The sequence below is a fragment of the Lissotriton helveticus genome (assembly GCF_964261635.1).
Source record: "Lissotriton helveticus chromosome 1_1 unlocalized genomic scaffold, aLisHel1.1 SUPER_1_unloc_12, whole genome shotgun sequence".
Lineage (NCBI taxonomy): Eukaryota > Metazoa > Chordata > Amphibia > Caudata > Salamandridae > Lissotriton > Lissotriton helveticus.
Genome location: NW_027611651.1, coordinates 4,838,094 through 4,982,272, shown reverse-complemented (window position 1 = coordinate 4,982,272; position 144,179 = coordinate 4,838,094). Strand labels below are relative to the sequence as shown.

General features: G+C 45.2%; 1 protein-coding gene and 1 pseudogene across 1 annotated transcript; both read right to left on the bottom strand.

Annotated features, from left to right (window-relative positions):
- Positions 1 to 40,917: 40,917 nt before the first annotated feature.
- LOC144805512 (uncharacterized) lies at positions 40,918 to 97,003 on the bottom strand. Its single transcript, XM_078672052.1, has 3 exons — positions 96,802 to 97,003; positions 47,549 to 47,620; positions 40,918 to 44,721 (listed from the first exon to the last, which is right to left on the bottom strand). Exon 3 carries the CDS (start codon positions 43,608 to 43,610, stop codon positions 42,213 to 42,215), a length of 1,398 nt encoding a protein of 465 aa, XP_078528178.1. The 5' UTR covers positions 43,611 to 44,721; positions 47,549 to 47,620; positions 96,802 to 97,003; the 3' UTR covers positions 40,918 to 42,212.
- A 40,618-nt stretch (positions 97,004 to 137,621) lies between these two features.
- Positions 137,622 to 140,328, bottom strand: LOC144805500 (uncharacterized; annotated as a pseudogene).
- Positions 140,329 to 144,179: the final 3,851 nt, after the last annotated feature.

Here is a 144,179-nt window from a genome sequence, read left to right as displayed (position 1 = left end):
GAGTTACTTAAAACATCCAATGAAACTAAATCAATTGAGTCACTACTAGGGATTGGGTCTACTATGGCCTTCAGGCCTTTAATCCATGTATTCAATTTGTGCATTTTGAGTTCAAGCGTGGAGGTTGTTTCCGTTTGGAGCAAACTGGTTTCGCCGCCTTCCTCTTCCTTTTAGGGGATATGTCCGAATTAACCAAAACTGTAATGTCAATTGGGCAGCTCCTAGATAAAGAGTCCACTATTGCACCTATATGGTCAGAGCCTTCCACGTTCAGTAAGTTATCTCCAATTAATGGGTGTGGACAGTGGTCAGCCTCATTGTATACCATTATTTGAGGGTCACTTATATCAGTGTTCTCAACTTGTACTGCAGGTTGGGGTTTTGTGAGACCCAGGGATAAACGTCTCTCTGTCAGTTCGATCTCGGTACTGACTATGTCCATTGCCCTTTCCAACATAGTATCTATAGATGTAGCATTACGAGCTGTGGCGGTTGGATTTTTTTGCCCATGGTGTGTTTTACCCCAGACATTCAATAGGTACTTTAAAAAAATACACCCCACTCACTGCTGCAGGGTCCAGCTGTCCTTGGAATGGCAATATCAGGGGGGGTGGCCCTGCCCGGGCTCGAACGATCCCGGACGGGCACAGACAGGCCCGCCCTTGGCCTGGGCGAGCCCACTCACGTCCCGCACCGCGGGGTCTCCCTGGCAGATTTATGTGGTGGTGACGCGGGTCCTCTCGTGCCTCTTCCCGCGAGACCGCACTGCCTTCTGGGGGATGTAGTTCCCCGGCAGTCAGCGGTCCGCGAGGAAAGCGCGTGGATGGCTTGATGTAAGGATTGAGCCCGCAAATCTCAAGAGGCTCTAGGCGGCAGCAATAACGGGCAAAGGAAGTACTTCAGAAGACCAGGTAATCTGCAAACAGCGTCCCGCGCCACGGGGTCTCCCTGGCAGATTTATGTGGTGGTGACGCGGGTCCTCTCGCGCCTCTTCCCGCGAGACCGCACTGCCTTCTGGGTGATGTAGTTCCCCGGCAGTCCGTGGTACACGAGGAAAGCGCGTGGATGGCTTGATGTAAGGATTGAGCCTGCAAATCTTAAGAGGCTCTAGGCGGCAGCAATAACGGACAAAGGAAGTACTTCAGAAGACCAGGTAATCGGCAAACAGCGTCCCGCGGGGTCTCCCTGGCAGATTTATGTGGTGGTGACGCGGGTCCTCTCGGGCTCTTCCCGCGAGACCGCACTGCCTTATGGGGTATGTAGTTCCCCGGCAGTCCGCAGTCTGCGAGGAAAGCGCGTGGATGGCTTGATGTAAGGATTGAGCCCGCAAATCTCAGGAGGCTCTAGGCGGCAGCAACAACGGGCAAAGGAAGTACTTGAGAAGACCAGGTAATCGGCAAACAGCGTCCCGCGCCGCGGGGTCTCCCTGGCAGATTTATGTGGTGGTGACACGGGTCCTCTTGCGCCTCTTCCCGCGAGACCGCACTGCCTTCTGGGGGATGTAGTTCCCCGGCAGTCCGCGGTCTGCGAGGAAAGCTCGTGGATGGTTTGATGTAAGGATTGAGCCCGCAAATCTCAGGAGGCTCTAGGCGGCAGCTACAACGGGCAAAGGAAGTACTTCAGAAGACCAGGTAATCGGCAAACAGCGATATCAAACTGGACTACGGTGGGCTGCAGACAAAACATGGGGACTGTATCAACCTAGAAAAACAATTGTATCAGTAATGACGTCCAGTACCAGCTCTTTGATGCAGTCATCTTTAGTAACAAATCTGTAGTGACTATAAAATATGTGGTCCTGACCATGCATGGGGTCTGGTGGAGGAACTCTTCTCAGTCGTTATTTCGCTTGTCGTTGATGTGTATTTCACGACGAGTCTAGATTCCTTTCTCTTTCAGGTGCTTTAGATTGTGCTGAAAGGTTTAACCTGCAGACCTTTCATAAGTGATCTCTCTTGTCACATGCATTTCTTTGCCCCTGAAGCACTGGGCATTGGTAAGACATTATCTGCAGCAGGAGCAATTGCTATTCCCATTGACGTAGTCTGATGTGCTAGAATCTTGTTTCTTACGGAACCGGACGGCTGCAGATGGGCTTGCCTTAGGCTCGCCTTCAGTACACCAGTGGCACATCTGCACTTTGAACATCTTAAGAAGCGTTAGAAGAGAAAAAAGTAAGCTGCCCCGCCCACTGCCAAACACTGGAGTGGGGAAGCGTAGGCTTCGCAGTGGAGTTACACCGCCGCCATTTGAATGCAGGTAAAAGTGATTCAAGCAGATTCAAATTCAAGCAAATCCAAATCGTATTCAAGCAAATTTGAATTGTATACCCCCCAGTAAAGTTAAAAACTAAAAGCTACCCCAAACTTGTATGACAACATCGCCCCGTGACATGTAAGTACAAATAAGCAATGTACAAATGAGTAAGGTATCTTTAAAATGAGAAAGGGAAAATGTAAAGTGTTTTAAAGAGCTTAAAAACGCGGTGCGGAAGGCAAGCGGTGTCTCTTACTTTCGCTCTCTCTTAGGAATTCTTGTTTCAACAATATCTTTTTAGGTCGAGTCTAGCTCTATGGGAGGCTTCTTGTGAGCACTCTTAACTTCTCCGTATGGGTCTGACTCCTCCCACACATTGGATTGGTCTTTGTGTGTGTCTTTCAATAATGGAAGCGCGCAAACGGCCAAAGGCGGGTGCATGGCCCACCACTTCTCAAAGGTTCCCTCCCACCTCATTTTGCTCTCGGGAGCGAGCAGCAGCGCACAGGGTGGCAGCTGCATTCCTCATTTTGGATCAGGTTACTAATTAAACCCAGTGCAGTCACTTTCACTTTACCGGCGCACTTGTTTAATTTCCTGTTACTTTGCTCCCACCCCCCACTCTTTGTCCGTGTTCACCAGGCTATCGCCCCCTGCTGTCCGCATACCCTTTGCTCCCGCCCCCCTCCTTTGTCCGTGTTGAACATGCTCCCGCCCTCCTCCCGATGTCTGCATTTCTTTTTTGTTTCCGCCTCTTCACTTGCGGCTGCCCGTGAGGTGCTCCCCCGCCCATGCCGGCCCGCGGCACACCACTGATTATTAAAAGGCTGAACAGAGTCAGCAAAAACCATTGGCAAAGCCAAAAGGCGTGGCCTATTGGCTTTGCCAATGCTTGTCTGCCAAGCCGGTACACGAGGGGCATCAGTGTTGGGGTAACGGATCCAGTGAGGAGAAGCAGGGGGAGGGGAAGGACTGGGAAAAGGGATGTCCGAAATCGCTGCCCCTTCTCCAGGACCCATCTCTCTCTTTCTTCCCTTAAGGGAGATTTGTCACCTTTGCTGTAAAAGCCTTCCCATGGTGTGCCTGGCATGGTGACCTCTCCCCGGCATGGGCACTGGCTGCCAGTTTAACAATGGCGACATTCATTTAAAAAAAAAAAGGCGAGCTGCCAATTAACAATTAACAGTGCCACAGTGCTTGCTGTCTCATTATCCATGATATCATCGATTTAGTCACTCCGGGTAATAAAGGAGACGTGCCTAAGGCATCTAGCGCAGTGTGCGGGTGGCTCTGCTTGGGCAGCACGAGGAGCTGGGCACAGACTCTGGCTGGCAGATCAGGTGCCCGCATGCTCCCTCTTCATTGCCTGCTTGCACGAGTGTGTATGCTTGTACGTGTGCCTGGATCTGCTTGGTTCTGTTGGTGGTTGATTTGTGTTGCAGCAGCATGACCCCACAAACAGTAGCTTCAAAGATTAGTGCTAGTCTAAGCAAACCCACCCCTGCGCCCAAACCCTATTCTCCTGCATGGCTATACACTTATTAGGTCCCGTCGGCGAGACCTATTGGCTACGCCATTGCTTGTTTATTTTTTTTTAAGTGAATCATACTTGAGAGAGGGAGTTTTTTTTTTTTGGTCGACTATTATTGGTGTTGATGAGTGTCCAGTGATAGATGAAGTGGTTATGGTGAAAATAGGGGATTATTGACCATCTGGAGAGAAACACAATAGATTATTCAGTTTACTTTTGACGCATTGCCTTTTATGAATTTTTTTAAGTCAATTTGTTGTGGGATAACTAACTGATCTAAAACAAGCTTGCTAGTGTTGTAAGATATTTTTATCCCTATACTGGCACTATTTCATATTTAATGTCTTTTTATTAAATTATTGTAAATGTTTTATGCACTTTTATGCAAAATAAAGTATTGAATTGATAGAGAGCGGGAGGTGGTCAACAAAGAAACAAAGAGACAGTCCCAAGTATCAATGCCTGACAGAGGCTGCTAACTTAGGGGCCGATTAGGATGGCGGAAGGATCGCCACCGCCATGCAGGCGGTGGCGATCCGTCCGCCATCCTTGCCCGTCCGCCACCTATTTCCTCCCGCCATATTACAATGGCGTGGGGGACCGTGGCGGATGGGAAGACCGTCCGCTGCTTTACCGCCGCGGTCGTGTCTATCAGACACCGCCAGCTATATTAGGATGGGCTGAGGGGTATGCCTTTCTGTGGCGGCAATGCCAACATGAAAAGGCATACGGTTCTTGCTTTGCGGGACCGTTGCGGGCCCCCTGGGTGAAGGGGGGGAGGTGGTGGGGGTGCACATGTGGGGTACCTATGGTAATTGGGGGGGCCGCAATGTTAAAAATGCGGGATGCACCCACCGCTGTGGCGGGTGCATCCTAATTGGGGGCACGGTCCCTCCGCCCTTGTGGCGGACAGTACCTGCCCCAGACAGGATGGCGGACGGACTTTGTCCATCCGCCATCCTAATCGACCCCTTAATATTTCAAGAGGCCATTGTGCTCTTGTGATCGTGGGTGGTCGGCTGGCTGGAAAATCAGGCAAGGAGGCCTGATATAGCGTGCAATAGTGTGGTTTTATTTCATACACTGAGAGTCCTTGTAACGTAGTCCAAGTGGGGTGAGGGAGGATAGGTACCAAAGAAACGATAACTCCGCTGTGGGGGTAGTTTGGTAAGGCAAGGAAAGACTCTGTGGAATCCGGGTCTTGGGATGAAGTTCCGGGTCTTGGGTGAAGGTCCTGGTCTTGGAATGAAGACCTGGGTCTTGGGTGAAGGTCCGGGTCTTGGGATGGAGGACCGCTCTGTGCCGGGGAGTTCTCCGGAGGGCAGTAAGAGGAGACAGAAAAGGAGCCGTTAGTAACACCGTACTGGGCACAGTAGAACCTCTACCAACACCGGGTCGTGAGGGACTTGAAACAGTATCGTGAGGGGGAAGAAGGGAGGGGGTTTTCAGGACGGTTGTGATAGGAACGGAGATGAAGATGCTAGGGCAGCAGCGTGAGACGTGTGGTGGAGGGGTGGTTAGTATTCCTGGGATATATACATAATAGGTGCTCTACAAGTATTTACAGTGATCTGGCAGGGTTAGCGTGCCTAAACTGTGTTAAGTAGGTAAGACAAACGTTCTATGCTATATACAGGCACTCAAGGTGCAACAGAGAGGCTAGGTGTTACTCACGCGCTCCGCCGCAACTCTCCGGGTGAGTTGCGGCCGCTCTTCAGCTTCCTCCTGGGGACTCCACCACTCCTCGCACCAATCGTCTACTTCTCCGTTTTATCCGCTCTCTTCCTCCTCTCCAGTCGCAATCTCCTGCCACGATCTTCCGATGCCTTCTGGTCTTCCGCCTTCGTCTTTTCTGTCTGTTGCCGGTGGCGGGGAGGCGGGACTTCTTGGGTCAGGCGGTTGTGCTTCCGGTTCTCGGCTTCCCTGGGTTGGTTCCTGCAAAACAGAGAGGGGAGGGGTTTTCGTAGTCATGGACGCTGTTGCTGACTGATCCGCCAGGAAAGGTGAGTGTCTGAGGGGCGGTAGCCCTGGCGGGTTACGTGACGGTGTCCCCGGGGTCGCCTCCCGAGGGGCCGTTTCACATCCCCTTTCCCTAGCTGTCTTTCTTGTACCGGTAGGGGATCTGGTGTATCGGGAGAGATAGTCTGCATTGCCCTGATGGGTTCCTTTTTGATGGAGAGTTTTAAAATGATACGGTTGCAACTATAGGAACCAACGGAGGACGCGGTCATTCCGCCCTTTGTTTCGAGCCATCCACTCCAAGGGTGCATGATCCGTATATATGATGAAATCGCGGCCCTCCAAGTAATAGCGCAGACTTTCGACGGCCCACTTGATGGCAAGGGCCTCCTTCTCCACTACGGCGTAGTTCTTTTCTCTTGGGAACAGTTTCCTGCTGAGGTAGAGAATTGGTTTTTCGTTTCCCTGGTGGTCTTATTGGGATAGGACAGCTCCCAAGCCCTGGTCCGAAGCGTCTGTTTGGAGTAGGAATGGCTGGGTATAATCCGGACTTACCAATACGGGGCTGGTAGTCAGGGCGCTCTTTAGGTCAGTGAAGGCTTGCCACAGTAGGGGAGTGGGGTCTCTGAGGGGGGCTTCTGTTTTGGAAATTTTCTTGAGGAGATCGGTAAGGGGGGCTGCTCTTTGGGAAAAATTCGGAACAAACCGTCGGTAATAGCCCAAGAATCCTAGGAAGGCCCGTAGGCCTTTTCGGGTCTGTGGAAAGGGGAGAGTGTGTATGGCCTCGATCTTGTTCTTTTGGGGTCTTATCAGGCCTTCGCCTAGGAGATAACCGAGATATTTCACACCGTTTGTGCTGCAAGGGTGGTCTTGGCGGGGTTGATGGTGAATCCGAGAGAACCCAGGGACTTGATGACGTTCTGTAGGTGTTCCAGGTGCTGGGACCAACTGTTACTATAGATGATGATATCGTCTAAATAGGCTCCTGCATATAGGGAATGAGGACTTAAGACGAGATTCATGGCTCGTTGAAACGTGGCGGGTGCGCCATGTAATCCAAAAGGCAAGACGACGAACTGAAACAACCCATCAGGGGTGGAGAAGGCTGTCTTCTTTCGGTCTTCGGTCCTGAGGGGTATCTGCCAGTACCCTTTACAGAGGTCCAAAGTGGAGATAAACTTCGCCTTCCCTATTCGTTCCACCATTTCATCGACGCGTGGTAAGGGGTACGTATCGAAGGTGGAGATTTTGTTGATTTCGCGGACATCTATACAAAACCTGACCGACCCTTCAGGTTTCGGGACAAGGACGATGGGGAGTTCCAATCACTAACCGAGGGTTCTATGATCCCCATCTTCAGTATCTGTTCCGTTTCCCTCCGTATCACCTCTCTACGGGCTTCGGGCACTCGATATGGTCGTTGTCGGACAGTTTTCCCTTGTTCAGTGTGGATGACGTGTTCTGTAACAGTGGTCCTTCCGGGTGAGGAGGAGAACACTTCTCGCAGGGGGTATAGGACGCTCTGAATCTCCTGTATTTGTGTGGCTGTCAGATCTATGTCCAGGCAGGGGTCGAAGGAGAGAGGGAGAGACGAGGTAGAGCCGGATAGGACAGGACGTGGTCCTTCCCATTTCTTGAGTAGATTCACGTGATAGATCTGAGTCGTGCCACGGTTGGAATCCAGCTCTAGTTCATACGTGACAGGGGTCACCCGTCGTAGGACAGAATATGGCCCCTGCCATTGGCCCAACAGTTTCTGGTCTGAGGACGGCATCATCAGGAGAACCAGGTCACCTACGACAAACTCCCGGGGTTTCGTACCCTTGTCGTATTGCCCTTTCTGGGCAAGCTGGGCTGTCTCCAGGTTTTGTCGGACTATATCACGGATTACCGATAGGTGGGTCTTTAAGTTGTCGACATATTCAGGAAGGGGACGGGTGCGGTCTGGCTCTGCTTCCCACATCTCTTGAGCCATGTCCAACAAAGAGCGAGGTGGGCGTCCGTACAGGAGCTCAAAAGGGGAATACCCGGTACTGCTTTGTGGTTTGCATCGGATAGCGAACAAGGCAAGCGGTAATATCTCTTCCCACCTTCTGGCTTCCAGTCCTAACAGTTTCTTTAACGTTTGCTTTAGGGTGGCGTTGTACCTCTCGACTAAGCCGTCTGTTTGTGGGTGGTAGGCTGATGTTCGGATTTGTTTTATGCCCAGCTGGGAGCAGACCTGCTTCATAAGAGCCGAGACGAACGGGGTGCCTTGGTCGGTCAGGATTTCCCAGGGAAACCCCACCCTGGAAAACACAGAAATGAGAGCTTTAGCGATGTTCTGTGTAGTGGGTTGACGCAGGGGCAGGGCTTCGGGGAATCGCGTGGCGTAGTCCACAATTACCAGTGCATAGCGACATCCACTTCTGGAGGGCAGAAGGGGTCCGATGATGTCCATCCCTACGCGGCTGAATGGGACATCGATCACAGGAAGAGGACGTAGTGGTGCTCTAGGGGGTCGGTATCTACTGTGCTTCTGGCATACGGGACATTCTTGACAGTAGGTTTTGATACGCTGATAAACGCCTGGCCAATAGAACTTCTCCAATACCGACTGGCTGGTCTTTTCGTCACCGAAATGGCCCCCCAGGAGGTGACTGTGGGCCAGGTAGAGTACCTTGTCCTGGAAGGGTCCAGGGATCAGGAGTTGGGGATTTTGTTGGGCCCCTCCCTTACGGTACAACAACCCTTTGTTTTAAAAAAAATATGGACCTACTTTAAGGGGGTCCTCGTTTTCCAGGGCTCTGCCCCAGGCCTCTTGCAGGTGGGGGTCCTCCAGCTGTGCCGGCCTGAATTCTCTGTCGGTCTGCCAGGGGTGGTCTTCTGACGTTGTGAGGTACGCCTCTGTGTATTCCCTCCTTTCCTTCCTTTTCTGGGTTTGGGTCTTGTGAACCTTGGAATCTTTAGCTGGCGGAGACAATCCTTGTGGATATGGTGCTTCTTCCCACCACCTGGTTAGGGAATCGGTGGGGTCCCGGAGAAGGTGGGGTAGGCCTGAGTAGTCTCTTCCTAGTATGGCTTGTTCGGGGAGAGCGGGTATGAGGCCCACGGTGAGTGTGGTACCGGGGTCCTTAGGGTGTTGGACACGTACCCGGGTGGTGGGGTATTTTTTTGTGTCCCCGTGTACACACTGTATGGCAACCATGCCAGAAGGAGGGTCAATCGGAGAGGACAGGTCTTGTGGCCTAAGTACGCTCTGGCGACACCCGGTGTCCGCTAGGGCCAGGACCTCATGTCCGTTAATGTTCACTGGACACCGAAACGGGGGAGGGGCCAGATCCGGTGGAGCGCATACGTAGTTGTGCACCAAGCCTACTTCTATGGGCTCGTCTTTCTGAGGGCAAACCCGTGCAATATGGCCAAACCCACCACAACTGTAGCACTGGGGCCCTGGATGGGTCGGTCTATACAAGAGCGGGGCTGGTATAATGGGTGGCAGTTCTGGTCTTCGTGGCAACGACGGACGGTGGGGGCGGACGCTTGCAGGCAGGTGTGGCTTGAATGGGTGTTCTTCTTTGTGTCGCTGTTGTTCCTGTGCCCGGCAATAGGCGCTCGCTATTTCTACTGCTGTCTACAAGGTGAGGCGGGCGTGTTGTCTCACCCACCTTTGGGTGCCTGGGTGTAGGGATGCCAGGAATTGTTCGAGGTAGAGCTTCTCGAGGATTTCCTCCTTGGAGGAGATTTCGGGTCTCAGCCATTGGTTGGTTAGGTCCTTAACCCTAAAGGACAGGGCTCTGGGGGTTTCCTGGGGTCCTTCCCTGATCTGCCTCAACTTTACTCTATATCGTTCATCGTCTATACCGAGGCGTTCCAGGATACACTTCTTGATATCTGCATACGGCGTGTTGCCCTGTATATTGGCCTGCTGATATGCCGCCTGCAGATCTCCCGTCAACAAAGGGCCTAGATACTGACCCCAGCGTTCATTCCGCCATGCAGCGGCCTGGGCCAGCCTCTCGAAGTTCGTGAAAAAGTAGTCTGGGTCTTCCCCCGGTACATACTTTTGAAGAACGACTGATGGGATGGAGGTCATCGGTCTCTGTTGACCCAGGACGTCTGTGAGCTTCCCCATTGCTTGATCATGGGAGTCCCCTTGTCCTTTAAGGACATCGTGCAATTGGCCACGGTCATCCTCGGCGGTCTTTAGGAACCGCTCCATGAGTTTCCCCAGCTGTTCTTGGGACTCGGCCATTCTTTTCACCGCGGCCTCCATGCTTCCAGGCGATCCCACTTCTGACACCAGATGTGATCGTGGGTGGTCGGCTGGCTGGAAAATCAGGCAAGGAGGCCGGATATAGCGTGCAATAGTGTGGTTTTATTTCATACACTGAGAGTCCTTGTAACGTAGTCCAAGTGGGGTGAGGGAGGATAGGTACCAAATAAACGATAACTCCGCTGTGGGGGTAGTTTGGTAAGGCAGGGAAAGACTCTGTGGAATCCGGGTCTTGGGATGAAATTCCGGGTCTTGGGTGAAGGTCCTGGTCTTGGAATGAAGATCCGGGTCTTGGGTGAAGGTCCGGGTCTTGGGATGGAGGACCGCTCTGTGCCGGGGAGTTCTCTGGAGGGCAGTAAGAGGAGACAGAAAAGGAGCCGTTAGTCCCACCGTACTGGGCACAGTAGAACCTCTACCAACACCGGGTCGTGAGGGACTTGAAACAGTATCGTGAGGGGGAAGAAGGGAGGGGGTTTTCAGGACGGTTGTGATAGGAACGGAGATGAAGATGCTAGGGCAGCAGCGTGAGACGTGTCGGGGAGGGGTGGTTAGTATTCCAGGGATATATACATAATAGGTGCTCTACAAGTATTTACAGTGATCTAGCAGGGTTAGCGTGCCTAAACTGTGTTAAGTAGGTAAGACAAACGTTCTATACTATATCCAGGCACTTAAGGTGTAACAGAGAGGCTAGGTGTTACTCACGCGCTCCGCCGCAACTCTCCGGGTGAGTTGCGGCCGCTCTTCAGCTTCCTCCTGGGGACTCCACCAGTCCTCGCACCAATCATCTACTTCTCCGTTTTCTTCGCTCTCTTCCTCCTCTCCAGTCGCAATCTCCTGCCACGATCTTCCGACGCCTTCTGGTTTCCGCCTTCGTCTTTTCTGTCTGTTGCCGGCGGCGGGGAGGCGGGACTTCCGGGGTCAGGTGGTTGTGCTTCCGGTTCTCGGCTTCCCTGGGTTGGTTCCTGCAAAACAGAGAGGGGAGGGGTTTTCGTAGTCATAGACGCTGTTGCTGATTGATCCGCCAGGAAAGGTGAGTGTCTGAGGGGCGGTAGCCCTGGCGGGTTACGTGACGGTGTCCCCGGGGTCGCCTCCCAAGGGGCCGTTTCACATCTCTCAAACCAGAAACTCTACACCTAATTTGGGCCACAATTTCAATCTTGCTTGGAGATGTAAAACCATATTAAATATAAGAAATTTCCCACAGACTTAGGAAAACGCGCAAGCTTTCCTTAAAATGTTTGCTTTGACACATGAGCTATGCCACACACTTTATTTGATCTAGTGCATAAAACTGTGTGGTATTTCTCTCTGTTTGCTTTGCTATGTACCACACTGAGCATTTGAAAAACCTGATAAAGTTCTTAAAAATTGCACCACTGACCAATATTCTCTTTTATTCCATGAAATACAATCTGTCACTTACAGTTGTCAACTTTCTGTATATACTTTTAGTTCTCGATATCAGGTTTTGGAAGAGGATTACGTGAAGTGAAGCTATAAATACTTTTCTACAGCAGCAACCAAGTGTGAGGCCTACACTTGAATGAGTGTAGCTTGAAAACACCCACAGAGCTGCCAAGGTTTCAGATTGCTATGTGCTACATTTTCATAATTTCAGTGTAATTATGGGTGACATTTCAATGATTATGAGTGACACTTTTTCGCAAGGAAAATCAAGTAATGAAACATATAGGGAACAGAAATATCAGAAATTACACCCATTCGAGCAATGAGGAAGTGACTGAAGACACAACATTCATCTCATATTTTTTCATGCATGTTTCATTCACTTTTTGTGGGTGGAACAAGTTAACCTCCATGCATAACATTTGTGTCTGTTTCAAATGAGTGAGATATAAATTAGGAAAACTATGCCTACGTCTCATTTGGTGTAAGCTAATTGGAATTACGGCCTACTACTGTTAAAACATATGCCTGCAGGGGTCAGAGAGAACTTCAGTACAGACTCAGGGCCCGATTCACAAAGGTAAACTGAGACGAAAGTCTAAATTTGCGACTTTCGGTATTCACAAAGGGCATTTACGAGTAGTAAAGTTACACTTTTTCTCAGTTTAACTTAAGTTTGCACTCATTTATACTTAAGACCAAAACTTAAATTAAACTGAGACAAAAGTCGAACTTTACTACACGTAAATTGCCTTTGTGAATTCCAAAAGTTGCAAAGTTAGACTTTCGTCTCAGTTTACCTTTGTGAATCGGGCCCTAAGTGCGGGCCTCCCCCAGGCTGCCAGTTCACAAGTGTGTGGGGGAGTGTGTCTGCCCATTGGAGCGCTTCACTGGTGACGTGGCAGTGTTGCGTGTGCTGAGGCCCCAGCTCAGGGCTGTTGTAAGTCCACCCGCATGAGAGCCTGCTGGCTGCAGACATGAAGTCGTCCGAGTTGTCACTCTGATATCTGGCGCTAGGATGCCGCAGACCGAATGCTCTCTTGACCTGACTATGGTAGGCTCGAGCACACCAGGAAAGAGTACATTCACTGCTGCTGCCTGCTGCAAAGCTTGTGGCCCTTTGGGGATGTGCTGGAATGTCTACCTCGCTGCAATTATGAGTACGCGTGGCAAGCTGGAACATATCAGCAGGCAAGGCGCAGCCTCATGGATCCACGTGTGCCTGGCGCTGTCTGTAAGTGATGGCAGTTATGCTATCAACATTTGAGGAGCAGCTATGCACGCTAAAAGACACGGTCTGACTCGGCTTCCAATAATAATGTAGGATTTTTTTTGCCTGCGCCAGAACCCAGACCAGAGTAAAATCAACAACATAATGCAAGCGCCCCCTCCCCAGGATTGGGGCTGTAGGACATAAATACCGGCTGTGGCAGGCACTATTGTGACAGAGCAAGCCACGGCCCGACTGGAAACAGAAACCGGCCCTGGCAAACAGCTCAGCATTGGGCAAATCATTGCAGTCTCATGTGACGGATTGGAGTGCCATGACTGAATGTAACTGAACCAGAACCCCTAAACGTGCGCTGCAAGCTTTGCTCAGTTTTACTTCTAATTATTATAGCATCGCTCCAGTACTTGACAGCTCAGAAAGCTATAAAAATGTGTATCTTTGCATTTCAGTACGGTGATGCGGACCACCACATTGAAATGCGTTAGTCTAACCTGTGATGCGTGGTACTTTGCAGGCCTGTTCCCCTCAACGCAGGCAACCTTGCACTATGGTGCAAGGCTGCCTGCATTGGTGCTCAGCAGCTAAATTTAGCACCAGCACAGGACGAAACACAGGGCTGCACTATATTCTTGTAAATACGGTGCACCCCTGCATTTCAGATGTGGAGAGCGCGGCGTTAAGCCAAGGAGGCCAACGCCGTATTCCTTCAATTGCTTGTAAATATGCCCCTCAATGACAACAGCCTGACCTTTTTTATCAAGAGGCAGAAAATCCTCTTATTTCGGGGGATGCACCACCTTTATGTAGCATTGCTCCAGGAAACACACCTGTCACCATTGAACATGATAAACTCAGAAGGGTTTGGATGAGTACATGCTAGCAGGATCCAGACTACCCTTATACACCCATCTACTTTTTTGGAACAGGGACACAGTGGGTTGGACATCTTATTTCACAAATTGCTGGGGGTTTGCACACAGCGGACATGGCGGTACACCCCTTAGCAGATATATACATTTGTCAATGTTCATATACCCATTGAATCTTTGTGTGTGGGCTCTATCTATGCCCTGGCATCTGACCAAACTCCTGCTCTCCTTTGGACAGCCAGGGTATTCATGAGGGGGGTGCTGGAATATGGCACCTTGACAAGTCCAGAAACCATACGACCAGGCAACCTAGAGACTGGTTCATCCTCTCTGACATTATTGATGATCATGCCTTGATGGATCCATGGTGGTTGACTCACCTGAGGGATGTGGACTTTACTTTCACCTCCTGCGTCCATTGCAAACGTTTACGCCTTGATCCTCCCAAACAGTACCTCTGATCATGATCTTCTTCTACTCGACCACAAACTTCGATTGTTGCAAACCCCTCAGGCCCGTTGTCATATGTATACAGCATGGTATAAAGCCCCTAAAGACAAGCACAGATGGTGCCAATATCTGAGCCAGTACTTGGAGGAAAACATTGGGTCCACGTCCTCTGCACAGGTGCAGTGGGAGGGCAGGAAGGCCTCTGAGAGGCAATTTGAGGAATGATTTGGCTGCCTATAAGTGCCACTGTGAGGCATAACAGCGTTGGTTGACTGACCTCACGTTTCACCTGGCTCAGACGTATAACGCACTGCTGACACCTGCTCTTCTCAAGGAGCTGCTTGGGGCCAAGTATGATCTGAAGTCCCATTACACAGTGGAGGGCCAGAGGGATATGCTCTGTGGACGATATAGTAGGGGACGGTGAGTTGGCCCCCTTTGCTACACTCGTGTGTGATTATGGGCTGCGACAGTCGCATCACTGACAGTACCGACAGCTCCTGCAGAGCCTGCGACACATGCTGGGTGCTCCCCCTTATGATCTAGAGACTGACCCAATGTTGAGTTATTCTCTGATGTGGAAAGGATTCAAGGACACTATGGTGGGATTGTATGTTACAGCTGCGGACAACCTTTTTTCGAGCACCACTGCCCACACTTTATGCTGTTTGTGGGAGCAGAGGCTGTGCCTCTCACTGTCTGAACAGGACGGACACGACTTTTGGAAAGACCACAGCAGTTTCCTCCAGGAGGTCAGGTTGAAATTCAGTTATTTCAAGTTCCTACACCACTGACACTGGACGCCGGAGTGGATCTATAAAGCACATACGGCAGACATATTCTAAGTGCTGGAGGAGCTGAAGGTGTGGCGCACTTGCCTGTGACATTTTACATTTCCTGCGTACTGTACAGTGCTTTGTGCTACTGGGGCTCCGTTTGGGATACCTTGATGACCAACCTAGGGGTGGCACCGCAATTGATGGCCCGTCTGACCTTGCTACACAAAATGTCAGTGTTATAATCTATCTATCCTAGTTCTTTGGAATGTTTCTCTTGTTGCCATGACTCTGTAGAATGTTCCTCCAGTCCTTGGGCATTACTTATTCAGCCCTTGGATCTGGTGGCTGTTTTATGTTGATGCTGTATTCTTTTCTACTAGAATAAACTCCTCAAACCATTCTTCGGTTTGTTCTTTGTTTCCCTGGCGACGAGGGTCTAACCTGATTGGGGACAGGTTTGACAGCATCAATTCCCCTAAGATTGGACTTTTGGGATTTTACCCACAAAAGACTTTAGAATTCTACAGGACTCAGGAATTCAAAGGAAATCCTGAAGCGAAGAAGAATAGTGAGTACCTGCGAGTTTGGAAAACCTTTGTGGATATTTTTGCTAATCTGGAAGTTTTTGCGGCATTTGGACACTTGTGTAACGGACTTTCTGCCTGTTTTTGATGGAATTTGTCTCTTTGTTTTTTTAACTTTTAAATCGACACTTTGGGCAAGTTTGAAAAACGATTTTAAATTGACTTGAGATATGCTTTTAACTTGGATTGGTCTGAACTAACTTTGTGGAAGAGTTCAGTTATTTCGTTTTTTCGCTGACGGCATTTTTCAAACATACCGTGTTTCGTGCTGAGGAGCGTGCACCTCGACGAGCTGCCACTGGCTTCCACGTTCTTTGTTCTTCCTTGGAACGGAGCGGAGACGTCCTGGAATCCATGGTCGAGGGAATCTTCACTTCAGCTGCAACCACCAGAAGGATTCCTACTACCGCGGTGTGTTCTGGGTAGGTATGACGTCATCACGCGTCATACGCTACGTGGCAGCCATTTTGTTTACCGTTACTTAGCAACAGTAACGAAGAAGCGCTTGAGGTGGGAGAAGCTACAAAACTTGCCGCATTTTCAGTAAGACTTGCCGTTTTCCCGTATTTACAGCTTTTTATAGTTACAGGTGCCTGAAAACGTTAAACAGTTCATATTCTGGATCAAATTAAAACATTTGGAAGGATTTTGGGGGAAATTTGAAGAAAACATTGGAAAACAGTACTTCCTGACATCCTGACATCTTCGAGGTGTTAACAGTTTTTTTTTGGGGGGGGGGAGATTGACATTTATTTTAAATTAGCACATTTGCATTGGTCATCTCTCCTTTTCTTAACTCATTCAAAATGTCTTCTGCTTCTAGTATGTCCCAGCCACCAGCCTTTTTGTCAGAAAAAGGGGAACCAATTTTACCGTGGAAACGGTGGAAGAATCTATTTGACTCTTATATTGTTGCTATTGGTGGCGAAAAGTTTTCTGCGTTCAGAAAACAAGCGGTGCTTCTGCATAACTTAGGTGTGGAGGGAAGAAATGTGTATGACAGCATTGATTCTATTCCTCTAGGAAATGGAGAGGGGGAGCCTAGTGATGTCTATGCCATGTCTTTATTAATATTAGAACGCTATTTTGGCCCTAGGATAAATGTCGTTTTAGAAAGACATACATTTTTTCACTAGAGTCCAAGGAGCAAATGAACCAGTTAAAAGTTATGTGGGGTCACTTAAAACTCTTGCTAGAACGTGTGAATTTGAAGGTTTATCTGACTCTTTAGTCAGGGACCAGTTAGTGCGCTGCACTAACAGCACTAGAGTGCAAGAGAAATTATTGTCCAAAAATCCTACACTTTCTGAAGCTGTTGCGATTGTTGAGGGCATGGAGAACACTACTTCTTGGGTTAAAGAGATGAAAAAAGGGAATGACTCTGCTGATAAGAAGGAGAAAGAACCTTTAAGTAGTATACATGCTCTTACCTTGGATGAGAACCAAGAGGAGGTTGTGTCGAAAGTTACATCTTTTCAAAAACATAAGCAAGTAGAAAAAGAGTCACGCACTTCTAGTCAGAAACTGTTTCCGGTTAAGACTGAGAGGGAAACATTAGAAGCAGCAGGTACCAGTGGAAATTATTACAAAGGGAAGGGTTCTAGGGAATCTCCAAAATTGAAATGTTTAAGGTGCGGGAATTTTTCACATTTATCTAATTTTCCTCAATGTTATGCAAGAGGTTCTATTTGTATGAAATGTGGGATAAAAGGTCATTATGCACGTGTATGCAGGTCATCTCAACATGGGTCTAGTCCAAACATGAGTAGGAATTCTGACATTGTGCGTACTGTTATTAATTGTGTCAGCATTGGTGACAATTCAGGTGATGAAGAGGATACTCTTCTTGAGAGTGGCGAGAGTTTTGACTGTGGTGGTTGCACGGATGGTACTTCGGAAGAGCTGGATGTAGTAAATAGCATCTCTCAAACTAATGATTTGGTTGATGCTGATGAAATTTCATTGCCTGAGTGTGATATTAAGGTTGATAGTTATGAGTTTAAGGTTTTGGCTGATTCAGGGTCTCCTTTTACCTTGATTGGCAATAAGCAATGGGATGAGGTTGTTGGGATGGAGAACATGACCTTACTCAAACCGGATATAAATCCTGTAGGTTATGGAAAGAAAAATATTAATGTTTTTGGGTACATTGAAGGGACCATCGAATTCAAGGATAGGAGAACTATTGGGAAAATTTATGTTGCTGACAGGGGAGACAATTTATTAGGGTGGAGACACCAAAGAGATTTAGGTATTATGTTGAACCCGAGAGCGAGGAATCCAAAGGATCAAGTCATTTTAATCAATGACAGTGACAATACTGTTCAGCTTGTTTCAAGTGATGAAGGGAGTGTATACTTTGATAAATTCACAGATGTGTTCTCTGATGATTTGGGGTGTCTTAAGTCTTTTGAACACAGGATCATATTAAAGAAAAATGCGATACCATCTGTGCATAAGGTGAGGAAGGTGCCCAATATGATGGTCGGTCCATTGAAGTCAGAATTAGAGAGGTTATTGAAATTGGATATCATCAAGGAAATAGAAGCATCAGAATGGTTGGCCCCGATTGTTTTGGCCCCAAAGGATGGTGGGGTCAACGTTAGGATATGTGTGGACTTGAGAGGTCTAAATGAGTGGATTTGGGTAGACAGACAACCCTTACAAAACATTTCGGAGTCTTTAAGTATTCTCAAGGGGGCACGGATCTTTAGTGTTTTGGACTTATCATCTGCTTATCATCAGGTGCCTTTACACACAGATTCTTGGCATCTTACTTCTTTTGTTACTCCTCTGGGGGCATACTGTTTCAAAAGGATGCCTTTTGGGTTAGCATCTGCAGCAGCATGCTTCCAGAGAGTAATGAAGAAGGTGTTAGATGGTATAGATGGGATAATGTTTTTTCAGGATGACATCCTAGTATATGCTAAGGATAGTGAGGAACATGGCAACATTTTGGTTAAGGTCCTTGAGAAGCTAAGAGATAATGGGCTAACTGTTAAGCGAGAGAAATGTCGCATTGGTTTGGAGAGCGTAACCTACCTTGGTCATGTGATTTCAGGCAAAGGGATACAGCCTAAGTTGGAGTTGGCACAGAGCATTTTGAATAAAGATCAGGTAAAATCATTTTTGGGACTTATGGAATTCTATTCTAAATTTGTCCATGGCTTCGCTAGTGTGACAGAGCCCATCAGACTATTATTGAAGAAGGGCTCACATTTTGTTTGGTCTGAGGGTTGTCAAGAAGCTTTTGACAAGATTAAGAGTGAAATCGGGAAAATGCCTACTTTGGGGCATTTTGATACTTAACTTAAAACTGTTTTGACCACTGACGCTAGCTTAAAGGGTTTAGGTGCTGTACTCTCTCAGTTGGTGAATGGTGAGGAGAAAACTGTTGCTTTTGCCTCGCGTGCTCTTAAAGTGGCTGAGAAAAATTACTCTTGCATTGAAAGGGAAGCCTTAGCAGTTTTTTGGGCGGTTCAGCACTTCAAGTTTTATCTTTGGGGTATTCCTTTTCTGGTACGCTCAGATCATCGTCCTTTGGTACAAATTTTTTCTTGTAGGAATAGTAACAACGTTGCTCCCAGAATAAAACGGTGGAGCGGGGGACTACAAGAATATAATTTCAAGGTACAATATTTGTCAGGAAATAATAACAAATCCGCAAGATTGTCCTTCACGTTTGCCTTTAAGTGTGGATGAGGATTTGAGAGAAGAGGAGTCTGTTGGTTGTGTGGGAGAAGTGAGTGTTCTATGGACAGCTGAATCTTCTGTGACCAGGGAAGAGTGGGAGTGTGGTATAAGAGAGGATGATGTTGGTTTAAAATTGAAGATGTGGATCAATCAAGGCTGGCCTGAGTATAAGGTTCTGGACCAGGATTTGAGACCTTACTGGTTTGTGAGGGATGAGTTATCTTTTGTTAATGGAAATATGATGAGGGGGGATAGAGTTGTTCCTCCTAGCAAATTTTGGAAGAAAATCATCAATTCTGCTCATGAGGGTCACCTTGGAAGGAGTCTTACGAAAAATCGTGTGAGAGAAAGATATTGGTGGCCTGAAATGGACCGTATGGTTGAAGAGGTTGTTAAAGAGTGTGTTACTTGTGCTGCGAGCGATAAGTCTCATGTGATTAGGCATGCACCTTTGTCTCCTGTGGATGTACCTGACACAGTCTGGTCTAAGTTAGGTCTTGACATCATGGGACCATTTGAATTACTACCATCTTATGAACGCTTTGTTCTTCTTTTAGTGGATTACACTTCAAAATGGGTTATCACAAAGTGTCTTTCTTCTGTTAATACTAGAACTGTGGTAGAGTTTCTTAAGGATGTTTTTGTCACTGAAGGGTTGCCAAAATTCTTGGTGACTGACAACGTTCTTCAATTTGTTTCACAAGAGATGAGTGATTTCCTCAGTGAAAACAGCATTGTGCATCAGAAGACTGCTTTATATTCTCCGCAAGCCAATGGTTTAACAGAGCGGATGAATAGGGTAGTTAAGGACTGTGCCCAACGTGCTCTGTGTACGAGATCGTCTTTTTCTAATATTTTGAGAGAGACATGGTGGGCGCATCGTACCACTCCAAATGCAGTTACGCTCAGGTCTCCTTTTGAGGCGTTAAGGGGAAGGAAGGCAGTTTCCAAGTTGAACCCAAATTGGTTACCTGAATGTTCTGATTTGGGGTTGACTGTGGATGAGCGTCGCACTAGGATTGCAGACTACCAACGGAAGTATAAGGAAGGGTATGATACCAAGATGTGTGTTAAGTATAAGAAATGGAATGTAGGTGATGCAGTTCTGGTCAAGAATCCCAGACACACACTTAAGGGGTTATGTACCTTTCCGGGTCCTTTCAAGATTGTTTCCATCAAGAAAAATGTTGTGGTAGTAGATAATGGAAATACATGGAACATATCAAGGTTGGTGAAATGTAAGGATCACCTTAGAAATTTGGGTGATGATGTTAGTGCAGATCCACAATCTGTATGTGAAGATTCTCAGCGGAATTCTTTGGAGCCATGTGCGAATTCTGGTGAGAAACTTCCTTTGAGATCCTCTTCGAGGTCACGGTGTCTACCGTCGAAATTCAAGGATTTTGACCTCAGTTAATTTATGTTTTTCTGTTTCTTTTTGTTTCTTTTGTTTGTTTTATTCCTTTTTCTTTTGGGGAGATGGATGTGTGTTATAATCTATCTATCCTAGTACTTTGGAATGTTTCTCTTGTTGCCATGACTCTGTAGAATGTTCCTCCAGTCCTTGGGCATTACTTATTCAGCCCTTGGATCTGGTGGCTGCTTTATGTTGATGCTGTATTCTTTTCTACTAGAATAAACTCCTCAAACCATTCTTCGGTTTGTTCTTTGTTTCAGTCAGCATTCCAGGATTTAACCCACCACTGTAAGAGTTAGCTGGCTATGACCGACCTCTCCAACTTGCGCCCCATCTCGCTCCTGCCATACATCAGCAAAATAGCTGAGAAGCATGTGAACGCCTATCTGTCACAACATCTCGAAGCGACGGAGGGCCTGGACTATTCCCAATCTGGTTTCAGGCCGAACCACAGCACCGAATCAGCCCTCCAAACAGTGACCAATAACATCAGAATGGCACTGGATGGAGGTAGCTCTATGATTCTGGTGCTGTTGGATCTCTCCGCCGCTTTCGATACGGTGTCTCACAAAGTGCTTCTTGAGCGACTAAAGGGCGTAGGATTGGAGGGAGTGGCACTGACATGGATGGAAAGCTTCCTGTCAGGCCGTTCTCAAGAGGTCAGGCTGGGCTCCCACAAATCCATCTACAGGGAGCTCAACAAGGGAGTGCCACAGGGTTCTTGCTTAAGTCCTACACTCTTCAACGTGTATGTGGCCCCCTTGGCCACTCTAGCAAGATCATTTGGGTTTACACCGGTGTCGTATGCTGACGACACCCAACTCCTCTTTCCCTTTAAAGATCTAACACCTGCAATACAAAGATCTTTTGCAGAGGGAATGAAAGCAATATCTACATGGATGTCATTAAATTGCCTCCAATGTAATATCGGAAAAACTGAGGTAATGTTGTTTGGGCAAGCAGCAACACACTGGACACCGGATTGGTGGCCCCTGGAATTGGGCCCTGTTCCCAGCCCTAAAAGCATGGTGAGAAACCTTGGAGTGTTATTAGACCAGACACTCACTTACAAGGACCATGTGAACCAGGTGGCTAGCACCTGCTTCCAAGCTATTGGAATGTTAAGAAGAGTGTTCCCCTATCTGCCAGACTGCCATAGGAAAACACTCGTGCAGGCATTAGTCATCAGCAGAGTGGATTACTGCAACGGCCTCCTTTTAGGAGCAAACGAAGGGCAGCTCAAAAAGTTGCAAGTGATTCAAAACACGGCAGCAAGGGTAGTCCTCAATGCCCCCCCTAGGACTCCCTCCCTCCCTCTGCTGATTAGGCTCCACTGGCTGCCAGTGAGGGCACGAGTACATTTTAAGACCCTATGCACCATCCACAAAAGCATGATAGGCAAAGGCCCAAAATATCTGGCCAACATCTTCCTGCCCTATGCCCCTGGACGTACCCTTCGTTCCGGTAACCAGCAGCTTCTGCAGGTGCCCAGAATAAAAAGGTCCAGACAAGGAGGGAGAGCTCTGGCCCATCTTGGACCAAAGCTCTGGAACTCCCTACCTTCTGAAATGAGAATACTTACCAACCATCTGACCTTCCGTAAGGTCTTAAAAACGTACCTATTCCTCAGCAATTGATCCCTCTCTGTTTATATGTACTACCCATATTCATCTGAGGATATTCTTACTGGCAAAGCGCGGAGATACCCCTTCGGGGGTCTATTCAGGCGCTATAGAAGAATATAAAATAAATAAATAAATAAATGGCCTTCATAGTGGGAGTTGGCTTTTTGGGGGCGACCATGGGGCTTGGCACCCTGGCATTTTTTTTTCCTGTTCCCATGTCCCTTCCCCTCGTGTTCTCCCTCACCCTCCTTCCCTGATCATCTGGGGGATTTTCTGAGCCACATCACCTCTATCTAGAGGGGTTCTTTCATTTATTGTGTTTCATATTTTCAATGTCTTCTCACAAGTTCTAGTTTATACAGCATCTTGGACTCTGCTGGATCGATACACTTCCATCCCTGTAATATGCTCATTGTATATGAAAAATCAACAGAGAATTGAGGTATTTAAAAAAGACACAGGAGTGGTGTCACTTAACATTTGACTTTGACAATTCCAAAGGAAGACACTTTACTGAATTTATAGACATGATCAGAACACATGTAAAGTGATAATATTGACAACCAAGTCTCACTAAAATAGACATTCAATTTAACATTCTACTGTCATGGTGAAATATGAGAAAAGTTTTGCACCAAAATGTGGGACAGAGGGTTTGCTCTGTGCAGAATAGTCACGTGTGAAGTTCTAGTTAATCACCATAGTTTGGAAGAATGGGCCAGGTTTGTGTGACACCTCAGCACGACCTCCAAGAGTGTCACTCGTGATGAGTGAGGCTTGAGGGCTCTGATGTATGCACGTCCAAATTAATGTCGCTGTCGAGGCACTCAAGGTTGCTTGCATGACAATGCTACAAAGAGTTGACGCACTCACTAATCAATGGTGTACTGATGACGAGTGTACTGTGATATAGGGGCCTATGTGAAGGAGTAGAATATTTTAGAGTAGTGAAATGCCCCTCCCCTGTTCCTCAGACCAGTAACACCCACTCATTTTTATGATACAATGCAAAGTGTGTGAGAAATTTCTGGTTCATACTTGGTTGCCCTATCTTAGGAATTAATTGTTTCAAAGATAAATTGCTTTATTAAAGCCTGGAAGTGGCCGCTATCTTAATATTTTAGGAGACAGTTGTGCTCTTAAAGCAGAAACTCAAAACCTAATTAGAACCTACAATTCAGTCTTGTTCGAGGATATAAAACCGAATTAAATATAAGGAATAAGCCACAGACACAGGAAAATTAGAAATGCCACCTCTGCCAGACACCTGCTGATAGCAGTCACACTGTCGAGACAGGACCCCCTTCTAGTGCTACTTGTGCCGGACTCCCTGCTGACAGCAGTCACACTGTAGAGACAGGACCCCCTTCTAATGCCGCCTCTCCCAGACTCCCTGCTGACAGCAGTCACACTGTAGTGACAGGACCCCCTTCTAATGCCACCTCTGCCAGACTCCCTGCTGACAGCAGTCACACTGTCGAGATAGGACCCCCTTCTAATGCCAACTCTGCCAGACTCCCTGCTGACAGCAGTCACACTGTCGAGACAGGACCCCCTTCTAATGCTACTTGTGCCAGACTCCCTGCTGACAGCAGTCACTCTGTAGAGACAGGACCCCCTTCTAATGCCACCTCTGCCAGACTCCCTGCTGACAGCAGTCACACTGTAGAGACAGGACCCCCTTCTAATGCCAACTCTGCCAGACTCCCTGCTGACAGCAGTCACACTGTCGAGACAGGACCTCCTTCAAATGCCACCTGTGCCAGACTCCATGCTGACAGCAGTCACACTGTAGAGACAGGACCCCCTTCTAATGCCACCTCTGCCAGACTCCCTGCTGACAGCAGTCACACTGTCGAGACAGGACCCACTTCTAATGCCACCTCTGCCAGACTACCAGCTGACAGCACAAATTATCTTGACCTTTTAGGCGAACAATCTACTTTCTTCACAATCAGCAGTCAAATAACATAAATCCAAATAAATATTTTTTGTTTTATTACATATCCAAAAACATACATTTCTTTTTATCATGTAAAATTGAGTCATTATTGTGTACGTTATATAGCGTCATAATTAGTTCTAGGAATATAACAGCATGGTGAAATCAATCTCTTTTTTCATTCCTTTTGTGGATCAATCATTTCATAATTCGGCTTCATCTGCCATCTACAATTGTTGTCCAAAAATAATGTAAAATGGTGATTTTGTTCACATGGTGCTCGGCCTGGCTATCACACGGTGTGAGGCTCTGTGACCTTTGTTAATGATCCCTCACTCTTTTAAAGAGAAGCCTTGTGGTCCGCCTGGCTATCACGCAGCTGCAGCTCTGTGACCTTCATTATTGGTGGAGTAGTGTGGCTCACTGGTTAGAGGCGGCAGGCCTGAGAGCAGAAGTCAGCCTGGGACCAGGGTTCAATTCCCGACGCGGCAGGGTCGTGGACCTTGGTCAGCGGACTCGATAATTCTCGCTTCGGTGCTTCCTCTAATCAAGGGTTCCACTCGGCAACTCTGGGCATTAGCTTGCCTAATCTCCACAACGGCCCCACCAATTCCGGGGATGCCTGGCTCCACCTTGGGGACTCCCAGCAAGGGACCATCCCACAGGGAAAGCCAGGACGGGTTCCCCAGAGTTATACAGCGCCGGGACGCCCCGTTGCTGGGGCAGCTGTGCGCTTTACAAGTATACTACACATCCTGCACTCTTCTGAAGTGTGTTCAGCCTGGCTACCATACAGTTGCAGCTCTGTGACCTTCATTATTGATCCTGCACTCTTCTGAAGTGTGCTCGGCCTGGCTATCACACAGCTGCAGCTCTGTGACCTTCATTATTGATGCTGCACTCTTCTGAAGTGTGCTCGGCCTGGCTATCACACAGCTGCAGCTCTGCGACCTTCATTATTAATCTGGCACTCGTCTGAAGCTGCGTGCTGGTTATCACACAGCTGCAGCTCTGCGGCCTTCATTATTGATCCTGGGCTCTTCTGAAGTGTTTTCAGCCTGGCTATCACACAGCTGCAGCTCTGTGACCTTCATTATTGATCCTGCACTCTTTTGAAGTGTGCTCGGCCTGGCTATCACACAGCTGCAGCTCTGTGACCTTCATTATTGATCCTGCACTCTTCTGAAGTGTGCTCGGCCTGGCTATCACACAGTTGCAGCTCTGTGACCTTCATTATTGATCCTGCACTCTTCTGAAGTGTGCTCGGCCTGGCTATCACACAGCTGCAGCTCTGCGACCTTCATTATTAATCTGGCACTCGTCTGAAGCTGCGTGCTGGTTATCACACAGCTGCAGCTCTGCGACCTTCATTATTGATCCTGGGCTCTTCTGAAGTGTTTTCAGCCTGGCTATCACACAGCTGCAGCTCTCTGACCTTCATTATTGATCCTGCACTCTTTTGAAGTGTGCTCGGCCTGACTATCACACAGCTGCAGCTCAGTGGCATTCATTATTGATCCTGGGCTCTTCTGAATTGTTTTCAGCCTGGTTATCACACAGCTGCAGCTCTGCGACCTTCGGTATTGATCCTGGGCTCTTCTGAAGTGTTTTCAGCCTGGCTATCACACGGCTGCAGCTCTGAGACCTTCATTATTGATCCTGCACTCTTTTGAAGTGTGCTCGGCCTGGCTATCACACAGCTGCAGATCTGCGACCTTCATTATTGACCCTGCACTCTTCTGAAGTGAAGTGCTCAGCCTGGCTATCACACAGCTGCAGATCTGCGACCTTCATTATTGATCCTGCACTCTTCTGAAGTGTGCTCAGCCTGGCTATCACACAGCTGCAGATCTGCGACCTTTATTATTGATCCTGCACTCTTCTGAAGTGTGCTCGGCCTGACTATCACACAGCTGCAGCTCAGTGGCATTCATTATTGATCCTGGGCTCTTCTGAAGTGTTTTCAGCCTGGCTATCACACAGCTGCAGCTCTGTGGCCTTCATTATTGATCCTGTACTCTTTTGAAGTGTACTCGGCCTGGCTATCACACAGCTGCAGCTCTGTGATCTTCATTATTGATCCTGCACTCTTCTAAAGTGTTCTCGGCCTGGCTGTCTCACAGCTGGAGTTCTGCGACCTTCATTATTGATCCTGCACTCTTCTGAAGTGTGCTCGGCCTGGCTATCACACAGCTGCAGGTCTGTGACCTTCATTATTGATCTTGCACTCTTCTGAAGTGTGCTCGGCCTGGCTGTCACACAGCTGCAGCTCTGTGACCTTCATTATTGATCCTGCACTCTTCTGAAGTGTGCTCGGCCTGGCTGTCACACAGCTGCAGCTCTAAGACCTTCATTATTGATCCTGCACTCTTCTGAAGTGAAGTATTTGGCCTGGCTATCTCACACCTGCAGCTCTGTGACCTTCATTATTGATCTGGCACTCGTCTGAAGCTGCGTGCTGGTTATCACACAGCTGCAACTCTGTGACCTTCATTATTGATCCTGCACTCTTCTGAAGTGTGCTCGGCCTGGCTATCACACAGCTGCAGCTCTGAGACCTTCATTATTGATCCTGCACTCTTCTGAAGTGAAGTACTCTGCCTGGCTATCACACAGCTGCATCTCTGTGACCTTCATTATTGATCCTGCACTCTTCTGAAGTGTGCTCGGCCTGGCTATCACACAGCTGCAGCTCTGTGACCTTCATTATTGATCTGGCACTCGTCTGAAGCTGCGTGCTGGTTATCACACAGCTGCAGCTCTGTGACCTTCATTATCGATCCTGCATTGTTCTGGAGGGAAGTACTCTGCCTGGCTATCAAACAACTGCAGCTCTGCGACCTTCATTATTGATCCTGGGCTCTTCTGAAGTGTTCTCAGCCTAGCAATCACACAGCTGCAGTTCTGTGGCCTTCATTATTGATCCTGCACTCTTCTGAAGTGTTCTCAGCCTAGCTATCACACAGCTGCCGCTTTGTGACCTTCTTTATTGATTCTTCACTCTTCTGAAGTGTACTCGGCCTGGCTATCACACAGCTGCAGCTCTGTGACCTTCATTATTGATCCTGTACTCTTTTGAAGTGTACTCGGCCTGGCTATCACACAGCTGCAGCTCTGTGATCTTCATTATTGATCCTGCACTCTTCTAAAGTGTTCTCGGCCTGGCTGTCTCACAGCTGGAGTTCTGCGACCTTCATTATTGATCCTGCACTCTTCTGAAGTGTGCTCGGCCTGGCTATCACACAGCTGCAGCTCTGTGACCTTCATTATTGATCCTGCACTCTTCTGAAGTATGCTCTGCCTGGCTATCACACAGCTGCAGCTCTGTGACCTTCATTATTGATCCTGCACTCTTCTCAAGTGTTCTCAGCCTGGCTATCACACAGCTGCAGCTCTGTGACCTTCATTATTGATCCTGCACTCTTCTGAAGTGTGCTCGGCCGGGCTATCTCACAGCTGCAGCTCTGTGACCTTCATTATTGATCCTGCACTCTTCTAGTTCAAGTTCAAGAATTTATATAGCGCACTACTCACCCAGAGGGTCTCAAGGCGCTTGGGGAGGGGGTTAATTATTTATCGAATAGCCAGGTTTTAAGTTCTTTTCTGAAGGAGATGTGGTTCTGTGTAAGGCGGAGGTGAGTGGGGAGTGAGTTCCAAGTCTTGGCCACCAAGTAGGAGAAGGATCTACCTCCCATGGTGGATCTTTGGATACGCGGAACTGCGGCGAGGCCTTGATTGGAGGATCTTAGTTGGCGGGTGGGTGTGTAGAAGGATAGTCGAGTGTTGAGGCATTCGGGCCCTAGTTTGTAGAGGGCCTTGTGTGCGTGGGTGAGGAGACGGAATGTTATTCTCTTGTTGACGCGAAGCCAGTGGAGGTCTTTCAGGTGGCCGGTAATGTGAACTTGGCGAGGGATGTCCAAAATGAGTCTCGCTGATGCGTTTTGGATGCGTTGAGTTTTTTCTGTAATTTGGCTGTAATTCCGGCGTAGAGGGTGTTTCCGTAGTCTAGTCGACTCGTAACCAGTGCGTGGGTGACAGTCTTTCTTGTTTCGGTGGGGATCCAGTGGAAGATTTTTTTGAGCATACGAAGTACGTTGAAGCAGGAGGATGAAACGGCGTTGACTTGTTTGGTCATCGAGAGTGAGGAGTCTAGGATGAAGCCAAGGTTACGTGCGTAGTCTGTGGGTATGGGTGCTGAGCCCAGATCCGAAGGCCACCATGAGTCGTCCCAAGCAGAGGGTGATGATCCTAGGATGAGCACTTCCGTTTTGTCTGAGTTAAGTTTTAGGCGGCTGTTTTTCATCCATACGGCTACTTCTTTCATGCCTTCGTGAAGATTGGTTTTGGCGGTGTTGGGGTCTTTGGTGAGGGAAAGGATCAGCTGGGTGTCGTCAGCGTAGAAGATGATGTTAAGGTTGTGTTGACGTGCGATGGAAGCGAGTGGACTCATGTAAACGTTGAAGAGGGTGGGACTGAGTGATGATCCTTGTGGTACACCGCAGATGACTTCGGTGGCCTCTGATTTGAATGGGGAAGTCGGACTCTCTGAGTTCTCCCAGCTAGGAACGAGATGATCCAGTCCAAGGCTTTTCCTTTTATGCCGATGTTGCTGAGGCGTTGTATGAGGGTGTTGTGACAGACAGTGTCGAAGGCGGCGGAGAGGTCGAGTAAAATGAGGGCCACTGTTTCTCCGTTGTCTAGTAGTGTTCGGATGTCGTCTGTTGCTGCGATGAGGGCGGTTTCGGTGCTGTGTTTGGCTCGAAAGCCGGACTGCGAGGGATCGAGGGAGTTGTTGGATTCGAGGAAGGCGGCGAGCTGGCTATTGACGGCTTTTTTGATGACATTGGCCGGGAATGGGAGGAGGGATATGGGGCGGTAGTATTTAAGTTCAGAGGGGTCTGCTGTGGGTTTCTTCAGGAGGGCGCTGACTTCGGCATTTTTCCAGCTTTCTGGGAAGGTAGCAGAGTTGAAGGAGCAGTTGATGACATCACGGAGATGGGGTGCGATGATGGAGTCTGCTTTGTTGAAGATGTGGTGGGGACAGGGGTCGGTTGGCGAGCTGGAGTGGATGGAATTCATAAGGCGGATAATGTCTTCCGTGGTGATTGTGTTCCAGGCGCTGAGGTTGTTAGAGGGCGGTTTAGGTTCTGATGGGGGTGGAGAGGATTATTCGTTGGAACTGTTTTCGAAGCTGTTATGTATGTCGGCAATTTTGTTGTAGAAGAAGGAGGATAACGAATCGCAGAGGTCTTGGGAGGGAGTGATGTCGTTTGAGGCTGCGGTGGGGTTGGTGAATTCTTTGACGATGTTGAATAGTTCCATGCTGTTATGGGCGTTGTTGTCGAGTCGATTCTTGAATGCTGATTTCTTGGTGGATCGAATCAGCTGGTGGTGTTTGCGGGTGGCTGCCTTGAAGGTGGTCATGTTGTTGGTGGTTGGGTTTTTTCTCCATGTTTTCTTGAGAGTACGGCATAGTTTATTGGATTTCTTGAGGTCACCGTTGAACCAGGGGGCCTTTTTGCTGTCTTGTTTGGTGTGATGGTTTTTCAAGGGTGCTAATTCGTCAGCACTGTGAGTGATCCATTGTTTGAATTTGATGGCTGCTTGGTTTGGGTCTGATGAGAGGGCGGGTGGGTTTTGGTTGAGCGATGTGAGGAGTTGGTCGGTGGTGATTTTGTTCCATTTTCTTCGGGGAATAGGTTGTGGGGGGTTGTGGGTCGAGGTGGTTTTGTAGCTGAAGTGAACACAACTGTGGTCCGTCCAATGGATAGCTGTGGTGCGATCGAAGGAGATGTGTTTGCTTGAGGTGAAGATTGGGTCGAGCGTATGTCCGGCTACATGGGTGGGGGTGTCAACAAGTTGTTTGAGGCCGAGATTGGCCAGGTTGTCAAGAAGTGTGGTGGTGTTGCTGTCGTTTTTCTTTTCCAGGTGGAAGTTGAGGTCTCCTAGTAGAATGTAGTTCTCGGAGGCGAGGGCATGTGGACTGATGAAGTCAGTGATGTCTTCGCTGAATTGTTTACGGGTGCCTGGAGGCCTGTAGATGAGGGTGCCTCTGAGTGTGGTTCTAGGGTCGGTGTGGATCTGGAAGTGGAGGTGTTCGGCGGTTGTAAAGTTATCGTCGGAGCTGGTCGTGATTTTGATGGTGTTCTTATGGACGATGGCGATTCCTCCTCCTATTTGAACGGAGCGGTCTTTTCGGATGATCTTGTAATTGTCCGGGATGGCTATGGCGATGTTGGGTGTTGATGATGCGTTCATCCATGTTTCAGTAAGGAAGGCAACGTCCGGTGATGTAGTGTCGAGTAGATCCCAGAGTTCGGTGGCGTGTCTGTGGACCGAGCGGGTGTTCAGCAGGATGCACTTCAGGTGGTTAGAGTCGGAGCTGTGTTTGGGGTTAGTGGATGTGGTATGGGTCTTGATGCTGGTAAAATTGCAGGAGTGGCAAGCAAAGGGACCGTGGGTACGTCCCGGGGCAGCTTCGTAGCATTGAGGTGTGCGTCCGGGGTTAAGGGCTAGGAGGGTGGCGGCGTCATACGTTATGCTGGAGGAGTGCAGAATGTGGGGGCCAGGGGGTCTGGCGCTGGGCGCGGTCCAGGCGCGGCCGGGCGTAGACGGGCTTACCTTTGGCGCACCTTCGGCGCGCATGGGGCGCTTCCGCTGCGTGTGACCACTGCGCGCGGGAGCATCTGTCATATGCGGATAGTGGAAGGGGAGGGGCGAGGGAGGGTCAGCTGGGAGGCGGGGCGGGCTGTGGAGGACGGGCTTTGAGGCACAACAACAAGTAAGATGGCAGCGAAAAATGAAACTAGAGATAGGCAGGGGGACTGAGATGAAATAATGGCTGAGACAATGTGTCTGACAAGCGCAACAATTATCGATTTAAAATACAGGCAATGCACAATCAAATAACGCAGCACAAATAGCGCTACAGCTGGAAGAGCGCGATTCAGAGCATGGTGCTATGAAATCCTAAAAGCGCTACAAATACTTCTAATGTTCAACAATGGAAATCGCGCTATAGCGTTATACAATAAAGGATCCAGCAGATTAGAGCAGCAGATCAATAAGTAGCGTAGCTAACGATACCAGGTGATGGCTGGGAGTGAAGGGAGCGACCGCTTCTGACAGCGCTTACGGGTGTTGGAGCGGGCTATGCAGTCCGTGGGAGGGAGGGTCAGCTGGGAGGCGGGGCGGGCTGTGGAGGACGGGCTTTGAGGCACAACAACAAGTAAGATGGCAGCGAAAAACGAAACTAGAGATAGGCAGGGGGACTGAGAAGTGTGAACTCTGAAGTGTGCTCGGCCTGGCTATCTCACAGCTGCAGCTCTGTGACCTTCATTATTGATCCTGCACTCTTCTGAAGTGTGCTCGGCCTGGCTATCTCACAGCTGCAGCTCTGTGACCTTCATTATTGATCCTGCACTCTTCTGAAGTGTGCTCGATCTGGCTATCACACAGCTGCAGCTCTGTGACCTTCATTATTGATCCTGCACTCTTCTGAAGTGTGCTCGGCCTGGCTATCACACAGCTGCAGCTCTGCGACCTTCATTATTGATCCTGCATTCTTCTGAAGTGTGCTCGGCCTGGCTATCACACGGCTGCAGCTCTGTGGCCTTCATTATTGATCCTGCACTCTTCTGAAGTGTGCTCGGCCTGGCTATCACACAGCTGCAGCTCTGCGACCTTCATTATTGATCCTGCATTCTTCTGAAGTGTGCTCGGCCTGGCTATCACACGGCTGCAGCTCTGTGGCCTTCATTATTGATCCTGCACTCTTCTGAAGTGAAGCCTTGTTCTCGGCCTGGCTATCACACAGCTGCAGCTCTGCGACCTTCATTATTGATCCTGCACTCTTCTGAAGTGAAGACATGTTCTCGGCCTGGCTATCACACAGCTGCAGCTCTGCGACCTTCATTATTGATCCTGCATTCTTCTGAAGTGTGCTCGGCCTGGCTATCACACAGCTGCAGCTCTGTGACCTTCATTATTGATCCTGCTCTCTTCTGAAGTGAAGTACTCGGCCTGGCTATCACACAGCTGCAGCTCTGTGACCTTCATTATTGATCCTGCACTCTTCTGAAGTGTGCTCGGCCTGGCTATCACACAGCTGCAGCTCTGTGACCTTCCTTATTCTCCTGCTCTTTTCTGAATCAGCCTTGAGCTCAGCCTGGCTATCACAGAGCTCCAGCTTTGTTTGCTCAGAGTCCAGCGTACACCAGCAAGGTTTATGTAAAATGAGAGTTCCGTTTTGCTCATAAACTCAGAATATTATTTGTGTCAGGATTAAATATCGTTCATGCTCCTTCTCTTCTGAATCCAGATTTCTGTTCTAGGCCAAAGCAACCAGAACTGTAAAGCAGGGAGTCAGTAGTTCTGTATTCTAGCTTCTAAGCTCTGGAATTCTTTGCTATTCAAGATTCAATTATTACCTAGCCGTCAAGCTTTCAGAAACCTGTTAATAACTAAAATGTTTCAACTTCTCTGTCTCCTCGGATTTGATTGAATGATGATGGAAATGAGCATCATTTCTTCCACATCAGTGCTTCAGAGGTAAATTGTTAGACCTGGCATCATTGGCGGGAGTCTCCCTTCCATTTTTGACCGATTTCCTCCTCTGTTTTGATATGTTTTTGCTGGATTTATGCTTTGGGCACTGTGCCACTGCTAATCAGTGCCACCTTGCAAGTGCTCCCTATGTTAAATTGATGTACTAATTGGTTATTCCATGATTGAGGAATTTGATTTACTGTCAGTCCCTAGTACAGTGCGCCATGTGTGCCCAGGGCTTGTAAATCAAATGCGACTGTTGGGCTTGCAGCACTGGTTGTGCCACCCACCGAAGCAGCTTGTAAAGTGTGTCTCAGGCCTGCCATTGCAAGGCCTGTGTGCAGTCTAGCACTGCCTTGTTGACTTGGCCAAGTGCACCCACGTATCTGTCTCTAAACCTTCCCTTTGCTTCATATTAGACACCCCTATGGTAGGCCCAAGGGTAGGGTGCATTGTAAGTATAAAGTAGGACATGCTCTGATGGGTGTAGTATGTTCTAATAGTGAATTACAGCCATTTTTGTTTTTCACTATTGAGTGCTACCTGTTCTCATAGGCTAGAATGGGCAGTTAAGATTAATACATTCTTATAATCCTAACTGACTCAGGGAAAATGGTAGAAATTCGAATTTAGTATGCCTTGACTCAAAATAATAAAATACATATTTTAGTAAAGTATATTTTAATATTCTGTGTTTGCAAATACCACTTTTAGAAAGTAGGTATTTGCTTGCCTAACCATTTGAGCCTGCCTCTGCTGGGTTGTGTATTCCTTGTCTGGGTTTGTGAGTGATAGGGCTGGGGAATTCCAGGAGACTGGCTGGGGTAGCCCAGTGGTGATTTGAGAGATCTGCATCTAGATGGGCGGGAGGAGGTGCACCCGGGACCTGAATAGGGCTGGGCCTTCCCTCTACAATGCTGGCTCCACCTCCTGTGGCCTGTTTGATGTCTCTACCCAGCACTGTGAAAGGAGAGGAGGAATCAGGTCAACAGAGTGCTCTAGAGCTGTATCTTCCCTCCCCTGTGCTGGCTCCACCTCCTGTGGGGCATCTAATGTCTCTGCCCTGCACAGCGAAAAGAAGAAGAGAGTCATGTAAACAAAGTGCTCAGGAACTGTTTTGAACTAGGCAGAGGCCTCTCTGCCTTCAGAGAACAAAGGATTTTGGGGTATAAATATTGGGACCCTGATCTCACGAAATTAGATCACTTCTGGAACAAGAAATCTTTCTGCCTAGGAGAAGAACCAAGGAAGCTGTAGGAGTTGGACTGCCCCTCTGCCAGTGTGCTGTTTCCTGGGTTGGCCTGCAGTGGTTGCTTTATTGCCGAGGGAAAGGAGAAGTAACTTTGTAAGGACTTTCATCTACAGAATATTCTCCAAGGGCTTGAACTGTGCTTGCCTCCTGCTGAAGTCTCAGGAACAAAAGACTTCACCTCCAGCTCCCTCCTGAATTTCCTTGCTGGGAATTCTGACTCCAGTCACTGGAAGCGCGATGCATCGAAAAGAATCATGTCGCCGCCGCAGCTGAAATTATCGCAACGCGGGAGAAGCTAAACTTTGTTGCATCTCCCTGGAAGCGTGTGTTCATCAAAGCTGCTGCTGTCGCATCACCAGAGAAACGTGACACCATCGAGAGAGTCGCCATCGCATCACCGGAGAAGAGGGTCACAGGGCCTGTCGCGGCTCCAAAGTACAGAGTCTCGCAAGGCTGCCAGGGCGTCATCGCATCGTCAGCCCATCGCCGCATCAAGGGCGCCATCTTCTCGCATCGCAACCGGATCATTGCATCAAGGCGCCATCATGCGTAACACAACGGGCCCGCAAGCCGAGAATCTACGCATCTCCTTCGCTCCGGTAAGGCTCACGACGAGTCCCCTACTCTGCGCAAGAATTGAGGCAGGACACAACCGTTCCCCCGGATCACGGAACCGACGCAACTCCCCTTTTGCGAGCCTTTTGTTTACTTTGTGTATCGCATCCAGGTACTTTGTTGAGAACTTTGTTGCATTTGCCAACAACTTGAACTAAGCAACTTGCATCATATTTTAAGTCATCTTAAGTGTAGTATTGTAGATTTTTGTCATTTGTGGTCTTGTGTGTAAAACCTGTGTTGTGTCCATCGGTAGTGTTTTCACTGTATTACTGTGTATATTCACTAATACTTAACACACTGCCTCTGAGATAAGCCTGTCTGCTCGTGCCAAGCTACCAAGGGGATGAGCAGGGGTTATTAAGGAGTGTAATCCCCTTATCCTGACTTAGAAGTAAGGGTCCCTATTTGGACAAAGGTGAATACCATTGCCAACTAGAGACCCCCAGATCTAACACATCCTCATACACAAGAGTACTTGTAGTTCTCACAGTACACTAGCTGCACATCAGAATCGGCTTGCTCCTATGCAATTCCTCTGTGGCTTCCTTGGTCTTGCGACCTGAATGTCTAGGCCACACACTTTCGGACCAAAACCACCTCAAACCGGTGATTCAGTGGAGCAGAAGACATGCACCAGTACCTACTAGGAGGCTGTATGCCCCGGCCCTACAGGACAGAGTCTTCTGTGATACTGTAAGTACACATATCGCCATCTTTGAGGCGAACAAAGGGACGGCCTCTACAACAGTGATAGAGTGGGATACCTTTAAGGGTGTCACATAAGGCCTGTGCATCAAGATGTAGCACGGTGTAAAACATGCCTTGTGAGCCAAGAACCTCTCCTATGAACAAACAATATGAACAGCGAAATATATGTGGGATAGCTGCATGAAACGAGAACATAATCACCCCTCTCCGAAAGGAGTAAAGAGAGGCAATGGTCAGACTAGGAACACTACACTATCAAATAGTAGCAAGGCTCCTATGGTTGTTGACCCCAAAGACCCCAAGAAACGACAGTAGATCCCCGGTGGGAGAGATATTGAATGTGCAAGCAGATATAAACCAGGCTTTTCTGTAGTACCACACATCTGTCTACCAGGCCGAGGAGGGAGTGCAAGCTCCTCAATTAGATGAGTATTTGAATAGACTGTCGATTCCCATACTTAAACCCCTTTGGGGACATACACCAGACAAAACCCTGACCACTGAGGAAATTGGCTTCATGATTGACTAGATCGCGTGCAACAAAACTCCTGGGATGGTTGGGTTCCCGGTAGACTTTTACTTCACCTACAGAGCAACCCTCTCTCCAAAGCTACTCCAAATGTACCAACAGGCCTGGCAGGAGGGCACATTGCTGGGATCCCTATGGGAGGCTATGATATTGGTCCTGCCTAAGCACAACAGGGACCCCCTGGAGCTACGGTCCTACTGGCCACGGTACACCGACCACCATATTTGCAGGAAGGTCCTTGAAAACAGGTTGCTCCCCTGCCTCTTTCCATTGACACCAAGATCAGAATAATTTGGTACCTGGGAGGAAAATATGTCTAAACCTATGACGCCTCTTGTGGCTGATGGAAGAGAATCTTCATAAATTGCCTCCATACACAGCACTCTCACTAGTACAGAGAAGGCCTTGAACACCCTGGGCTAGTTTTACTTAGCGTAAGTGCTGATGTCCATGGAACTAGGCCCAGAATTACTGCACTGGATAAATCTCCTCTACACCAACCCGCTGGCCCACATCCGGACAGGCAGAGATCTCAGTTTCTTTTGAAGCATGCAGCAAAGATGCCCGCTGTCAATTACTTTTGCCCTAGCCTTGGGCCTGTTTGCTGGCCTGTTTTGTTCGCAGGACCCAGCAATCAGTATACCGAGTGAGCCAAATTGAGAGGCCATATCACTGTATGCTGATGATGCATTTGTGTACCTCAGGAATGTGTATGCGTATTCATCGCAGGTGCTGAAGGTTCTAGATGACTTTGGTAGGGCTTCTGGACTGAGGCTAAATTGGACCAAATCCAGCTTATATCCCATGCTCAAACTCACAACTGAGAACAGGAAGTGCCGCCCCAATTAGCACTGGGCTGGCACCATGACCTCTTCAGGTATTTAGCGGTGAACTTACTACACCGAAGAAGATGTTATAGAGGGCAACTTAGGTGATGTCCAATGTTTGCAGCTCCCTGTCGTTTTGAGGCTCGCTGCCACTATCGACCCATGGGTAGAGTGGAAGTTGCAAAAATGCTATTAACACATTTATACTGCTTCTCGACCCCTCTAGTTTACCTGCCCCGGCGCTTGTTCAGGAAATTGGACTCTGTTTCTGTTCTTATGGACTTAATCTGGGGAGCGGACAACAAGAGAGTCGCGCTTCGCAAACTATACTCTACCTTGGAACGGGATAGAGGAATGGACATTTAAAAGACTAAAAAAGAACTACAAACTACTGTGTGACTTGGAAGCCTATTATTTCTCAATACAGCCCTTGTTTGTGATATCGTTACAGTTCTCACATTATCACCCGCACTAGAAGAAATGGGAGCCTGGGGTGTCTGATCACAGAAACTCATTTACATACAAAGGGGGTGAAAGCCTGTTCACAAAGCACAACACAACTTGTTTATGTTAAAGTTTGTACATTGCACAGGGATTGTGATTCAGGTAACAGTGTGATTGTTGTATGACAGGAGCGAGCAGTCTTACTTTCTGATACATGAATATCTGAAAGGTGCATCTTCAACTCTTTCAACTGTTTGAGAGAGGGCGGCAGTCTCAAATTCCCGGGGCACAGATACCAACAGCTTCACTCATAATCTTTGCTTTTTGCATCTACAGGTGGTGCAGATGCCACCTAAGAGAGTAACCTTTCCAGCTAGGTAGTGTGCTTCCTGGAGTCAGCCTGCTTTGCTTTTCCCAAACTTTGTTCAGCAAAGGTAAATGTGTCTTCTACTCAAGTGTTCTTAGCTCGCTTTTGCTAACGTGGCTTGATCAGTATGGCCTAAGGCACACTCAAAGGTAAAGCAAAACATTGAAAGTCACAAATTTCAATACAGTTTATTAAAAATAGACAAGGAACTTTAAGATTCAAACCAACTTTAGATAAAAAAACAATATTTAATAATAATTCAGAAGCAAAATCTAAAGAAGGGCTGGGATTTAAGGATTATTAATTAGCAACTGTCAAAACCAAACAAAAAAGTAAATTAATTTTTTTAAAAAGCCGATCCACTGAGTCAATTAGGAAGTCACATACAAAATTCTAGCTGACTTCACCAGCTATGCTTGAGGGGTCAAAGGTAAGTTTAGTCCCTGGTGATGATCAACACTTGAATTTGATGCGAGGTTTTTGGCTGAATCTGTCTCAGAAGGTGATGAGCTGCACAGAAGTGGCTTTAAGGGCAACATTCCCAGTTGAACCTGAATTCACAGCAATCAAAATCTATGAAAACTCCAGGCAGTTACAAGAGCTGTGAAGTCTTTGGAGCTTCCAAGTTATGGAGATGGTTCAAGGTTGATGATACAAAGCTTGGAGCATGGTGTGAGACAAGCAGCGTACTGGAGTTCACGCTGGTGGTTCAAACATGAAACTTGTAACCGCCAAGGTGTATCACAGCAGGTTCAAAGGTTGTTCAGCGATTCAAACCCATATCTCACGTATCCAAGTTGAAAGGTAGAATAGCAATAAAGGCAGATCAAGGTGCAGGAATCTCAGGGTTTGGGCTCTCGGTGCTTACATTGTAGCCGTACAGCGAAGGTGTTCATCGAATAAAAATGTACACAAAGGATAAGACCTCAGAACCAATTAACAGCAAAGTACATTTCTGAGCTAATGTTGTAGTAAAACCAACAAAATCAGGTAAAAGGAAGAGAAGGGAAAAACAAAAGCAAATCATGATAACATTGCTAACAACACAGAGAAATTACCTGACCCTACTACGGTAATGATAAATCACTGCTACACGAGGCCCTCAGGAGGCAGAATGATGTAGCAAATTCAGGACAATTACTTCAAGATATTTGTTGCCGCTCTCCAACTAAACAGACACATCGGACGAGTGCTCTGATGTTCGCGCAAGATCATCCAATTCACTCTAATAACAGACCAATTGCCCGTGTCCACTTTAGAGTTACCACAAAAATGGCACACCCAGGCGGAGTTGGACACCTCAAAGGCTATTCACAAAGGTACCTTACACCTGTGAGTAATCTGTACATGCAAGGATGCTCGTAGAGTAACTTTGCTTCTTGTATCTATTCCCTATTACGATAACGTTACTCAAAAGTGTGGACTTGCACATCTGCACACCCTTAAATAGATGTGGAGCAAAATGTACAAATGTAACTTACTGAAGCATAAATGGAGCATTAGAAAGTGCAGCATAACCGACCACTGGTAATGCCTTCTAAAACTGCATATACATTCAAAAGAATGTTACAAAATGACCTATATTTTAAAAATAATTATTGCATGAAAAAATATGTTGACCTTTTAATTAATAGTTATTTTAAACTATTAATATAAATAATTTCAATTAATTCTATACATAACTTTTTGTAAGGCAGTTCCACCTCTGAACAGAGTTGCAAAAGGAAATTTAGTAACTATGAGTACATAAAAAAAAGAATGATTTTACTTTAGGGGGGATTTTTCATACAAACCTTTGAAAAAAGATGTTTAAAATGAATTAACTTTCAAGTTAATAGTGTTGCATCATTTGTATTTGTTATAAAGTAAATTTACATTCATATTTAACATACAAATATTTTATTTTTTTCAAGTTTGATAAACTTGTATAATGTTCCCTACATTTTTTACACAGGGAGCGCTTCACCCAAGTTGAATATATATAAAGTTATATTTTTTCTAAAGCCTAAATTAAAAGTAAGCAACATTTTTATTATGTATTTATAATTATTCATTGTGAGGTAGAGAATTAATTGTAACAAGTGTAATTAGGTTAATAAATTGAGAGAAGACCCCACGCGTTCCAGGGAACAGGGTACTAAGTGACAATGTAAAGTCAGAGAAAAATCCCTGGAGAGATTAATGTATAGGGATACCTTAATCCAAATAAACAGTATAGATACCTAAATTTGATATTAAACAATCTGGTCACGGACTAGTTTGTGATGTTCACAATTTTTTATTAAAATATGCATCATGGTTAAAATTTCAGTAGAAATACAATTGTACTGAAAACATACAATAAAATAACATACACTCAAAATGACAGAATTTCAGAAATTAAAAAACAATTAAAAAACAATTGAATCTGTTCAAATTCAACTGAACAACGCAATACATATAAAAGTACACAATTTCTAAATCATCGACATACTTTCATTATAGAGAAAAGGATAGACAAAAGACAGAAGAAAACCCCTCTATAGAAAAAATATGGAATATAGTCACAGATAAGGAATGATTCAGCAGCCTATCCAATAATCTACTAGGAACCCCCGAGAGAACGAGATAGGATGTACCCGTGGAAAGCGCCGCATCGAGATTGACAAGATACATGCGAATGCCCACTGATCGTTATCAAGCGACATGTGACGAGGCTGAAACATAAGGCGAACCACGGGGAAAGTGACCCCTCCTTAAATAAAAGGGGGTACCGCACGAAATAAAGGGAGGATACAACCCATAACGAAGGAATCCAGATCTAAAGGAAATATAGACAGGAAAAAAAGAACATAAACCTGTACCACTTAACAAAACGATTGGAATTATCCGAAAATAAAACCTTCTACATCGTATCCTTGGAGTTGTGTGAAAACTGACCAACACCAAGACTGCTGTCTAGTGTTCAAAATAAAGCTTTGATTTCTACCAATTGAATCAGATGACCCCCATCGATACCGTCCTGATGAAGGTGTAGCTATATTCATGTGCTGATACACCGAAACGCGTCGACGCCTTTTTGTACTTCTTTATGAATTCAAGCCTCTAGAACTCTGGATATTCTGCACATTGCAATACCGGGGTTCCTAGTAGATTATTGGATAGGCTGCTGAATCATTCCTTATCTGTGACTATATTCCATATTTTTTCTATAGAGAGGTTTTCTTCTGTCTTTTGTCTATCCTTTTCTCTATAATGAAAGTATGTCGATGATTTAGAAATTGTGTACTTTTATATGTATTGCGTTGTTCAGTTGAATTTGAACAGATTCAATTGTTTTTTAATTGTTTTTCAATTTCTGAAATTCTGTCATTTTGAGTGTATGTTATTTTATTGTATGTTTTCAGTACAATTGTATTTCTACTGAAATTTTAACCATGATGCATATTTTAATAAAAAATTGTGAACATCACAAACTAGTCCGTGACCAGATTGTTTAATATCAAATTTAGGTATCTATACTGTTTATTTGGATTAAGGTATCCCTATACATTAATCTCTCCAGGGATTTTTCTCTGACTTTACAAGTGTAATTAAACCTTACTAAAAATGAATGTTATATCTGAGATATTTTTTGCCATTGAATTTTTTATTTTTTATTTTTAACTAGTTGCAGTTCCAGTGGATGGCCATGTGTGACATTGGACTTACTCCGGCTCTGAGCAGGAGTACATTTATGACTCTTTAGGTACATTACTCCCTAGTGAGTGCCTGTCCTTCCCTAAACACCTCCCTATACTCCTGCCTTACCCCTCCCCTTTATTCATAATTATTTCACATTTCAAAGCCACTTCCCTCTGTCACTCCCACATTTACTACTAAAACTATACTAACTTGTGCGGAAACTCTGCAGTCAAGGCAGACAACTCCACAAAGAAAAAGATAGGAGAGGCAGAACGACTGCACGTAGTTTGTGAATCGCATTTTCTTGTATTGTAGTCGTCCTATAGTAGTTTCTGAATAGGCCTGATTATCCGGGTGTATCTGATGTGATTGTAAAGCTTGTGAAACTGTCCTCAGCAGATGGGAAGCAGGTTCCATTAGTAGCAAAAAGAACATGGAAAGAGGCAGCCAAAGTGGATCTTTTTAATATGAGGCTGTGTCCCATTGGATCAGAAGTCATTAGAACTATTTAGGGTGGTGCCAAGAATGGTTTGCATATGGTTGGCCTTGTCTTTAGTGGCACAGAGACTGGAGAATGATGTGGCGGGATGTTGCAGAGATTAACTACAAGTCCATCCATTACCTTTAGCTTTTCTCAATGATCAGCCCCATGTGGCACAGAACAGATGTTGGTCCCATAGAGACCTATGACACAGGGACTCCTGCTGCAGCCCCCTGGTGAGGCTCATTAATGCTGGAAACAGTTTGAGGTTACATTCATTCCTGAATCTAGCAGCGTGGCCTCAAAGTTCAGGATCGAATGGCCTTTGTGGGTCAGAGCTCTGCTTATAAACACTCAGGGACCAAAACACACTGAATGTTTACAAAGGAATGAGTTTAATTCAAGCATTTCCATCCCTCGCTGTGTGTTTTTCCCAGTAGACGGTTTGTTGGACAATCAATGGAGCGGTGTCTTTGTGGCTGCTTCATGTAAATGTTTTGTGATGCTGAAAGCTCCTCCTCAGGGTTCACAGTGAGCACCTTTTATTCTCCCACATTGTCTCTCTTATGTAGAAAGATTACAGTTACAACTGAAGTTTTTGTCACATTGAGAGCACGGGTCATTTCTTTTCTCATTGTGTGTTCTCTCTTGTTCAATGAAATTGAATCTCCAGCTGACGCTTCCCAGGCATTCAGAACAATGACAAGATTTCTTCCAGGTAAGTTCTCGCAGGTTGAGTGAGACAAGATTTCCGACTTTTTCAGCATTCAGAGAGCTAATCAGGTTTTTTCCCAGTGTGAGTTCCCTCGTGGTGAGTGAAAGTTATTTTATGACTGAAGCTTTTCTGGGATTCAGAACACTGATACGGTTTGAGCCCAGTGTGGGTTCTCTCATGTACAGTAAGGTTGGATTTCTGCCTGAAGCTTTTACAGCATTCCGAGCACTGATACAGTTTATACCGAGTGTGGGTTCTTCCATGTGAAGTGAGATTGGATTTGGTTCTGAAGCTTTTACAGCATTCAGAGCACTGATACGGTTTGAGCCCAGTATGGATTCTCTGATGTTGAGTTAAACTGGATTTGTAATAGAAACTGTTTTGGCATTCAGAGCACTGATACGGTTTATACCCAGTGTGGGCTCTTTCATATACAGTAAGGCTGGATTTATGACTGAAGCTTTTCCAGCATTCAGAGCACTGATAAGGTTTTTGTTCAGTGTGAGTTTGCTGATGTTGAATCAGACCGCCACGAAAACGGAAGCTTTTTTGGCACGTGGAGCACTGATATGGTTTTTGTCCAGTGTGAGTTCTTTCATGTAAAGTGAGATTGGATTTGGTACTGAAGCTTTTACAGCATTCAGAGCACTGATATGGTTTTTGTCCAGTGTGAGTTCTTTCATGCAAAGTGAGATTGGATTTGGTACTGAAGCTTTTACAGCATTCAGAGCACTGATAAGGTTTTTGTTCAGTGTGAGTTCGCTGATGTCGAATCAGACTGCCACGAAAACTGAAGCTTTTTTGGCACGTCGAGCACTGATATGGTTTTTGTCCAGTGTGAGTTTTTTCATGTAAAGTGAGATTGGAGTTGGTACTGAAGCTTTTACAGCATTCAGAGCACTGATACTGTTTTTGTCCAGTGTGGGTTCCTTCATGTAAAGTGAGACTGGATTTGCGAGTGAAACTTTTGCAGCATTCAGAGCACTGATAAGGTTTTTGTCCAGTGTGAGTTCTTTCATGTAAAGTGAGATTGGATTTGGTACTGAAGCTTTTATAGCATTCAGAGCACTGATACGGTTTTTGTCCAGTGTGAGTTCTTTCATGTAAAGTGAGATTGGATTTGGTACTGAAGCTTTTACAGCATTCAGAGCACTGATACGGTTTTTGTCCAGTGTGAGTTCTTTCATGTAAAGTGAGATTGGATTTGGTACTGAAGCTTTTACAGCATTCAGAGCACTGATACGGTTTATGCCCAGTGTGGGTTCTTTCATGTACAGTAAGGTTGTATTTGCGAGTGAAGCCATCCTGGCATTCTGCACACTGATAGGGTTTTCGTCCAGAGCTAGTTTTCTCATGTTTAGTGAGGTGGGATTGATGACTAAAGCTGTTCTCACAGTCATTTCTCTTATTCGAGTAGTTTGTTTCTCCAAGTTGGGTTTGTTCCTGGATACATGCCATCTTAAGACTGACTCTGATTTCTGATCATGTACTTGTTTGTTACAACTCAGCATTAACTTCTAAAATACATTTCAGATGCTCTTCTTAACATATGTATTTAACTAATTATAGTTTTTTCCTGGAGATCATTTTCCTACCTTTAAAGGCACCGATCTAACTTGTCTTATAAACTTTCACTGAGGAGCCCCTTGTATTAATTAAGAGGCCCCTCATGGATTCATTTTCTCCAAGTTATGCCCGGGTGAATTCTATCTAGTTTAATTAGTCTCATTTAGTTATTCTAGTTTATCACATTTGATTTAGGAGTTTTAAAGGCACTGATAAGGTCTTTGGGCTTTAGTGTTTGCCTGTTAAGTATGTTTGTTCATACAAGTAATGGCAGGTAATTAGGGCATGCCAGGGTGGTTTATGAATTATCAATAGTGTAACACTGGCCTCTTTTATACTTTCTGTGCCAGTATATGCTTTTTTTGTTCAGTGGTTAAGACAGGTACATTATCCACTTTGGAAGTTACAGGACAATTTGAAACTACTCGGATCAACCCAAGAGACAGAGTTGGTGGGGGAAAATCTTCCTATATTGGAAATGATAATCCGGCATCTTTGCAGAAATATCTAAGAAAGAGCATTTACAATTTGTTTCTTTTAAACAATCTTTAATCTCCTCTGAATCACAGGAGACGGAGTCAAAAGCTTGCACTTGTAAATCGGGGATATTAGTCTTTTTGACAGTTCTGTCACATCACAACACGTCTACGGATGCTAATCTGTTGGGGAGGGTTTAAGTCTCCAATGCATTTCTCATAAACCATCAAACAGAATTTACAACACTGAGTTTTCTCAAGTGCTCTGTGTGGGTATCAGTTGTGGCCAATGTTCTCCTTACTCTCAGTTACTGACATTTGGTAAACATTTATGATCATTTTCCTTTAGGGATTTGACAACTTTCACATTCACCAGTTTCTTCCGCTCCAACATCCTCACCATTCCTGGCACATACAATGTGCTTCTTCTCTAGAGCTCGAGAATGTTTTAACTTTCCTTGAAATAATCCTTTTCGTTGTGTTTCACTAAATTTAAACCTTCTTTTTTCTGTTCATGTTTCTGTCACCTGTAGAAATGGAGTCAAAAATTGTAAATGAACACAAAGACAAAATATTTGTGACTTTATACTTTGCACAAAGAAAGCATTAACAAAAACAAGATAGGAAATCAGTTTGAGTTGCATTTCTGATAGTGGTGAAACAGTGGTGAAACAGTGTTCAATCACTGTCCAATGTATCTCGTTCACACAGTGTTGTGCCTCAAGGAAATGTGACGCCATTTTTGTGGTCTGTTTTTTGCACCTTACATTGCTTTTATGTTAGTTAATCCTGGTTTTGACAGCACGTGTAGTCATCCCCACATACTCCTTCCAACAAGGACATGTGATCAGATACACGACATTCCTGCTGTTACAGTTTGTAAAAGCCCGTTGGTCCCATTTTGTGCCATTTTGGAACTCGAGAGTGAGACTTTTCAGTATTCTGACAAGCGGCAATCTAAAATTGGAAAAACCCCTGTTTGCCCATAGGAGAGGTAGAAACCTAAAGGATATCTTGGTACATACCAGACCCAGTACCCAGGTGACCCAACAAACGAGACTGCAAGGTCTACCTGGGCACCACCCATGCGGTAACTGCAATAACTGTCACCTAACAGAAAAAAGTCTCACACTCGAGTTCCAAAATGGCACAAAATGGGACCAACGGGCTTTTACAAACTGTAACAGCAGGAATGTCGTGTATCTGATCACATGTCCTTGTGGGAAGGAGTATGTGGGGATGACTACACGTGCTGTCAAAACCAGGATTAACGAACATAAAAGCAATGTAAGGTGCAAAAAACAGACCACAAAAATGGCGTCACATTTCCTTGAGGCACAACACTGTGTGAACGAGATACATTGGACAGTGATTGAACAACTACCCTCTGAAAGGGGTCTTTTTGAGAAAGAACAGAGATGGGTTTTTCGCTTGGGCTCAGATATAACTGGGCTGAATGACTCCATTCCATGGAGCCAATTACGCTAACTAAAGGAACATGAGCATATCCTTAGCCTAAGTGAATAATGCCCCCCCCTCTCAGGTTTAATGACTCCAGCCCATTGAACAATGTCCCTCTTTACTGTCAACTTCAGTCCTCATACACTCCCGTGAATAGATTGTAATTTGTTGACATCATTGACCCTGATTGTACTTGAACATATGGAAATCATCCTTTCCATTTGTATTTAAGATGCACTGATACAACTATAGACATGCTGGGCCCACACTGCACCAAAACGGAGAATAGCGTTAACAGCGTTATCTTACTCGCGCGTGCGCAAACCATCCCGTTTTACTAAACCAGGCATCATTGTAAACACTACCGCCGTGCGCATGCGCCGACGGAGGGTGTTCTTGCTCTGCGCTCCGCAGAGACTACCGCCGTGCGCATGCGCCGACGGATAGTGGTCTTTCTCTGCGTTCGCTCGGCTACTTCAGGACATGCCGCGCAGTACCGGGATATATTAAGGGCCACATCCATCTTTGGGCATTTTCCGGTTTCAATTAAGGGTCAATCAACTACTTGTGGCGATACTATAAAACGGGACAACCTCTAAGCGGATCGACACTTCGTCGGAGCCGCGTTGAGGGGAGGAAGCCAAACAGGCACTGCTGTTACCGTGAGTGTGTGTGTACGTCAGAGGTATTTTTCTGCGGCTACTAGACCTGTTATCATAAGTAAGCTACATACTTCCTTACAGCATGCCTTCAATTCCTTTTTCCATAGTATGGAACCAGATGATGATCTTCAGACAACGTTTAATGTGTGTCCCTGTCTATGTGTTTGTTCTTATTTTTACTTTTCTAGGGTTCCTGGACCGCATTTTGGTTCCTTGTTTCCCTGCTGTGTAATTACACTTTTTTTGAACATATTCTACATCTTGGTTTATTGTGACCTTTTGTTCATTTACAGGTTCAAAACACGCCAATTGGGCGCAACAAACTTTAATAAAACAGATAGGTACATTTTCACCAAAGTTTATTTTTGTAGAGCACACTTTTACATCTACATCCATGTGAGTAAGGTGAGGATACCTAGTGCACATCCTTGTCCTGAAGAAGGAGTTTTTACTCCGAAACATGTCGACGACGCACTTGTGAGGTTATCTTACCCTAATTAACAAAGACAAACCTCCCTTGCACTTTTTAACGATACCAGCCGGGGACTGAATACAATTTTTTAGAAACCCATGAGCCAGGTATTTTTTAATATTTCACTTTTCACCCCACCACTCACGTTATATCACCCTCACACACACCAACACATAGTTCACTCATAAGTGCTCCTACGTAGTCGTGAGTCGCAGCACGCCGCATTCCGTAGAGGTTTGCGAAGACCCCAATGATGAAGCATGACACCAAGGGGCCTTTTGGTGTGTGAGGGGTATTTAAACAACACTGGTTGCTCCCCACCACTGTAGGGGTCACCAAACCCATCTTAGTGGATTCCTTTTGTTTATGCATTTTGCTTGTAGTAGACAGGACAAAAAAGGGAAGGATGGGAGGACGCCAAGAGATGGAAGTTAGATCCAGAGAGAAAATACGCAGAAAGAACAGACAGAGGGAGGATGGTATCATGTGGTCTGGAAGAGGAGACAGATGTGCCAATTGTTAAGGAACTGCTGTGGTAAAACTGACCTAAAATGAACTGGACCTGCACTACACTCCCAACATGTACCAGGAGCAATGTGGATCCATCAGGTGATTATCAGAAGTTTGATAACAGCAAGAATAGTGCACAGAGGGAGTCAAATGTGGAAGCTGAAGAGACAAAAAAAACAGAGATCAAGAAAGGGAATAGAGAAAGAAGAAGCAGGGGAAAAGGAAACGTAGAGTTATAGGAATCCTTACCTGACAGTTATATTATATTTTGTTCTTCCGAGGGTGGCACCCACGCTGCACTGCCTGCTCATCCCAGAATACCTTGAAAGGAAGGAAAGAAATGTTTTTGCATCAGACGACAATCACACTTCATCCCATTTTACAAATAACCGTCCTGAACTTACAAAACAAAAGAATCTCTTGTTCTCTGGATGCCATTGTCAAGCAACTCTGGTTATGAATACATATTTTTTTTTTGGTTCAAGAGCCATGATCCTTTGCTGGAAAAGGTCTCTGTGAATATAGAGTGAACCCACAGTCTCAGAGAACAAACCCTAACAACCCAGTCCACGTCTTCATAACCCCCATCTTTCCATTTACAGACCATGAAACTTGCAAATTAAAACAATCTGGTTTGCAAAGGTATGTTAGAGTCCTTGTACATAATTCTGCCCACCGTTCAAAAATCAGTGAACCAGACTCTTAGATTTAAACAAACCGTGCTCTCTGGGCAACAGTAATTCAAGCTCAAGCTGGTGCAGAGTTTGAATGCTGAGCAATGGAAGCAACAAAGCATCAACATGTTGGTGCTTTTTATCGATAACTTATCTGAAGGGATGATGCGGGGGTCAGCATAAATAAATCCTTCATGAGACAAAACTTGGAACATTGAAATGTTGAGACCTCCATTGAAGACAATGGAGCAGCAGCAGCCTATTCAACCTGATATAGGCCCGCTGCTCTCAAAATTACAATGTCCTAATACACAGCCTCTGCCTCTCTGAAATATATGGTTTGGGCAGGAGAAGGCAGAAGATAGAGCCTGCAGCGGGGCACACAGGAGCCTCCCCCCTTCCTCCTCTCATAGCTCGTAGTGTCACTGGTATCTAAGAAGGAAGAGGGGGGGTTCTGCTCATCTCCTGCATCTCCCCGGCTCAACTGAATGATGAAAACAGTTTAGCCGAGCCCAGGCAGAACCAGGGTCTAACTTCAGCCTCCTTTCACAGCTATTGCTGTGACTGTTCAACATTTCACCCCTGTGGTCCTGCATGCGGCTGTTAACTGTTTCACATTCACAGCAACAACTGTGAAACAAAGGTTTCGGAGTACCGGAGGTGTTTCGACCCCCTCGGTCTCTGGGACACCTTTATTTTATTAATTAACACATTCTGCCCTCATGGGGCAAACAGTGTAATGACCTTATAGTCAGCCGTAGCAGCCATTAAAGGACCGTTCCCTTGGTAAAGGCACTTGCATTTAGCTTTGGAGTTACAGCAAGCAGTAAGGTCATATTAAAGATTTAAAGTAATGGTTACTTAGTCAGAGAAATAATCATCATAATATTTGCAGAAGGATCACATACAGTTGTCCTCTAAATTATATTAAAAGCCAGACTTAGATATAACTCTAGATGTGAAGTCAACAGACAGACCACCACAACAAAAGTGTGCTAAGAAATAAGAAAACCTTTTTCTATAATATCAAATAGCAAACTGACATAGAATCTGCTTAGTTCAAAATCAAGGAAAAGTTCTTACGTACAAAATCAGTAAGAGGAGTGACATGTAGTCTGCATTTTGGAAAAGGGTAAAATAAAACAATTGCAACAAATATCCCAAAACAGTACATTTTATAAGTTTTAGACAGAGAGAACACATTTTTGACATGGTTCATGATGAGGTAAAAATGACAACAATTAATGAATGTTCATGAAAACATAGCACAACAAAATGTAATTCAATAAAACACACCTACAAAATGAATAAATAATTATGACTCTTCAGCTTAAAGCAGGAGATTGGCATTGGATCTTGCATGTTCTACCATACAATACAGCAACATGGGACAACAATAGTATTAATTCTTCTCAGGTCCTTTACTATCCTCCTTTTTCTACCTGTTTATTTAATTCCCGTGATAGTAGAGTTACATGGGCTCCATATCTCTTCTTTTAGAATGCCTTGCTTAAAAATGTTATCAATGACAGGTATATGCCCTCCTCTGCTTCACGTGTATGGTTGTACTGAGGAGTGTGTGGACACACTGCATTCGGTTTCACCGTGATTTAAGCTGGCTCTGCACTTTCAATCAATTCACATTTCTTTCCTGTAAAATTCCAAGCCTCTTGATTTACTGTGCAATTTAAATCTGGAGTTAAATACACTTATGTAAAGCCTGGAAACAAATTAACTCTCGAGCTGCCGAATGTAATTTAGAGTCTTCACGTTGTGTTTGAATACCAACACCATCCTGTGTACAGTAATTTGCTCAAGTCAATTTACAAGGTTATTCCCTAACAAGTTTCTGGCCATTCATCATTGACCCAATTTGTACAGGAACATTTGCTGACAGCTCATCAGTTGTTTATTAGAAATGCCTACAACTTGGACTCCTTTCCCAAGAAGGGTGGGTTGGGAGCTCCTGTCAGTCTGACTGTGGAACGGGTAGCACATTTAATGATTAAAAGTGATGCTGGATTCCGATTTACTTCTTCTACAAAAGGGCCACTCTGGGTGACCTCTAGGACTGCACCAAGCATGCAATCCTTCTCCTGTCTCAGGCGCTGTCACTGTGTCTGATTCAGTCCAGTAGAAACTCCTAATGTAGATGCCAGTTATGGAAAATCCTTATTAATCACTAAAGGATTTTGTTGAAATCCTGAATTCTATGTCAGGAAGCGGAGGCGAGGATTCTGCATGTCCTTTCTTCATCTTATTAACAGCAAGTTAGAAGAAACAGAAAAAACACAGGCTGCCAACTACATATCCCATGAGGCACAACAGTAACCATGGGAGCCAGTCCACCAATCATAGTCCAGCCGAATACATAAAGCAGCTCCCTCGACGAAGTCCGTCCTCTTTCTTCATTGCTGCCTTCAGTTAAGTCCCTTTGTATATTCTTAACTGCGTATTTGGGACTTGCGGGGGCAGTTTCCTTGTGTGACAGCTTTTATTTATATTGTATTGCTTGCGGGTTTCTCCCGCTGTATAGCTGATGCGGTAGGCTTGGCTTGAGCGTCTCTGTTTAGCCAGTGCGCCGTGCGGTGCTGTCTTTCCATAGATGCGCGGCCGGTGCTTCAGCTTCACCACAGCGTTCTTCGCGCGTGTGTGGTGAAACACTCTGAGGCTTCTGGTGCTTCGTCTGTTGTGTTGCTCTGCCTCCCCCCCAGCACTGACACCGCATGGCGGTCTGTTTTACGGGCTTTGCCCTTTAATAATAAGCGTGGCCTGGTTGTATTAAAAAAAAAAAAAGTTTGAATATATGTGAAAGTCTTCACAGCCACTTCTGTAGTACATTGAAGTCTAACATTTTGGTTACTCACCTGTTTCCAGAGGCACTCGTGTTGGGGGGAGCCTTTTATAATTTAGTAGGGTGTATCTGTTTATGGGGGCCCGGCCCTCATTAAATATGCAGTCACCTTCTGACCATGACTATGTATCAGCTCACTCTGCTGAGGTGCAGCCCCCCAGCCACGCACTCCTGCAGAGGTTGACAAGCTCCTTTCTTCGGCCATTGCCCAGGTGCTTGCCCCTCTGCAGGACAGCGTTAACAAATTGTCTGCGCATGTGTTCAAGACTGGTTCTGGTGTTGTGAATCGATCTAGGACTCTAATGAAATATTCCCGATTCATGCCCTTATGTGGTTATAACAAAACATATCCTTATAAAGGCATAAGAATCATGTCCATATTTAGTCATAGCCAATGCAGTACTAATACGGCAAGGCTACTCCCATGGATTCCTAGAAAGTACAACGTGTTCTTTAAACAAATCCAAGCCTCCAGCAGCCCGGGAATTCCCCCTGCTTTTGTCTTGATTTGGCAAGAACTCCTGGAGTCCAGAACATACTGTTAGTTCTTAGTGACGTCTTATGTCAAACCTTACATCAAACACGGCACCTTCCAGGTATAAATATACCAACGTTGCCTTAAGCAAATACACGGTGGTGGTTTGGAGCAGAGCGGCTATCTACTTGCCCGAAGCCCAGCTGATGCGAGAGCCGAAGGAAGCCGACCCTCCCATTGACGCACTGAGAGAGACGCTGTCTTTTCTCCTGCCGAGAAATCCAGCTCCGGTGTATCCAGTAACCCTTGCAGGTTACTGGGAGATCGAGTCCTGAGAGAGGGATACAAGACCTCCTTCATTCTAAAAACCAAGGTACGGAGCTGACTAAAACCTTAAGAGAATTCTTGATTCAGATTCTTGGCAAAATAACCAACTTATCTTAAACTGCTACTCACTTACTCCTTCCCACGTATTAGGCTTAGGTCAGGTACACCGGGGTAGGCGTATATTAGAAGCACCAGTTGAGTACGTTAGTCAATGTTTTTATGTATGTATATATTAAAGTATCATATGGCTAAGAAACCATATCAATGCTTTTACAGTAATATTTCATAACACTCCTTTTACTGTACGCAATTTACTTCATGATAAGTATTGCAACTGTGGTAATTCATTTCTCTTGCATGAGAAAGAAGACTGCTCAATAAATAACAACTTTTATTGAAAACGCCTATCTCTCTATTTCTCTGCACTCTGGTGAAACTAAAGCATGCACGATTGACTGAGTGAAATAGTTGTCTATTGTTTTCACACGGCTCTGGAGATACACTCTTATTCTGAGGGAGCAAAGTTGTCATGTTTATACGGTTGTCAGAAACGAATCCCTTCTTGTCTATTCAGGGAAGTTAACACCTCCTTGTTTACTCACGAAAGTTTCTAGTGACCTCTGAGCTAGCTGGCAAAATTTATTACGTATAATATAGTCAGTAGAGACCTAGATAACCTCAGTCCTACGTCTAAACTGCTGTCTATATTATTCCAATGCGCAGAACCTATTGGGAAAATAGGAACTACACTACATGGTGCCCAACGTGGGGCGCCATGTAGTGTAGTTTCTAGTGACCTCTGAGCTAGCTGGCAAAATTAATTAAGTTTAATATAGTGACGAGAGACCTAGATAACCTCAGTCCTACGTCTAAACTGCTGTCTATAATATTCCAATGCGCAGAGCCTATTGGGAAAATAGGAACTACACTACATGGCGCCCAACGTTTGGTAAGGTGATAATCTAACGCAAGACGCAAGACGCTAGAGTAACTCAGTCGTGCTTTTCACACAGACCCCTTTTTCCCGTAAAAAACTCCAATAGACGTCTGGAGTGGGTAAAAGGTTAATATCCGCCGAAACATAGTAGGATGAGAATCCTATGTATTAGTTTTTGGTTTAGTCAACTTTGAAGGATACAGTGTTCCAAAATATTGTGCACCTAATCTCGGTTTCCCTTGAAACTTGTTCTGCATAAAAGAAAAAAAAAACTTTATGTCACAAAAAATGCCAGAAAGTGATGAAGAAAGAGAAGATTCCCTTGTCTATTGCTGTTGTCCATTCCCTTGTCTATTGCTGTTGTCTCCACGCTGGGTTCGCTGTGCCTTTGAAGCTTGCCTATCCCCTGGATACTGCTCGCGGAACCCGCTGCGTGGGTCCCGCTTCGTCTGAGGCCATCTCCTATCAGCGCTACAGACGGATCTCTGACTGTGTGTGTGGGGACCTGCAGGGCTGCGAGCGTGTTGTGGGCACAGGACTACAAGTCCCAGGAGCGCCCACAACTCCCAATCGTTACCAGCTAGGACGCTCTCCCTGCTGGCTCCTCCCTGGTTCGACAACACGGTGATAAGCCGCCTCCTCACTTGCACCGGCGGATTCCCTTGTCTATTGCTGTTGTCTCCACGCTGGGTTCGCTGTGCCTTTGAAGCTTGCCTATCCCCTGGATACTGCTCGCGGAACCCGCTGCGCGGGTCCCGCTTCATCTGAGGCCATCTCCTATCAGCGCTACAGACGGATCTCTGACTGTGTGTGTGGGGACCTGCAGGGCTGCGAGCGTGTTGTGGGCGCAGGACTACAAGTCCCAGGAGCGCCCACAACTCCCAATCGTTACCAGCTGGGACGCTCTCCCTGCTGGCTCCTCCCTGGTTCGACAACACGGTGATAAGCCGCCTCCTCACTTGCACCGGCGGATTCCCTTGTCTATTGCTGTTGTCTCCATGCTGGGTTCGCTGTGCCTTTGAAGCTTGCCTATCCCCTGGATACTGCTCGCGGAACCCGCTGCGCGGGTCCCGCTTCATCTGAGGCCATCTCCTATCAGCGCTACCGACGGATCTCTGACTGTGTGTGTGGGGACCTGCAGGGCTGCGAGCGTGTTGTGGGCGCAGGACTACAAATCCCAGGAGCGCCCACAACTCCCAATCGTTACCAGCTGGGACGCTCTCCCTGCTGGCTCCTCCTCTTCCTCTGTAGTCAGTATTTCTTCAACTGGAGAGTCCCGCGGCGCGGGAGCGCGCGGGAGGGCGCCGGCAGAAGCCCGGGACAAGGGCGGGACCGTCTTAGGCCGTCCTAGGCTGACCTAGGTTGGGTTGGGCTAGGACCCCCGCCCGAAACTCCGGCGATCTCTTCCTGAACTCAGTTTGGCTGATCTGCACTGGGCAATTGAAACATCCACTGAGTCTTGCGAGTAAACATATTGCTTTGACTGTACTGCCCATTCTAACTATGCCCGGTAAACAACTAACTCCAGTCAACAACACCATGGATAACTACCTCTTCCAAGTAGTGGCAAAAATAAATAGCGACAGGAGATCCTCGTTGGGATTGGATTCATCTAACCAATCTCCTCTAACTGATAACAACACAGAAGATCCTTTCGTATTAAATATCAGTAGTACTTCTGGTGTGGTACATGATTCTCTTACTGATACAAACATCATCCAGTCTAGTGGCTTTGTGGCTCTTATTGAAGATAGTACTGATAGTGAAGAGGAGTCAGACACATCTACAAACATCGAGTCTCCTCTCCTTGACCCAGTCCCTGTCCCAGCCCCGAGGGTTATAGGGGGCAAAGGAAAGGTTATGCCTAAACGGGAGGGTTTGAGGTCTGGCAGAAATAAAGCTGTGTGGTTCTGAAAAAAATCTGGATTCATATAATAGTACCGGACTCGAGAATAAAAAACTTCGTCGAAATAGGACGAATTTGGTATCAAAAGACCGAGAATGACGAGTACATCAAGTACATGTATTTTTCGGCATATTCGAGTGACGATTTCACCTCGAAATCGTCATTTACCTTCTAAACCCTTAGCTGCATGTTGCCCTCTACATAGGCCTTAATCCAGTTGAATTTGATTCCACGAGGACACATACTCCTTAATCGACTTCTCTCTGACCCCAGTACAAGTTAGAACCATTGCCCCAGGCCGAGCTCGTTAGGTCAGTTCCCTCCCAGTGGCCGAGCAAGATAGCATCTAAGCCCAACCAGCCATAAAACCATTTCAGCACGCACACCTGCCATATCTCGCTCACATCTTTCTCCACTCCTTCCTTCACTTGCTTTATGATGGGGAGGTGACCGTTTTTATTAGGGGTCCAGCGATATCTGATGAAATGTTGGGCCTTGCCGGATGATTTGTTATGAGCAGCACGACGTGAAATATGTACATGTCATCATGACTCTGCTTTTCTTTTGTAAACAGTAACCATAAATGAAATACCACGAATCCAAGGAATGTATTGCTCAAGGCTGAATATTAGGTATAAGAAGAGAAGCCTGACTTTGTGAAAGTGTGCAGTCTCCTGAATATACTTGTATCGTACTTCTAGGACCCTGTCACCTTGGTTGCAGCCAATAAACGAATCTTTGACTTCACCTGGAAGACTCTGAAGTTTCTGTAGGTCTGACTCAGGAGAACCCGAGGTCTCTGGTGTGTTGATCCCCTGGCACCGCTGGGTTACCGGTTCTGTACCGGTTCTTAAAAACCCAGTACCTCATTTGGCGCCCAGCGTTTGGGGCGATTCCAGTGGTACCAATCAGCCTGAAGATCGTGAGGAGCTTCGTGTGAAAATTCCGGAGGAGGGCCCACCACCTCATCGACCCCTGCATGTCGACGTGGTCCGAAGGTCTTTACTGCGAGGTTCCCCGCTTCTCGACGGCTACAAGGACTGCTGCCCTGGCTATCGCCCTGATGTTGGACCCTTGAAATTTTCGGTAGAGCGAAACGCTGAGACGAGTCTTCTGGTGAAGCCATCGATATTTTTCAGTTAAGTATAAGTGGAGCGTCTCCAAGTCCTTAGTTGGACTTACTTTGTGGTATCTTGGAGATACATAAAGGTTTTTATTGGTTCTTGCAAGCACCATAACCGAAGGACTCGTGTTTTCACGAGCAATATCGTAATCGATAACTCCTTTGAAGTTTTGGAACTAGACTAGAGAGAAAGGATGCCTAGTCTTAGACTCGGGAATTGGTTTTGTCTTGGTAGTAATAATAGGGACTCCCGATTGGAGGACTCATGTCCGGTTCCTCCAGTTGGAACTCCGACTTACGAGCTGTACGTTAAACATGGGGTAGGCCCCATCGTTTACAACGAGGTATGGATTAAATACACTAGGAAAGATGGTGTTTTAAAATGGCCGCAATATGGTAGCTTTGATTCTGAAATCTTAGACAACCTTGAAGTTAAACTCTTCAAAAAGAAAGCCCGGCCGGCGATGTTTGACTCTTTCCGCATATGGCGCAAAGAAGCCAAACAAAAAGAAATTAAATTAGCTAAGAAAAATAAGAAAGAAGGGGGACTTTCAGTAATGCAAGCTGCCGTGCAGTTTAAAGATAATGAGGAAGAGCAGATAAATGAGCAATTGCACAGGCAACGTAAAATGGCAATAGATAAGTGTTATCCAGTTTTGCCGTCTCTTCAGCAAGGGACAGCAAAAGAGCGTGAAAAAGACCAATTAATGTCGCAATTATTAACTTCGCCACCCCCCTATGCGCAGAATGCTACAGCGCCCCCGCAACCTTTAGTTTGAGGTTCCGTGACGATTTTAACCCGTGTTTTTAACATTGTCGCAAATACATAATTTTGGTATCAGTGAACCGCAAATGATCCATTTAGTATATCCTGGTGTTTTCGCTATGATACGAGCAAGAGCACTCCTGTTACAAACACATTTCTGATCTACCCGTGGCATCCATTTTAGAACACGGAAGCCATTTTGTTTTCTTTGCCCTCACATAGTCAATGAACACGCAATAACCTCTTTCAATTAAGGACACGTAGGCTTTAGCCGGCAATTCACCTTGCTAGTGACACGTGCACCTTAGGCAAGCAACGCTGTGACAGCATGACTCAGCAAGAGCTGCCTCCTCAGCCTGAGGCCAGCCCTGCTATACTGGTTCTCGTGTCCGTTGGCTTGATCATGATTAGGCGGCCGAAGCTGGTAGCCTTGCCCATTTACGACCCACAAACATCTCTTATCCTGCTTTTCTATCTTCTGCACCTGGCTCTGCTCCTTTCCTTCTGGGCCTTTATTAGGGGGAGGAAACAAAATTTACGATGAGGCGGTCCGGGTCTTGAATGAGAGGTTGACATGGGATTATGATGGAATAGTGGGAACCTCTCGTTCGTAATGTTTTGACATCAGATATTATTGACGATTCCTGTACAACGCCAAATATTTATTGTTCAAGATACAAAGGTTTTGGAAATGTGCTAACATGTAAAGAATTTGCCTGAAGCCCAATATTTAGTATATAAGGAGCAACCCTCTTTGTACAAATGGAACAGGCTCCTAGATACTGCCCATGTGTAGTTTCTGTGACTTCTGTGTCCCTGCAGTAATAAACCTTTGGTCTTTGACGCCACCATCGAGAAGCCCGTGTTTCTGTTTGTTTGTGCACCGAGGCAGGTAGAACTCCGGGGTCTTCGGGTGTTATCCCTGACACCTCTGGACGGAACCAAAAAGTCCAGAACTCCAATTGGCGCCCAACGTGGGGCGACGTCATTCGGTACCGGTCCAAAAGCCTGAAGAGTTCGAGAAGCTTCGTGTGAAGATTTCAGAGGGAGGCGCCCCACTTCATCGATCCCGGCATATCGCAAAAGTGGCCCGACGTTCTCTTCCACGAGGGTTCCCGTTCAGACGGCTGCAGTGGTTCGTTGCCTTGACCGTCACCCTGTCTTGGACCCGAGGTGCAGTCCTTAGTACGGCGAGACGTGACGGGTTTCTCCTTGGTGACGTCTTCAGTGCCTCAGTTAAGTATTAAGTGGTTGCTAGTTGGTTACTTCGTAAGGGTTGCTCCTGTTTTGGATAATCCTTTTAGTTTTAGGTTTGGTTTGGTTTCGTAAGATTATCACTGGTTGTTCTGGTTAAGATAATCATTTGGTTTAGTTCGGGTATCGATACATTTGTTCGCTTTGGTAGGCCTAAGTTCTTGGTTCAAGTGCGCACCCTTTTGTTTGTGTTTTGTCTGTTCTGTGTTCCGGATTATAAAATGGTAAGTCGGAAAAATTGTATGTTGTCTTGTTTTAGTTGCAACAGTGATTCCCAGTTGGAGGACTCGTGTTCGGTTCCTCCGATTGGAACTCCCCTTTATGATCTATATTGCAAATTTGGTGTGGGCCCTATCTCTTATAACGAGGTATGGATCCACTATACAGAGAAAGATGGTGTCCTTAGTTGGCCACTGCATGGTAGTTTCGAACCTCAAGTTCTTGATAACTTAGAAACGAAATTGTTCAAGAAGAAAGCCCGGCCGGCAATGTTTGATTCTTTCCGTTATTGGCGAAAAGAATCTAAACAGAGAGAAATTAAAAAGTTGAAGAAAGAACAGAAAGAGCAAGAGTTGACTTTAGAACAGTCTGCTAGGCAGCTGCAACTCAACGAGTCTGAGAAGGCAATGGAGGTGGCCAATAGAGAGCGTAATTTAGCGATAGATAAGTGCTATCCTGCTTTGCCATCGAGTACAGCTAAGATAGTAGAGGACCCTGAAAAGGATCCCCTGTTGTCTTACTTGTTACGATCACCCCCACCGTATGCACAGGGTGCTACGGCTCCACCTATACCGAATGTTCAATTACCGGTTGCTGGACAACCTGGTGTTCCTGCTCCTTTGAATCAAGTTCCTGTACCTCCTGTGGTCAATATTAATGTTCCTTCGACACCCCCTCTTCCAGGGTTGCCGGCTTCTTTACCTATACCTGTATCGCTCACACCTGCTAGTTTACAGGTTATTTTGTCCGCTACTCCTACTGCTCCTGATCTATCTGTTCCAACTGCTACTCTATTTACTGCTTCTGCTAATATTATGACTCCGCTTTCTGTTCGTCGGAGAATCACTGATTCTGTCCCTAATATTCTATCTCCCTTCTATAAAACTCTGATTAAGACTCCTACCTCTGACTCTGTGCAGAGACGTAGTCAGCTTCCTAACACTGAAGAACGGGGAATATTAGATTCCACTGCTCTTAGATGGGTTTCGAAAGTTGGAAGATATAATGTACAAGATGTATTAGATACATTTATGCAATGGAACGAACCGACACAACGATATGTGTTCGATGAAATGTGCTTCCTTCTACGTGAGGAATTGGAAGAGGATGACCCTGAATCAAATCTAGAAGAATTAATTAATGTTCAGAAAGAGTTTGCTGCAGGTATGATAGTTGGTCAAAATATAAAAGAAGCGATGGAACTGATTTTAAGTTATAGGAATGATTCATCCCTTCGTTCACCGAGGGAGTTAGAGAAACGTAGTACGAAACAAAATCGTCAATACCCAATGAGGGAGGTTCCACCAATTTGGCGTGAAGCTGTGCAAGCTAATGTAAACCTTGGTATTGCAGCCGCTCCAGCCCAATTCCAGAGAGTATGGATACATATTCCATGGAAGCGAGCTGAAGAATTAGCAGTGAAACAGGCCTTGCCAGATCCGCGTAAAAATCCTGCAGGATACTACAAAGAGTTGGCTCAGACAGTTGACGCTTGTGTATTGAATCTAGCTGACATAGATCTGCTGTTTGGTAATGTAGTACCGCAACCAATTTGGGCTAAGATTCGTAAAGAGAATCATCCAGTTGCCCTAGGTGGTGATTGGGCAGCTATAATTGCAGCGGATGGTCAACAAATAGGTGGTTCTAAACCTGAACCCTTAATTGCTAATTTGCCTGGTAGAATAATCGATTTAATGAAAACCCTAATGCCAGCATTACGCGTTAACTGGGACAAATTGTCCGCGTGCAAACAGAAGAAAGACGAAAGCGTCTCCGACTTTTTCACAAGATTCGAGGAGACTTTCGTGGATCATAGTGGTCAGGATATGAGCACAGAAGGAGGCCAGAGATTATTTGTTGATAAATTTGTGCACAATTTGTTGCCAGAACTTAGTGGTAAATTAAAGAATTCTGAAAGTGCGTGGGCTGTCTCTACGACTGCGCAAATACTTGCGACTGCCCAGTACTATGAAAATAGGGATAAAGAGGAGAAAGAAAAATCAGATAAAAAGACGAAAGATTTAAAAACTAAAGTTCTTTTACAGCAAGCATATCCGCCTCGCACGAATAATTCTCATACACAGCAAGGGTCATATCAAAGGACGGAGTATAATTCTCAGAGGCCACAGTACCAATGGAATCAGTGTGCTTATTGCAAAATGGAAGGCCATTATAGGGCTGAGTGTCCAGTCTTAGCGCAAAATAATGCTGCGACAGCTCAGAGAGGTCGTGGTAGTTCTATACAAAACTCTAGAGGTCGAGGACGAGGTGCTATGCCTCCACAGACAAATGATCGCCCTTCTAATCATTTCGATCAGCGAAATGGACAATCTGCCCAACAGAATAGGTCTCAACAGTATCATGTTGAAGATTACTATGAAGCTAGTGAGGAAGTTCAGCCAAGGGAGTACTAGGACAGCCATGGACAAAGAGAGGGAGTAGTATCAGTTCCAGTAGATCAGAGTGGGCCTTATGTCGCAGTAGCAACATCAGGTATAGTCGAACCGTTTCTGTTGGATACTGGTGCAGCAAAAAGTTATATCATACATGCGAAACTCCCTGGCGCACCTTTGTCTGGCTCAACAAACGTTTCAGTAGGTTTTTCAGGCGCCCCTGTTCACAACCCTGTTTCTGGTCCTTTGTCTATTTCTGTTGGACCCCGCCACTTGAAAGCTCCCCTGATTTTGACGACAGGTTGTAATGAAAATCTACTTGGTTTAGACTTATTAAAATGCCTGTACGCGACATTGTACTGTTCTCCGGCAGGAGTACAGCTTACGTTGGGTAAAAGAATAATTTCTCCGATGTACTTGTCGATGGATGCGCTCCCACCAGAGCTACGTTCTCTCCCTGATACTCTTTGGGCGACTGGTCCTAATGATGTAGGTCTTTTACAAATTCCACCCTATGTAGTAACTTTGAAAGCAAATGCCAAACTTCCACGAATACCACAATACAAGATCTCGAGTGAAGGTGAGCGTGCGCTCCTACTGATAGTACAAGATCTGATCAAGAAAGACGTTGTAGAAGAAACTAGAGGTAATGTCTGTAATAGTCCTGTACTGCCCATTCTGAAACGAACTGACCCAACAAAACCTCCAGTATATAGGTTTGTAATTGATCTTAGAGAGGTTAATAAAATTGTGATTCCACAGTTTCCTGTGGTTCCAGACATTACTACATTGTTAACGTTGATTCCTGCCACCGCAACATGGTTTTCGGTTATCGACTTGAAAAATGCCTTTTTCAGCATTCCGATAGCCGAGGAAAGCAGAGATATCTTCGGTTTCTCTCTAGGAGGACGAAGCTTCAGGTTTAAACGTGCTGCACAAGGTTATTGTGAAAGCCCATCCATTTACAGTCAAGCATTAAAAAGCCAGTTAGACTCCTTTGTACTTCCTCCTGGTTCTGCTTTAATACAATATGTCGATGATCTTCTAGTGGCTGCCGATGACAAGGAAACTTGCAAAACAGCTACAATTTCTTTATTGCATCATTTGTCAAATTTGAATCACAAGGTGTCACCTTCAAAAATGCAATACTGTTGCCAAGAAGTGACCTACCTAGGTCATCTCTTGTCAAAGGAGGGAAGGAAGTTGACCCCAGAGAGAATAAAAGCAATTACACAGATGGATGTTCCTAGCACGCAGAGAGAAGTACGTGCCTTTTTAGGTATTACCTCATATTGTAGGCAATGGATCCCAAATTGTTCTCTTTTGGCAAAACCGTTGGTAGCTTTGACTGGGAAAAATGTTCCGAGTCCAGTGCCATGGTCTGCCGAATGTCAGGAGAGTTTTTCTGAGTTACGAAATGCACTGTGTTCAGCTCCTGTATTGGGTACACCCGATTACAGTAAGCCATTTACGCTCTATGTCCATGAGAGAGAAGGTTGTGCGTTGAGTGTTTTGACACAGAAATTTGGTGATAAACAACGCCCTTGTGCGTATTTTTCATCAACGTTAGATCCGGTAGCTAGAGCGTTGCCTAGTTGCTTGAGAGCTACAGCCGCAGCTGCAGCCTCCATTCGACAATCTGCTGGTTTAGTAATGAACAACATGCTAGTGGTTATGGTTCCTCATGCTGTGGATACACTCATGAACCGAACCAAGACGCAGCACCTTACCAGTGCTAGATTATCAGGTTACGAACTGACATTGCTAGCGAGTCATATTCAGATCAAAAGATGCAATGTATTGAATCCAGCAACATTGTTGCCGACTAGCCAAGAGTCGAGTGATCCCGAACCACATGACTGTTGTTTCAGAACTGAGGAAGAAACAAAAGGACGAATTGATTTAAAAGACACTCCGTTATCAGATCCAGATGGCACATTGTATGTTGATGGGTCTTGCTTCAAATTGGAGAATGGTGATGTGACTGCTGCCTATGCAGTAACGACTTTGCGTACGATTGTGGAGACTGCAAGAGTGAGTCAGAATTCTGCCCAGGCTGCAGAATTGATCGCGCTAACAAGAGCGTGCGTTTTAGCTAAGGGAAAGAGAGTGAATGTGTTCACAGATAGCCAGTACGCGTTCGGCGTAGCCCATAGTTTTGGCCGTTTGTGGAAAGAGAGAGGTTTCATTACGTCCCATGGGACTAAGATTCAACATGGCCAGCTAGTTAATGACTTGTTGGAATCTCTAACCTTGCCGACTGAAGTTGCGATTGTGAAATGCAGTGCTCATAAAGCAATCACGGATGATGTTGGTCGTGGGAATGCTTTTGCCGATGAGACTGCAAAACAGACAGCTAGAAATATGATGAGCAGAATGTATGTTGCAACGTCTGCAAGATGGATTTCTGAGTCTGGAATGTGTGAGGACACAGTGGAAAGCGTGAAAGAAATTCAGAAAGAGGCGACTGAGGAGGAAAAGCTTGCATGGAAAGAGAGCACGGGTAAATTGGACTCGAGTGGGTGTTGGATTGACTTGTCGGAACAACAGCGTTGGATGTTGCCTGATGCGTATGTGCTTGCAGTAGTAACAATGGCACATGGAGCAGCGCACATCAGTTCTAAAGGGATTTGTAAGATGTTGGCTCCAGTTTGGAAGAATGATGGGATTAGTAAGTGTGCAGAGAGAGTGGTGAGAAATTGTATGGTATGCTTGATGCATAATCCTGGCAAGGGAATCCCCACACCTGCAGGTCACTTCGCTCCTCCTTCCTGCCCCTTTGAAGTGATTCAGTTAGACTTCATTCATATGAATCGTTGTAACAATCTAAAGTACGTCCTAGTGGTAGTTTGTGCGTTCTCTAGATGGATCGAAGCATACCCACTGAAGGACAATACTGCCTTGTCCACTGCCAAAATCCTTCTTAAAGAATACTTCCCCAGATTCGGAATGCCACGGATTGTATGGTCAGATAACGGAAGTGAGTTCGTAGGGAAAGTTATGCAGAGTGTGTGTGCCGGCCTAGGGATTAGACAAAAGTTTCACAGTGCGAATCATCCCCAGTCCGCGGGTTTAGTTGAGGGTTACAATGGCACCCTTAAACTGAAACTTGCTAAGATACAAGCATCCACGGGTTTGCCCTGGCCAGATGCACTGCCTTTGGCTTTGTTATCAACAAGAGCAACTGTACATTCTAGAGTAGGGCTTAGTCCATATGAAATAATTTTTGGTCGTCCTGCAAATGTTTGGGGGGTACCTAGACCAAAAGAGTTTAAGCAGCTGGAATACCCAATGTTAATTGATTATCTTTTCGACTTGACTGCTAAATTGAGCCTTATTCACCAACAGGTTTTCGATGCATTGCCAAAGCCACCGGAGAGTCCAGGTCATCAGCTGAAACCTGGGGATCAAGTAGTCATTAGAAATTTTGCAAGAACGAAAAATCTTCAGCCCAGATTCGTTGGACCTTTCCAAGTCTTATTGGCAACGAGAACTGCTATTCGTGTGGCCGGACGGAAGAATTGGATCCACACGACACATGTCAAACGTGTGCCTCTGCCACTTCCTTACGACAACTGGGTAAAGAAAGGAATCAGTGCCTCTGAAACAGAACAAATACCCAGGTTCATCCCTTTCAGTGATGCAGAACTGATCACTGATACATCAAACTCTGACTCTCCTCCTGAAACTGCTCTTTTGAACCCTGAACATTTGCCATCTGCACCAAAAGAACATTTGCCATCTGCAAACGTGAACATTGCAACGTCGGCTGAAAATACATTGTTTCCAGATCAGACAGCTCCTGCAAAACTGAGATACAACTTGCGATCTCGCAATATGGACAAATAAAGCAGGAAACTGCCTACTTTCACATTTGAATTTTTGAAACTTTGCCTCCAGCCAGGAAGTTTGCTACTATTTTGTTGTTTTAATTGCCTTGCCGTCTGGGTAGCCGTAGGGTCGTGGCTGTGTGCCTAGTTGAATCTGTGGGGGTCAGACATAAGGTCGATCTTTCTGTTAGTTCTGGGAACTCCCAGGGCTGATAGAGGCATTTTCATCTACGTACACATCATCAGTGGTCACAAGCGGATTGTAGAAGATGGAGCTTCCTGAGCTGCAACGAAAGAATGTAATTTATGTTCGCAGAAATAGACTGTACCGAATACTTCACAGCAAATGCTTTCTAATGCAATTTGCAGTCACATTTTTAATTGTTTTGATAACGTTGGTGGGTGGAATCATCTTTGGTGTGCATTTGATTTTTATGCCGGTAACTACAGTACCTCCCCTTGATCCTACTACTTCTACGGTTTCTTCTATGCATTCTTTTCACTCATTTCCTGAACACGAACAAGCTCGACGCTCAGAATTTATCAACAATACATTTGTACAGCTCTTGCATCAACACCAACTGGTAGTTAATACTACAGACTGCTGGGTGTGTGGCTTGATACCTCACACTATGGATAAAGGCATTCCCTATCTAGTCTTGCCTTTTAGCTATAATGGATCATTTCAGGCCTTTCAGACCATTTTTTCCTATGCCCTTGAGACCTATTCTCCGCGTCCACCACGGTCCACTAAATACAACTCAGCCAACAAAGCTTTAGTCCAGGGAATTATTGACATGATTAAAGACGTCAATAATACTCCATCTTACCCTAAAGATGAATTACGGGTGTATTTGAGTTGGAACTCTACAGAGTATCGCCTTAGTTTGGGAGAAAGCAAGCGTAAAAGCTCCACTTCAGTCTGGGTCGTGCCTCACCGAGGTCAGGTCTGTTTGCAAGGAAATGGGAGAAATCTGAGAGCTCAGCTAGGGAGGAGTGAGTGCGTTGAGACTTACGTATTTCCGTCTAACTTCTCCCCTGCCTTCCTTACTGCTAGGGGTACTTACTTCATCTGTCAAGACAGGGCGTATACATGGCTGCCTGCTGATTTCTCAGGTTCATGTTATATTGCTCGATTGTTACCTCCGACATACACTGCTTCTTCAGATTATTACAAGACCAGAGTAGCAAGAGGTGTCTTCAGCAAGGAAGATACCGCTGGTCAGGAAGCTGGAGACTTCTTCAAAGGTTTCCTTCCGTTTTGGGGGCCTATGGCCAATAGTAGAAATCTACGTCAACTAACACGGGTAGTTGAATCTACTATTACAGAAACTGCTGGTGCCCTTAGTAACTTAACAGCTGAGCTTCAGGCGGATCGTCTCATGACGTTACAGAACCGTATGGTTCTGGACGTAATACTTGCAGATCGAGGTGGGGTATGCAGAATGATCCAATCGAGCTGCTGTGTTTTTATTCCCAATAATGCTCCAACCGTCTATGAAGCGATCTCTAAGCTACACAAGATTTCCGACTCTATACACGTAGACAAGGGAAACTGGTCCTTCATGGAGTGGTTTTGGACTCTGGTATCAGCGTGGGGATGGAAGGTTCTGATGGTCATTGGTGTCATCCTAGTATTTCTGTTCTCGTGCTGCCTTATTATCCAATGTGGTCCCGCTTTGTGTAGTCTCTGTGCTACAACCTGTTTCAGAAAACCACATACATTTGGAGAGAAGGTACGAGACAAGATGATGATGCAACAACATGTCACTGACCTAATGAGCATAGAGTTAGACTCTGACATAGACTGAGTAATTGCCTATGTAAGGGCAAAAGGAGGGTCTGAGGTTCCGTGACGATTTTAACCCGTGTTTTTAACATTGTCGCAAATACATAATTTTGGTATCAGTGAACCGCAAATGATCCATTTAGTATATCCTGGTGTTTTCGCTATGATACGAGCAAGAGCACTCCTGTTACAAACACATTTCTGATCTACCCGTGGCATCCATTTTAGAACACGGAAGCCATTTTGTTTTCTTTGCCCTCACATAGTCAATGAACACGCAATAACCTCTTTCAATTAAGGACACGTAGGCTTTAGCCGGCAATTCACCTTGCTAGTGACACGTGCACCTTAGGCAAGCAACGCTGTGACAGCATGACTCAGCAAGAGCTGCCTCCTCAGCCTGAGGCCAGCCCTGCTATACTGGTTCTCGTGTCCGTTGGCTTGATCATGATTAGGCGGCCGAAGCTGGTAGCCTTGCCCATTTACGACCCACAAACATCTCTTATCCTGCTTTTCTATCTTCTGCACCTGGCTCTGCTCCTTTCCTTCTGGGCCTTTATTAGGGGGAGGTAACGAAATTTACGATGAGGCGGTCCGGGTCTTGAATGAGAGGTTGACATGGGATTATGATGGAATAGTGGGAACCTCTCGTTCGTAATGTTTTGACATCAGATATTATTGACGATTCCTGTACAACGCCAAATATTTATTGTTCAAGATACAAAGGTTTTGGAAATGTGCTAACATGTAAAGAATTTGCCTGAAGCCCAATATTTAGTATATAAGGAGCAACCCTCTTTGTACAAATGGAACAGGCTCCTAGATACTGCCCATGTGTAGTTTCTGTGACTTCTGTGTCCCTGCAGTAATAAACCTTTGGTCTTTGACGCCACCATCGAGAAGCCCGTGTTTCTGTTTGTTTGTGCACCGAGGCAGGTAGAACTCCAGGGTCTTCGGGTGTTATCCCTGACACCTCTGGACGGAACCAAAAAGTCCAGAACTCCAAGTTGCACAGACTGCGCCTCTGGCTCTTCCACAGCACTCACCAGCTGTTCTTCAGCTGGCTCCTACTTCTTCGGTGCAGCCTCCTCCAGGCCCACCGACCACTTCTGCTTCATCTATGTCTTCTACGATTTTGCCTACTGTACTTTCTACATCTCCTAATGCCCCTTCTATGATTTTGCCTAGTACCACATCTATTATTCCTCATACCTCTTCTGCCATCTCTGCACCCGCCTTATCTCACCCCGTTTTTTCATCTGTTTGTTCTTCCGTTTCACCTTCCCTTCGGCAGAAGATGGCCAGCACTGTTACTAACCTTCTTTTACCCCTTTTCGGGTCGCCTGCTACGACCCCTAACATAGGAAGAAGACAGTTGCGAAGTCAACTGCCCGATTATCAAGAGAGAGATTCCCTGAATAGTTTAGCTCGGAAATGGGTCATGGACACTGCAAAATATGATTTACAGTCTGTCATGGAAGTTTTCCATCAATGGGAAACAGCGACACAGAGATATGTGTTCGAACAGATGTGTGTTTTTCTTTGCGAGGATTTAGAAGACAATGATCAGGATTGCCTCCCACAAGAGATGTGTCGTATAAGGTTTAAGTTTAGTCTGGGTATGATTGTAGGTCCCGATGTAGAAAAAGCAGTTGAAATGCTATTATCATATCGAAGTAAGGGAAGTAGTTCTGGGTCACCATCAGAATCTAGTGCATCTAGTAGGAAAAAGGCACGACAATACCCTATGAGAGAAGTTCCCCCACAATGGAGAGAGGGTGACGCGACAGCTGTCCCACCTGTCCTGCCCCACTTTCACCGCGTATGGGTACATGTTCCATGGAAGCGAGCTGAAGTTTTAGCACTCAAACAAACACTACCAGATCCACGTAAAAATCCTGCAGGGTACTATAAAGAATTGTCGCAAACTGCTGGATCATGTATAATGAATTTGGCCGATATCGATATGTTATTCGGGAACGTTGTTCCACAGCCTTTATGGGGAAAAATTTGTCATATAGATCATGACCAGGAATTAGGTGACACGTGGGCTAATATTACTGCTGCAGATGCACGACAAGTTGGTGGTGCCAAGCCTGAGCCCCTGATAGTGGAACTACCTGGTAGAATAGTAGATTACATGAAAACGATAATGCCTGCAATACGCGTAAATTGGGATAAGTTATCTGCATGCAAGCAAAAGAAAGAAGAAACTGTTTCAGATTTCTTCACCAGATTTGAAGAAACATTCATTGACCACAGCGGTCAAGATATGACCACAGAAGGTGGCCAGAGATTGTTTGTCGATAAATTTGTCCACAATCTGCTTCCAGACTTGTGTAAGAAATTAAAAGATTCAGAAAGTTCTTGGGCAGTCTCATCTTCAGCCCAGATATTAGCTACCGCACAGTACTACGAGAATAGAGACAAGGATGAGAAAGATAAAGTAGAGAAGAAAGCTAGAGAACTCAAAACAAAGGTTTTGCTACAGCAAGCCTATCCTCCACGTGGTGGTGGTAATAAAAATAATAATGGTCCGAATCACTACCAGAACACTTTTCAGCAGCCTCAGAGGAACTTGCAGAGATTCGATTACAATCAAAACCGCGTAGGTCCCAACCAGTGTTTATACTGCAAACAAGAGGGTCATTACAAATATGACTGTCCTGCCCTGCCGCAACGTACAAATGAATTTTCTGGCGTAAGAGGTCGTGGTAGTCAGCAAGCGCCTAGAGGTAGAGGGCGTGGAAACACCCCTCAGGACGCACGTCCCCTTCCACCACAAAACTCTATGAACAGGTTTGACCAGCAAAATAACGTATCTGACAGGACAGCTCAATACTACGTTGATGAGTATTACACAGAAAATGAGCAGTGGGAGACTAATGATTGCTAGGACAGCCTTAGACAAGGAGAGGGAGTTGTTTCAGTTCCAGTAGATCAGAGTGGACCTTACGTTGAGGTGATTACATCGGGTGTGTCAGAACCTTTTCTGTTGGATACTGGTGCTACAAAGAGTTCTATTATGCACTCCAAACTCCCTGGTGCACCTTTGTCTGGCGAAATGAACGTTTCCGTAGGTTTTTCTGGCGCCCCGGTTAGAAATCCGATTTCTGACCCTTTATCTCTTTCTGTTGGTCCTTGTGAATTCGAAGCACCCCTTATTTTGACAACAGGTTGTGGTGAAAATTTGCTAGGATTAGATTTGCTAAAAAGATTGTATGCGACTTTGTACTGTTCTCCCTCAGGAGTACAACTGACTTTAGGTAAGAAAGTGGTTTCTCCCATGTATTTGTCGAGAAATACGCTTCCAGCAGAATTGGTACTCCTTCCGGATATTCTTTGGGCAACTGGTCCGAATGATGTAGGTCTTTTAGAAATTCCACCATATGTTGTAACATTGAAGTCGAATGTCAAAATGCCACGAATTCCCCAATACAGAATATCCAATGAGGGCGAAAAAGCTTTGCTAGCGATTGTTTACGAGTTGATTGAGAAAGACGTGATTGAAGAAACACGAGGAAATGTTTGCAATAGTCCTGTTCTGCCTGTTTTAAAACGAACTGACCCTTCTCAGCCACCTGTGTATAGATTCGTGATTGATCTTAGGGAAGTAAATAAGATAGTGGTGCCACAATTCCCAGTTGTCCCCGACATTACAACATTATTGACTATGATTCCAGCATCCGCATCCTGGTTTTCGGTGATTGACCTGAAGAATGCTTTCTTCAGTATCCCGATTGCTGAGGAAAGCAGGGATATTTTTTCCTTTAGTTTAGGTGGTCGCAGTTTCCGCTTTAAACGCGCTCCTCAAGGCTACTGTGAAAGCCCCTCAATATACAGTCAAGCTCTGAAAAGTCAGCTCGACGCAATGGTTTTGCCCAAAGGTTCCACTCTCGTACAGTACGTGGACGATTTGCTCATAGCTGCGGATACTGAGAAAATATGTAAAATGGCCACGTTGGCACTACTGCGTCATCTATGTGATCTACATCACAAGGTGTCACTTTCCAAGCTCCAATATTGCCGACAAGAAGTGACCTACTTAGGTCATCTCTTATCGAAGGAGGGAAGGAAACTGACCCCAGAAAGAATTCAGGCAATAGCAAAATTAAATGTGCCAAGAACGCAGAGAGAAGTACGCGCTTTCTTGGGCATTACATCGTACTGTAGACAGTGGATTCCAAATTTTTCGTTATTAGCCAAACCCTTATTGGCACTAACGTGTACAAATACACCCAATCCCATTCCTTGGTCTGATGAGTGTCAGAAAAGTTTTCTCGAATTACGCACAGCATTATGTTCGGCCCCTGTGTTAGGTAACCCCAACTACAGTAAACCTTTCACATTATATGTCCACGAGAAGGAGGGTTGTGCATTGTCCGTGCTGACTCAGTTATACGGAGATAGACAGCGGCCATGCGCCTATTTTTCGTCAACTTTGGATCCGGTAGCACGAGCATTGCCAAGTTGTTTAAGGGCCACAGCAGCAGCAGCTGTTTCTATTCGACAGTCTGCAGGTCTAGTAATGAATAATACACTAATCGTGATGGTCCCGCATGCAGTAGACACATTGTTAAATAGGACCAAGACACAGCACTTAACTAGTGCTCGACTGTCCAGTTATGAATTGACGCTACTAGCGAGCCATGTGCACATCAAAAGGTGCAGTACCCTGAACATAGCCACATTGTTACCAATTGCTGAGGAATCGGATGCTTCAGAACAGCACGATTGTTTCCTCAGAACGGAGGAAGAGACAAAAGGAAGAGTTGATTTATTCGACACTCCTCTTGCTGAATGTGATGGTACATTATGGGTGGATGGTTCATGCTTTAAACTCCCAAATGGTAACGTGACTACAGCATATGCTGTCACAACTTTGCACACCATCGTTGAAACCGCGCGAATACCACATGGTTCAGCTCAAGCCGCTGAACTCGTGGCATTAACGAGAGCATGTGTGTTATCCAAAGGAATGAGAGTGACTGTCTATACCGACAGTCAGTATGCTTTTGGAGTGGCTCACAGTTTTGGACGACTGTGGAGAGAACGTGGGTTCTTGACTTCGCATGGAGCTAAGATTCAGCATGGTCAGTTGGTGAATGAGCTTCTTGAATCACTGACGTTGCCCCTGAAAGTAGCGATCGTAAAATGTAGTGCACACAAGAAAGTGATTGATGATGTTGGTCGTGGAAATGCATTTGCTGATGAAACTGCTAAGGATACGGCAAAGAATATGATGAGCCGAATGTATGTTGCGAGCCCAGAAAGATGGACTGGTGATGTTGGAATATGTGAAGACACGATAGAAAGTGTGAAGTCCATCCAAGCTGAGGCCACGGAGAAAGAGTTAAGCATGTGGAGAGAAAGTACAGGGAGAATGGATGCAAATGGTTGTTGGATTGAATCGACAGAGCAACAGAGATGGTTGTTACCCGATGCATATGTGCCTGCAGTGGTTACAATGGCTCATGGGATGGCCCATATCAGCGCGAAAGGGATTTGCGAGTTGTTGGCCCCAGTGTGGAAGAATTCAGGGATTCCCAAGTGTGCAGAGAATGTTGTCAAGAATTGCATGGTATGTCTGAAGCACAATCCTGGTAGGGGAACCCCAACTCCAGCTGGTCATTTTGCACCTCCTACGTATCCGTTCGAGGTTTTGCAGCTAGATTTCATACACATGGAGAGGTGCAACAACTTAAAATATGTGCTCGTGGTTGTTTGTGCCTTCTCAAGGTGGGTAGAAGCCTATCCCCTAAGGGACAATACTGCCTTGTCCACAGCGAAAGCCCTTGTGAAAGAGTTCTTCCCCAGGTTCGGAATGCCTAGAATGGTCTGGTCGGACAACGGAAGTGAATTTGTGGGTTGTGTGATGAAAAGAGTGTGTGAAGGGCTAGGCATTAGGCAGAAGTTCCACGCTGCAAATCACCCCCAATCAGCTGGATTAGTGGAATGTTACAATGGCACGCTCAAACTTAAATTGGCCAAAATCCAAGCGAGCACAGGTCTTAAATGGCCTGACGCTCTACCCTTAGCACTCCTATCCACCAGAATGACTGTGCATTCGCGAATGAAACGCAGCCCCTATGAAATAATCTTTGGTCGGCCAGCCAACATATGGGGAGTGCCTAGGCCCACGAAGTTTAGCGAGCTGCAACACCCCATTTTGCTTGACTATTTGTATGAATTGACGGCTAAATTGCGTGTTTTATATCAACAGGTCCACAACACCTTGCCTCCGGTCTCTGAGACACCGGGTCACTCCATTGACCCCGGTTCCTGGGTGCTGGTCAGGAATTTCCAGAGGACAAGAAACGACCAGCCCAGATGGACCGGGCCACACCTCGTCCTCCGGTCTACAAGGTCGACTGTTAGAGTGGAGGGGAAGGCCAATTGGGTCCACGGGATCCATTGTAAGAAAATACCTTTCCCTCTGCCACATGACCAATGGGTCCGAACAGGAGGCACTGACTCAAAGCGCACAACTGATGAACGCGTAAAAGAAGCTAAACGTGATTATGAAAGTGGGAACATTTTTCAAGAAACTACGCCGCCATCAGAACAATTGAACTCTGTGGAACCTGAGCTACTATTTCCGGACCAGACAGTACCCGGGAAAAGACGCTACAATTTACGACCGAGAAAAACAGACTAAAGTAAAAGTGATTTATTTTATGATCCGAGAGAAAAACCTGTGGACTAATAAAAAATAAGTTTTTTTCCCAAAATCCTATTTTTGAAAGTGCAGATTCTCCCATCTAGGTAACTTGCTTATTTTTGTTTTTTTTTTCGAACCGCCATCCGGGTTCCGCTGCTAGGGTCGCGGTTGATTAAAGACTTTTGGGTGCAGCTGACGACGATAGGTCGCTGGTTCCAGTTGGTCCAAGGGAGCCACCCTAGACTGACGGAAGCATCCTTTAGCAGAAACAACCTACCGCCGCGGGCAGCACCTTAGAGAGGATGGAGTTTCCTGATGTGGAGAGAACTGCCAAACAAATGAACTTTAAGCAGAGACTTTTGGAAACAATGAGGAAGAGAATTTTTATAATGATGTGTATTTTTATGCTATTTAGCGTAATGGTCTTTTTTATAAGCTATGTTTTATTCTCTTTTCATGTGACATTCACGCCCACTACATCACCCATACCTCCCCCTACTGTTTCCTCTCATTCTTTCCACTCTTTGCCTGACCACGAATCAAATAGGAGATTAGAGTTCATTAATAACTCCTTCGTTCAGCTATTACACCAACACCAACTTGTGATGAACACAACCAACTGTTGGGTGTGTGGTCTTATGCCCCACACCACGGATAGAGGTATCCCCTATTTGGTCCTACCATTTAGTCGCAATGGGTCAGTATGGGCATATAGGACAACGTTCATATATGCACGAGAAATCCAACCCCTACGTTCGGTAAAAGACAACCTCAAGACTAGTGCCCTAGTCAAGGGTATAGTTGACATGATCAAGGAGGTAACTTCTTACGAAGATACCCCGGATGATGAGATACTTGCATATGTAGGTTGGAATGTGACCGGATATGGCACTACATTAAGTGAAAAACAGCAAGCCAAGAGATCGTCCCCTATCTGGATCGTGCCCCATCAAGGTCACCTGTGTCTGCAAGGTATTGGTAAGAATCCCAGAGCTCAGCTAGGGAAGAGTGTCTGTACAGAAACTTATGTTTTTGGATCTCAGACTTCCCCTGCCTTTTTAGCCGCAAAGGGTACTTATTTCATCTGTCATGATAGAGCCTATACATGGTTGCCCCCTGACTTCTCGGGCTCATGTTTTGTTTCATTCCTGTTACCTCCCACCTACACAGCAGCGGCGGATTACCATCGGACAAGGGTAGTTCGAGGTGTTTTGAGTAAAGAAGACACTGCGGGTCAAGAATTTGGTGACTTTGCAATGGGTGTTCTGCCGTTCTGGGGAGCCATGGTTAACAGCAGAAACATAAGGCAATTGACAAGGGTAGTTGAATCCACCGTGATTGAAACTGCTGGTGCCCTTAGTAACCTGACTGCTGAGCTCCAGTCGGATCGACTGATGACCCTTCCGAACCGGGTCGCTTTGGATGTAATACTTGCGGACCGGGGTGGAGTATGCAAATTGATCCAGTCCAGTTGTTGCATTTTTATTCCAGATAATGCTCCAACAGTGTACGGGGCCATCTCCAAACTACATAAGATTTCCGAATATATTCATGTGGATAAAGGAGATTGGTCATTAATGGGATGGTTCTGGGGACTGATATCTGCCTGGGGATGGAAAATTCTGATGGTCATTGGGATGGTCTTAGCCATTCTTTTCCTGTTCTGTCTATGCATACAGTGTGCTCCTGCAATATGTGGCCTCTGTGCTGCATCATGTGTAAGGAAGCCTGTGTCAAGACATGAGCTCACCACTAGAATGATGTTGCAGCAACATCTCAATGACTTTAGGAATATAGATCTGGACTCAGATTAACATAAGGATAGATTAATTGCCTATGTAAGGGCAAAAGGAGGGTCTGTGGTTCTGAAAAAATCTGGATTCATATAATAGTACCGGACTCGAGAATAAAAAACTTCGTCGAAATAGGACGAATTTGGTATCAAAAGACCGAGAATGACGAGTACATCAAGTACATGTATTTTTCGGCATATTCGAGTGACGATTTCACCTCGAAATCGTCATTTACCTTCTAAACCCTTAGCTGCATGTTGCCCTCTACATAGGCCTTAATCCAGTTGAATTTGATTCCACGAGGACACATACTCCTTAATCGACTTCTCTCTGACCCCAGTACAAGTTAGAACCATTGCCCCAGGCCGAGCTCGTTAGGTCAGTTCCCTCCCAGTGGCCGAGCAAGATAGCATCTAAGCCCAACCAGCCATAAAACCATTTCAGCACGCACACCTGCCATATCTCGCTCACATCTTTCTCCACTCCTTCCTTCACTTGCTTTATGATGGGGAGGTGACCGTTTTTATTAGGGGTCCAGCGATATCTGATGAAATGTTGGGCCTTGCCGGATGATTTGTTATGAGCAGCACGACGTGAAATATGTACATGTCATCATGACTCTGCTTTTCTTTTGTAAACAGTAACCATAAATGAAATACCACGAATCCAAGGAATGTATTGCTCAAGGCTGAATATTAGGTATAAGAAGAGAAGCCTGACTTTGTGAAAGTGTGCAGTCTCCTGAATATACTTGTATCGTACTTCTAGGACCCTGTCACCTTGGTTGCAGCCAATAAACGAATCTTTGACTTCACCTGGAAGACTCTGAAGTTTCTGTAGGTCTGACTCAGGAGAACCCGAGGTCTCTGGTGTGTTGATCCCCTGGCACCGCTGGGTTACCGGTTCTGTACCGGTTCTTAAAAACCCAGTACCTCAGCTGCAACCCCACCAAGGAAAATACTCGAGGAGGAGGAGGTTGATTTGACTAAAGAAGCTTATGTGACTCTTTCGAATGCTCAATTTAAAAAACTATGGAGCATGATGGACATAAAAATCAAAGGCATAGTTAAACCCTTGGTTAGTAAAATTGATAAACAAACCGCTGAGGTTAACAGATTGGGTGGCTTATTACAGAAAACGCTGACGGAGGTTGAAAAGCTCCCTGATGAAGTTGTGACTAGGGTTGAGTCATTAACGAGTAAAATACCCTCTGACGAAAATTCTGGACCTATTTCCATTCCTACGTTAAATAAGCTAACGGTACCACCTACGAACTCAGCTGATAGTGCTCCAGGTGTGGTTCCCTTCTACTACTGACCTTAATACTGGGAAAGGGTCTTTTGAGCTTGTGGTAGAAGCCTCTCCACTAGTACTCGTTCTTGCAAATGTCCCCCCATTGGCACCAGGGGAGGTTGAAATTCCATCATCTTTAGTTCATAAATCTCTCTCGTGGCTTACTAATAACATGGTAATATCGCCTTGGGGGAGGCAACAACTAGCTGAAGAACTTGTAAATGCTAGAAGGGTAGAGTGGATTGGTAACAGGGTCAAGAGGTATAAAGGGGATTGTGTTGTCCTTGGCTTCTCTCACCCTGAGGTATTGTTAAATATCTTGCCTAACATCTTACCTCCACAGCGTAGATCAACTACGATTGTTCCACTGACATTGGACTTTTTCTACCCTCGGAGAGGAAAGGGCCCGAATCCTAGTATTCTAAGGACAAAATGGAATGTGGTGACCAAAAGGAGTAATAATGATGTTGGTTTTACCGTGGAGGGATTAGGCTTGGAAAATAGATTCTCTGCCCTCTCAGACTTAAATGCTTGTGATTGACTACCATTTAACTCTAAGCCTTTGATGCCAACTGCAATTGATGTATGCATTCCAAGGGAACCTGTTGATTTAGTGGGCGATCGTACTAAGAATGTTAACCCTGTGGTCATGATTGGTCCAAGTAACAAAAATGCAAACAACAATGTTATTGATGATATGGTGTTGACTGGGATTGACTCTAGTCCTAAACTTGAAAAGCTATATGGTTCAGGGAACTTATTACCCTGGAATGTGGCTGGGCTTTGCTCCAAACTTGACTGTGGAGCCTGGTTTGGGTTTGTTAGCAAGTATGATGTCTGTATTTTCCAGGAGACATGGGCCTGTGACCCTGCTTTTGCTCTGGGGTACTTACATTTCTATGTACCAGCAATCAAGGGCCCGAAAGGGCGGCCGATGGGGGGCCTTACTATTTGGGTCCGCCAGTCCCTAAAGGTTGTAGTAAAAAGTGTGGAGCTTGATCAAAAAGACATCCAGCTCATTAGGCTCACGAGTGATACATCCACTTCCCTTGATATCTATAACATTTATGCCAGAAGTGGAAATAGAGGCAATTCTGAGGTTCTTCTTACCCTGTATAATCTACTTGAGACTTACTCTAGTAATAGAAATATAATAATTGCAGGCGACCTAAATCGCACGTTTGAACCTCTAAATAGTGGTGAGGCTTCCTTAGGTATAGAGGAAGATAAGCAATGGGATATTCCCTTATTAGATACTACCCCAGTAACTCGCTGGACCGAGGATATCTTAGGTCTAAACGCAATGTGTCTTGAACACGGGCTGAGAGCTCTGAATGGTAGGACAAAGTCAGATAGAGTACCAGCTATGACGTTCAATAATGGGAGACACAAAAGCCGCATTGATTATGTCATATGTAGCATGACTCTTTGGTCAACTGTTAGGGATATGGCTGTAATGGAAAGGCTCGAGAGTGACCATAACCCTCTATGTGTTTCCCATAAATGGTGGCTGTCCGACGGTATTGCTTCTAATTCCCACGAAGATCTTCTACCTCCACTGACTGTACCAACCAATGACATGCGAAGGTTGAGGTGGACAAGTGTCAAGACAGACCAGCATGTTCTAGTAAAAATAGGAGCCGCAACGGATACGGCTATCATGGCTCTAGAGTGTGTGGCAGGTGTTCCTCTGGGTCATGACGACATTACAAAAATACATGAGAATCTTTTTAAAGAAATTAAATGCTACTTTTTAAAACCTGTAAGTAGAAAAAGGGTATGCGCTTACAGAGCTGCCAAGTGGTATAATAACGATTGTAAGTTGGCACAACTCTCTTTGGGAGCCGCAATCAAGAGCAAAGATTTGGGGGCTATTCGATCTGCCAGGAAGAAATATAAAATCTGCATTGTTAAGGCGAAAAAAGATTGGGACGAGGCCCATTGGGCTAAGCTGAAATGTGCAAGTGATCAAAAACACTCTCGATTATTTTGGCACATTGTAAAATGGGGGCAAGAAAGGTCTGAAGAACCAAGTAACAATAATGTCCCACAGGATGCCTGGGTTAAATTCTTCAGTGACCAGTATGCTACTAGGGACCAGATTGTAACTAGCAACTGCCCCATACATTTATTTCCAGAAGACAATGTCTTCACCCAGAGTGAAATACTGTCTGCCCTTAGAACTGTACACAGTGGTCGTGCTCCCGGCTTAGATGGGGTCCCAGCGGACGTTTTTCTCAATGACTTAAAAAGGTGGTGTAAATATATCCACTTGCTAATAAACCACATTACCAAGGGTGCAGATATCCCGGAATCATGGCGGGGTGCGGTTATTATTCCTGTGTACAAAAAAGGCGATCGTGCCCAGCCTTGCAATTATCGCCCAATTAGTCTAATTGACACTGTCCAAAAAATAGTGGAACAAGTCATTGTAAATAGACTACTCGACTGGGCCGAGGAACATAATATTTTATCTCCCTTCCAGGCCGGGTTCCGCAGGGCAACTAGTACTGTGGATCAAGTCTTTCGATTTCAACTGATCCAGTGGAAGACCGTGGTGCTAGGAGGAGGCAGCCTCTATGCGGCGTTTGTCGATCTGCGGGCTGCCTTCGACCTGGTACCAAGGGCGAAACTGTGGGAAGTGCTTGCGGCTATAGGGGTCCCTGGGGTCTTGTTGACTTTGATCATGAGATTGGACGAAGGTACTTATGCCAAAATTCAATGGGGGGGTATGGCAATGACACTGCCGAATTTCCTGTTGAGCGTGGGGTTCGGCAAGGGTGCTCAATGGCACCAACACTGTTCACCCTCTTCATTAATGGTATTATCCCCCGTATGCAATCACAGGTAGTGGATGCCCCTTCTCTTGCAGGTGTAAAAGTTCCTATTTTAATGTTTGCCGATGACACGTTAATTTTATCTAAAACCCCAAGTGGTTTGCAGAAAGCATTGGCCATTTTCGATAAGTTTTGTGGTGATCACGGTTTGGAGGTAAATACGTCTAAAACTAAACTCATGGTTTTTAATCCACATAGAAATTTTAAATCGAAAATTATCATGAGTGGACGCATTCTTAAGGTTGTAAAATCATTTACCTACCTGGGGATCCACATCTCTAATGATAATAGATGGACCCAACATTTAAATATTGCATCATTAAGGCTAAAGCAACTAGCTGGTACTATTATAAAGGAGCATAGGAAATCATTGACCAAACCGATTAAACCGCCTATGATTATATATGAAGCAAAAGCAATTGGATCAGCATTGTATGGGGCTGAGCTGTGGGGGCACGAAAATCTGCATGAGTTTCAAATAACAGAGAACAAGTTTTTTAGGAAACTTACAGGCACTCCCCAGAGTAGTCCGTTACTGCCTCTAAGATATGAGCTTGGCAGGAAAGAAATCTCAAAAATGGGTAAACTACGACCAATTTTATATTGGCGTAGGCTTTGGACTACACCTGAACTCTCCCACTATGCGGATGGGTTTATTGACGTCATTAAAGCAGATCGCTTCAATAAAATTAGCTGGTTCAAATCACTAAAACTGTCTCTATTTGAACTAGGGCTAAATACTTTGTGGTTTGATCCAGCGGGTGCCTCTTTTCCCACTAAGGCTACCTTAAAAAATATCTTTTGGGAAAGGGTTAATACCAGGAGTTTGCTTAGCAACAGCAGTGGGTCCATGACTATTAGCTTTCTTGAGTTTAAATTGTTCCCTGCATATGAAATGTACTGGGATTACATATCCAACCCCATGGATAGGAAATTATTCTTTCAAATGAGGGTGGGCTCTCTCCCTCTCCGTTATTTAACATCTAAATGGAGGGTAGGAAGTCCAGCTACTTGTCCAGTCTGTGGGGGAGGAGATGAAACCCTTGGTCATTTTTTATTCTCCTGTAAAGTATATTCTGCTCCAAGGCGAGTCTGGTTGGCACCTATGTGCAAGAATTTGGGTACCAAAAGCAGCATGGTAGCTTTGCGTATTGTTGGGTCTACTTTGACTTGGATCACAATTGCTACTGCTAAGTACTTGGGGTGGGCGTGGGTATTAAGGCAGAGATTGCTAGTAGGGTAACTACTCTCTGCTCAGTCGTTCAGAGACTGCTAGACTATTGTCTATTCTCTGTATTGGTACAACTTACGTGTCATCTTGAATGAAATTTTGATGATTTTATCTCAAAGATATTGTTACTTCTTTTAAATTGTATTTTTAATAGTAATGAACTCTTACACCTGTGATTATGTATATTTTCTTGGTGATTATGTATATTTGCTTGGTAGATTTTGTGCTTATGTCAATTATGACTTTTGTCAATTTAATAGTTTTTTATTACGTGTCTGTATGTCTGCTTTTATGAGTAAATAACTCGAATAAAGCACTTTTTGAATTGAATCGAGAAGCTGCTTTAGCAACTCAACTATTAACTGAGGACACAAGTCTTCAAGATGAAGACCCGAATGCTATAAGAAGTGGAGAAGTGTGGCTCACTGGTTGGAGCAGGCAGACCCTGAAGCAGAGGTCAGACCCGGGACCAGGGTTCAATTCCCGACGCGGCAGGGTCTTGAGCTCAAATGTCCATGGACTCGATAATTCTCGCTTCGGTGCCTGACCCAATCATGGGTTCACACTCTGCAACTCTGGGCATTAAGCTTGCTTAATCTCCACAACGGCCCCCCTGCGGCGGGATGCCTGGCTTTCACCTTGGGGATGCCCTGTAGGGGCTATCTCACAGGGAAAAGCCAGGACGGGTTCCCAAGGCAAGCGCGGAGATACCCCTTCGGGGGTCGATTCAGGCGCTATATAAGAAACATAATAATAATAATAATATAATCATTCCGGTCAATGTAAGAAGAACCATAACTATTAAACTCATAGAAAATGGACTATCATCGAGAGGTGTTACAGTCATATTTGTGGTAGAGGCCCATGAATATCGGCAGACAGAGGTATTCTATTCATGGATACACTTTCCAGCAGCACACGCTGTAACACAAGTCTTCCACTATTATAAAATAGAGGAACCTCCAGATGAATACGCTCCTTTCGAGGATGTTGAAATCCCACTAACTTACCAAGAGCACCTGCTCTGGTTTAATGGCGCCCTAAAACATCAAAATCACATCACCAGGCTCGGTCCACTAGGTAGACCAGGAGCCACGTGGCCGGTTCTAGCCAGCTACACACCACATCCTGACATTGAAAAGATGTCAGACAAAGAGCTTTTAGCTCAGCTAAAACTGCTAATTAAAATACATAGACAATTGGTCCAATATGTAATGCGGACTTCAACAGTCCAACCAGCAATAAAAATTCCACAGACCACCCCTCAGCAGGGGAACATAAATAAGATAACTCCACAAAATATACAATCAGCGATTGGCAAAATTCCCGCAAAACGGGAACAGATTCCATTCTGGTTAGCTCAGAAAATTACTCAAATAGAGGCAGTATTTCCTGATACTACACCTTATGAGAAACACAGAATTCTGACTATGTGCCTTCCAATGGGGATCGCACCACATGTGGAGGACTGTGACACTTGGGGCGCAGTCTTTGCTTCAATGGTGTTCCGTCTATGGCGGTTATACCAGACGTACTAAGCCAAATTCAAAATGAATACGGTCCAGAGCCTGCTTTAAATCTAGGTATGAAATTACTGAAAGACTTTAGGCAAGTCTTGGCTATACTACTAGCCAACATAAAAGGAGAAGCAGCATCTGTGGCGATCCGCCAGAAATTGAAAGAAACAGATATAGCAGAACAACCATTTGAACTTGCCAGAATCATAGAAAAATCCTATGAAGAGTTAGGTAGAGATAGTTTGGGTGGGAAACCAGTAAAACCCCAACTAACTGACAATCCTGAAAAAAGATTTATTAAAAATAATCTCAACACTCCAAAAAAGAGTTGGGAGGGTAATAAACAATCCACTCCCAGAGAAAAACGATTCCAGTCCAGAGGAAAGTCTCCTCAATGAAGAGATAGATCTATAGAACGAGGAGGCAAGTCTCCCCAGAGGGAGCCCTCTGAGAAAAGATACAACCTTAGGAATAGGGATAATTTGAAAAAACCGGACAGATATCAAGACACTGATACATGTCCCTCTCGATCTTTTCAGACTTCCTCACAGAAATCGTAAAGAAGAGGATGGTCAGAACAGAAAGAAGAGCACGTCAAGTCCAAAGACAAGGAACCTGCTCATCAAAGTAAAAAATTACAATTTCCAAAGAAGAAGGTAGCTAGTGTTAACATAAAACATGCCGAGGATTCTGAGGACACAACTGAAAAACGGAGAGTGGACCAGACAATGCTAGACAGCGCAGCAGAAGTGACCATAGCTCGCAAGATCCTGATGAATCTTCTGGAGACAGTGAACACGAATGAATACATTCAAATGGAAACTGCAGACATCAGAGTTAGCAAACCCCATAAGTTATACGAAATAACATTACGTATAGAGGGGGACAAAACTAGGAAAGTAAGGGGTCTCTTTTGGGATAACCTTTTGAAAGGCTATGACATCCTGTTAGCTGAGAAAGACTGGCCACCAGAGTTTGTCAGGGAGTGCCCTCATGGCGAAGAAATAATTATGCCTGCCTTCTCTTATAACATTCCAATTCATAAAAAATACACATTGGCAAGAAAATGGGCAGTGGCACAAGCTCCTGCATTATATAAAAATCATGTAGGATGGGATGAGGATTCTCCTCACCATAAAATCCAGTTAAAAAATCAACCTACTGCACAAAGGCAGTATCCTGTTAAGCAAGAAGCTAAAAAACAAGTCAGGGAGATCTTAGATCAACTTGAATATCAGGGGGTGATTGAAACATGCACCTCGCAAATTAACAATCCTTTGTTTCCTGTCTCCAAGCCAGACGATTCATATTGTCTAGTTTTGGACTACAGACACCTTAACTCATGTTGCAAAACATTTGCAGTACAAAACTCACACAGTGCAGCACTAATGAATAACATCGTGCGCAAAAAATATAAGACGACATTAGATATCTCATATGGCTTCTATTGTCAAAACATTGCACCTGAAAGCAGGTATTTGACCGCTTTCTCAACAATGGGGTCGCAAAAACAATTCTGTCGACTCCCACAGGGATTCAAGAATAGCCCAGGATTATTCTCAGCCAGGGTAACAGAGTTACTACAAGTATATGATGATGAAGCATTGTCATATGTCGATGACATCTATCTTACAGACGACGACCTGGAGACTCACTTGAAAAGAGTGAACACCATTATATTTGGGTTCGCAGCTGAAGGGTACAAATTCAACTTTAAGAAGTCTCGAATTGCCTATCTAACTGTCCTGTTTTTAGGATATGAATTATCAAGTGAAGGCAAAAGCCTAGCAGACAACTTCTTAGAGAAGTGTGCTGTACTCCAAGCTCCAAAAACGCTGAAGAACTTACAATCAATACTAGGTTTTCTGAATTTCGGAAGAACATACATTCTAAATTATGCAGAGAGGGTTAAACCTCTCTACGAATTAATAAAACCTGATTTCAAACAAAATAATTGGACTCAAAAACACACAGAAATCTTAAGATCATTACAAACAGACATGTTAACAAAAACAAAACTGCAAACACGCGAAAACATACGCAACCTTGAAATCCGAGTCATCCCAGGAAGATGCGTATTCACGCACCTGACCTCTAATGAGGGAGAAACGGTACCAATAGCTTACAAATCACATTTGTACACAAAAGCGGAAATGAAATTCAGTTCTACTGAAAAAATTCTAACTGCGGTTCAAACTGCTGTAGCAAAAGAAAGAGGCCTCGTCCAAGGGAGAAACATATCTTTTTTAACAGCAGAATCAGCCCTTGAGGCATTAACAAGCCCACACAATCTAAATGCTGTGGCATTAGATCCAAAATGGATACAATGGGAACATTCTCTTGCTGCAGAAGACGTGAAACACTATTTTGATCCGAAAATGAAAAAACTAGAACATCTAGAATATGAACAGGAATATCCTCTGCCAATTGAAATTCTGCCTCTAGAACAGTATTCCTGTGTAATCTACACGGACAGATTTGCACAACACTACGTTGTGGACAAACAAATTTACTATCACGCGTGCGTGATTGTTAAAGGTCGCTGGCGCTTAGGTAAATTTAGACCAATGATCACCAAAACTGAATCACTCAGAAACTGTACAGCTCAGCGAGCTGAAATAAAATCTTTAAAGATGGCGCTTGAAAATGCCGATCGTGAATGGTGCCACAATAAAACATAAAAAGCTTTGGGAACAAGTAGTTCTTTTACAGAAAGAACTACAAAAGACTCACGTGATACATACACTGAGTCATCAACGTGATGGCGTTCACGTTGCAGGGAATTCATTGGCTGATAGAGCCTCAGCGGCAGCAGTTCAACCGGTTTCCGTATCCACAAAAAAACGTTCTGAAAAATACATAAATGGAGTAACCAGGCTGGCAGTAAAAGCCTCATTAAAAGGCGACTATGCGGCATTACCTCTAGGCTATCCACTCAATAATACATACATAATTGATGCAAACTCCGTTCCTTTTGCTCAATTCCCTGGAGTGGGGGATAAAGTAATTCCAAACACGAACCGGAGGGCTTACTTGATTCAAGAAGCACACATGGGACAGGGTCTGAGGCGCAAAGAGATCTTAAAATCCCTAATTGAATTAGAATCAGAATACTGGTGGCCCGGGATGAGCCTGCATGTTTTTAACTTTGCAATGGCTTGTCACAACTGCAATAGAGATCGAAGTTGTGAAACGGACCAGAAAACAGCCCAGATAACACTATTAGAAAGCATAAGGCTATCTATACGCAAACGTCCAGAAAGATATCAGCGATGCCATAATTATTAAGACTAGATTCCCTTAAGATGTAGACACCAGCACTCGGCTGACGCCAGAACTGTTATAAAATATGTGCGAGTCTTTATCGGCATATAAGCAATCGGCATGCTACATTCTGACCAGGGTCCTGCGTTTAGCTCTCGAGCTTATAAAGAGGCCATGGCCAGCATGGGCATTGCATTGCGGTACTCTAGTCCCTTCCATCCTGAGGGAAATGCGGTAGTGGAAAAAAAAACGTGACATAAAGCAATCTATAACGGCGAGGGTATTAGGTTCGGGTGATGGGTGGGTCAAACATCTAATAAGTGTCCAACTTAGTCTTAACAATCTGCCAAGAAATTCTCTACAAGGTATCACTCCTTACGAACTATTGTTCGGCACTAGAATGAAAGTCCAGGACTTAGATTGTCAGACTTCAGTGGTGAAAGAAAAAGCCTTTGATATCAAAGATCGCTTGGCTGTTTTACAGGACCTAAATGAAACAAGAAGAAGTCTTAGTAACATAAAGTTAAAGCCAACAGCCACTGAAGAGAAACCACCTCTCCCAGCAAGACCTGTCTGGATTCCAAAGATTGGGGATCTAGTCAGAGAAAAGATCGCGGTGAAGAAGGTATTTGGGCCTTCTTACAGAAAAGCAGTACCTGTCTTAGCTGTCAGCTGAACAAGATCAGTAGTACTACCGCCCCTTGCTGGTAAAAAGGAGAACAGAGTTGTATCCATCGACCTGGTAAAACCACAATCATGTGGCCAATAATAAGTAGTAGGCCCAGTGGACTCCCAAGAAATAGTAGAAGACCAAATCTTGCTACAATCCAAGAGGTTCAAACTGAGAGACTAATCACCTTTGATAAACCTACAGTGAACAAAAATGGACTATGCAACAACGCCATGGAACTTGTGCCTCTTGAAACCCAAATTGCAACAGTTCGTCAAGAAACACCAGTCTACAATGATGTAGCCTCAGACTATGCTAATGAAACAAAAAAAAATGCAAAGACAAATGAAAATCCGGAAACAATTCCAACAATTGACAGAACTGCATCCGGCTACTTCGTCAACTTCGATGACTTTTCTTATAATCCAAGCGAGCATGAAGAAATGCCAGCAACAAAAACTTTCAAAGAAAAAATAACTGAACTTTTTCACCAACTAAAAGAAACATTTCTGGTTTCACCATGGATTGAATTTTGGATTGTGTTAGGTGTACTTTTCCTCCTCCTTTGGCTCATCATGGTTTTATGTTTGGGTAGATTTATTGATGGAAAATATAGTACAATGGCCACAGCAAGTCAGAACATCAACTTGGTCCTAAAGCCTCACAGATCCTCTCACATCGAGAAAAGAGAACTGTCACCAGTAAACATCACAGCCAATCCAATACCCGGTGGGGTAGCATGGGACAAAACGGAGAATGACATCTATGGCCCGATTGAGCTCTTGAAATATCCTCATCAATTTAAGGTTTCCTTAAGTGACTTTGTGACACCAAGTACTTTCTCTGATGATTGGGACTTTGAAAATATTAATAATATGATGTCAGATTTAGTAATGTCAGCAAAATTTACAGAACATGATTATTTACAAGGTTCATCGAACTATGAAGAAATGTACTGTTTTAACCACTATGGTCATCACTATTTGCATAAATCTGCTCAACCTAGAAATGTTTTAACTTATAATCAATGGGAACATTGTCCAACACCGCCGATGGGCAGCTCGAAAACATTTTTTGAGAAATTCACATACTTCTCACGGTTTAACAACAGTGATCCAGAAACGTTTTATTTTAAAATGACAAATAAGACAGGAATGAAAACAATATTGACAAATACTAAAATGATTTATTCTGAAAAATGTTATGATAAAATGTCTACAATTGGTTTTGAATTTTGGAAAAATAACATTGAAACAAAAACTATCTGGTGGACAAAAGACTGGTAGGTACAAGGTCTAGAAGCATTATTTAGAGCCTGCGTGATCCCATAACAAATTATATTCCTGAATGACACCATTCAACAGACAACCTGTCTTGGTTTAGCCAAGATTAAAGATTTAAACAAACCATCTATTCCAACACCCATACCTGATGATAGTAGTACTACAGATATGGAGGTAGATGTATCCCATATTTTACACCAAAACAGAACAAATCCTGATTGGAAAAAATGGTTGATCTGGCCCACAGACACTAATAACTGTCAAGATAGATTCCTGAACAAAACACAGGGGTTCAAACAGAACAGGTCAGACCCAAGATATTCCCAGAGACAACATCCATGGATAGTTACAACATATAGTGTAGGAAAACTCTGCCTTAAATGGCTACAGAAATCCACACTGCCAGAAATTAAGCAACACTTGACTTTACTTAAAGACGGTACTGACTTGCGAGATTTCATAATGGGACCTCGCAAACAGCGTCAAAAACGTTTCATATACGCCGGTATATACGCTGCTTACAACGAAGCTTGGAAAGTAATGCAAATTGATACTGCAGCAAAAATACGAGAAATTGATCGTATAAATTTGGAAAAATCACTTTCTGTAGTGGACAATGGGTTAACGACTCTGTCCTCCAGGATTTATTCATTGGACAGTATTGCATCATCTGCTATTGATATAATAGAGCAGGACTTGCTAATGTTACTACATGGTCAGTCCTAATTACGTTCTATTGTACAGCTAGGCTGGACGTTGCAAAACCTGCGTTCAGGCTACGTGCCATGGCGTCTAATCAACACAACGTCATTATTCTCTATCTTTAACCTTACTGATAAACAATTCAGTTTGGCACAAAAAGGAGCAGACTATATGATTCTGAGCATTGAAAAACTTGAGAGATTACCATTGACAATGTCAGAGAGACCTGTCATTGAATGGATAATACACGGAATTATTACAATTCCGATAACAACTTTCCAGTTTAAGTATTGCCAAAAATATATACCAGCAGGCCTGTATGAAAGGTTGGGTAAAGGATACATCAAATCAACCTGGAAATTACCTTACACTCATAGATGTTGGAGTGGGAGAAATAAAGAGGTATTCCTTATGGTAACAATTGTAAACAATCACTAAGCGGTACACTTATGTGTCAAGGTATTAACTTGCATGGAGCCTGCGAAGGTTCATCGAATAACCTTTCATGTCATCTGCATGGCACTCCTGCAACACAGATAGAGCCTTTTTTCAGGCAGCTTTCCAACTGCAGTTACGTTCTAATAAGTGACCACAGCTGTTGTGGCATGGTGCTCGGAAAAGCCTATATCGTAACCGTCACATCCAGGGTCATTTGCTGTATGCAAGTATTTTATCCTATCAGCAATCCAGACATAGAGGCAACACTTTGGCCTTCTCTGAATATCTCTTCTATTCGAATTGATACTTTAAGCAGAATGAAGTCTATTCTTTTACAGACAACTGTGCCTTTAACCTCGTCCAAAGAGACGTATGATCTGCAGGTTGCAAGGACAGCGGCAGAGATACACTCCCTATTATCAACAAATTGCCCCGTACATTTAGTAGAAGTGTTAAGTCAGATTTTTAACATGTCTGATACCAGTGGCATCGCACATGTATTTAAGACAATGTTTCAGGGCTATTAGCACCATTTGAAGCAGTCCTGAACATCTTCCCGAATTGTGTGCATTCATTATTTGGCGGCCTGCCTCTTCTTTTGTGACTTGTAGAAGGAATTTTATTTTGCTCCTTCTGCTCCGATATGGCAAGCCAAGCCACAGACAAAACCCTAGCTACAATGGAAGAAACGATCCTAGCAATACGCTACCGGGACCAAATCACTAAAGTGCTCGGATTAGCCCTGCTAAGAGATCTAAGTGCAACCTGGTTTATTTCATTCAGACCAATCTGGCAAGATTGCATCTTACCTGTGCTTCGATGTCTGCTATGCGGAGAAGAATGCGTGTTGGACATCTGTCTTACACTACCATCAGCAGTACCAATGGATATCGATACTTTGCTCGGTCCGGTAACGACTCATGCAACGTATTGTCCCCAGCGGCTACCTATTCTGATGGCGGCATTCGTTGAGACTTCACCATTACGAGTAGGTGGCGGTGAAGTACGAGATGAACGCAGCACCACACAGGTACAACCTTCTGAGAGCATTGCTGATCCAGACATCGATGATAGCAATCACTCTCACATATGCACAATTTCAGCTTTTTCGGACTTGGTCGAACTTTCACCTACTGTTGTAGACCAATTTTTCACAAGCCTGTCTGATATGATGTTCTCTCCTAGCAACGAGAATAACTTTTAAAACAACGAGCACACAGCGTTCCCTGAACTCTGAGTTCGGCCTTCAGTTTTGATAAACAACACTACTGAAAACAATTGGAACTATTTTTCCCCTGAAAACGAAATTATAATTTTTTACATTTCCAAAATATTTACCTTTTTTTTGGCACATGGTACTCTGCTTAAAGTAGAACTATTCTTAGAGAACAGAGCTTCTATTTTTAGGAACTCTAGAGACAATATTTTACATCAGCCTCTAGCATATGTACAGTATTGTATAAATATGTGATGAAATGGTCTCGACCTTCTTTTCTGTATTCAGAGCCATTTCATAAATGTAATTTTCGCAAATCATTCAGACGATATTTATATATGCATTATCTGAATGATACAACTGCTTAAGAAACGTACAGTATAATACTCATTTTTCGTGTATATACCATATACCATTTCAAATGCAATCAATGTATTTTGGGGAGGGTTGGAAAACACATGCATCGTTATATGTTTGCTATTGCTTAGTATTTTTAGTAATGATTGACATAATACGTGGAGTGGGTGTTGTGAATCGATCTAGGACCCTAATTAAATATTCCCGATTCATGCCCTTATGTGGTTATAACAAAACATATCCTTATAAAGGCATAAGAATCATGTCCATATTTAGTCATAGCCAATGCAGTCCTAATACGGCAAGGCTACTGCCATGGATTCCTAGAAAGTACAACGTGTTCTTTAAACAAATCCAAGCCTCCAGCAGACCGGGAATTCCCCTTGCTTTTGTCTTGATTTGCGCAAGAACTCCTGGAGTCCAGAACATACTATTAGTTCTTAGTGACGTCTTATGTCAAACCTTATATCAAACACGGCACCTTCCAGGTATAAATATACCAACGTTGCCTTAAGCAAATACACGGTGGTAGTTTGGAGCAGAGCGGCTATCTACTTGCCCGAAGCCCAGCTGATGCGAGAGCTGAAGGAAGCCGACCCTCCCATTGACGCACTGAGAGAGACGCTGTCTTTTCTCCTGCCGAGAAATCCAGCTCCGGTGTTTCCAGTCACCCTTGCGGGTTACTGGGAGATCTAGTCCTGAGAGAGAGATACAAGACCTCCTTCATTCTAAAAACCAAGGTACGGAGCTGACTAAAACCTTAAGAGAATTCTTGATTCAGATTCTTGGCAAACAACCAACTTAACTTAAACTGCTACTCACTTACTCCTTCCCACGTATTAGGCTTAGGTCAGGTACACCGGGGTAGGCGTATATTAGAAGCACCAGTTGAGTACGTTAGTCAATGTTTTTATGTATGTATATATTTTAACCATTTTAAAGTATCATATGGCTAAGAAACCATATCAATGCTTTTACAGTATTATTTCATAATACTCCTTTTACTGTACGCAATTTACTTCATGATAAGTATTGCAACTGTGGCAATTCATTTCTCTTGCATGAGAAAGAAGACTGCTTAATAAATAACAACTTTTATTGAAAACGCCTGTCTCTCTATTTATCTGCACTCTGGTGAAACTAAAGCATGCACGATTGACTGAGTGAAATAGTTGTCTATTGTTTTCACACGACTCTGGAGATACACTCTTATTCTGAGGGAGCAAAGTTGTCATGTTTATACGGTTGTCAGAAACGAATCCCTTCTTGTCTATTCAGGGAAGTTAACACCTCCTTGTTCACTCGAGAAAGTTTCTAGTGACCTCTGAGCTAGCTGGCAAAATTAATTAAGTTTAATATAGTCAGTAGAGACCTAGATAACCTCGTCCTACGTCTAAACTGCTGTCTATATTATTCCAATGCGCAGAGCCTATTGGGAAAATAGGAACTACACTACACTGGTTTCCTGGGAGACAGTGGGGCTGGGCCTAGTGGAATTCACCCTGTGGTGCCACGTAAGGCCATTAGGCGTGACGCGGGGCACCTGGAAGGCTTCAGGAAGCTTGCGGAGGTCTTCCATAAGAGTGCGCGCACGCTAAGAAGCGCACCCTACGGGAGGAAGACTTACCCGGATAAACTGGGGGTGAGTCCACCCCAGACTTGGACGCTGATGATGGGTTTCCCAAAGACGGAGAGGGTGAAGATGAGGAGGTGTTTGGGGATGATGACAATTCCTCCGACGATATGTTTGATTCGGGCAGGTCTTGGCGTCCACGTTATTCTTGTTCTGATGTTGGTGATGGAGCTCAGGTTTATGTGGATATGTTTGACCCTTCCTGTATCTTTCGACCTCGGAGTTCTGATTGGGTACCTGATAAGAAGACGGTGGATTATGTTGCCGCAAAGATTAGGCAGCCTCTTTCTCAATAGGTGAGATCCCGCCTTAGGTCAGAATGCCCTAGACCGTCTTTTCCCAACCGCGTTGCTAGTACCCCAGAGTTGGACCCCAAGCTCTGCACATTTTTTGCTAAATACATGAAGGATCCAAAAAAGGGGATAGATCGTTCCTGGAGGGCTTGTCAGGACAAGCTTCTTGATGTTGTGGAACCCCTAACTAAAATCATTGAGTTAGCGGAACGGTCCAGAGAGTCAGGCCTTCCTCTCCCGACGGACGATAAAGCGGGATGGGCGCAAAGGGCAATGTGTCTCTTGGGCAATGGCATTTGTGCCCTCTCCGCCGAGCGTCGCCGTTACCTACTTTTGAAAATTGATTCCAAATTAGGAGAACTGTCTTCCTACGAGGCAGGTTCAGTAGCTCAAGGTATGCTCTTTGGTGATCCCTTCGTTAAGGAGCTAGGAAAGTTTGTAGCCACCTTTTCTGCCCTGGATAAGGTTTTTGGGGGGGCCGGGCGAGGCAGGGGTCGCTCTTCCGGCCGACAAATAAACCACGGTCCCAATAGAGACCAGACAAAAAAATAATGGATGGAACGATGGCAGACAAGGAACATTCTATCCTTCCTGTGGAGGCAAGGGACAAGGCAGAGGCCGTGGTGGCAACAAGAATGCACGAGCTTGAAAATCCTCTCTCCTGTTCGTCTGGGGGCAGGATTTCTCTGTTTCTAGCAAACTGGGCGGATTTAACGTCAGATCCTTGGGTGTTAGAGACAGTTCAAGGGTTTCACATAGAGTTCTACAGGTCCCCCATCCAAACATCTCATCCTCGCCCTTTGGTTTTTTCAGACTCAGAGACCGATCTGATAGATCACGAGGTTCTAGATCTTCTTTCAAAAGGTGCTATCACTCTCTCCCATCTTCATCCGTGCGGATTCTTAAGCAATATTATTCTGGTAGGAAAGAAAGAAAAAGGCTTCAGACCGGTTATCAATCTCAGGTCCTTCTACGAGTGGTTAGTTTACCGGCACTTCAAGATGGAGGGAATTCATCTGCTTAGGGACCTTCTTCTCCAGAACGATTGGTTCGTCCGGTTAGACCTCAAAGATGCGTATCTGTCAGTTCCAATTCCCCCCCCCCCCCCCCCCCCCCCCCCCATTGCAGGTTCCTGCAATTCCAGTGGAAGGGTCAAACTTACGAATTCAAAACTCTTCCCTTTGGTCTCTCAACAGCTCCTTGGTGTTTTACCAAGCTTCTTCGTCCTGTGGTGGAACATCTCCGCACCAAGGGTATTCGACTAATAATTTACCTGGACGATATCCTGCTCATGGATCAATCCAGGGATCATCTTATCCTTCACTTACAGATTACAATATCCCTATTACAGAATCTGGGGTTCACCATCAATGTCCAGAAATCGGACCTGGTTCCCCAACAGAGCATGATCTTTCTAGGCTTTCGCATCAACACGAGGGATGCCTCCTTGAATCTTCCTTCTCAGAAGATTTCAAAGATCAAGAAGGAGATTCGACAGGTTCTCCGCAGAGACAGGATATCCCTGCGACAGCTGGCCAGGATTGTTGGTTTGTTACGTCCTCGACTCAAGCCATCTTTCCAGGTCCTCTACATTACAGGGTCCTGCAGAGGTTGAAGGCCTCCCACCTGCGCAGGGGTCTCACTTACTCGGAGCTGATCTCCCTTTCCTCGGAGGCCAGGGCGGAACTTCTTTGGTGGATGGACCATATGGAGGCCTGGAATGGGATAGCGATCTTCGGATCCCATCCGGATCTAGTGATAGAATCGGATGCCAGTCGCCTCGGCTGGGGTGCCAGATGCGGCTTTCATTTCGGTGGGAGGTCGGTGGACGTAAGAGGAACTCCTTCTCCATATCAATTGCCTGGAACTCCTAGCGGGCTCCTTTGCCATTCGATCTTTCACGACCAACAGAGTGTCCTGTTGTGTCCTTCTCAGGATGGACAACACGACGGCGGTGAGGTACATCAATCGCCTTGGAGGTACTCATTTCAAGATTCTGGCGGATCTCGCCAAGGATTTTTGGCATTACTGCCTCCAACATCAGATTTCGGTGATGGCAGAGTATCCCCTGGGAGATCAGAATTGTGTGGCAGACTGGAATTCCAGGAATTTCAGGGATGCCAGCGATTGGAGACTAGATCCCGGAGTGTTCTCTCAGATTGTGTCCCTTTGGGGCCTTCCCCTAGTTGATCTTTTTGCATCCAGATGGAACGCTCAGGTTCCCCGTTTCTTCAGCTGGACACGGGATCCGGGAGCAGAGGCAGTGGACGTTTTCCTTCAGGATTGGTCGGGGATACCAGCTTACGTGTTTCCACCCTTCCTTTTCATCCAAAGGGTTGCAACCCAGGTCCGCAGACAGAGGGCCTCTCTGATCCTGATCACTCTAATTTGGAGAGCCCAGATTTGGTTTCCGTCCCTTCTAGAATTATCTTGGGACAGACCTCTTCGGTTGCCGTCTTTCAACAACATCCCCTCAGACCCTCTGGGACTTCCTCACCCCCTGGTTCTCCAAGGCCATCTACATCTTATGGCATGGAGGATTTCAGAGACGTTGGACTGACGTCTCGCTTTCCAGAGAAGCTGAACTCCTTATGCAGCAGGCTTGGGCCCTGGGCACTACCAAGCGATACAGATCAGCTTGGAGAAGATGGGTTCATTGGTGTGTGGCAAAACACCTGGATCCCGTGGGCGCCTGCGTTGCAGAAGTTGTGAACTTCCTATCGGAACTTTTTAATCAGAAATTAGCCTATTGCACTATCAACTCTTTTAGGCCGGTCATTTCTGCTGGTCACTCTCTCGTGGATGGGGCTCCGATTGGGGAGCACCCATTGGTTTGTAAGCTTTTGAAAGGCATACGTCTTTCACGTCCGCCGGAGCCTCTATTTCTTGTAAGAGAGTGTCGGATGTCAGGGCCCTTGATATTTCTGCCTGTGTTTTTTCCCCGGAAGGTGTTACCTTTACCATCTCCAGGAGAACTAAATCAAGTACGAGGTCAGTAATCTATCCTGCTTTTCCAGATTCTCCGAAATTGTGTGTTGTTCAATGTTTAAAATCTTATGAAGATATGACTTTGGAGGTTCGTCCTCCGGGTGAACGGCAACTTCTGATTGCCATTAAAAAACCGTTTCAGGCGGTATCTTCTCCTACCATTGCTAGATGGGTCAAATGGATTATGACTGAATCTGGTATTGGCGTCAGGCATTTTGGGGCTCATTCTAGTAGGGGAGCAATGGCCTCCAAGGCTGTCCAGGTAGGTTGCAGGTTGGGGACATTATGAATGCAGCTGATTGGTCTTCAGAATCTACTTTTAAGAAATTCTATTAAACAAATTCATGAAGCCGTTGCGCTGGTGGAGAGTAAGCTTTGAACTTTCATAATCCTCGCCCCTGCTTCCTGACATAGAATGAGAAATTTCCTAGTTATCACAAAGGAAAGTTTCAATTCTATTAAGGACACGGAGTCGAGGATTATCCCACCCTGGCTTTTCGAGCCTCCCTCCCTTACGCTTGGAGGTCTTGCTGGATTTCGTATTTCTACATATCAGGAGAGTAATGGTTTCTTATATTTATGGTATTTTGTGCATTGATCTTATTCTGTACATTTGCACGTTCTATTTCTCTTTTGGTTATGCTACTGATAGTACTTTTGCATTTGCATTTTATCTTGCTCTGTGGTTCTTCTCTTCGTTTTCTGTTGCCCTAGGATCTGATCAGAAGACGGATTAATCTGGGGACGACTTAACTTCCTGCAGCGACGAAAGAGGACGGACTTCGTCGAGGGAGCTGCTTTATGTATTCGGCTGGACTATGATTGGTGGACTGGCTCCCATGGTTACTGTTGTGCCTCATGGGATATGTAATTGGCAGCCTGTGTTTTTTCTGTTTCTTCTAACTTGCTGTTAATAAAATGAAGAAAGGTCATGCATAACCCTCGCCTCCGCGTCCTTAAAAGAATTGAAACTTTCCTTTGTGATAACTAGGAAATTTCTCATTTGTTGAGAATTTGGTGTTCTGCAAACATCGCACAGATCATGTCTTATTCTGCACATTATTAGTGTTTGAGGTATTTAAATTGCCACTGTCAGTAAAACCGATACCCTAAGCGGTGCCGCACTGGCCGTAACAGGCTTCCGGTGTTTCCCCGGGAGGCTGGAACAGTGGGGACCGATTGTTCAGTGCTGGTCACTGGGGGCTGGTTTTGCTGTGGTGTTGCTATATCACCCCCAGCAACAAAAGAGGCAGGGAGCTGGTCCGTCAAAATTGTCAGGCCTGGTTTGGGTTCCCAGTCCGGCCCTGACCCAGAGGAACAACATTTCCTCCTTGCATATACTGAACATCATTACTCTGCACACCAACGCCGTGCATTTCCAAATTCATACCAGGAACAAACCCAGAATCAAAACAAGAATACAATCCATGAGAACCACTTTCGTCACCCGTTTGGAAAAATGTTGTCTGAGCGATCATTATTTTTATTTTGATCTTCTTCTGCTTAGTAATAAAATTGTCACTAGAGTACTTTGGTTACAACAAAATCTCATCCAGAATGTTAGTCTGCAGCCCCTCACATTAAGCACTAACATCTGGATGCAACGCTAAATGATGCGTCCTCTTTTACCCGGTCTTCGACTTTGCAATATTGTCTGCAAATCTGCAATAATCTCTTGTAATATATAATAAAATATTTGGAGGCGCTTCACTCTGTGGCTCTTCAATTAGCCAGTTTACAAACAACTTACACTCATTCCACAAATCTCTTGGAACAACAATTAACAAACTTAAACTCAGCTCTCGACCACCCTGCCTGGACAAACACCTTCTATGAACCACCCAAACACAGGACAGGCCTCAACTCATCTGCACCCCTGGGCAGGCCTCTCCCCTTCTGCACCCCTGGACAGGCCTCATCTCCTCTGCACCCCTGGACAGGCCTGCACCCCTGGACAGGCCTCACCTCCTTTGCACCCCTTGACAGGCCTCACCTCCTCTGCACCCCTGGACAGGCCTCTCCTCCTCTGCACCGCTAGACAGGCCTGCACCGCTAGACAGGCCTGCACCCCTGGACAGGCCTCACCTTCTTTGCACCCCTTGACAGGCCTCACCTCCTCTGCACCACTGGACAGGCCTCTCCTCCTCTGTACCGCTAGACAGGCCACACCTCCTCTGCACCCATGGACATGCCTCACCTCCTCTGCCCACCTGGACAGGCCTTACCTCCTCTGCACACATGGACAGGCCTAACCTCCTCTGCACTCCTGGACAGGCCTCACCTCATCTGCACCCCTGGACAGGCCTCACCTCATCTGCACCCCTGGCCTCTCCTCCTCTGCACCCCTGGACAGGCCTCACCTCCTCTGCACCCCTGGAAAGGCCTCACCTCCTCTGTACCCCTGGACAGGCCTCTCCTCCTCTGCCCCCTGGACAGGCCTCACCTCCTCTGCACCCCTGGCCAGGCCTCACATCCTCTTCAACCCTTCTGGACAGGCTCCGACTCCTTTGAACCCCAGCTCAAGGCCTCTCCTCCTCTGCACCTCCTCTGGACAGGCCTCACCTCCTCTGCCCCTCCTCTGGACAGGCCTCTCCTCCTCTGCACCCCATGGATATGCCTCACCTCCTCTGACCCTGGGCAGGCCGCACCTCCTCCGCTCCCCACTCATCCTCAGCAGCAGGAAGAGCTGAGCTCTCCTGATGTCACCATGAATGCCAGGGGGGGGAATCTGATCCATGGATTCATAAATTGCAGCCAAGTGAGTTAGCAGCTCTCCTACCTGATCAGAAACCTGTCCAGGTTCTCTCCTCCTCCTGGGGGCCTGTGGGGGGCAGGGGCAGATCTGGGGTCTGAGGGGGGTTCTGTGAGGGTCTGAAGATGGAGGTAACTGCAAACACAGACAGACAGGGCCCCTTCCTCCTCTGCAACAGGCTGGGCACAGAGCACAGGGAGAAAGTGATGTCACCCCCTCTGCTGGTGCTGTCTCTGCCACCGCTGACCTGGAAGAGGAAACCCTTCTCTTTTTCATCCAATGTGCAGCTCAGTGGGTTTCATCAGCAGGCGAGGATCGCCCTCTGGTGGCCGCTGACGGAACCGCCGCCTCCAGGCTCCAAGAGTGAATACATTTCACATAAACAAGCATTTATACCTGTAAAGACCTGGGATTTCAGATGTCTCAGACAGGAATGTTTTTAAGGGTCAGACAGTTCAAGTACAGGGCCTCACCCTTGGCTGCTGCTGTAAAAAAGCATTTATAGCTTCACTTCAGATGAGCATCTTCCAAACATTGTTGTATAGGACTTAAGAGTATTTACAGAAAGGTGACAACTGGAAGCGACAGTCGGTATTTCAATGAATATATCTGTATTTCATTGAATATATCTGTATTTCAATGAATATATCTGTATTTCAATGAATATATCAGAATATCAGTCAGTTTTCCAATTAAACTGGGCAGCTTATTTATTCTTTTAAATAATTTATTTGCAGTTGTTCAAATCCACAACATCCTAGATAGCAAAGTAAACAGAGGTAAATACCATGGAGTTTAAGACACCAGATCAGTGACAATGAGGCATAGGTCATGTGTCAAAGCGACAATTGAAGGAGCTTATTTCTAATTTTCCTGTGTCTGTGGGTTATTCCTTATATTTGATACAGTTTTATATCCTCAAACAAAACTGAAATGTAGGTTCTAATTAGGTTTTGAGTTTCTGGTTTAAGAGCACAACTGTCTCCTAAAATATTAAGATAGCGGTCTCTTCCAGGCTTTGTTTTTTTGTTTCCAGTAACCACCATCCTCTCTCAACAAAGATTCATTGACCAAAAATAAAGCAATATATCTTTGAAACAATTAATTCCTAAGATAGGACAACCAAGTATGAACCAGAAGTTCCTCACACAGTTTGCATTGTATCATAAACATGAGTGGGTATTACTGGTCTGAAGAACAGGGGAGGGGCATTTCATTACTCAAAAATATTCTACTCTTTCACATAGGCTCTTATATCACAGTACGCTCGTCATCAATACACCATTGATCAGCGAGTGTGTCAACTCTTTGTAGCATTGTCATACAAGCAGCCTTGAGTGCCTCGACAGTGACATTAGTTCGGAGGTGCATACATCAGAGCCCTCAAGCCTCACTCATCACGAGTGACACTAACACATTTGGAGGTCGGTCTGAAGTCTCACTCAAACCTGGTCCATACTTCAAAACTATGGGGATTAACTAGAACTTCACAAGTGACTACTCGGCACAGAGCAGGGGAGGGAGATTCACAAGGATTATTTTAAAGAACTCGCTATTTTAACAAAGCCAGTTTCCAAGCACTCAAAGTGTTTACCGATAAGAGACTAAGGGCCAGACGTAGGCAGCTAAATACCGGTCAGTAATGGCCACAAATCAGTGAATTTTCCGTTACAGACCGGTATTTAGCCCTTTCAAATGTAGGAGGCTGTAAATAAGGATTCGGTAATTTACCGATTCGTTATTCTAAGGAATCGGTAACATTCCAATTCCTTATTTTAAGGAATCAGTAAATTACCGAATCCTTAAAACCTAAGTAGGTATTACTTAAGTGAGTGCATTTTTGCTTTAAGGATTCTCTATTTACCACCAACTACAAGTTGGTGGTAAATACCGAATACCTTTAAAAAGCAATTATTTGCTTTTTTCAAAGTGCCATGTGGCAGACATACATGCCCTTAGGGCATGTATGTGCGCCACATGTGCACACATGCATGATTCAGGGGTGTAACAGGGTGTCAATGGGACACCCAGCAACCCTTAAATATTCTCCCGCTATTACCGATTCGGTATTTACCGAATCGGTAATAGTGAATGGCTTCCTATTCATTCCAGGGCCATAGGAATAAATGGGAAGGTATTCCTCATTACCAAATCGGTATTACTGATTCGGTAATAAGCAATATTACCGAATCGGTAAATTTTATCTATTTTTACCTACATCATATTTACCGATTCTTAAATACCGAATCAGTAAAATTCGGTATTTAAGAATCAGTAAATTGAGATTACCTACATCGGACCCTAAAGGTATAATAAGGAGATAGCGATGCCTAAGATTTTATTTCATACCAATCAAGTTACTTCCTGTGTAGACTTGGCTAACCAAATGCAGCAATAGCAGGCAGAAAAGGCTTACTTTAAGGTCCAGTACCGTCTAATCTATGTTTCTTCCATACAATAGGGGATTCAACAAACTTTATTCGGTTTTATAAATGGAAAAAAACCATAAAAGTCATAGAAAGGATGCTTTTTTGCAGCATGCTGCTGGGGTTCTGGACAAGGAGATTGAACTGGCTATTAGACAATTATCTCGCTCACCTTTCCACCCTTCCCTAGGGGTTTCTTCTGTTGCTCCATATACTGGTTCCCATACTCAGTCCCCTCAAGTAGGCTTGGTGGACATACCTCAAGATATGCCTCAAGACCAGGCTGGGGGTATCGTTCCCCTTACACCAGTTGTTGTCACACGGGTCAGTGCCCAGTCTCCAATTTTTAGGTCAGCCCCTGACATGACCCCTGGCAATGGGTGGTGCCCAGGAGACGCTAAGAGGAAGCGCCCCTCGGGTGGGTGCCCTTGTAAATGAAAAAGAACATTGTAATGTAAATGTAAATTGATACTTGTATAGCGCACTACTCACCCACAAGGGTCTCAAGGCGCTTGTACGAATACCGCTGTGGAACCCATCCTGGCTTTCCCTGTGAGGTGTCCACTCCTGGGCACCCCCAAGGTGGAGGCCAGGCATCCTTAGCGTTGTGGGGGCCATTGTGGAGATTAAGCAAGCTATTGCCCAGAGTTGCAGAGTGGGACTCTATGATTGGAATAGGCACCGAGGCGAGAATTATCAGGTACGTGGAATTTTTTAGGTCAAGACCCGCCAAGGCGGGAAATTGAACCCTGGTCCCGGGCTAGACCTCTGCATCAGGGTCTGCCGCTCTAACCATTGAGCCACACTTCTCCACATTGGATCACAGTCATCTTCAGCAGTCCACCCAGAAGTGCCTAACCTGGATGCTATTTCGTTAGACATGCTCAAAGCAGCCTTGCTGTCAGCATTTGGAACTAAATTGGACTCCATCCTACTCCGAGTTTCTGCAATGGAAAGCAACCTGTCTGCACTGATAGCTACTTGCAAAGGGACTGTGTCCTTCTATCCACAAGTATCCCTCCTACAAGGCCTATGATCGCGACCACCATTTCCAGTCCCAGTAGTAGTGGCACAGTAGCAGGAGCCAGAGCAGTGTCTATCACAAAGCAGCCTAGTCACATGGTAGGAGATACAACGGCACCTATTGCCCAGGACTGACCCTCAGCACTATCCAGCCAACCGGAGGGGGGCACCCAGAACAGAGTATCTTTTCAGTCTCTGCAATCTCAGGGTTTCAAAGTGGGCGGATTGTACAGTTCCGATGATAGGTGTGATGTACCATAACAAATCAAATCCAGACCATACTTACCAACGCCCGATAATTACTAAATTAGTCAATCAGTCGGCAGTGAAGAAGAGGCAATCGTTTATTCTATATAGACTCTGCGCAGAGGAGCCCCCTCGTCAGCACACAGTCAGTGCACCGAGAAGACTCCCGAATTACACGTGAGATCAATCCTTTATACAAACACACGTTACATGAACTAACCATATTTGGCAGCATTCCAATAGGTATGAGATCTTTCGGGAAGGACCATATATGGGAGACAAAGAGAGCTTAGAAGTCTGTTTCTTCTATTAGAAGGAAGGTCAGTCAGGGTAACTCCCTTTCGTCTTAGTACATGGGAGTAATGGCCTGGCGCCAGCAAGAATGCGCTTATCGTCCCTTAACACCCCAGATGTGACCTTGGGCCTTAGTAAAGAAAAACAGTCATGAGTTCAGCTGTCCAGTAACTCAGCTAATTGGGACCTGAGCGATATATTCAGCAGGCAACACGTGATAGCCGCCCAGGCCCTGGTCGACAGATTCAAAATGGAGTCTTCGTGATCTCTCGAACTAGGATGCAATTTAGCCTATTTACAAGGAGCTCGACTACACTCGGTTGCTAATATAGAAATAACGCATAAATGAGAACACATATACATACAGCTATATCATGCTAACAAATATAACGTTAGCAACTATGCAAAAACAAATCTGTCCCTCAGATTCACCCTTTTAGCATGATGTAGCTAAATCAATCTTCAAAAATACCTTCATCTATCTGCATCAATTCTTGTATTTCTTGTTGTATCATTTGGGGCTTTTCCTTGATGGGCGGTGACGGTACCAGGGCAGAAGATACTCTCCTAGCACAATAGGAACAGCAGGCAGGGCCACAGTGTATGCATAAACAACAAGTAAAGAGGAATCCCGCTATACCTATCAGAATCATCAGAATCTTCCATCCTCAGGCCGACAAAAAATCCCAAAACCAACCAGTAAGTGACCAATTCCCTGTATCTGTGTATTTCGGATGCTAATCGGTGCAACTTTTGTATGGCCAGATGGACAGATGGGGCGGAGTCAGGAATGTATACACAGCAGGAGCTGCCAATCATGCGGCATGCTCCTCCTCGATCCGCTAGGATAACGTCCAATACCATACGGTTTTGGAGCGAGACAAGTCTCGTAGCCTGAAGCTCTACTGACAAATTGGTTAATATGCCGGCTGTAGTATTAATAACCCTCTCGACTAATCTTGATAATCGTCTTACTTACTTACTGGTTGTTATAGGTCCCCATATTGGAAACACTCCCTTTACTATATCGACGAAAGGCTGCTCAGGGATATCCGTCTGGTCTACCTCAGACGTGTCCAACTCTTTTTTCTCTCTATTAATTAGCGACCCAAGGCCATCCAGTCTATGATCCTTGTGGTAATTTGAGGGAGCAATGTATACAGGTGGGTGTAGGAAGGATAAATAACAATGACCCATCCATCCCCGGGGAAGCCAGGTATATGCATTTTCTCCACAGACGAAATACACATTTGGGGGCGTTATCAATGGTGGACTAGTGAAAGTGCGGAGTCGGTACGTATAATTACACTGGCTATCCCCTAAGGAAATATGTCCTGCTCCTTGTATGCAGAATGCAGAGGTGCTGTTCAACATAGGTACTGGGATAGGTTTATCATCAGTGACATTTCGATCGTGAAAATACTGAGTAAAGTTGAACTCCGCAAAATCTAGAATTTCTGTCCTCAACCAAGTTACATTTTCATATTCAGTATACAAGTTCATACACGCCTTGCGGTCCAAAGACCCTTCCCCAATATTCCCCTGTGGGTCAAAACCTTGATGTACCTCTATATAGGTCAGAATCATCTCGTAATCCTTTTCCGTGTATCGGGAGGCATCTACAGTGTAATGTAAGTACATCATACTTAATAATTTGAACCATGCTTCACAACTTCCTAAATAGGATAGCGGCAGTGAGATGAAAAGGTCATGTCGATGCATTACAGAGGGTAATAATCCACAAACCCAACAATTGGTCGTATTAGTAGCACTGTGAGTCTGATGCAGCATTTCTACAAATACATTCTAAGCATAGGTCTGACGGTGTCTTTCCTTGTGGGGAGCTAACGTAAAGAAATGATGCTCTGGGGGTGGGGTAGAGGTTCCTATTATTGTATGCACAGGGTGATGCAATTCTAAATATAAAAACACACTCATGATTACAATAAACAATACTGCAATAGTCGTCACAAAAGCAACCTTCACTCTGGTTGTCCATGACGAAAACATAGGTACATAAATGGGCATATATCGGGGAGCAAGAGGATGCTCCTCCTCTGGCATAAACCGACCAAAAGGATACATTCTCACTAAAAGTCCAAACTATTCTAGGAACAATGCAGTCCGTCCTGCCAGAGGGTGTTTCTTTCCTGTGTCTGTCTAGAGCCTCACAGGCAGGCTCCTATCGTTCATCAAAAGAACAAATCTATTCACTGATTTTCCAGAATCACAAGCTGGCCCTTTTCCTTCAGTCTTTCTTTCTGAACAGAGCAACACAGAGTTCCAGCTCCCAACGGGTTCAGTCCAGTGTCTCGCTCAGTATTCCCAAATTCTTCCAGCAAGTCCCTACTACTCAAGTCTTTCCCTATCTCCTATCATCATTGGGAATACCGCGCCGGTTTTCTGGGCCCCAGGTTGTATCGAGCTTGACCTGACAATTCCTGATCATTGAACAAAACAGGCGTGGTGGCCTCCAAAGCGCCAAGTTTCCCCTGTACCCTCCTTTCAACTACTGGAGCAACAAACTCAGAGGCCAATTCTGCACTTGATGAGGTAGCCTCTTTCGTGCTCCTGGCTCCCCTGTCTCGCCCTTCACACTCCTGGGCTTGGGAAAAGGGAACCATACGGGGAGCTCTTTCACTTTCCTGGGTCAATATTCCTTCTAAATTCAGGCAATCAGATGGGAGGGGCAGAGGTACTCGCTTTGCATGGGCCACATGTACCCAATGCTTCCGTCCGGTCACCTTCACTGCCGTTCGGGTGGCCAGCAAGATCTGTGCTTGAATCTTTGCCATCTTCAACTTCAAAACACCATTATATTTTTCCACCAACCCAGCTGACTGAGGATGTCGAGCAGCATGACATTTTTGATTTATATGCAACCCGTTACAGATGTTCTTGATAAGAGCAGCGTTAAAATGGGTCCCATTGTCCGTCCATATGACCAGAGGGACCCCATATCTTGGGATACACTCTTTTATTAGGGCCTTTGCAGTCGCTAATGCAGTATTTTCCTTAGTAGGGAAAGCTTCTACCCACTTACTGAATGTACACACCACTACCAAAACATACTTTAAATTATTCACTCTCTAGTTGAATATAATCCATTTGAAGCACCTCGAAAGGTAAAGAAGGTGGTGCGAAATTTCCACTAAGAACAGGTTCTCTCCCTCCAGGACTATGTCGCAAACAAACCATACAATGTTGAACCAAATGGATGGCAGTTTTAGCAATGTTGGGATTATTCCAAACCGGGTCCAATAGTTTACTAATTCCCTTCGCTCCTATGTGAGCAGTCCCATGTGCCATCGTCACTACAGCATTAACAAAAGCATTAGGAAGCATCCATCTTTGCTTTTCACTCAAATCAACCCAGCACCCGTTATCATCCAACCTCCCTACTTCATTTTCCCAACGAGCTAGTTCATCCAGTGTTGCCTCCTTCTGCATTTCCTGGACACTTTCCATTGTGTTACCAAACATATCAGTCTCCTCCACCCATTGAGTTGAGTTCACATACATGGGGGGACACTATGGATCTGGCTGTCTCCTTCGCAGTCTGATCAGCGAAAGCATTTCCTTCTCCCACTGTATCCACTATAGCTTTGTGGGCACTACATTTAATAATGGCTACCTTCTTGGGCAAAGTTAGCGCAGTCAACAACCTCAATATCAAAGGGCCATGTTGTATTCATTGGCCATGATAAGTGAAAAATCCCCGTTCTGCCCACAACCTCCCAAAACTATGGGCGACACTGAAGGCATACTGGCTATCGGTATAAATATTTACTGCCAGTCCTTCACTCAATTCACATGCTCGTAAAAGGGCCATTAATTCAGCTGCCTGCGCAGAATTATAGGGAACTCGAGACGTTTAAACTACAGTACGCAAAGTGGTAATCGCATACGCAGCTGTTGTTGTGCCATCTGGTAAATTAAAGCAAGAGCCATCCACATACAACTCCCCTTCGGGCTCAGATAGGGGCGTGTCAGTAAGATCCACCCGTCCCTTCGTTTCTTCTTCTGTCCGAAATGTACAATCATGTATGTCATTATTTGGTTCATCCGAAGGAAGGGGTAGCAACGTGGTTGGGTTCAAAGTGGCACATCGTTTGATAGTGATATGGGGGGCAAACAAGGTTAATTCATATCCAGTAAGAAGTGCACTAGTAAGGTGCTGTTTATTAAATAGCGTGTCCACTGCATGTGGTACCATCACTGTGAGATCAGAATTTAACACGAGTCCTTCCGACTGCCTAATGGCCACTGCCACTGCGGAAGTAGCCCTCAGACAGCTAGGAAGTGCTCTAGCCACATGGTCCAATACTGCTGAAAAATAAGCACAAGGTCTTAACTTACCACCAAAACCTTGTGTTAACACTGAAAGCGAACAACCATCTACCTCATGCACATAAAGTACAAAAGGCTTCTGGTAGGCTGGAGTTCCTCCAACAGGTGCAGAGCAAAGAGAAGTTTTCAAAGAATCAAAGGCTTCCTGACATTCATCCATCCAGGGTAAGGGCTCATGCACTTCTTTCGTAATCAAATGTAACAATGGTTTAGTAAGAAGAGAAAAGTTAGGAATACACTGGTGACAGTAAGAGGTAATGCCAAGAAATGCACGAACATCTCGTTGAGTACGAGGAACAGGCATGTTAGATATAGCAGACACACGTTCGGGAGTCAGTTTCCTCCCCTCTTTCGACAGTAGATGACCGAGATAAGTCACCTCCTGTCGACAATATTGAAATTTGGAAAGAGACACTTTGTTACCATGTGCCGCCAAGTGGGACAGAAATTTAACCGCCGCCTCCTTGCAGCCTTCCTCTGTATCAGATGCCACCAGCAAGTCATCGACATACTGGAGGAGCACATTTCCTGGAGGCAAGGTCAATTCATCCAAGATGACCTTTAAAGCCTGGCTATAAATACTAGGACTTTCTGTATAGCGTTGAGGAGCGCGACAAAATCTGAAACTGCGGCCTGATAATGAGAAGCCAAAAATATGTCTGCTCTCAGGATGTATAGGAATGCTAAAGAAAGCATTCTTTAGATCGATAGCTGAGAAATATTTAGCCGTAGGAGGGATCATAGTAAGTATCTTTGTAGTATCAGAAACCACTGGATACTGTGGCACTACCAATTTATTAACCTCCCGGAGGTCAATTACAAAGCGGTACGTATCAGCTTAATCAGGACTGCTCCCAATAGGAGCCTTCTTCAAGATCGGTAATTTAGGACTATTACAAATATTAGAAGCTGTTTCTTCCACCACCCCTTTATCAATCAAATCCTGACTTATCAACATTAATGCCTTTTCACCAGCTTGGGATATTTTATACTGTGGAATACGGGGAAAACGAATGTTTGGTTTCAATGTAATAAAAACTGGTGGGATATTTAGTAACCCTACATCAGTATCCCCAGCTGCCCATAAGGCAGGGGGAATGTTTGCCAGCTCTGGAGGAAGCTGATCAGTTTTCATGAAGTTCTGCTTAGTATATTCTTCTGGTGTTTGGTAAGTTTTCTCCACATTGCGACGTCAACAAGAATGGAGAATCCACTGTGACCGGACCCACCGTGAATGCAAGGGGCTTTGAAATAGGACTCACCACGGGGTTACCCGAAAAACCCACCAACACATTATTTTGCCCGGACAGAGCAGCCCCTGGGACCAACGAATGAGAAATTGAACTGTTCATTGCACCTGTGTCCACTAAGACATTTTCAGAAACTTCCATGATCTGTCCCTTTACATAGGGTCCCCTTTGATCAACAGGTACTGACACTTGGCCCCCTCTCTGTCCGTGGCTGTCCTATGCACAAAAATATCTGTCCGACTCACTTGTTCCATAATCTTCATTATAATACTGCTTTCCGTTATTTCTATCGAAATAATTCCCTCCAGACTCACTTCGTGTCATTTCATCTCGTCTCATATCACCCCGGTCAGTACCACCTCGTCCTCTGCCTCTAACTCTACCTCGCATGAGTCTGTTCTGAGTGGGGAGGTAGGGACACTGAGATCGCCAATGTCCTTCCTCTTTACAATAAGCACACTGATTCGGTCCCAAAGTGACAGCTGGCCCTTCTTCTCTTCTTTCAGTTCCTGCCCCCCTTTGACCAGTTCCCCTTGCTCTTCCATTCCAGCCTCGCCCCCCAGCCACCTGTTGCAATAAGACTCGAATTTTAAGATCCTTAGTCTTCTTATCTGTTCTATCCTTACTCTCGTTTTCCCTATGCTCGTAATACTGAGCCATGCTCAATATAATTGATGGGGTAGAGGTGGTCCAAGTACTTTCGGCGGCTTGAAGCCGTGCCGATACTTCCGGCAATAAATTAGTGACAAAACGATTAACAAACAATCTTATTCCTTCTTCCACGGACAGATCATGCCCACTAAAATCAATAAATACCCCTTCAAATTGAGTAAAGAAATCTGATACACTTTCATATTTCTTTTGTTTACATGCAGTTAATTTATCCCAATCTACTTTTCGAGGAGGGATTAAAGTGTGCATATATGCATTTATTCGAGCTGGCAGGGCCAGAATTTCAGCTCTTGGTTTATCTCCAGGTTTCCGCTCCCGTCCCAAGATTTAAGCTGATCCCATGTCCCTCCTAATTCATTTGCATGGGGTTGATCATGTACCTGGCGCCATACATCGATGGGGAACAATAATCCCAAAAATAGTCCTATATCAGCTAACGTCATTACTGCTGAGGAGGTTGCCTCAGTGAGTTCTTTGTAATAGGCAGTAGGCTTTTTACGTGGATCAGGTAATTGTGATTTTAGGGAAAGAACCTCACTTCTCTTCCAAGGAGTATATACCCACTGCTCCTGAAATCGAGCCTCCACGTGAGCTCTAATAACTTCATTAGCATTGTCTTTAAGTTTGGCGATTACGGGGTGATAAATGGGGTGGACTTCCCGCATCGGGTGCTGAAAGTTCCAAGCCGGACTATTAGTAAACAATCATTGCCGGTATCGCAAAATGGTAACCAAATTCCCATACACATATTCCTGACCTAATTCAAATTTATGGGCCCGATCCACTATATCATATAAAATCTGGGGGGCCCTCCCATCTTCAAACTGCTGTTCCCATATTGAGATCAGACGGTTTACCATAGTTTCTAATGCATATTGCTGCATAACTGGTTCATAAACCTTCATAGTCCCCCAAATATCTTCAAGGGTATAAATAGTGTTGCGCACCCATTGGGACGTCTGATCTATTACTAGCTGCTTCTCCTCATATCCTACTATCGCCCGTGTATATAATCGCCGAGCACCCCTCAACCTGGGGGCTTGAGAGGAAGTCATGTCTGTCTTAACAGGAGTAGGGGTGGCTGACTCAGAGGGCCAGGCTACTGACGACGAAGGAGAAATTAAAGTCATTGGGGACGTAACAGAGGTCAACGGACCATCTGTCAACAAGGTTGCGGTGGCAGATGTCGTAGAGGGGGAAGCAAGAATAGCACTACTTGACACAGCAGAAACGGGGGGCGTAGGAGCAGTGGCCACCACGATGGGTGCGGAGGGGGCACTAGCTAAAGGTATCGCAGGATACACTCATTGTGGAACGTAAGGGGGCGGAGGACGGGCATTCAGTAGATCCTCTATTTCGTCCTCCGCCTCAGGGCGAACTGTGTAACTTGTATCTGTTTGTAATCGAAACTGTCTATCTATACATTCGATTTTCTTTTCTGTCTGATCTTTATCATATGCTATAGCTTTTTGCGTTATGGTCTGTCCATTCTGTATTTTTAACAATTTTTTCTCTCTAATTCGACGGCGTTTTGACTCTTTCTGCCATAACTGTAGAGCGTCAAACATTCCATGTCTACTTCGTTCTGAAAATAATCGGTCTTGTAAATACTGTATCTTTTTCTCATCGAAAGAGCCAGTTAGAGGCCATCTTAATTCTTCATTATCCTTTGTATACTTGTGCCATAAATTACTAAATAGAATGGGTGTAAGACCATGTTTCATATACATATCAAAATTTGGGCTGCCCTCCGGTGGGGCGGGTTGACTTTCATCTAATCGTATACTTTTTCGTCGACAACAACATCCAAAACATATTTTGCTAAAACGCGACATTTTTCTCTGACAACTGGTTCTTACACTCTGTTACACAGACTCAAAACATGGCCATGCTTCATTCACTCTCAACATATCATTAACCTCGCACCAACCATACACATTGAATTGACACACAATGTATTACAACAAGAAGGGAAACATTTTTCTTTTTCAAATTCTAAATCATGATTTCAAAAACAACCAAGGAACAGAGCCCATTGACTCCTGTTCATAGAGAAGTTGTGGCCCACTGGGCACCGGACCAAACAGAAACCAAACAAATCAGGCAGTCCAAAGACTACCAAGAGGCCATCAGACAGGAATTAACCACAGACCGGCCTACAGACCATCTCATGGGCCTCCCTGGTTCACTTTCAGGACTATTATGACAGAGCCCGCAGCCTTAGCGTCGCTTCAGATATGTCAAGAAGTCACCCAGTTACTGCCATGAGCATTTCCGAGTGCAGTCCGGCTGGGTGTGCAAACAAAACGCCACACCAGGGCGTCAGATCGTCACCTCTATTATTCCCAAAACAAGCCCGCGGAGCATCTGCCCATGCAGCCTCACTGCTACCCCATCAGATCTCCAAAACTCCTCGTGGTACGCCGACCACCAACCTAACCAAATCCAATTATTTCAACAACGTGGTTTAAAGAGCACAATCCATAAATAATAGGACCAATTTACTCACCTGGTGCACTCAGGTCTGATTGCGAGTTCTCCATTGCCCACTCCAGAAGATCAACTCGGATCGGTTCCCGGGTTACACCCGTAGGACTCCGGCGAGGGGTCACTAGCAGCAGGGGGCCCTCTGATCGCGAGAGCGGAGTCCGGTCAAATGACTTCCAGAAAATTGAGTCCGCCCCCTCGACCAAAGTACTTCCCTAATGTCCTTAATTCACCCGTGTTACGGGAGGACGACCCCATACACGGAGTCCCGGTGAGTCACCAACTGATGTACCATAACAAATCAAATCCAGACCATACTTACCAATGGCCCGATAATTACTAAATAAGTCAATCAGTCTGCAGTGAAGAAGAGGCAATGGTTTATTCTATACAGACTCTGCGCAGAGGAGCACCCTCGTCAGCACCCAGTCAGTGCACCGAGAAGACTCCCGAATTACACATGAGATCAATCCTTTAAACAAACACACGTTACATGAAATAACCATATTTGGCAGAATTCCAATAGGTATGAGATCTTTCGGGAAGGACCATATATGGGAGACAAAGGGAGCTTAGAAGTCTGTTTCTTCTATTAGAAGGAAGGTCAGTAAGGGTAACTCCCTTTCGTCTTGGTACATGGGAGTAATGGCCTGGCGCCAGCAAGAAGGCACTTATCGTCCCTTAACACAAGATGTGACCTTGGGCCTTAGTAAAGGAAAACAGTCATGAGTTCAGCTATCCAGTAACTCAGCTAATTGGGACCTGAGCGATATATTCAGCAGGCAACACGTGATAGCCGCCCAGGCCCTGGTCGACAGATTCAAAATGGAGTCTTAGTGATCTGTCGAACTAGGATGCGATTTAGCCTATTTACAAGGAGCTCGAACTATACTTGATTGCTAATATAGAAATAACGCATAAATGAGAACACATATACATACAGCTATATCATGCTAACAAACATAATGTTAGCAACTATGTAAAAAACATTCTGTCCCTCAGGTGGGAAGGGCTGGAAGCCATGCCCCTGGGGACAAGAATAACTATTATCCTAGTTTGGGTTCTATTCATCTCTTACCAGAGTCCACTCGCTTGTATTGGTGTTAGCTAGAGTACCATGCCTCAACCCCGGGACCAAGAAAGACTTTTACCAGCTGAACAATAAGGTGGTGCACTGGCTCAATTCCAACATTGCCCCTGGGCTTAGGGTGGAAAACCAAATTCTCATGGTGCGCCAGACACAGTGGGTTGGTAGCGCCAAGAAATCCTGGCTGGGGGACTGCATTATCATCAATTTTAACAATCCAGTCATGGTACACCGAACCTTAAGCACGGTTGCCAAGTCTAACTACAGGTGTTGGAACTCAGCAATCTTGACACTCCCCCGGGGAATACTTCTACAGACCCAATTATTACCAACTACGGTCCCAGCGCGAGCGGCTCCAAGAGGTGGGCCATAGGGGTCGTGCAGGGGGGATTATAGTGGTAAGCACAGCAGATAGGTTTACTCCTCTGAGCTCATAGGAAGATTGCGATTGATGATGAGTGGGTCCCTCGGACCCTCTGGCACCCGCATCCCAGGGAAATGTATCGCCCCCGGAACAGGCATCGAGTGTGAATGGAGGGTGTAAATTTCTTTCTTGGAATATCGTGGGGCTGGAGAGTAGGATTGGGCACACCGAATGGTCGGCCCTTGTTAAGAGTTTTGATGTGATATGCCTCCAGGAAACTTGGGCTGGAGACAATAATTAGCGCCTGGATGGCTATAAAACCCTCTTTGTTCCAGCTACCCCATCCAGGTCAGGGAGAGCCAAGAGGGGGCTTATCACCTTTGTTTCTCTAGCTGTCCTTGGCATCTCCGCTCCCTGTAGGAAGGAAAATGCTACTTACCAGTGTGCATCTGTTCTTGGCATGTAGAGCTGCAGAGATTCACACTCTATGCATAGATCGCCATCTGGTGTGGGGCTCGGATGCTTGCACCTTGTTGTTGTCTTGGAAGAAGTCTTTTTAGTAACAAGATAGGTGACTTCTCCTTTGGACGATAGTGCGCATGGGCATCAACTCCATCTTCAGATTGTTTTTCGCCATGTGAGTTTATAAGAAACAGAGATGTCCATGGGAATGTATCTAAGATAACACTGGAACAGATACATGTTCCGGGGAGGTGGGGGGGGGCGTGTGAATCTCTGCAGCTATACATGCCAAGAACAGATGCATGCTGGTAAGTAGCATTTTCCGTTCGAGGCATATGAGTCGCAGAATTCACACTCTGTGCATAGACTGTACAGCCGTGTCTCCCCTAGCGGTGGCTGCCTGTCTCTGTTGCAGTGGTTTGAAAAAGTGTTTGTCTGCACATCTACACAATAGTGTTTGGTGAAGGTGTATGTAGTAGAAAATGTTGCTGCCTTACAAATGTCTTCTAGGGGAATGTTCCCTAAGAATGCCATGGAAGCCCCTAGTTGGCGTGTTGAGTGCGCTCTAGGGGGAATTGTTAACATGCATTTTGCTTTCTGATAGCATATTTGAATGCATTTTACTATCCACCTGGCAATTCCAGCATTGAAAATTGGGTTGGTTTATGAGGTGGTGAGAAAGCCACAAACAGTTGTTTTGTTTACATAAAGGCTTTCGTCCTGTCTATGTAATAAAGTAAAGCTCTTTTGACATCAAGCGTGTGAAGACCTCTTTCCGCTACAGAATCTGGGTTTTGGAAAAATACTGGTAACTCTACTGATTGATTAAGATGGAATGAAGAAATCACCTTTGGAAGAACTGTTGGGTTTGTTCTAAGAACCACTTTGTTGCGATGTATTTGTAAAAATGGTTCTTGTACGGCTAAATCTGGAATCTCGCTTACTCTCCTGAGAGAGGTGATTGCGACAAGGAAAGCTACTTTCCATGTAAAGAATTGTAATTCGCATTTATGTAAAGGTTTAAACGGGGGACCCATGAGCCTAGTAAGAACATTGTTTAGGTTCCACACTGGAGATGGTGGCAGTCTGGTTGGAATTATTCTTTTAAGGCCTTCCATGAAGGCGTTGATAGCAGGTACCCTAAACAATGACAAATGTTGCCTGTTTTGTAAGTAGGCTGCAAGAGCAGCTAGATGTAATCTGATTGATGAGTATGCAAGATTTCATCTTTGTAGATGTAGTAAATAGCAAATAATGTTCTGAATTGAAGCATCTAATGGGTCAATTATGTTGGTATTGTAGTAAATGACAAATCTTTTCCATTTAGCTGCATTGCAAGCTCTAGTAGTGGGGCGTCTGGCTTCTTTAATAATATTCATACAGTCCGTGGGAGGTTTAGGTAACCGAACTCTAAGATTTCAGGAGCCAGATTGCTAGATTCAGTTGTGCTGGATCTGGGTGCCTTATCTCTCCATGGTTCTGTGTCAGCAGTTTTGGGGACAGATGTAGTTTTTGGTGTAGAACTATTGAGAGTTCGAGGAGTGTTGTGAACCATGGTTGCCGTGCCCATGTGGGAGCAACCAGGATCATCTTGAGAGACTAATGTTTGAGCTGCGTATTACTAGTGGGATGAGTGGGAGTGGCGGAAAAGCGTACGCAAATCTCCCTGACCAGTTCATCCATATTGCATTGCCCTTGGACAATGGGTTTGGGAACCTGGCAGCGAAGGTGTGGCATTTTGCGTTTGAGTGTGTGGGGAACAGATGTATGTCTGGTTGGCCCCACATTTTGAAGAAAGGTTGAAGGACTTGTGGATGAAGTTCCCATTCGTGTATTTGTTGAGTCTGACGACTTAACAGATCCGCTATCTGATTGTTTACTCCTGGAAGATGTTCTGCCAGGAGATATATGTTTTGTGTAATGGCCCACCTCCATATACTTTGCGATAGGTGAGTCAGCTGCAAAGAATGTGTTCCTCCTTGCTTTTGTATGTAGTACATTGCTGTCATATTGTCCATCCAGACTAAGGCAGCCTTGTTGAGAAGATGAACTTGGAACTAGAAATATTGCCAGTGTTTCTAGGTGATTGATGTGGAGCGCTTTTTGTTGAGTGGTCCACTTGCCCTGAATTGTGTGATTTAGGAGATGGGCTCCCCAGCCGGTGAGTGCTGCATCTGTTGTTAGCACTATTTGTGAAACTGGCTCTAGGAACGGCCGTCCTTTGGAAAGGTTTACTGTGTTCCACCACTGCAGAGAGCGATGTGCTTGGCTGTCTGCCAACATCAGATCTGTAAGTTGTCCCTGAGCCTAATTCCACTGACATGCCAAACATGCTTGTAAAGGGCACATCTGAAGTCTTGCGTGAGGTACGATGAAAATGCAAGAGGCCATCATCCCTATTAGCTGCATAAACACTTGTGCTTAGAGAGAGCGTGGAGGCTGAAACTGAAACTGGGTGATGAAGGCTTGCATGCTGGCTATCCTGGCTGGATTGGGGTATGCTAGAGCTTTGCAAGTGTCTATTGTAGCTCTTAGATACTGATGTATGTAGGAGGGTTGAAGGTGTGACTTGGTGTAGTTTAGTGCGATCCCTAAGTCGTGTAATAGCTGGATCATTTGATAAGGTTGATGAACACACTGACGTATGACTTGGCTTTTAAGAGCCAGTCGTCCAGGTATGGAAATGCGAGGATTTGCTACCTTCTTAAGTGCGCTGCTACTACTGCAAGGCACTTTGATGAACACCCTGAGTGCTGTGGTCACCCCAAATGGAAGGACCTTGAACGGATAATGCTGGCCGTCCACTGTGAATCTTAGGTATTTCCTGTGAGCAGGGTGAATGGGAATTTGGAAGTAGGAGTCCTTGAGATCGAGTGTGGCAAGGAAGTCGCCTCTTTGAAGCAGTAGAAGGATCTGCTGAAGAGTGATTATGTGAAAATGATCTGATTGAACGTAGAAATTGAGAGGTCTGAGGTCCAGTATTGGTCTTAGAGTCCCGTCTTTTTTGGGGATTAGGAAATACAGGGAGTAAACCCCTGTTCCTTGATGTTGTATGAGAACTGGTTCTATTGCTTGCTTTTGAAGCAGTGAAAGAACTTCTTGTTTGAGGAGTGTTAGATGTTCCCCGGACATTGGACGCTGTTTGGGTGGTAAGTTGAGGGGAGTAGCAGAAAGTTCCAGGCAGTAACCATACTGGATGATAGGTCTTACCCACTTGTCCATAGTGATGGAATTCCAGACAGGTAGGAACTGTGATAGTCTCCCTCCGACCGGAGTGGAATGGGCTGGAGGGAAGTCACTGCTTCCTAGCGGGGGAGGTGCGAGTGTTGTTGTTACCTCGACCTCTCCCTTTTGTTGTTACTTTCCCTGTATCCACCTCTAAAATATCCCCTACTGGGAGATGTTTGTGTGGTGTTTGTGTATGAAGAGGAAGTAGTGTCTGTACCAATGTTCTTGGATTATCCTCTGTAGAAGGAGCGGCGAAAGGAACCACGTGTGGATGGAGACTGTAATGCTCCCATGGATTTAGCAGTCTCCGTGTCCTTTTTAATTTTTTCCAGAGTGGTGTCTACAGCCGGTCCAAAAAGTTGTTGCTGATTGAACACCTGGTTGAGGATAGTTGTTTGTACCTCCTGTTTGAAGCCAGAAATGTGCAACCAAGCATGTTGTCTGAGTAACATGCTAGTGTTAAAGGCCCTAGTGGCGGTCTCTGCTGCATCAAGGGCACACTTGATTGATGCATTGGTTATTAATTTACCCTCTTGGATGATATCATTGGCCTTGGTCTTGTATTGATCTGGTAAATGTTGCAATAGGGTTTCTAGTTGGTCATTGTGAGCCCTATCATACCTAGCAAGTAATGTTTGTGTGTTGGCTATCCGCCAGTGATTAGCTGCTTGAGCAGCAACTCGTTTGCAGGAAGCATCTAATAATTTATACTTCTTGTCCAGAGGCGGTGCCTCACCAGAGGTCTGAGAATTAGCCCATTTTCTAGCGTTGGCTACCACCAGGGAATATTAAGGGAGTTGACTTTTGATGTAGGCGGGATCATTGAGAGGAGGTTTATATTTTTTGTCAATTCTCGTATTGAGAATTTTAGCCCTAACAGTGTCTTTAAATATGTCAGAGGCATGTTTAATGACACCTTTTAACATTGGCAGGGTTTGTGCAGTCTTTAGTGACTGCTCAAAAGTGTCTGAATGCATTTAAACACCATGGTATGTAGCTGTCCTATTTACCAACTGACTAAAACCAATATTGTCTTCTGGGGAGATGGCTTCGTTGGGTATGCCTGGGGATCAGGGAGGTCTGGAGGGTCGACCGGGTCATCATAATCGTCCCAGTCGTCCTGTGGTACGTCTGTGTTGGTATCAGGGTCTGTAAAAGGGTCATTGTTGCCTCCCCCATCCCCTACACCATCATCGACCTGTGGTAATGGTGAGTTTGGTGGAAGTATAGGAGAGTGTGGAGGAGAGATAGGATTGGTAGGAAGAACAGGAGAAGAGGGTTGGATAGGTTTAGTAGCACAGTTTTTTAACAGGCACTGCAGGAATGCCTGGTGTATCCAGTTTCCTCTTCTTGTGTGGAACAGTAGACACATGTCTGGTTTTCGGTCTATGTGGAGTGTTTTTTTAATCGGATCGAAAGGATCCGGTCGAAAAAGTTCTACCTCTTCGGTAGACGCATTCGGTGCCGATCTTTTCAGGTCCAAGCGAGGTTTGGATTTCTGCTCCGGAGCCTTGGAAGGAGTTTTGGATCCTTCGGCTTCGATGTGGAGGCGGCAATCTTTTTCGGTTCCGATTGTGTTGGTTTCGGATCAGATGCCTTTTGTTTCGGCGCCAGGGTGGTCGATGCAGATTTCTTTCTGGGAGTAGGCTGTGCTCCAGACTTCGGTGCCGATGGAGTCTGTGGGTCACTAACATCCGGCTTGCTTGGTCACGAGCTGCCTGAAGGCTTGTCCTTGTCTTTGGAGCCGAGCCCGGGGGCGGGGCTTCTGAACATTGTTTTCGGTCACGGCTGGGGCCAACAGGCGAAGTCTTGACCAGGGCCTTCTTTTTTGCAGATGGGGTTGGGGATGCGGCAGTGCTACTCACTCGTTGATCTGGAGGGATGGGTGGTCTGAGTTGGAGTGGTCTGCTTCGGACACGATTTCCAGTTCCTCAGAATCTTACTCCGGGACATCGGGACCTGCATCAAAGAGGTCCACCGGTACCGGAGCTGCTTGCTGTGCCATGATGTGTCGTCGGGCCCAGCGATCACGGATGGTCTTTTTGGATCGAAAGGAGGCGCAGGCCCGGCAATTATTCTCATTGTGCTCTGTCGAGAGACCCAGATTACAGACCTTGTGGTTGTCACTGTGTGGGAATTTAGCTCCACACTGGGGGCATTTTTTAAACAGAGTCCTTTCCATGAGCCGTAGGCCCAAATGGCGTCAATAGCCCCAGCGGCCCGTGTCGACCACAGGAATGGGATATTTGAGGATGGAGTCGATGCCCATGCACACTATCGTCCAAGGGAGGAGTCACCTATATTGTGACTACAAAAGACTTCTTCAAAGACAACAAGGTGCAAGCATCGAAACCCCACACCAGATTGCGATCTATGTACAGAGTGTGAATTCTGCTGCTCATATGCTTCGAACAGTGGGTTTCTGTTGCAGTATCCCCCCCCCACTTTTTGCCAGACTACTATTGCACCTTTTTTTGGTGTGTCCTGGGTCCCTGCCAATCAGATTTCCAGGGCCTGTGTTCTTTCCCCAAAATTAACCCAATTGACATCTCTGTCCACATGTCAGCCCCTGGTAAATGGTACCACAGGTACCCAGGGCACTGTGACCAAAGCAGGCCTCTAAGGGCTGCAGCACTTATTGTGCCACCCTTAGAGGCCCTGTACCCTGACATTCACACACTGCCTTGGCAGGCTGCATTTATAAGAATCACAATGGTTTTCGGTGGCCTCAATAGGTCCTTAGGAGAATAGCTTGAGTTATGAAATTAATCCTGGGAGAAGGTCTTTTGCAAGATACCATCTAGGTAAAGTACCTTATTAAGGTTTATACAATTAGCTATTCCATGTTACAGGTGCTCACATATGTGACAAAGTGCTCATAGTGACTCAGTGAAAGATTGTTAAAAAACAGTTATATACAAAATGTCACACGCCACACGCAAGGTTATTGCCCACAAGAATTATGTACAATAGGACAGGGAAGTTCCTTGAGTATGTCGACGGCGTTTCGATCTAAACAATTTTAGATCATCATCAGGACGTGAGCTTTCTTCAAGAAGTTTAATGGCAGAGATTTATTCATCAGCTATTTGGAACGAGGAAGAAAATAATTCTGGAGGTGTAGTGACTAAATCTCACTGCACGGTATCTGTGCAGTAGAGCTCAGAAAATAATACTTGGTGAGTCTTGATATATTTTGTTAGCGTTTCCAGCAATTATCGAATATTTCGATATTCAAATCCCAGTGTAATTGATGGAGGGAGCAGTCATACGAATTATGATCCACAGTTAATGGCGTTGCAGCGTCCGGACGGGAATTAATCTCCGCGGCAATTGACGCCGCTGGCTGTGTCTCGCTGTCTCGCTAGTTCGGCGTTCGATCGAGCCGAACTAGCGAGACAGCGAGACACCAAGTATTATTTTCTGAGCTCTACTGCACAGATACCGTGCATGAGCCCTGTATCCCTACAGTGCCCAAGTCTATTCCTGGGCACTGTAAGTGCAGTGCTGCCATTAAGAATAAATGGTGCTGGGAGCTTGTCATTACGAACTCCACCGCACCATAATGGCTACACTGAAGACTTGGAAGTTTGGTATCAAACTTCTCAGCACATTAAACCCACACTGATGCCAGTGTGGGATTTAATGTAAAAGGCACAACAGAGGGCATCTTAGAGATGCCCCCTAAAACTCGACCAACTCCTAGTGACCTGACTGAGTGGCTGCTTAGGCTGCCACCACCAGACAGGTTTCTGGACCCCTGGGTCGAGAGCTTGCTGCTCTCGGGGGCCTGAAACAATGCACATCCTGGGAAGAGGTGCCAAGCCTCCTCCCCCAGGATAGGCAGGGTTCACGAAGGGGAAGCTTCAAAGGCATGCCGCCTTTGTGAGATTCTCCAGACCATTTGCCGCTTTCAGCAATGGGTCCCCACTGGTTCTACCCCCCACTTTGGGCGGGAGAACCGGCAGGAAAAACAAGTGCGGAAGAGAAGTGTGCCCACCTCTGCCAACTCCACCCCTAAGGTGGGGGAGGTGAGGTGAAGCACAACCTCGAATCCCCACCATCTTGAGGATGGGGGTACCCAGCCAACCAGGGAGAGGCTCCTGCCCCCCTCCCACTGGAGAGTGACAGAATAAGGGGTGTACCCACCCCAGGGAAGGGACCCATTGGTCCCTACCCTTTACCTACCTGTAACGCCCCTAAATTTAGTATTTAGTGGCAACCTGAACCTTCCTTCCTCAGATCCAGCAACAACAAGAAAAGAAGAGGACGAGAAGCCGTGCAGAGCTAATAAGAGGACAACGCCCACTGACTTGGCCTCAGCCCTACAGGCCTGTCTCCCCTCGAACCTGCTCCTGCGAAAACCCCGGCCTTTCCAGCAGCCAGCAACCTCACAAACCCCGGAGGACCTGCCTGCCTTCACTTTCAAGACTGTTTCTCCTGTGAACACCGGACATGTTTAAACTGCAGCTTCTGGTGCCAGCCAGAAACCGAGAATCCAGCCCACTCCACACCCGCCGAACCCGACCCGAGCTCAGGTGGAAAAACACCACAAGGAGGTCCCCCCGGCGATCCTGACCCGAGATCCGATGACCCATGACTTGCCTCAAGCCTCCAGAAGATGTCTGTAGCCTCAATACAGAGGACCCGACGTCCAAAGGCACCCCTACATCCGACGCCCCACGGCCTTGTGTGCCCAACCCAGCGGTGCCTAACCAACCTTCAAGATCCCAACTTACCACTCGAAGTGGTGGTCGCTCCTGGAAGATCCTCGTCCACGAGCCTGCAGTGTGTCTTTGTCCCGGAGAATCTCCATTGAAATCAACAGGGCACCCGACCTCAAAACAGCCCCTGCGCCCGGCCGCCCTAGTGCCACAGAGGGTGCATCTTTGGTCCCCAACTTGCCCTGAGCTAAACCCTAGGAGCTTTGCTCCCACAATCCTGTGGCCTGCTTGCCAGCCTCCACCAAACAAAGCCCTCCTATCCTCCATAGGATAACATTGGGCCTCAACACTCTGCACTCGGCCGTCCTAGTGCCGCTGAGGGTGCAACAACAGTGCATCACTGACCCTTGGAGACCCCCTGAGTCTAACCCCAGAACCTTAACTCCCACAGTCAATTACTTACCTGAGAACCGTTAACCTGTTTTCCCTCCATAGGATAACATGGACACTTTTTCTCCAAAATGTTTTTAAGTGTGGAGTTTTGAAATCTAAAAATATTTTTTAAATCGCACAAATAACCAAAATGTGTTTACTTACCTGTTTCTAGGGAATGTCCCAGTGCTGAATCTAGGTATCCAAAAGCGATACAAAAGGGGATGATGGACGGAGCGTTTGAGCAAATCAAACACTCACCCCCTGTCAACTGATCTGGGTTTAATCCATCACCATTGTTTAGCTCAATCGGCCACACCAGTTCAGACATGGCCATATGCAAATCAGTCTGACCCTGTGCCTCATGGGAACAGTCCAGCCCGAACTGCCAAGCCATGTCTTCCCTGGACCGGAAACAAGTATCCTGGGACCGGTTTCGGGTTCATAACCCTCATCAGCCAGGCTATCTTGAATCAAGTGGCAAAGTGAGCAAGGGACTCACGTCTGAGCATACCCTGCCAACTTAGGGTGAACAAAGCGATACAAAAGGGGATGATGGACGGAATCTAGGTATCCAGCACTGAGTTAGAAAAGTAACCCGAAAAGTAACTTACCTGCAATTTATTGTAGAAGCCCATTCATTTCAATGTACTGCTCCAAAAAGGTTCAAAGTGAGGAGTTTTGAAAACTGAAAATATTCTTTAAAACTCATGCAAATAACCAAAACGTAATTACTTAGCTGTTTCTAGGAAATGTACCAGTGCTGAATCTAGATATCCAGCACTGAGTTAGAAAAGTAAAGCAAAAAGTAACTTACCTGCAATTTAGTGAAAAAGCCTATTCATATCAATGTACTGTATTTGTTAAGTGTTGCATACTACTGCTCCCCTGTACATCAAACAAAGTACAATTTCTACTGGATACTTGAACTATGTTCATACAAGTAAATGAATACCGCTAAGTATTTTTATGCTTACCTGTGCCAGGCTTGCTTGGTTCTAGAAATAAAGCAACTGTATATTTTTTCAGTTCTTGAGTGTGTGAATTCATTTCTGACTGAGTGTGTTCATCAAATGCTTAACACTGTCCTCTGATACTGCCTCACTGCTCGACCACGCTACCACTTTAGAGAGTAAGGTTCTATCTAACTTTAACCTCTGCCTACCTCTGGAGACCCTTGGACTCTATACACATTACACCTCCCTTTGGTGCAGTATACAGAGCCAGTTACTTACAATACCTCACTCTATGTCTCTCCCAATTTACATGTGATGTTGTTGCCCAGTGGAAGGAGCAAGCTGCTCTGGTAACTTTTTCAAAGCTGGAGTTACATACCCGGATGAGGGAAATATAACTCTGCTGGGGTATGTACTTCAGCATTACATCTTGAAAGGTCAGAGTTATCACTACATTTTTTTAACAGGGGATTTTAACACTCATGTGTAGGGACATCATGCAAGGAGGAGTGGAAGCTATGGGCTGTGCACAACAAGCAGACTTACACATGGAACATACTCCCAAAGGTATTGAGCTTAACTCCATCTTGCTTGAATTTGATCTAACATCTGCAATAAATAAGCTGCCTCCGGGGAAAACAGACATTATTCCCACATTTATTGGGAGAGGGTGTGAGACCGTTATTGATTTCACCTTTATACCCCCTTTTACTCTCTGGTTGTCGAGTTTTCTGTGCAGGCGAGTGAATGCAGTGACCACAACCCCATTTGTGTCTCAACTGGCTGGACCCGAACACTCGGACACACCAAGGTGGGCGGGGGGCTGATGTCCCCCTTAAAGAGGTGGAAGCGGGAAGGAGCGTAAAGTGGGGGTGTATTGTCCCAGAGCTACTCCATGAGTCCCTTTTAACTCGGTGTCGCAGCGAGTTTGCCACCTGTCTCGACGATGAGGCAAGTGCTCCGGACATCATGGGTGCATTTGGATCCATGTCTACTGTAATAAGGAACTTTCTACAGGCCTGTTAGCAACCAGGTCCAAGATGGTTTGACTCTGCGTGCTCCCAGGCTTCCAGGAACCTGAGACAGGCCTTGGGTGTTAAGCCCCGAGACCGGGTGGCGGTCAACGGACTACGAAGAGCATATAAGGCTGCTCCTGCAACTCGCGAGTCTGTCCTGAAGGAGGAGGCCTGGATTCATTTGGTGGAGGCTAGTTCACTGCGTAATAGCTCAAAGTTCTGGGGCATTATTAACAGCCCACTTCTATCTGGAAATAATGCTAATTTACTGGATGCCCAAATCACAGAGGACGATTGGGTACATAATTTCGAGGGTATATTCCAATCGGATACCCCTCGAAATGAGGGGCAGGAAAGGGTGGAAGGCAAGTCGGAACTTATTTTCACCATGCAAGAGGTGAGTGCCGGTATTCTGGGTCTATCTAAAAACAAGGCCCCCACGCCAGATGGGATCCCAACAGATCTCTACATCGCCCACTTAAAAACCTGGCTGCCTGTCCTCACAGCTGTTATCAATACTACAGTCCAGATTGGCCACACAAATTCTTGGGCTTGATCGATTCTAGTCCCGGCATTTAAAAAAGGATAACGGGACAGTACCTATTGTTATAGGCCCATTTCTCTGCTGGACTCTGTGGTGAAGATGGTGGGCCGCATGGTACATGACACACTTGCATCATGGGTTGAGGAAAACAACTTTTTATCCGATATCCAAAACGGCATTTGCCCAGGTCGTTCCACTGTGGAACAGTGTTTAAACCTGTACATGGTTCTGAACAAATACACCGTGGCTCGTTCCAGCCCCATATACCTAGCCTTCATGGACCAGTTCTCAGCATTCGACTGGGTCAATAGATCCAAGCTGTGGCAGTTGATGTCCTCCATTGGCATTGACATTAACATCATTTTATTTCTGAGGGATCTTTACCGTGATAATAATCACTAGGGGATTCATTTACAGGGTAGCATAGTATCCCTCACAATAACTCCAGGAGTCACAGTCCACACAATGTACATGCGTTGTTTCCCCCTAATTCCAACTTAACATGTATCCCCAACCACCTGCCCAACACTCTCCCTGCTGATGCCAATGTGGTCCTCCGTCATCCCACAGACCATATTTTTGGCCCCTTTGAAACTGACCCATACAATAAAAATGCTGCAGTTGTAAATACATATCAACTACCATTTGTTGTGTTTGAAACATTTTATTGAATAATAAAACCTAATAAACATAAGTTGATTATTAAAGCAAAACAAAACATCAGTTGCCATACACCTAAGAGACAAACGTTGTACATAGAAGTCAACAAACTGTAACACAGAAAAGTTAGGTAGAGCACAATTCTTAATTTCGGGCAATCTTTAAAGTTCAACAATAGAAACGTTCATAAAGAACAGGAAAGGAAACAAAGAAGGTGGGATACAGTGGTTTCATTAATGTAATGCTTCCTACATATAGAAAAACAAATACTAATTATTTTCCTTAAGCAATAAAGTCCTCACATTAAAATACTAAGAGAAATATATTGAACATTGAACATTTCATGTGTAATTTGAATTCAATTTGAATATTTTCACCTCCTCAGCATTATTTGACTCATGATTACAACCTGAATGCTTTCTGGAAAGGAACCGCCTCATGGGGTTCAAAATCACATCTTTTCCAACAATAGGATTAAAATGATAAACTTGAATTTCAATTCAATTTATTGATTTAGGCCTTTTTGGAGATCAACAATTTTAAATACATTTTAAATCAAGCGCACGATTACCAAAAAGGCGTCCTGGCACTAGTTGAAACCTGACAGTACGGGATATAAAATACCTAAACATTGGCCTAGCAGTTAGATGAGAACATTAAACTATGGGCTGTAAAGAAAAGACTTATGTTCCTTCCTGAACTTCAATAGTTGAGGCTGACCTCAAATGATTGGATAGAGTTCCACCATTTGGAGGTGGAGTAGGAGAAACGTCTCCCTCCCCAATGGACACTTTTTATTCTGGGTACACATATCTGCCTAGTATTGCTGGACCATAGAGTACGAGAAGGGGCATATCATTTGAACATCTTGTAGGAAGCGAGGGCCAACCTGATGCCGTGCCTTATGGGCACAGCATGAGGCTTTGAATGTAATTCTTTCCCTAATGGGAAGCCGATGGAGGTTTTAAATGGCTATAAAGGCTGAGCAGAATTTGGGCAGGTTCTTCAGCACTCTTGCTGCCACATTTTGGACGGTTTGCAAATTATTGAGAAGACAACTGGGAGCCCATATAAAGTTCAATAAAATAATCCATTTTAGATTCGACAAGAGTCAGGATGACACTTTTCCTAAGCTCCATGGGAAGGAAGGCCAAGATTTTCTTTGAATCTTTTAACATAAGGAAACAGGAAGAGGTTACCTGATTGGAGTGGTCAATGAAAGTGAGTTTTGAGTCAACGACGAATACCCAAATTTCTAGCCTTCCGGGCTGGGAGTGGAAGGGGCTCGAGACTGTGTGGCCACCAAAAGGTGTTCCAGAAGGAGGAATCCTTACAAAATAGCACTAACTCTGTTTTTTCCGCATCTAATTTTAAGAAATTCTTCTGCATCGATTAGCGATGCTAGTCATACTCGTTCTAAAATCTTTTGCCACTTTTCAGGTTCTGCAGTAACCGATACCACTATTTGGGTATCACTGGCATAAAATAATGTAGAGGAGCAACAGGATCGAACTAGTCCAATTAATGGAGTGCTGTAGGCATTAGACAAAGTCAGACTTATTGAAGATCCCCGAAACCACACAAGGAAATGAAAATGGAGCAGAGGTAAAATCTTCCAAAGATACCAATTGTTCTCTGTTTGACGAAAATAACCTGATCAGTTTGAGAGCAGTACCGTTGATGCTTATACTTTCTAAACGGCTTACCAAAGAGAAATGGTTAACCGTATCAAATGTGGCCGAAAGATCCTATAGGATCAAGGCTGCATTAATCTCCTCTATCCACAATGGATCTGATCTCTTCAGTTACTGCCGATAAGGTTGACTCTGTACAGTATTAGGGTCTACACTCTACTGTTGAGTAGGATCCAGACAGTCAGTATTTTCAAAAAAGGTGGTGATCTCCTGATTCATGGCCTTTTCTTTAATTTCATAAGGAAGTGGAAGGACCAATTTGGATCTGTAGTTCTTTACATCTGAGGGATCGAGGGAAAGAGTCTTTAGAAGTGGCAAAATCAAAGCCTTTTTCCAAGCGTCTGGAAAAAAGCCGGACTTGAGCACCATTGTAATAACAAACTGAGATGAGCAGAAATGGTAGCTGAAACTGAATGGAGGGCAAGAATCTGCAGAGTCCAAATTTCATAGTGTTGATAAGATTAGAGACTTTCTCTTCAGAGAGTGGGGTGAATGTACACATTACCAGGAAATGGTAAGTTACTTTATTCACCATACGTTAATCCTTAGGGACAGATACAGTGGAGTATCAGGTGTTATCTTAAAATTCAGGAATATTTTTTTTACTTTGGAAAAAAGAATTCGGTTAGTTCATCACAGCTTTTCGGCTGGGAGTTGCTACATTTTTATAATCAAAGGATGAAAGTGATTTAATTGTGTTGAACAATAGACTGTAAGTCTTCGTCCCAAATTGTTATTGGTGCCTACATTTTCTTTTACATTTCTTGAGATCATAGGAGTACCATGGCGCGGAAGGCGCAGGCAGATCATTAGACTTCAATCTAAAAGGCCGTACTTGACAAACTGTCTGGTAACAATGCGCGAGATGTTTAGCCTTAAGTAGCTCAAGATTTTCACTGATTAGAAGTGCCACTCACTACAGAAAAGAGGTTGAAGATCCCTGTTGTAAACACTTAATATACCCAAAATCAAATACTTTGAAAAATGCACACAAAAAACCCAGAAATGTGCTAAAAAACAAAGAGTTTCCATTGGGCCAGTCCTGTGAAAGGGGGCTCAACAAACGCCTCTCGTTCTACGCCCCGACTCGCCAACTCCACTCAGCCAGCCTCACCCTCGCCACCGTACCACGCACCAGAAGAACAACAACAGTCCGCAAATCTTTCTCCTACCTCGCTGCCAAGACGTGGAACTCCCTCCCCACCCACCTCCGACGGACCCACAACCTTCTCACCTTCAGGAGACACCTCAAGACCTGGCTGTTCGAGCAGTAGCAGCACCACCCCCCCCCACCCTCGGCGCCTTGAAACCCTCACGGGTGAGTAGTGCGCTCTATAAATGTACTGATTGATTGATTGATTTACACTTGCAATAATTGTCTAGGATAGATAGGACAGGCATGATGCAAATTGTGAAAGTGAGATGGGCACACATGTTACCTCCACCCTTTTCAAGTGGGAGTTCAAAAATATGGATCCAGCCCACAAGGTTCTGAGTTTCCAGAAGTGTACTGAACCCCAGACCGACCGGAGCCTTGAAGCAGCAAGAGTATATTGTAGTTATCAGACAGCTCAAGAGCTTTAGAACAATCAGAATCTACCTTCCAAGACTCTACACAAGAACAAAAAGGAGTTAGAATAGCCTAGCCCTTTTCCATGTCACCCTACCCCACAGCACTGCCACCAACCCCCCCCCCCCATAGCCTTGAAAACCATAGGCCCTTTCCCCAAAACACTGCCATCATCCGTTCCCACAAAACACTGGCCATTTCTGCTTGCCCTAAAATACTCCTCCACACTGACCCCTATCCTCAAAACACTACATGGCTACACTGAGATCTCTTTTCTGAGTATAACGTTTCTGGCTTTCCCCTCCTGTATAAGGCTTTATTTAGTCCAGTGTGAATTCTCTCATGTGAAATTACATTGTATTCAAGACTAAGGAGTTTTGTCCCGTGTGAGTTCGCTCATGTCAAGTCAGAAGTAATTTGTACCCAAAACTTTGCTTGCATTTCGAGCACTCATAAAGTTTTTCCCCAGAGTGAGATCGCTCATAAAGCATAACACTGTCTTTCAGATTCAAGCTTTTATGGCATAAGGATTTTCTCCAGTGTGGAGTTTCTCCTGGTGAGATAGCGTTTTTCTCTGCAGCTTTTCTGGCATTCAGAACACTCATGAGGTTTTTCATCGTATGGAGTGAGGCTGTGCCTATCAAATAGGAATTTCTGGCATTTACCGCATTGGTAATGTTTTTCCCCTGTGTGCGTCTGCTCATGTAGAGTGAGATTGAGTTTAAAATTGATGCTTTTCTGGCATTCGGAGCACTGAATTATTTTGATGGTGTGTTTTCTTATGGCGCTTGTAACCATCTCTACCTCTGAATCTTTTCGGACATTTAGAGCACTGATAGAAAAAATTCTCCAGTGTGGATTCTCACATGTTCAGTGAGATGAGATTTACGGCTGAAACATTTTTGACATTCGGAGCACTGATAAGGTTTTTCCCCAGTGTGGATTCTCATATGATGAGTGAGACTGTTTTTTCCAGTGAAAAATTTGTGGCATTCAGAGCACTGATAAGGTTTTTCCCCAGTGTGGGTTCTTATATGCCGAGCGAGATTCTTTCTTTCACTGAAACATTTCTGGCATTCAGAGCACTGATAAGGGTTTTCCCCAGTGTGGGTTCTTATATGATGAGTGAGACGGCTTTTTTCAATGAAACATATCTGGCATTCAGAGCACTGATAAGGTTTTTCCCCCGTGTGGGTTCTTATATGATGAATGAGACTGTGTTTTGTACTGAAACATTTGTGGCATTCAGAGCACTGATAAGGTTTTTCCCCAGTGTGGGTTCTTATATGCTGAGTGAGATTGCTTTTTACACTGAAACATTTGTCACATTCAGAGCACTGATAACGTTTTACCCTAGTGTGGAATCTGACATGTGCAGTTAGAAGTGTTTTAAGTTTGAAATCTTTTAGGCATTCAGGGCAGTGATAAGGTTTTTCCCCAGTGTGGGTTATTATATGTTGAGAAAGACTTCTTTTGTCTCGGAAATATTTTTGGCATTCAGAGCACTGATAACGGTTTTCCCCAGTGTGGATCTTTATATGATGTGTGAGACTCTTTTTTTCACTGAAACATTTGTGGCATTCTGTGCACTGATAACGGTTTTCCCCAGTGTGGATCTTTATATGCTGTGTGAAACTCCTTTTTGTACTGAAACATTTGTGGCATTCAGAGCACTGATAAGGTTTTTCCCCAGTGTGGATTTTTCTATGCAGAGTGAGATTGTGTTTGTAAATGAAAGATTTCTGGCATTCAGGGCACTGGTAAGGTTTATCCCCAGTGTGGGCTCTTCTATGCTGAGTGAGAATGATTTTTTGACTAAAACATTTCTGGCATTCAGAGCACTGGTAAGGTTTTTTGCCAGAGTGGGTTATTACATGTCGAGAAAGACTTGGTTTGTTCCAAAACCTTTTCTGGCATTCAGAGCACTGATAAGGTTTTTCCCCAGTGTGGGTTCTTATATGATGAATGAGACTGGATTTTAGACTGAAACATTTGTCGCATTCAGAGCACTGATAAGGTTTTTCCCCAGTGTGGATTCCCATATGAACAGTGAGATGAGATTTACGGTTGAAACTTTTTTGGTATTCAGCGCACTGGTATGGTTTTTCCACAGAGTGGGTTAATGCATGTAGATCTAGACTCGCTTTGATACTAAACCTTTTCTGGCATTCAGAGCACTGATAAGGTTTTTCCCCAGTGTGGATTCTCATATGCTCAGTGAGATAAGATTTACGCCTGAAACTTTTATGGCATACTTTGCACGGAGAGTGGTTTCCCCCAGTGTGGATTCTCATATGCTCAGTGAGATAAGCTTTACGCCTGAAACTTTTTTGGCATACATTGCACTGAGAGTGGTTTCCCCCAGTGTGCATTCTGTCAAATTCTGTGAGATAAGATTTATAGCTGTATCTTTTTTGGCACAAGTAACTTTTTTCCCCAATTTCAGTTAGTTTGCCTTGATTGAGGCGGGTTTGAACACTGAATTTGTTCTCACAGTCCGTGTTTTTAAAAGGTGTATTCCTAGGGTTAATATCTCTATGTTTAGTTTTCTCTTGCTATTATGCCACGGTAAGAGTGAACCTGATTTTAGATTCTGGCTTGTTTAGATATTGTTCAGCATTTATCTCTAAAAGAAATTGTGTCTAATCTTCTTAACACTTGAATTGAGCAAAATATGTCTGGAAGCAGCCCTGTAACACCTGTTGAAATTGTTCTAGTAGATAATAGTCTTTAGGTAATAGCCTCTCCGGCAGTAAATTATTTTGTGACTGACGTTTTTCTCCAATCTATATATATAGGTTCTTAGCACTGCAGTAATGAAGTTTTGGTCTGATATTTAATGATTAAACTGATAAGTACCTTTTTGCACTGACGTAAAAGCAGTAACTGAGGGTGTTAGAACGTGCACAGTACTATTGTGGATCATCAGTCGCAGAACATCAGTTCCTTTTATTCTTTCTATGTTTGGTGTAAGGTTAAGGTTTGTAGTTCCGAAGGCGAGGATTGATTTACATTACCTATAGCCCAACGGTGCTCATCTAATCCATTTTTATAATTAACAGTTTTACATATCACTCATGCACAGCAGATAATGTTGAGGCGATTTACATAGAATTACAGAACAGTACACAATAAAAAGGAAACAATCTGAGATGGTCATGAACACAATAAAGTGGTGAATTTTTAAGATTTTTCGCCAGAGTGAGCAGAGTGGGCCGTGGTGTTCTATCCAGAGGCAGATAGTCTCAAACTTGTGTAACTGGTTAAAAATGGTTGTTGAACAAAGGTGATTTTTCAATCTTTTGCTTGCCAATGTGTCTTTTCTTTGATGGTATGAAGAAGATACCTTTTGTTATAACTTTCTTTTATGCAGTGTGTGCTTCCTCTCTGGAATTACATGATGCTTTAGATGAATGTTTTTCTGTCATGATGAGGCAATTTGTCTTTCTGATAATATTTCAGATGAGGATGCTGAAGTGGTCTTTCTACATTATTTCTGATGCTGTGTGCACAGATATGGTTTTGCTCTGGGTTAATGAAATGCAAAATTAGAGACTTCACTTACAGGTATAGTACTTTCCTCGCCAAACCTAGATTTTTGGAAATTGTTTAAAGGTAGAATGCTGGATGTTCTTCAGTTTTTCAAAATAATCCTTCTTATGGCACTGACATTCAGTTGCTTATTGCTAAATCTTGCTTTCTTCGTCCGTAATTTCAATCACCTATAGTATTAAAATGAAATAGTTAATACATGTACATTTCCAAAAATATAATTTACTAGCCAAATTAATGCAGAATTTAGAAAATGTTGAGCTGTTTTTCAGACCGAGCAGAGTGTAGAATTGTAGCCTGAGAGTACTTGGATGTAGGAGGGAGGATTTGTAGAATTTTCAACATTTTATTAAGCTCACAAAGGATACATGTACCCTATGGAGTTGTAACATAGAATCCCAAAGGCAGATATAAAAGTCATATGGACTGGTACCAAACAGATAATATAAAAATATATACTATTAATTAATTTGTAATGCAGATTTCTGGGACGGGAATGATTTCTCCACGGACAACAGGCGTTTTCCCCTGCCCTGAGTTACCACCTACTTGTATCTGGCATCCTGACTTGAGTTTTGGCCTCTGCCTCAAGCAAATCTATTGTGTGCTGCGAGGACTATGCCTAGACCAATCCCTCAAATATGGTCCAGAGTATGAATCAAGGGCAATGAAATGAAGGCGTACTTTCATGTGTTCATTTTATTCCACCTGATTATCAGTTGTTAGGTTTTTCTGCACCTGGATTTACTGGGTGCAAAAAACCAGGACACAATTTTTTTCCAGACAGAAAAATTAGACTGCAAAGACGCATAAGACTCTGGGTGCAGCAGAAGCAGCCAAGACTTATGCTGTGTTTTTTTACTAACTGGGGTAAACACACAATTCTTCCCTCTGTTGGTGTTCACAGTCGTTGTCGGCCTGTGATTCGCCATTGAGTGCAAAGCGTACAGAGTAGAGCTGAGGGGCCGAGCCGAGGAGGAGTTGACGAGCAAGCGGAGCGGAGCCTGGGACGACTGCCCGCATTTGTTTTGTGACCGGTTCCCGCTCCCGAAGGTTTCTTCCGCTTCATCTGCGTCCTGTTATACGGGCGCTTTAAGTTCTACGGATCTGCTGTGGGGGCAGGAACGGCCGCTGCCGGCACCGCGGCCGCTGCAGAGGTCAAAGGAGCCTTTGCCTGCGGTGCTGCGGCTGTAGCAGGGCACAGAGGAGAACAGAGGAGCACAGAGGAGCCTTGGCCTGCCGCCTGATTTTACTTATTTACTAAGCATTGAGCAGAGCAGACAGAGCTGCGCCGAGGAGTGGAGGGAAGTGCCCACATCTGCCGTCTGTAGTGGGACTGGCTCTGGATCCCGCTCTTGCTCCTGAACGATTGCCAGCATTCTCCCTTGTACTCTTGTCAGCGATGAATAGCAACGAACAAGCAATTAACAGTGAGTGGTGAGTGACAAGTGGCAAGATTGATCGGTCCCTAAGTCGCTGAGCCATTGGAGTCTGTAATAAGTCTGTAATACAAAATCTGAGAAATTAGGGAAAGAGGAAAGTGACAATAGACTTAGACCCTCTTGAAGCACCCCTCAGCCCCTGAATTACTCTGCATGCCTAGACTACAGCCCTACCCGGTGCCCGGATGTTAATCAATCGGTTAATTAATTAATTAATTAAGTAACCAGCAGTACCGGTGGATTCTGTACGGAGGTGTTCTTTGGGTGTTTTCCCTTGGAGGTGTTTGGTGGTGTTTTTGTCCAATCAAAGCACCCTTTGTCTTGTCACTGGCCCGTTTGATTCTCTGAAAGGAGCAAGACTTCTTCACCTTAGAGGGTGTATTATGAGGTCAGGAAAGGAGCGGTCACCTTTCCCTCCTATCAAAAGGAAAAGAAAAATACAACAAACACCAATATTAGATACGTTTAAAATAAAACAGGCAGGTGACATATAGTCCTTTAAATCATCTACGGTCCATACATTTGGGAAACTGTGAAAGTCGCCGTCAAAGTTTGATTTTATGAAAGATCCAACTGGTGCTATGCTAACATTGCTAACTAACCTATGTGTTCTTCAAACTCCGATTAAACCACTGAGTAGAAAAAATATTATATCCCTTAAGCAAGGAGTAAGTGAACCAGGCCACCCTGAGTCTGAAGCTGAAGTCGAACGAATGTCAAATTGAACTAAGGACCAAGTCAACCATTGGGGTCAAATAACGGACATAGAGATGTTAACTATTCCACGTACTGGTCGTTCACAACAAGAGGACCCAAAATGCATGAATCTAACAATGGGAGATACTCAGCAATTACTACCAACTAGGCAGCCAATGCCAATAGAAGTGCAAGTAAAAATCAGAAAAGCTAACGGTATAGGGAAACCATCTAATTTGGGCCAAATAAATCAACCAGGGCAAGAAGCTCCAAATGAACTAAATGGTGGGGTGAAAATCATAACGGAAGCCAATACCCCACTGCAATCGGATCTTACTCTGTCTAAGATAAATTCAGTTAAAAAACAGCACCAGCCGAAATGTAATCAAAATAACGGATCTCAAACTAATAAGGACAAATACAACAGCAACCCAGAAACTCTGCAGCGTTGGAGTACTACGTATGAAAAAGACGTTTTGAATAGTAGTCCACAATTCATTAATTCTTTTGACGAGGGACATGATTTTCAAGGACCACAAAAAGAGAAGTATAAGGACCTATCATTCATAAATGGGCAACACCATTGCCTAGGTACTTAGGTACCAGGAAGTGGGCATGCGGGAGCAATTTGGGATTTATTCTTCAAAACCTCGCAATTAACTCTGGAAGCTTTAACATATCAGTCCAACAAAAAGGAGGTCCAAATAGATCTCTTGAGCGCTACGGCATCCTCTGTTGCCGGAACTGAGCAGAAGATAACACCACAAAATAATCTAATAGTAAGGGCACAATCTCAGCCAATATCTACGTATGCAGAGTGTAGTTGTGCCCCAATAATTAAACTGGATACCATTCCGGATATTTTAAAAACAATAATTGACGATGTAAAAGGGAATTTTCCTGATGCAGGAATTCAACCCATCAAGACCGACTGCCCCTCTAAAGATACAATAAAATGTAAAAACAAGTTGTTGTTAAAGAAAAAATAGATGATACAACAAAAGATCAAGAAGTGATAAACCTATGCTTGACACAAATAAAAACAATGACAGACGCAGCTCCGGAAGTTCATCTATCAAAAAGACAGAGGAAAAAACAATAGAAAGCAAGAAATAAAGCTTCTAAAAGTATTTTAAAAAACCAATGCATCAGATATAGTGAGATTGAACACTGGAAACAACCATGACTAAATATCATATTGTGAAGGTAAGGGTAAACAAATGTCTCCAACAAAACCCTTCTACCCTCTATTTAATAAGGATCTATCGGAGGTACAAGCAGTTATGAAAAATAAATGCCTAAACAAGCAAGCTGATAGTATAAAAATGATAGAGAATGGGAACATTCAGTCCTTAGAAAAGCTGCAAGAGGAGGAATGTAATAAACAGGTGGAGAATAAGCCATCACAATTGGAAACAAATAGAGCAAAGAGTGAGAGTATCAGAGGGGATGAAACGAATAGAGATTTGTTAAAAACCTGGAAGGATATTAAATTACCACAAGATCTGGGAACCGAAACGAAGCAGTTACATAAACATCGACAATCATGGTCTCAAACTGTTAGTAATCATAATGGAAGGTTAATTGAGCATGCTCAAGGTGAAAATAGCCTGGAACAAATTAAATTAAATAACCCAGATCGGAGGAGCTACGCTTGCAACCAAGATGGCCGCATAAGCTCCCGGCTCCGCCGACCTCCGCCGGCAGCTCGTCAATCCTGTTCATTATCCTGAATCTGCACCGGACTCCCGTGTGGCTGAAGCTTTCCTGAGTCTGGAGGTGCAATCCCTGGTTTTCCAGCTTTCCGGATACCGAAGATACGCCGTGTTCCATTCTTGGCCTAACCCAGCATGGAAGCCGGGGCCTCGATTTTGAACCCATCCGGGTTTGAAGTGAACAACATCGGCAGTGAGACTAGGGCCGTGTCCGGTCCCCCCGCAGGGGAGTGTATCCTGACTTGTTGAATGGCGATTTGATGGTCGGTTGACTCCGAAGACACAACGGCATGTTGCACCGATTGCCGTGGTCGAGGGTCCGTTGCCTGGAGGCTTTGTTGCCGCCCGGGGTCGAAGGGCTCGGGCCCTAGCTGGGGGCGACGGTGTTGATATTGTGAGATTGGGCGCGCCCACTGTCTCCATCGGCCCCACCTGTGCCTGTTACCCCAGAGTAGTCGACCTCCGGGGTTCAATATTTGCTCAGTTGATCTGCCAGAGGGGATGGAGCGGGTGGAGACTACACCGTCGCTGCGGACCGTAATGGCCGCCATTGAAGCGCTCCAATCACGGATCACCGCCATCATCCAGAAATCGACTGAAACAGCGGATTCAACCAGTTTACCACCGGACGTCGGCCCTTCGACATGTCTTCCACAAGTTTTGTTACCTGCGGAGCAGGTTGTGCCTGTGATCGAGGACCCCGTGCCGAAGCCAGAACTGGTGTTTTTTTTACCGTTCCCACACAGTGGCTAGTGAGCCATTGACTACCATAAGCTCAGTACGTTCGAAGCCGGTACCGCCCGAGATGGACAGAGAAGCTCCTTTACGCCCAACTACGTTCTTCAGAGACTATTTGATTGCTTCATCGTCCTTTTCTTTCCAGCTAGTGCAACCTCTTTCCTGGGACCTATCTGTGATGGACGGTAATCTCCGTTTGATTCTTGGTCTCCGAATAAGGATGTCTTGGCTCCTCTTCCACCACATTGACTTTGACTTTCTCGAACATTTTACCCTTCTTATTGATATGGCGGTCCGAATGGAGAGGGTTCGTATGCAGAGTCGGCGTGGCCAAGGTTGATTTGATTGTCTGGACTTTACGGCAGGGTTTCATTCGATGCTGGATTTGTAGATTATAACGATGTGGGTGTCTGGCGATTCTTTTACGCTCCCCTGATTGTTGATAATCGCTGCTCGAAATCGTCCTGTCTATAATCGGGAGGGGTCTGCTTCCGGCGGGGGGTAGGGGAGACCGGGGGCCTGTTTGTCTTTCTCCTCCTCCACTTTCTTCTCCCTTCTATTAGGGTAAGTTCTGGGGCGACAGGCACGCTGCTAGTGGGTTAAGGCTGTAGCCATTGCAGGGGTGCAGGGTGGGGGGTTTTGGGGGGTGGGGTTGTTATTTTGTCTTAGTTTTGTTCTATGGCCTTTTTTCTTTTCTTTTCCTTCTTGGCAGGAGGTGGGTTGTATATCCTGAATCGTGTTTCTTCACTCATCTTGGTGTCTTCTTTGGTTCTACCTATCCTGGGCCGTGGGTGGAAGGGTTTTGCAGACTATGCCTTATTGCGCTGATTTACAGTGTTGTTTCTCCTGTTCATATATTGCATTCTGTTGGTATCTTTTACTTCCTGTACTGCTTTTTCTGCATTTCCTTGTACACCGGCCTACTGTTGTATTGTATTCTGAGTATGGCACCTGCTTTGTGTAATGTTCCTTCTACCTTTCTTCAATAAAAATATATATATAAAAAAAAAAAAATAACCCAGATCAAAAAGGAGTGGTGCAGGTAATTTTTGCGATGGAATATAAATCTAGGGGTAATAATGATATCTTGACTCGTGGGAACATATTAAAATTGTGTAATGCAGTACCCTCATTAAAGGAAATTAAATGTACCGACATAGAATCAATTGAATTCCTCACAATCAAGAATAATCGCGAATCGACATTAGTAATTTGGACATCTTCTACTGCCTTATTATGCAAGAACATAATCGCTTTCAGGACTCGGGAATAAAAATAACAACTCCCCTGCAACGTCCCTTTGTTTCAACAAAATTACAAAATCATAACCAAATGAGAACCGAGAATAATAAGAAATACTCAATATTAAAAAAAACATAGGTATGACCAACGGTCATCTTTTAAAATCATTAGAGGAACAAATAGGAGACCTATTATTTGACACTGTCAAATTAGGTTGGCTAACAGCAGCCCTCCATAATGTCAGGCAGAATTGACATCTACAAGCTGAAGTTCCTTTAAGGGGGCCAACAATTGTGAATGAAAGGGTCAGATTATGTTCGTGGAATATAAATGGGGTTCAAGCAAAGATTCAGAATAACCAACTCGCTACTTTGTGCTGTTTTCAAATAATTTGTTTACAAGAGACTTGGGCTTTAGGTCCTTTTAGATTGGAAGGGTATAGGGTTATTACTGATTAGCTAAGAGAACAAGTAACTATGGCAGACCTTGTGGGGGATTGGCTATTTTTATATCAACTGAGCTAAATATGGAAAGTGAAATGGACGTCCCAAGTCAAAAGGATTATCTAATTGTCAAAATATGATACAAAGAACAAAATATAATTAAATCTCTTGTAGTAATCAAAGTATATAATTACGAAGAACAATGGCGACCAATTTGATCATTATAATATTGCAGCAACTGGACAATGACATCCAACCTGAAATTATTATTACCGGTGATTATAACATGAATATGCTATGATCTTACGATAGAGATGTTGAAATACAATGGCAAAATTACTTATGGTCAATTCCAAGTTTTTCATCAACTATAGGTATGAGGGAACAAAAGAATGAAAACATCGGCAAGACTCTTGTAAAAGAATGATAAACCATTGGTCTAAGAGTCCTAAATGGGCGATTTCCTCAAGATTCGCCACCAGCATGGACTTCTCAAGCAGGGATCATAGGTCTAGAATAGATTATACCATAGCATCGTTGAATCATTTTCATTTTATTTCTATCAAGGAAATCAACCTGACACTGGCAAATAATGCGCATATTTGGATTTCACTGCAATAGTATCCTAAACAGACACACTAGTTGAGCTTACCTTGCGCACGATCTGTAGCATACCTCTGGCATACCGCAGGCACCCATTGAAATAAACCCGAGCCACTTTAAAAACTGCATTAAAAACTCACAAGCAAACATTCCAAGCTTTCTAAAATTATGAAATTTACTTTATTTAATTCACAAGTTTTATACAGCTCCTGTTAAAAAATGCAACAATATTCACTGTCCACGTCCATCTATTTGCCCTTTAAAGCCCACAGCTCTGACACATAGATAGTCTGAAAGAACCGCAATCAAACAACATGGAGGAGGTAACAAAGCAGTTGTAGTGAACAGATTAATGTAATGTTAGGAGTCCCTTTGGGAACGAGCAAACTCTCCTTTAAAAAATACAAATACAAATTAAATTCCAGTGCTTCAAATCAACTTGTTACAAAGAGAAAACCCACAGTGTTCTGGCAAACTCCAATCTTTCATTTTATGATAAACAGAAAGTACAAACCTGATTCACTTTAATACAGTCAACATTACACACATTTTTTATTCAAATAGTTTGTTGACTTGAAAGTTTAACCAGTGGTTTCAATTTCAAACATGTGTAAGAACCAGAGTTCAACAGAATCATTTTATATTTTTTATCATACTCCCATGTGTGTCCAACTTGTTATCAGACTTCATAAATAATGTTTTTGCAAGCTCCTTGGCATGTTTATATTCCATATAAATCCTTGGTTCTTGAAGTACCCTAATTTTATGGAAGTTACAACTATGGTGAGTGAAAGGATATCGCTAGTACACTGTGGACACTGATGGAAATCCATGCCCATTTTATTATTTGTTTTTAATATTGTTCACCTCTACCCATTACAGCATACGTTATAATCTAAAGCTGAAACATATTTTGGAAACTGAAACAGAAATTTGAGGAATAGAAACCAAATAAAATATACATTATATCAAATATTTCAGTTCATGGCAGCTAAGGCTGTGGTGACACTTGAGCCTTTCTCATAGACCTCAAGGCCTTTTCTCGCAGGTGTTATTCTAAATCATCAAGCTTTTCCTCACCATCACTTTCAGAATCCTTTATATGTAAATTATCATCGTCCATTTCTCCTCTTTCAAACAATGAAGCAGGAGGGCTAGGTGACCCCTCTGCATTAGAACCCCTTTCTTTCTTGTGCTTCTTGTGCTTTTTAAGCTTCTTTTTCGTTTTTTTTCTTTCCGCCACCCTCTTGGTCAGAAGTCCATACAGGAGATGGACTTGGTGAAGCACTTTGAGCTTTCTTTGCTGGTGGTGCGGGTGACCACGTTGGCGAGGGAGATCGTGATCTGGATGGTGATGGGGGTGGGAGCATCATTTTAGGAGGTGGGTCTGGTGATCCTGAGACGGATCTAAACGAAGACACTCTCCTCACAGGCAGCGGACTAGGAGAAGCCCTTTTAATCTTCTTAGGTTCAGGTGTCCATGACACTCTCCTGATGGGCCTAGTGATTGGAGATGGTGATTGCGGTCTTCTTGGGGGTGAAGGAAAAGGTCCTCTGTGAATAGGGGGAGGAGGAGTTGGAGAGATACAGGGAGGTCTTGACCGAGGGGAAGGCGAATGCCTTTTGTTCTGCAGTGGGGGTCGCATTTCACGGTTTGACCTGCTTGGAGGAGATCCTTTTCTATGTTTTGAAGACAACGAAGGAGAGTGTCTCTTTGCCACTGGAGAAATTCTTTGTTTTGGAGGTGGAGATCGAGAAATGCTATGTTTTGGAAGTGGTGATGAAGATAGTCTTCTTTTAAGAAGTGGTGGAGGTGGGGGTGTAACAGTTCTTCTTTTGGGAGGCGGTGAAGGAGTATACCTCCTCTGTATTGGTGGAGAATACCTTCTTGGAGAAGGGGAGCACCTCTCTGGAGGAGGAGATGGTGTCCTGCACCTGAGAGGTGAAGGTGATCGACGTCGTCGTGGAGGAGGTAGAGGTGAAGAAGTTTGGCGCCTTCTTACTGGAGGTGGGGATGTGCTTCTTCGTCGTCTTTTAGGCACAGGAGACTGCCACCTCTTTCCCATTTGCTGCATTGTAGGAGAGAACTCTTTTTGACGTCTTCGTGAAGGTGATGAAGTCCTTGAGCCTGAATGACGTCTGCGACGTGCCATTTCACCATTTTTCACATTTCTTTTAGGTCTCTCTTCAGAAGAGGATGATGAACCAGAATCTGTACCAGATGAAGACTGCCTATTTTGTCATTTATACTGCCGTCTTTGTCACAGAATCTGCTGCTGCCATTCTACTCCCTTTGTCATCTTCAGATTCTGACAATTCCACTCTTTTCGGTTTTGGAGCTTGGGGTGGTAAAAACCTTTTTTCTAGGATTTTGTGTTTTGGTCCTGGAGACACCGAGCTGCGACCTTTCCTTTGATGACTGGATTGCTGAGGCGAGGGAGATCTGCGTTCTTTTTGAGGGGGGCTAGGAGGTGGAGATGGCCTGTGCCGCCTTCTAGGGGGGCTGCCAGAAGGAGACCCGGGGGGCTGCCAGAAGGAGACCCGCGGGGCTTTCGAGGAGGACATGATGAAATTCGCTTTGTTGGTTTCTTTGGAGGAGGCGGAGTCTTTGAACGTGAAGAAGAGGAAGACGAACTGCTGCCAGATAAAGAAGCTGATGAATGGTGTCTTCTTCTGACTCGGGTTCTCCTTCTCCTGTGTTTAGGAGGAGGTGGAGGGCGCCTGGGAGGAGTACGTCGGCGAGGAGACGACCTTCGTCTTGGGCTTGAGCGCCTCCTCGGTGAATAGGACCTGGAGCGTGACCTCTGGTGCAACCGAGATCTGGAATGAGGAGGTGAATGTGACCTTGACCTGGACTTGGAACGTGATCGAGAACTGGCCCGGGGCTTCTTCTCCATCTCTGTTTTAATACTTTGCTCTGGGGATGGTTCTTGCTTGATGTCTGGGGTAGGTTCATGTTGCATAACTTTAATAATGTCACTGGTTGAAGTTGCTTCCTGAACAGAAGGCTCCCTTATTAACATAGAAGGCTCAGGTTCGGGAGGTTCTGGTTCTCTCTTTTCAGGCATCGGACTAGGACTGCGACTCTTTGATCAGTGCCGAGGAGATCGTGAATGGCTGTGTTTTCGCTCTCTTCTTCCAGGAGATCTTCTCCGTGGGGAAGACGACCTGGATTTGCGTCTTCTTGGACTTCTGGATCTTCTGTCCCAACCCCTCATTTCTCGATCTTCTTTGTCCTTTTTATCTTTCTCTTCATCTTGCTTCTTTAAAAACGGCAACTTTTCTTGCTCAATCTCTCTCTGTTTAATTTCCTCTTTCTTCAGTTCCAGAAAAGCAGTGGGTATGCCAGCAATATTTTCTTGAGCACTCAAAAGAAGCGGCCAAAGCTCTCCCATGAATTCTCTGGCATTCTTACCATTTAAAAACCCAGTAAGGTTTATTTGCATTATTTTTTAATCTTGATTCTTTACTTCTAGCTGGTTGAAGATAAATTCAATTAACACATCGTCTTCGAATCCCAGACTTTCAGTAATTCGCTTAGTTATTAATGGCTTGATAACTTCCATATTGACCTTGACCATATCTACCTTTGTTTCCAGGCATTCTGCAAATTTTAGCTGTTTCAAAAGCTTCTTCTGTTTGTTGCCGAAACGATTCTCTTGCTCGGCACTTGTACCGCGGAAGAAGCCCACGTCCATCTTGCCTCTCTAGGAGAGCTCACGAGGTCCCACAATGCAGCGTGAACAGGAGGCAATTTCATAATCTATTTCATAAAATTTTGTCTTATCAGATAGAGAGAATAAATATAAGCGACCACGATCAACAAATAATTGAGTTAAACCTAAATGGCCTAAGATATGAAAACTATACAACACTTCCGGGTGAAATAACAACAGTAAAATATAAGAAACTTAATTGGTCAGATAACAACAAAGATTCTATTACAAGCACTGCGCAGGCAATTGTTGATTTTCACTTCGAAGGAGATTATTCGAATGCTGTCGAAAAATGGTCTCTCTTCACAAAGTAATTAATTACCAGTTAATCTCAATAATATGCTAATAAAGGTCCGTGGAGGAAAAAAAACAGAATGTTCATTGGTGAAAATGTTGTTTGAAAGCCATCAATTAAAAAAAAATGTAACAGAATCCTGAGATTGGTAAAAAAGTTCCCAGTTAATTTAATTTACAGAGTAAAACTTAAAAAGATAAACACAGGAGTAAGGAGAATGGTCTGAAAGGACAAAATGCAAGAAAAGCAATAGTTGTGGGCAAAAGCTATATATGCTTGCAAAAGAAGTAATTCAGGAGCCGCTTGTGTGGAGGGACGAGAGGGACCAGGGGAGTGACAAGAAGCACTCCGCCAGCCTCGACCCAGAATGTGACGTAGGTGGTCCGCCGACCCATGCGGCATCGCCAGGGCTGATTAGACCTCCGTCGAGGCAGCCGCCTGCGTGGAGGGCCGAGAGGGGAACAAAGGGTCCCCGTCCAGCCTCGACCCAGAGCGGGACGTGGGTGTCTACTGACACCTGTGGCGCAGCTCAGCCGTGGACAAGGCCGTCGCCTGTCTAGAGGGCCGAGCGGAGCTCGGGGATGCGACCTGAGCCCCGGGGACCTCCCGCGACACTACAGGGACTCCCGCAGGAGTTTGAGGCGAGGCAGAGGTGCCGTGGTCTGAAGGAGGGACCCCCCGAAGGAGCCGAGCCAGTTGGCACCGGGGCGCAGCGGAGTGCCCCGCGCAATGCAAGGTATTCGCCGACGTCCCGGAAGGAGGAGGAGACGCCAACGAGGCCTGCAAAGCCGCTGTATATGTCTCCATCTGGGTTCTCGACGCCCCCTCACCGGGAAACGGTGTATAGGAGGACGACACGCGGGCCGCATCACCAGCGGAGAGCCCACGCCCCCTGCAGGCCGAACACCAGCCCCCGGGGACAAGCTGCGACACTTACCCACCGGGGAGCGACGCTCGTGCGACATCGGAGAGGGATGAGGATGCCGACGAGGACGGCCGCTTCTGAAACCGTCTGCGGAGGCAGATCGAGGGGATGAAGCCGATCTTGAGAGATGCTGCCGAGAGTAGTTGCTTCCAGCGCTCCAGCCGCGACTTCTGCTTCAACAGTTGGCACGCCTCACAATCAGTGGTGCTGTGATCTTCCCCTAACTCCACATGCATCCTCAGCCTCCTAAAGCATTTTATTCATTCATTTGTATTTCTTTTTTCCTGTCAAGGGGATGACTGCTCAAATATCCTTACAAGTAGGATCTTTTGAATTCTGCATGAACCGATTTACTAATGGTCCTAGTTGAAGGTGTCATTTAGAAGTTAAATATATGTTTCTGATGTGAGGTAGGGTGGGTATGTGTGAGAATGCGTGCGAGAGAGAGAGGCGGAAGCCGGAGGTTCTTCTCTCCTATTCTTTGTTTAATTTGATTTGAGACACATTTCCAGAGGGTTACGTGTATTTTTAGCGCGTCCCGAGTGACGCGTGTATTTTACTCGCTCTTGCTTTTTTAAAAGCGGATTTTATCAGCATCTTTGTTCCCTACCTCCTCTATCTCCTGGGCCGCTCTCAGCTGAGTGTTGACGCTGAGAGCTGGTCCCGGGGAGGCGAGGGCTGTTTGGCGGCCATCTTGAGTGTAGGCGCGCCCTCGCGCTCTAGTTACTATAAAAGAGTACCCTGCGGCTCCGCGCAGCGGACGCGGCAGTGGATGCGCCGGATGCCCGCCGGAGTCACGCCAGAGTCCAGCCCGTCTGCGCCCGTCCGCGCTGAGGACGCGCTGGACGGCTGGGCCCTGGAATCTGACAAAATGTCATCCCCCGCTTGCAGCTATTCTCGTTGTGATATGTTGGCCCTTAAACCTGGGAATAAACGCTGTCATCATACTTACGATCCGGACGACTTCCTGCTCCCCCCCTGTTGTGGCTGCTACCTTTCTTTTAGACCTCCCAACCCCGTTCCCATCGACCCTACCTTTGAACTCCCTACTTCTCCCACTTCCAATTTAGCAGAAGTAGAGGGCATCTTGATTAATGCCCGCTCGCTGATCAAGAACAGGGCTATGTTCAGGGAGTTGGTACTGGACAGAACGCCCACTGTAGTATTTGTGACAGAAACCTGGGCCAAGGACTCCTCTGACCCCGATCTAATAGAGGCCGTTCCGGAAGGTTATTGCCTGGCCAGACTCGATAGGCAGAGACGAGTGGGAGGGGGGATAGCGATCCTCTATAAGGATCACCTTCAATGTCACACTGTACCCCTGACTGATTTCCCTGACAGTTTTCAAGCGTTCTACTTTTCAATAAAGGAAGAACAACGCCCCTTCTTTAACGGTATCCTAATTTACCGTCCCCCCGGCTCGAGAACACACTTCACGCACCACCTTCTCCAATCTCTTGAACCCTACTTTGGCCTAGATAATTTCTCCATCATGGGTGATTTCAATTACCATCTAGAACGACACGACCTCTCCGACACCTCCTGTCTTATTGAGGCCTTACAATCCTGCGGGCTTATGCAACGTGTCACGGGAGCTACTCACCGTGCAGGACACACCCTGGACGGCATCTTTTCCAATGATCCTCGCTTGACTACCAAGGATCCGATTCATCTTTCCTGGTCTGACCATCTGGCGGTCCCTTTTCTCTTGAAACATCACAGGGTAAATTCCCCTAAACTAGCAAACCATACAATAGAGATTACGAGGAATTTCAGGAATATTAACAGCAATTCCTTCGTGCCCTGGGCTGCAAACCTTACCATCCCTGGCCCACATAGCGTACAGACTGCAGTCGCCCATTTTGAACAGGTCACGACCGAGGCCTTGAATCAACTGGCCCCAGAACAATCCCGACGCCGCGCTAGAAAGAGACCTTCTGCCCCCTGGTTCTCCAACTCCCTTAGGCTTCTTAGGCAAGAAGTGAGGAGAATGGAGAGACTATGGCATGCTAGCTGGGACTTCAAAAACAAGGACGCGCATCGACTTCTGGTTAAAAAATACAAGGCGGAAATCTTGCAGGCTAAACAACAATATTTCGTGACTGTGACCTCCTCGCTTTCTTCCCCGAAGGAACTTTTTAAAACCGTTGACTCCCTGGTCAGATTGCAAGTCCCTGACCCTGTCATCCCTTCGCAGGACCTCTGTGAAAATATTGCCTCCTTTTTTCACTCTAAAATCCAGGATATTTACTTAGCCCTTGAGGAACAAAGAGCTGCTCTCAGTGCATCTATACCTGGTGTAGAGATGAGTTTAACCACCACCGAAATCCCCACTCTTTGCACTCTGGACACCTCTCCCTCGCTGACTTTACAAGATCTTGAGCTCTTGTTAGCCAAGACTAAGTCTGGATCCCCTTTGGATTCCTGCCCTCTGAAGGTCATTAAACAGTGTAGGGAGACCCTCTTACCTCCCTTGGTGGAGATAATGAATCTTGCCATTAGAGATGGCACCTTCCCTGCAGAGTGGAAGAAGGCGGTAGTGAAACCCCTGTTGAAAAAGGCTTCCCTGGATCCGGGGGTCCTAAAAAACTTCCGGCCTATCTCTCTGCTCCC

Coding starts and splice junctions, on each gene's coding strand:
- LOC144805512 (XM_078672052.1), bottom strand. CDS start 43,610: ATGGCATGTATCCAGGAACAAACCCAACTTGGAGAAACAAACTACTCG.